Genomic DNA, 121,612 nt, shown 5'->3' with positions numbered 1-121,612 from the left:
TGCTGGCCACTCCCTCCAGCTTGCTGGTAGGAGTTTTTCTCTCTTATTTTTTGTTTTGTGTGTGTTTGCGTGCAAAGTGAAATTTATTAGAAACGCAAAATCTGTTTGCAGATTGTGTATAAGATTTGATTATTTATGGTCAGTGTTGTTTGCTGTGGCCGGACCGGGCGGGCAAGCCAGAAGCCAACATTGAAAATTGGCTAACAAAACGTGCACTAGAGAGGGAGTCCGAGAGAGCCAGGGAAAAAGTGTAGAAAAGATAGCCAGAACTGGCTTCAGAGTTGATTTATGTAAATTTCCACAGCCCCTCCACCACTCCAAAAAAATGTTTGAAACGCAAATGTTGTGAAAAAAGGGGGGAAAAAAAATATATAAAAACTAAACAAATTGCTAAAGAATATCTTGAATCAATTTCCTGTCGAAATTCCATTATTAGCCAAAGGCTTTTCTTCGCTTCTCTCGTTCTTAAAGTTCCTAACTCATTTAACCGAATCCCTCTCGGCCTACCCTCTCGCAGTAGTTCCTCAGCACCTCCTTCCTCCTCTTCTGCAGACAGAACTTTTGCATCCACTAAATTAAACTAGGAAAAATTCCCCCAACAGCTCACAGCACCACACAGAAAAAACTCTTCAACACAAATTCAACTAATTAACTTAAGGCTCCTCCAAGAATATTCCCCAACCAGACCCAGACCCAGACCCCAGCAGACACCACACCACACCCCGGACCCTATTCCTATCCCTAGCCTAGCAGTACCCTCCCTCCATTCCCACCCTCCATCATCAACAACAGGAAAAGCAAATAATTTTCAACAAATTTAACTAACGCCGAAAAAAAAACTTTCGCTTGTTGTTGCTTTCAGGCTTAGCCCGTGAGGAATCCTGGGAAAAAGCAGAGAGGGAGACTGCAGACTGGAGACTGGAACTAGAGCGTGAGGCTAAACTAAACAGGAGGTAAGTTGGATAAACAACTCGAATCGCAATTAACGCTCAAGGGGTTGCCACATGGCAGTTGAGGGGGGGAAACCAAGGATCTGCGAGATGAACGCAGGCGGAGCTGGAGATTGCAGATTTGCACCTAGAATGAAAAAATTCCATACCAAATGGGAATATTTTTCTTTGGTATTCTGGTATTTTTCTATTTTCACATACCCTTGCGGGGGGGACTTTGAGAGTAGGGGGAAAAAAGCTTTTGTTTTTTGAAACAATTTTAGATATTGCTTGTAATAATTTTGCATAGATTTTTCACCTTCTAAGATTGAAACAATGTCATCTATTGTAGCGTAGGAAAATAAGTCTTTGAGTGCACTTCTGAAGATCACTTAACTAATGCTCTAGAAGCTACAGTTTCATGTGATTTTTCCTACCTTTTAATGCGTGTTCTGCATATATTTATAGTAGATCAAAGAGTATCCCCAGTTTCGGCCTCTGTAGTCACTGTTGCTTACATGTTCTATGTTTTTTTTTCAGCTATTTGCATAAAGACTCAAAGCACTTGCGGCGGCAGCGGATGTGAGAGAAAAAACTATGGCGCAGATAGTCGTCCCGTAGAGTGGGGCTTGTGGGATTTTGGAATGGTGGGGGGGAGGGCTTTACCTTAATGAAATACGCGTAACCAAATTTACGTTTTCCATGAATAATGCACCGTGTATCCAGGTGGACTGGACAACACTGCAACTTCAACTGTTGCTCCCCTCCCTGTCTATGTCAATAAGTTTATTTTAACAGAGGGCGCAAAACTTAAACCCAACTACCATTAAGGGGTTAAATAGGAAATTCTCTATTTCTTTTTTTGTTTTTCTTCTTCTTTTTTTTTTGTGTGTTGTTCTTTGGCCAAAAGTTTTTTTTTTTCGCTGAGTTTTCGTTTTTATTTCGTGCGTCCGCAAATATTGACCGAATTAACAAAAGCTGCAGCAGAAAAAGTTTCACCGCAAACAAAGGCCACCAAATGGACGGGGCGGGCGGGAGATCTCTTTTGCACCCAGTCATTCTCTCTCTCTTTCTCTCTCTCTGTCTACTTCTGGCACTGTGCCTTTCTCTTTTCTTTGGCGCTTTTGAAAGTGGGTTACTTTGCTTTTGGTGGCAAGTGTCAACATGTCTTGGGAACTCTCAACCGAACATGGCGTTAAAGCAAAAAACTTATGACTAAACTGTATAAATATAATTTTCCATGGGGAAATATTAGGGAAATTAAAGCGACAATTTGTATTTATCCAAAATTACAGAAAATAGAAAAAAAGAGATTTAGAGTTATTATATTATATTATATTATATTATATTATATTATATTATATTATATTATATTATATTATATTATATTATATTATATTATATTATATTATATTATATTATATTATATTATATTATATTATATTATATTATATTATATATAATATAATATATAGTTTATTTGTATAATTGTATAATTTTTAGGAAACACTTTCTGTTTTTAAAGCACTTTCCATTATCCACACAAAGAATCAAACATTTTATTTGGCAAACTATTTATGCCAGAAATGTTTTGCAAACAAAATAGTTTCCATTTAGGCTAAAAAATCTTTGCTACCAAACAAATTGTTACAAATCCAAAATATTTCGAAACAGCAGAACTGCACAGAAAAAAAAAACACACACACACTGCCACAAAAAAGCGAAACTAAAACACAATTTATAGAAACTACATTCAGGCTAGATGGTGGGAGGTGTGTGCTGTGGGGAGTGTGGTGTGTGGGGGGAGGCTGTTAAAAAATGCGGCCATGTTGAGTATTTGTATTTGGAAATGCCGTGCACGTCCAGCCACAGGGGTACGTGTCTGGTCCATGGGAATGGAATCGAGGAGAAGCTGCCAACCGAAATCCACATACACTACACCCCCCCTGCAGTGGTACATAGCGGGGTTGGGGGGAGCTAGTTCAGCTTTGACGTTTGTCGGTCGAAATGCTAAAAGCAAAAAGTCATGCAACTAAATCCTGTCGAAAACGCTTTTAAACTCTCAAAGCAAAGGAATAAAAGGATTTGTGCTAAAAAGCAGTAGAAAATGTGAAAGTCAGCGAAGAAAGATGGTGGACGGGTGGTGGGTTGGCGGGTTGGGGGGGTAGGATGCCTGCAGGGGTAGACTAATGCAAGTGGCTTGCTTAACAAAAATCCTAAAATATGTTGTGGTTCGGCCACAACGAATTCTCTAAGCTGAAAAGCGGAAAGTCCCCCTAAGAAAATGAATGCTGGCAAATCATTGGAAAAATAATTACGTGTAAATAAATTTAATTTAACTTCTGGAGGGTTCTGCTTGAATTTCGGTTTTAGCCAAAAGTCAGCTATGACCCATGTAGGGTACCAAAAATGGTTCAAAGAAATGGCAACCTCTGACTGAGTCTTGGGTCTGGTGGGGTCTGGGGTCTGGGGGCTCTGACCCAAGTCGCCTCTGCAAATAAGAACTTATATTGCGTTGAGTCAGCATTAAGTGCAGACTGGCATGCAACATTGCTTCCATGCAACGCTGCATGCGCCCCCTTCCCCTCACCAGCCCCTCTGTGGACTGTCGCCCGTTCAGCGCTGTCAATGACTGTCAGCGGCAGACAAGCAGAAAAAACGAAACACGCCATTCCCTGCACAGAGTGCAGAGCAGAGCAGAGCCAGCCCCGAAGCAGGTTTATCCAGAGGGGAAACCCCAGTACAAGACTCGACTCGGAACTGAACTGGTGACATTTCAATTTTCACGCACACACACACGCCATGTGGTTTTTCGGCACACAAAAAGGACAAAAATACCGCACGTAAAGGCAACACACCCAAAGGAAAGAAATCAAAAGTAAAGCTAATCGAAGTGTGTGGCACCTCAAGACGTCCCGCCCCCCCTACAATTTCCCCCGCAAGCCACAAAAACGGAAATTAAAATCAAATAAAACTTAAGCTACTGACAAAAAAAAAGAAGAAGGTACAAAACTGCGAGAGAAACTTAAGACTTGAGCAGAGTAGAAATTAATACAATTACCATTTAGAGTCTCCATTTCGAATGGTCAGCCAATAGATTCCAATGGTATCCAGTGGTATCCAGTGGCATTCAATGGCATGCCCAACCCCTGACATTCTCATTCCCATTCCCATCCCACACCAGAAATGTGGTCTAATTAGCCACAGAAATTACTCGGTTAGAAGCGACACCAAAGGGGCGTACTCTGGCATTGATTTGGGGGTACTGGGAATTGGGGGGACTGTGGCACTGTGGCACTGTGGGCCTGGTCTGTCGCCTGTCTTTTGGGTCCATTGTGTGGCACAGTTCAAGGTTCCCTGACAAGGTCAGCAGGCGTGAATCCAATCACTATACACATCCTACACCATCCCTCTGGTTAAGGCTTCTCTCATTAAGGCTCTACCTCTGCACCATCATTCTCTCTGTCTCTCTGTCTCTCTCTCTGTCTGTTTTCACTGGTAAAATTGCATGCAAATTGCATAGCTCCGTGGCTCATGCGAGCCAGCGACAACAAGGCCTGTGCCTGGGCCTGTGCCTGTGCCCTGGAAGGTCCTTCTCGAAATGGTTTTTTGCTCTCTTTCAGAGTCGCTTCTTCTTCTCGTACATTGACATTGTAAATAAATGGGTGTGACTGTGAAAACTGTGTCAAGCTGCAAGTGCAACAACAATGGCAAACAGGAAATGTGCAAAAATTTGTTTAAATTTTCAACAGCTGAAACAGAATTTTCTCCTTGTTTTACTTTACTTTCCTTCTCTGTCTCTGTCCTTCGTTTGTCCTTCTCCGTTTTCAGTGTGTGCCGCATATGTTGCACATATGGCTGCACAAATATATATGCGTAATTTTAATGCATTTCATTTCATTGTTTATGGTGCAATGTGGGTCAAGCAATTGCCAGAGCAATCGCCACCCAGTGTCGGCCACAAGTTATTAAAGAGGCTTCGGGACAGCGCGGCATTGACTTATCGAATTTCTGTGGGCAGGGAACAAAGGAAAGTAACGATTTTCGGAGGAGTTTATTTATCATAAGGAATTATATTTAAAAGGGAGAATTATGGCGATGCAGAGAAGGATTAAATGAGATGCCAAGGAGGAGCAGTAAGAAGAGGCTTTTTGACCCTCTGAGTTTTAGGTTGCTTGAAGAGTCTTCCCTTAGATATTATTCGCTCTTTACGGAATAATATTTATTATTTAGTGTATTTAATTTTAGCAAATATTCCAAAGATGCACCAGAGCAAAAAACACTCTTGCAAAATTTCTATAGAAACTCCATAAACTTGAGTGTAATCTGTAATCTATATGCTGGGCTTGGCTCCATTTAATCTCTGCCAATCTTAATCAAAACCATTTAATCTTTGCCTCTTGTGCTCGCTCCAACCCACCCAGCTCACCTCACCACACCACTTTTCTACAGCTCTTTTTATCTGTATGCGACCTGGCTTAAATAAATCTTATGAATGTAGAGCAAACATATTCATATATCAAGGTGCCACATAATTTTTATGCGACCAACAAAAACTGAATATAAAACTAAGAAAAAAAAAAAAACCATGGCAAATGCTGAGCCAGAGAGAGGGAGGGAGGTAGAGCGAGAATGCAAGTGCAATATAAAAATCCCACAAGTGCATAAATTTCAAGCAGATTCGAGGGGTTATGATGCTCTGCATCCTGCACCCACACATAGATTTAATATGCAGTCTACATTCGGAGGCAATGAAACCAGCTTGCAACGGTGCAACACGGTGCAAGTGCCATGTGCAACTGTATCTCTGTTTGCAGAGATTTTTGGACACGCGGCTGCATTCCACCTAAAGAACCTCAAGCCAGCAGCCAAGTTACGGCTGCTCCTCTCCACCCCCCTCCACTTCGCCCACTCCTCTTTTATGCACCTTAACTCTTCTTACAGTTCTGTGTGTTCTGTGTGCAGCATAAAAAACCAAAAAGTGTCACCAGGACGACACTGAAGCTCCTGGTGATGCTCCTTCCCTGCTACTTGTATGTGTGTGATGGGTAGGGGGGTGGTGGTGGTGGTGGGGGGCCAGCACTTTCCTAGACGCTTGAGCAAATAAAATTTTTTGAAGCGCTGCAGGTGGTGTGCCTGAAGGTGTTGCGATACGGGGGCATGGCCCAGGCTATTAGCCTGGTTCGCATGCCAACTGAAGTGGCAATAAGTGCCATGCATATTGTCGCCAGCAGCTGGCACTGCCACTGCCACTGACTCTGCTCTGCGCTGCTCTGCTCTGCTCTCTGAAGGAGAGAGTTGTGTCTGGTATGGTCTGGTAGGGATGGAGGGCATGAGATTGTGCATGCAAAAGCCACGGTGCGGGGGGACAGAACTTGGCTTATTAGAATGACAGTTGTGGGCAGAACTGCTGTGGCAGGTGGAGGAACACAAAGAGAGAGATGGTGTTTGGGGTGGGGGGGGGGGGGGGACTTTAATGTTCTTCTATTTAAAGCCTTAAAGTTTCCAGAATAATTCCTTTAATTCTTATTTCAAACAAAAATAATTCTCAACCTTTTATCAATCACTAAAGCAAAAGAGCCGCACAGCAAATCCTCGTTACCCTTTTGGCCGCAGAAACTTTCCTCTAGGCAGCCAGAACTGTCACCGCGGCTACAACAACATTTATTTCAACTTTGTATCTAACATGCGACGACTCCCTGAACTTTTTTTTTTCGTTTTTCGTTTTTTTTTTTTTGTTTTGTGGTTTATCGTATTTATTTTTTGTATTGTTGAAAATTTCTAATGGATTTTGCTGAAGTTTAAGCAGGGGATGGGGGATAGCTGGATGATTGGCTGGTTACCGACTGGCACTGCTGCTGTTGCGGCTTCGACTTGGCCCTGTGTGCACTTGACTTGAAGTGGTTTATCCATGTCAACGGCTGTGCTGTGCCTTGTCGCCGGGTCAGCAGCAGCAGCAGCGGTTCGTTTCGGTGCGGTGCGGTGCGGTTCGCATGCAAATTCAAGTCGCGTTCGTTCAAAGGTCAACAATGGCAGCTACTGCGGCTGTTGGCTGTGGGCTGCTGGCTGGTGCCAGAGGGTGTTGTGGGTTGTGCTGTTCAACAAAAGAGAAAAAAGGTCAAGCAATTAGTGTCACAGTGATGTCTGATGCCAGCCAGCCAGCCAGCCAGACATTTGTTGATGCTTGTTCAGCCTCAACAACGGTCAGGACAGCCATGGGACAGCACAGTGATAGTCCTTTGGCTGATAAGATAACAGATAAGGGTATTATAACACTGGGGCATTGCCGCCTGTGACTTTGATTTGTGTTTGCGCCTCACCCATAAGACACACATGTGCCACAGATCTCTCTCGCTTTCTCTGTCTCTCTGTGTTTGTGTGTGTGTGTGCTTGAACTATGACCCATGACACTTGCAGAGATGAGGGTGAGGGTGAGGGCGATGACTGGTTGGATGGATTTTCCAATCACTTAACTTTTCATAGGCCTGCGGCTGTCTGGGCCTTTAAGATTGGATTACATGGAATGCAAATATCTTCGCACTCCACACGCGACCCGTGAATTGTATTTACACCTGGCAGACAGACAGACAGACAGACAACCTGGTTTCATTTGTGACACCTTCATGGCTTTCTTTTACTTCAGTTCGCATGTGAAATTTAATTACGCATACGCTTAGTAAGCCCCGGACATTTGAGTCATTTTGCAGCACCTACTCTGACTCTCTCCCTCTCTCTCTCGCTCTCTAGCTGTATATCTGAGTGTAAACTCTTCATGGAAGTTGCACTATCCTAATGAGCATGGCCAAGACACATACAAATGTAACCCCCCTCTCACAGACACCATTAGAGGCGTCACAAAGTGTTTTCCAGCTGTCTGGAGTTTCCTATTCCTTGCCACTCGCTCTGCCAACTCTTAACGCGGGTAACTCTGGGGAATATTCGACTGAAGCGATTTTCAGGAATTAAACTCAAGGGAAAGGAGAAAGGGTAACACTTTTGGCTACAAATGACTCGGAGTACAAAATATGACAAGTTTCCACTGCCACTGATCATCAAACAAAATGCCAAAAGAGTAATTTCCAGTAAAAGGAAGTATTTCTTTTTAGCCTCCAGTTTTTATGTCATTTATCCCCTTCCATTTGCCATGCCTACGCATCACTCCCTAGTCGAGCATTCGAAAGCCTTTATTTTTCTATCTGTATCTCGCTCTCTGCTTTTTACGTATTCATTGCGCTGAAGTCTGTGGGTGCTGCTGGGGGAATGGAATGTGTTTGAGTGTGGGTGTGAGATTGTAGCTTCCCCCCTTTTTTTTTAGGCTACATTTTATTTTCATTTTATTTTTGGCTCACGAACGCTCACTATTTGTTGGAACTGCTGTTGCTGCTGGTGCTGCTTCTCTGCCAGCAGTTAATGTAATATAACCATCATCAGAGGCTCTGCCTGCTGCCTGCTGTCTGCTGCCTGAGCTCCTGCTTCTGCCAGGGAGCGAGCTGCCTTTAATGGGCTTGGCGCCGTAAGATATGCTACACTTTTGCCCCATCGTGACTTGCACGAAAATGAAATGATTTGTATTCGCGTGAAAATAAATTATGTGCAAGTATTTTAAATACGTTCACTGAGCATTTCTTTTTCTTTTTGGTTGCTCCTTCTTCTTATACTTTGCTTCAAAATGAGCGCGCAATTTTTCATCAGCTCTGAAGCAAAGTAAAAGAAATAGCAGAGTGGAGTGGTGGGGAGTGGAGTGGAGTGGTGTGGTGTGGTGAGAGGAACAATGACAGGCAGTGTGGCACGTTGTCCTATGGCTCCAACATAATGAAAATGTCGAAGTGAAAGTAGTAAAATTTACATAATCTATGCGCTGGAAAATAAATGAGAAAAAAATCACAAAATTCGCTCCTTCCCCGCCATCCACTTGCTGCAGAAGATAAACATTTGATTAAGCGTATTATATATAAAAGGGAGAAAAAAAGAAGGTGCAGACCCCTCTCTCCCTCTCTCGCTGACTGCTGCCACTTGATTGTTGCAGCCAAAGAGCAACTTTTGATGGCACAAGAGCGAGAGAGAGAGAGGGAGAGAAAGCGAGAGGAAAGTTTATTAGGATGTGAGAAATATTAACTTGGCACAAAGTGTCCATATCTATGTGAATGCTGTAGTATATTTGTGTGTGTGTGTGTGTAGAGAATATTCTCTTGGGAGCAGAGGAAATACAACTATGCAAATCGACATGAAGCACTGAAAGGCAGTGAAATGGCAAAGTTGTTGATGCTAAATTAAAATGCATTCTAAATGCAGCCCACGACAATGGAAGTTGTCCTGAAGTCAGGCACTGCGCTGTAAGAGAGCGAGAGAGATACAGATACAGAGAGGAAGACAGTCGGAATAATACATAGAATTAAGCGGAGAATAATGGAGGACAATGCCAAAAGGAGAATGGCAAAGCAGCAGGGCACAGATGGGAGTCACAGAGTTGTGTTGTGCAGAAAGGAAACTTTGAAATGAAATGAAAGAAAGAAGCAGGAAAAACCCTACGAAGGGTAGAAGCACTTGATAATACCCTCCATCTGTTGGTTAATTCTGTCAGCATTTTAAACTTTATTCGAAATGCAAAAAGTAGCCAATGAATGTGTCAATCTTGCACTACTTTCCTTTCCGATAAGATGAGTCGACAGACTCCATCGCTACTTTGTCTGGCGATCTCTGGAGAGTTCTGTCTCTCTTTGTGAGGCATTTTCCATGGACTGGGAAATGTTTGTCCTCTTTTATCATGTCTCTTAGCAATTGTCAGTCAGTCAGAAAATATGGTACAGAGCCAGAGAGAGAGTGAGAGAGCTCTGCTCTGCTCTTGAACAATGTGAAAGCCAAGATAAGCTCAATAAAAATGTCGCCTTGCCACTTGGCAAATACATTTACATATTGCCACATGTTTCTCCTGCACCCCGCCCCACCCCCACCTCTGGCCTTTGTTCACACAAAAGGAAAAGTGCAGCATCAGCGTAAAATGAAATGATAGTCAGAGACTCCTACTGCGACGACTCCTTGCCTCCCTCTACTCCTACAATATATTCAAATGTGCAAAATATTCATTTATATATTTGAGTTCTGGCCCAGGACTAGACCAGGACCTGCTACTGCAAGTACCTTTGGCCACAAAAAAAAAATATCTACCAGTAAAAACCAACGTGGCAAGCTCTTGAAAAGAAAATGCAAACGTCATCGACAGCAACAACAAAAGCAAAAGCAAAAGGTCGTCGCCGAAGTGAACTCTGGGTGTCCAGGCTCCTGCTGATGCTTAAATTGGTTTAACCTTTCAACTGTCGTGTCGCATGTGCACAGAGGCAGCAACAAAGGAAGAGGCTGCCCAAGATTTTGTTGGAATAAAATATTAGGGAAAAGCAAGGCATTTAGTACATGGAAGAGTCCTGCATGAAATCCCGGACTAGCTGGCTTCTTTGGCTGTCTGTCTGTCTGTCTGTCTGTCTGTCTGTCTATCACCCAAAACAACATTTAATATTCCCTTTTGCTGTGGCAGTTATTTAAAATTTATGCTGATGTCTCTGCTACTAGAGTGAGTGAGAGAGAGAGAGCGAGAGCCCACAAATGACATATCCAGAGAAATTCAGAGGAAAATACAGAGCGATAGAGAGAAAGAGAGGACGAGCGGTACTCTCATGTGTGCTTATGTAAATGTATTTACTCGTCTGCCATTTTGACGCAGTCGCCAGTCACACAATCTGCTACATTTCCATAAATATTTTACAAAATTTACATAAAATGTTAAAGCTTCTGCGAAGCCAAGGCGCAGAAATGCCAAAAAAGAACATTGCCACAAGAAACAGATACACAAAGTGCGAGGGCAGTGTGGTGTGGTGGGTGGGGCAACGGAAACCTGCCACAGAACACACACAGAAGAAAAATTAATTCATGACGACAAAAGTCAATTTTGTAAATCCACAAAACATATGGTGCAAAAAAAAAAAAAAGAAGACATACACAGAGACACACAGACACAGACATACACACACACACACATACTCTGTCTCATCTGCATATATGAAATGATATAAATGTAATGCAAACGATGTGCGGAAGTCTCTCTCTCTCACTCCCTCCCTGCCCCACAGAGACAGAGAGAGATTCCCTTCTAGCCATTGTGTGGCGGCACGTGGCACAAAATACAGAGGCATTGGGCCGCATAAAATTGCATTAAAAGCTAATGAGCTTGAAATAAAAGACAATTTGCTTTTGAATTGAAAATGCCTTTCCTTGCGTTTCCTTTTTGCGGTATTGTTCTGCAGCGCCCCCAAAAAGGGAGCCATTAAAGGCAACCAAAACGCAAATGTGGAAATTGTCACAATTTGAGATATGGAAATTTATTTTCCAAAGAATCCATCAGCCAGGAGACATTAGGAGACTGTTGTTGTGGCTTCCCCATAAGTCTCATTATGTCTCAAGTGTCGTTGATTCGTATCGATAATGGAACAACCATACACCCCTCAGGGGCCTATGTATGGGTTAGTAGTAGGAGAAAAGATTTTCTTCAGCTCATCTGTCGAATGATATTCACTCCCACCACAATAAACACGAGTCCAATGGCCACTTTGCCATGGTATCCCCTGCAGGGACATAGCGTATAGCCGCGTCGTTTTCTCTTTGGATTTATGCACCTTCTGCAGGGGATATGATCGTCCAGGACGGAACGCACCAGACGGCAGCCAAATTCCGGAGCCCAAATGCAACAGTAAGCGGGATCCACTTCTGCAATTAGTTGGGGAGATCAATAAGGATATTTTCCATATTATTGGATATTCACTTACCCACGAGCTGTAGATCATTCGGGACGCACATCAGATGAGATGTATTTATGGCCACTTCTCCCTTTCTACTTTTCCATGCTTCCATATTTTTTCGCGCACTTTTGCAGCTGGTGCCGCGTTTCTGCACCGCACATTGGTCACCGCAGTCCAGACATATCATGTTGTCATATGGATTGTAGGAAAGAGTTTCCACCATAAGAACAAATATAATAAAAATCACATAAATCAGCATGACACAGATTTATTAAATCAAAAATTCTAGCGAGTTTTATTTATGGACTACTCTGTTGAACAATTCCACATCCCCCCTCACAATGCCCAATTCGATGGGTCGATAATGCCCAGCTGCAGCACTGTAATGGCGATGATGAGGAGACCTGTGCATAGTTTTGCATGGGCTGCCTTGCAGGGACAAAGCTCAATCTCTGGACTATCTTGGGTCAGCTCTTTGCACGAATCGCATGTTCGCTGTAAGCCACTTAGCCGCTTGATCATCTGGCAGCCCAGTTCCGGCGACCAGGCGCAGCAGAAATCGGGTTTCGGCTCTGAAATTTAGATAATTATGAAGCACTAAAAATTAGCTCTTACTACCATATAGAGTAGCCCCATACCACTGAGATGTTCGTCCCTGGGAATGCACTTTTTCAGATGGTTATAATGGTCCATGGTGTAGCGCGTCATGTTTGCCACAGAGAAGGTCCTTGAACGATCGAGTGAGAGACAACTGGAGCCAGTTGAGCGTACACCACAGTCCTCCTTGCAGTCCACACAGACCAACTCGAGAAACGGATTAAACTCGGGTGCGACAACAGAGCCAAGCAATATGGCAAAAATTAGCAAAATAAATGTGGACATTATGAATTTTATTTGAATAATGTTTACAGTTGTTAGTTTCAGTCTGTACTGATATTTCAGGGAATACTTGGTTTTAGCAGAAAATCCAATGCAGACCTGTGGAAATATTTGTGCCCATAAGACAATTTAATTAGCCAATTTAGGCAGCGCGAAGCCAGCTCTCAGAGAGCGCTAACAGTGCGCTGTAACCGGAAGCCACTGAGCTGTTAACTGAGAGCGATAACAGGCTGTTAAGCTATGGGTGACCAGCGCTGTTGCTCTGTTACAGCTGCTGCTATTAGATTATGTTATCCGATCAGTGTGCCTGCACTCAAACTTGGAAGCCTTACAAATCTCTCCGCAACCCTTTGCCGCATAAACCCTCTCTAATCACATTATTCCTGCATTCCCCTAAGCTATCCTCCGCCACAACCTATGAGTATATCACTTCGTCGTTCCATTGCAGTTTGCTCAGTTAGCTCGTAAGAACAATTTGCTGGTAAAAAATTTGCAGCCATTGCAGTTAAATGAAGCAACAAAGTGTGTGCTCCAAGCTCCAAAGCTCCAGTGTGTGTGTGCTGTGGTGTGGGCGTGGCATTGTGTTGAAGTGCTGTTCAGATTCCTAACCTCATCAATCGTTTACTTTATGGGCGAGCGCTTGGCATTTATTGGAGGCTGCCTTCCGCCCAAGCCTTTTGTATATCCTATATCCTTTGCCACTATCAACCCGGCCGCATCATCCTGCCACAGCCCCTCCTGCACGATGCGTGTGCACCCACTCAAAGGAGAGGGCAAAATCTCATCAGCAGGGCGTCGGACCCCGCCTCTTCTGATTCTGCTGCTCTTCTGTCTGTCTGTCTGTCTGTCTGTCTGTCTGTATGTCGGTTTTTGCATGAGGCTCGCTTGTCAGGGCCTCTGACTCTGGCCACCCCACCCACAACGTGCCACCCTAAATCTGGCCGTAGAAAGTAATCTTAATGGCTTTTTTGTTGCAGCAGCAGCAGCAGCAGCAGCAGGAACTTGCCAAGGGACCTGCCAAGTGAGTTGCAGCCGAGACAGAAAAAGAAAAAAACAAAAAAAAAAATGCGCAGAGAATGAAAATTGGGTCTGTTGATAACGAAGCAGGGAATACTCTTTGGCTGGGAATTTTGTTAGACTTTTTACAGAATTTCTGTCGATTGTTTGTTGCTGTGTAGCAATTTAAGGATCCTCCCACCTACGAATTGTACTCCTCCATCCAACTCCATCGGCCAATGCGATCAAAACTTTATTCTTGCCTGCATGCAACAAACTTCTGATCAAACAAAGAATACCCTAACTTTGAGGACATGGGGGGGCGCTGAAAAAAATCAGGCAGGCAGGCCATGAAAATTGCAAAATGCATTCAACGTTCCGGTGGGGGCGGTGGGGGGCAAACGCATAAATTGTAACCCCAACCAGCAGCCGCTGTGCATCGCGAAAGCCGCCGCCATGTGCCTCCTATTTGAGTGGTGTGGGGGGTGGGACAGAGAGCACCGGGAAGGGAACCATCTTAGACAGCCTCCAACTCGTGTGGAGACTCGGTGCGGCGTCTGCGGATTTGAATAGCCAATTTGTTTGGCATTGTTTGCACAGATACCACCGTACCCGAAAGGGGTGGATGTGGGTGTGGGTGTGGGAGGGGCATTTGCATTTCTAAGATAAAATGCAAATATTTCAATTTGTAACTTAAGCAAATTGCCTCAATGAGTGCAGCTGTCAGTCAAGCTCAGTGGCACAGTTGAGACTGTCTCTCTAGCTCTCTCTCTAGCTCTCTCACTCTCTCTAGCTCTCTCTCTCTCTTACACTCTCTCCCTGTGTGTGAGCCTTTTCTGTGTGAATTCCATTCAGGCATAAGCCTTTTTGCCCATAAAGAACCTTTAAAGTTGATTGGTTTCTGCAATTGACCGTAACCAATATACTTTACATACTCGCACATATGTACATATATATCCCTTACGAATACGATGTGTGAATGTGTGTGTGTGCGACATGCCATTTGGAATTTTGTGCATTTTATTGAGGCAGCAATTAGGCAGCAAAAGTCTACTCCGGCGAGTGGCACGGCAGTCAGTCCAAGATGTTTAGATTTTAGATTTTATTGCTAGCAAATTTTGCATGCAGTTAATGATGCATTGCATATGTGCAGGATTCATTGAAATGAACTCCAGTTGCTGCAATCGAAGTGGCAGCTGTAAATGAAGTGGCAAGCAATGTAGAAATAATTCCCATTTGGATTTGTATTAATTTGACGCTACAAATCTGTTTGAATTAGGATTTGGGATATTAGGATTTGGGATATTCTATTTGTAAATATAACTTTCTTTTAAGCTGCGCGAAGAGAGGGGAAAATCTCTGTTCCCCTAAGAACCAACCATCCAATGCCCCCAATCCAATTGATCGCCAATCCACTGTGGCGGAATTTATTATCCCACTATTTGCCGCATTGCATCTTAATTGCAGTAACAACAAATGGCAACAAGTTTCAGTAAACACTGAGTACTTGGGATTGCGATGTTAAGTATTTGTTGACCAGCCTTCAATGTCGGTTGTCGTTGCAACTGCAACAAGGAGCAGCAGAAGCAGAAGCAGCAGAAGGAGCAGAAGCAGCAGTAGCAGAAGGAGGAGGACTAACAGATGCCTAAGCAAACAAGCGATACAGAAAGTTAGCGAACCAGACTTGGTTTGCCGAGGCATTGGAATCGGAGTTCGAATACTCTGCCTGGGGATGCCCCCAAATGCGTTTTGCAGCAGCTGAATTTCAGGCAGTCATTGGAGCATTCTAAACTACAGAACTCTTCGCTCAGCTGCTTAAAAAGTAGCTGAATATGGCATCCCCATCCCACTGTCTTATTGGTCCGCCTATCGATCTGCTAGAGTATCTACAGCCGCGACCATTGGTATGTGGCCGCTTTCCCTTGTTGGTTGATGTTGCTATTGTTAGCAATAAAGTTTCTCTATCTCTCACAGCTTCTGTCCAACTGTCTTATGGGCTTGTGTTCTTGTTACTCTTGTCTGTCTGTCTTGTCTGTCTGTCAGTCAGTCAGAATGTCATTATTGTTGCTGTCGTTGTGGCTGATGTAGCCGCTGTTGGTTTTCTTGTACAAGCTTCGTGTTGTTTGAACAAAAACTAGGCGCGCACACCCATGGACAACACATGCACAACCACATAGCAGGCACATCCCCCACTGGGGCACATGTCGAGGTCCCTGAAAACCCCCTGAAGAAGCAGCAGCAGCAGCAGCAGCATCCAAGCCAGCAGCAGCAGCAGGCCAAGAGGAATGAATCTCTGTGGCTGCACATTCAAGTGGATGCTGGATGGTGGGCGGAGGGGTGGCTCCTCCTGTTCTGACACTCTTGTTTGCTAACAATGCAATGTATGTCAAGGCGAAATATGTTCATTCAACTCGGCAAACACAAAAAAAAATGAGTAGAAACAGTACCAACAACAGCAACAAGCCCAAGCAAGTGGCACAGTGACGACGACGACGACAGGGAGCGAGGGAGAGCATCAATAATGGAATGCCTAGAAAAGCGGGATTTCCCCCACACACACACACACACACACAGATGGGGGGGGAGGGTGGTGCGTGTTCGTTGATTACATAAATGCAATTGAAATCGTGTACAAGTACGAGACGAGAGGCGGCACTGGAATTGAAATTGAAATTGAAAATTACAAAAAATGGCTAAAAGGCTAAAGGCTGGCATACTGAAGGACGTTGCCGCTGATCCACTTGCCCTGATTTTTTTTTTTTTAGTTGTTAAAGTCCCCAAAAAGATGACCTTGGAGTGGTGCAGAAACTTGCCCGGGAAAGGCACAACAATGTGTGTGTGTGGGGGGGGCGAAACCTGTACAATTGAAAGGGGGCGGATAAATACGTAAATAAATCTGATTTGAAACGCAAATATTCAGTTTCGAGTGCACTCCAATTTGCAACCAATTCGATGCGGAATAAAAGTTTTAATGGAGCCAGAAAAGCCAGACCTAGAAGAGCAGCGCCCTAAAGGTGCTTTCCTGTCGCTCATTTGAATCTTTTTTACGTTGCAACTTTAATGACAGTTGCAACACACCCCCGTACCTAGCCTTACCCCACTTTATCGTCATCATTCAACAAACATATTTTTAATTAGTTATTTGCCTTTGCTCAGGGAACAAGAAATATTGCAAAAAGGGCTGTGGGTGGGGGGAGGGGAGGGAGAGGCGAAATTGCACGTTTGCCTTTTGGAGTCTGTTCTACCGGCAAAAATTGCATAACAACTGCCATTAAAAGGCAGACAAGCAAATTAAAATGCACACAAACGGTAAACACAACAACGAAGAAGGGAAAAACTCAAAAAGAAAAGCAGAAACAACAACAACAACAACTCGTGACGAGGCTGCAAAAAAAAAAACAAAACAAAAATATAAGAAAATTATAAACTTTGTTTAAAAAACAATTACAAGGCAGTGGAAATAGAAAACGGGCGATGCCAAAGGATGCACGGATGGGGCATAAAGAAAATATTAAAGAAAATAAAAAATAAAATAAAAATATAAACTTTACAGTCAATAAAAGGAGCCGAAAGGCGAAACGCTAAAAGAAAAACTCTTTATGACAAAAGGCGAAATAATAATAAAGAGGCAGCAGGCTAAGGATAGGGGGTGGGATGGTGGAGTGCACGGGGGGATGGAGTGTCGAGCGGGAAGCATAAAGATGCAGGCGGATCAAACAAGGCTACAGAACCACACAGATACAGATACAGATAAAGATACAGCTGTAGATATGGGAGGCGAACGAGCCCGGCATAGGCACTAAACGGCCACTTAAACGTTAACTTGATTTAGCACCTCGTAACGGAGAGAGAGCAGAAGGAGCGCAGCAGCAGCAGTCACCAAACAAAAGGCAAAGACAAAACAAACGAAACAAGGGGCGGCGGGCAGGGGCGGTAACTCAACTCAGCTCAAGCGTAGGCGTAGGCAGGGCGCTATAAAAACAGATCAGAAGAACACACAAAAAAAAGCCAACCAAACAGTCGCAATACAAAAAAAAAAAAAAAAATTCCAGCCATAACAGAGAAAAAGTGCAATAAAAAAATGGCCAAGCGGCCAGAACGAATGAGCACAAAACGAATAAATGAATGAATGAGAATGAATGAATGAATATGATAGCCCTGGAAAGAAGATTAAGAGGCGAGAGCAATGCCATAAAATGCGAATGCGAATGCGAATGCGAGAGCGAATACATATGCGAATTGATATCAAAGGGATTTGATAATTGTCGTGGGATAATCGTAAAAAAAAAAAAAAGGGAGAGGACTAGCCATGAGGGGCAATTGTGAAGGCAGAGATGATATAGGAGGCTCTAAGCAGAGAGATGGTGGAATAATTAAATGAATATGCTTTATCCTTTAGTTAGGTTGGCGCGCTCTTGTGATGCTTTATTCTCGCTGCTAACTTCAGCACAAGTTGTTGGCTCTCTGATTAGCCCTGACTATCCCATTTAATTTGTACCTTTGCTGGACAGCAAAATGAGCACTATTATTATCTTTGAATTGTGCAACTTTCTCTCCGAGATCAGAGGCAGAAGTTGGCAGCACTTCATTCATACTTGTAGTCAGTCCAACCTGTAAAGGGGAAATGGCTTCCATTTGTTGCCGTTGCCTTGGCTTGGCTTGGCTCCCATCTAATTGCATCATTAGTTCTGTGAAATGAATAATTGCATATTTCAGAGCCACAGCTAGAGTCGGAGTCGGAGCAGATACTACATACAGACACCTGTCATAAGTTTTATCACAAGTTTATCGCAAAGTTGTGACAACTGCAACAAAAAGCATTTAAAAAGGAACAGACAAGAAAACGAAAAAAAATACACACAAGGAAAAAAAGAGCATGCACACACGCACACACACACACACACACACACACAAAGAAATATGAAAGCAGAGGCAGAGAAAATATGGAGACATATTCATGGCAAAGGCCTGACAGGCGACAGGCCGTGAGGGCGGTGGGCTCCTAAATAGAGAGCAGAGCGCGTGGGAGAGTAGAGTGTGGAATAGAAGGGTATGAGGGGGCGGCGGATATGGGGTACCGTCGAAGAAATAATGTCCTGCGGCGGCGTTGGGAAATGAAAACTTCTTTGTAATGTGAATGACTCTCGGCCTTTGCCTTTGCCATTGCCGGGCAACTTCTCTCTTTACTGCTTTGCTCGTTTCTGTGGCCGACTGTTAAGGGTCTTTTCTTTTTTCCTTATTTTTTCTTTTCGGGGAAAAAAGTTGCGCGAATTGCTTGGAGCTGATGAGTAGTGGCGTGTCTGTCTGTCAGTCAGCCAGTGAGGGAGTCAGCCTGTGGTCTGTAGTCTGGGGACTAGGGAACTATGCTGCGAGTACGTAAAATGGTAACATGAAAGTGAACGCAAAAAGCGTTTTCCTGGGCAGTAAATTTATCGCCCAAAAACCACACAAACCGCAGAAAAGGAGGAGGCAAAGGAATTCATCACCATTGCTCATCATCATCAGGAGCAGCAGCAACAGCAGCAGCAGAGGCCGCACGTAGTTCTAGAGGTGTTGCAGAGGAAGAGACTGGAGACCCAGGATGGTCCCAGCGGTGTGCTCCACAGTTGTTTGATGTGGCCGCTCCCCGGGCTGCTGGGGGGGGGGGAGTATGGTATGGATATGTCCTTTATTATATTTCTTTAACTTTTTCTGTTCTGTTCTGTTCTGGGCTGGGCTGGTCGTATCGTGTCCTGTCGTGCCGTGCCGTGGCATGTCTCTTGCTAAAGTTAATCCTTGGGCATCAATTTCCAGAAATAATTTGAGCAACATCAAAAGTTTTAATATGCCCAATGATAATGGAGACTGAGGCCCGGCCCACCAACCATCTTGCCGCCGCATCTTTTGGCAGCCCCAAAAAAAAAAAAAAAAAAGAAAACTTTTTTATTGCCTCGGCTGCGTAATTTCTTTGTCATGAGTTATGGCACCCAGCTGGCCGCCATCGCGACCTTTGACCCTCGCCGCTGCCACCGCCACCGCCACCACGTACCCTGCGGTCACCGATAGTCATTATGCTGTTTATTGAGCACCACACCTGCGGGTCGGTGCGGACCGGGGCGGGTATCCCTCCTCCCCAGCCTGCGTAGAAAGTCACGGCGGGTGGTTGGCTGAATGCTCCAAGAGAGCCAGAGCAAGAGAGGAGAGGGCGAGGGCCTGATGAATTGTCCCCATCAGACAATGGTGCACTCAGCCGGGGGTCCTGGCCCGCAGTAGGTACACGGACGTTAGTCCTTTGTGAACTCATTGCGGATTCTGATTGGGAGCTGATGAATCGTAATGACTTAATGGCCAAGTCGTTATGTGAAATGAAAGGAAAAGTTTAGCTCAAAAATAAAGACATCGGCGTTGGGTTTTCGCAGGCAACTTTTAGGCGATGGCAGAAAGGGATTTGCCGATATGATTGGGAAAGGGATGATTCAATTTTCGAGGTGTAGCAAAAAAGCTGATTGATAATTTGGGGTTAGTTGCTGAAATTCTTTTGTTTGAATTAAGCAAAGAACTGTGTACATTTTTTAACAAAGAATTAGTATTTATCTGTGAAATTAATAGCTATAATGATTCACCCATTGGGATCGGAAGACATGCCTCGTTTCAGAACAGCCGCTGTAACAGAGCAATAGCGCTGTTAATACCCCAGGCTAACAGCCTGTTGTCACTTACGATTACAGCGCACTGTTAGCGCTCTCTGGCAGCGCTCTCTCACGATCCGCATTGCTCTCGTGTTACGCCTACAAGAACAGACATGAACAGACTTGCAAAAACAGACATGAAAATAAGCAGTTACGTGTGTATAAATATTCGTGGGGTATTCGCACCACTTTATCCGCTAAACTCGAATCGGAGAACTGTGTTAGCCGCAATGGCCCATAGGGATGAGCAGGCTGTTAGCAGCCTGTTGCTATTCACCTTCCACAAACAGAATCGAATCGCATTAGTAATTTCATTTAAGCAGTGCTGCCAACGTGTATGTAATACAATAATTTCTAGATTTCCGTATCAATCATACTCATAGCAATTATGACTGTTAAGTCCCTCTGTAGTTTCCGTAGTTTCCGCCTAATTGTACCAATATGTCGCTCTGAATAATGCCTCAAAAATAAACAGCGCTGCCGCTGTATTTGCAGTTCTCTTGGCCCCGGTTGCGGCTGGCAATATCAACAATTAGTCGCATTAACGATGTTTGTGCAATAATCGCGCGTTTCGATCGCCATTTTCCAATTTGGCAATTTCTAATCAACGCTGAAACTTGCGCGATGGAAGCCACCAATGGAAAAATTCACAAACACACACAAGGAGTCAAACGGCTAAAGGCCAGAGACTGGGTGAGAGAGAGAGAGAGAGACCGCGGCTTTAGAGCTAAAGGCAATAAGCAATCGGCGCCAATAATGCACAGAAACAACAAAGCAATGCAATTAGGCGCAGCATAAACGGGCACCAGAAACAGAAATAGCAGCAGCATCCAGGGTCCAGCATCCCAGGGTCCATAGCCAGGATGTCGGACATGGCACAAGAGCTTTTGATTCCATCGAACAGAGCAGCAGAATTATGCAACAATACCACGGATAGGAACAACAGCGAACTTACCTTACCTTACCTCTGGCTCTGCCTCCCTCTCTCCCCCACCACCACAAATTTTTCTCTGGCAATTAAACGCATTTGCTTAAAAAAGAAAACAAATTTTGTGCATCGAAAGGACAGGGCACAGAGGATGTGGCTGGATGCAGTATGCAGCCAATGATGTGGGACGACAGACAGCAATAAGCGAGGCAAGCAGGTGCAACAACAGCGGCTGCCTCATTTGTTGCTGCTTTTATTACACTGACAAAAAATAAACTATATAAGAGCACAACATATTCATGGTAATAAATAGGAGTTATTAAGGTTTTATCGATTGAAAGTACAAATGGATTTAATCTACAAATTTTCACTGGATAACTCCCATTTAATGTATTAATTTTTTTTTTGGCTTGAGAACTTTATTTCCTACCCAAAAAACCTCTTACGAATATGAAAAATTGTATACGCGCATTTTTTAGCTTTAGATTGCCTCATCATTTTTAAGGGGGGTTTTCAAATTCTTTTTTTTTTCTTTCGGTGTATCGATGTGTGGTGGTTGCTGTTGGATGGCCGCTTCAGCGACTGTTCAGCGTTGAAACAAGTTTATCAACGTGTGAAAATTGCGAAGCGCAATATGCACAACAGCAACAACAACAATAACAGAAACAATAACAACAATAACAACAACAACGACAGAAACAACAACAATAAGAAGAAGAAGACTGCCACGGACATGGCCACTGCCACGGACGGGAGGGCACAAAGAGAAAATGCAGATACTCGTGCGGTGGGTGGGTACAGCGAGGGAGAGGACACATCAGAGGACGACAGGACGACGCCATGCTGGCCGCATATTCAAATGCAAATCACGCCATCAATATGCAGCGCACACAAACAAACGAACGAAGACACACACATACACACACACACACACACCAACAGACACACCAACACACAGGCAGACAGGACACCCACAAGGCACTTGCCACCACCCCGCCAGCCAGCCTGTGTGCCACAATTCCCATCGTCTCGCTGTTCAATATCGAAGCGTTGCATTTTGACAAAATTATCCATGGATGGGGTTAAATTTTGTGGTCATACGACGCTGGGCACGGGCACTCCCACCTGCTGCAGCTGCTGCTGCTGCACCGCCTGATGATGATGAACTCTCGATGTCGACGCCAATGACAGGCAGGGCAATCTTTTCTCTGTGTGCCTCTGAAGCCAGCGCTTACACGTGTCAGTTGCCATCAGCGCGGCATTAGAGGCACGGACTCTGGCACGAGCTCGGGCACTGCCACTGCCACTGGCACTACTTATGCGATGGCACTGCAAAAACTTGCAGATTTTTAATTATAATGCCAAATGGAGAGGAATTTCAAATTTTAGTGCTCAAAAGTGAGAGAGTTCAGGCTGAGGGCAGGTACCCCGTGGCTCAATTGAGTTGAGGCCCGGTGTTTGTGTTGTCAAAGGCAACTATGCGGAGGACGATGACGATGCCACTTTGGCCGAGCATCGATTTAAAAGTTTCGCATCTCTAAAAACCCAGCTTCAGCTTCTCCCCCCACTGTGGCAGGAGGGGGGGGGAGAGAACACACACACAAAAAATAAGTCACTCACTTAAAAGTTGAGCGCCTGCAACGCGTTGCAAAGTTTGCTCAGGGTGCATGTCCCTGTCCATGTCGATGTTCATGTCCCCGTATCCTCGTCCCTGGCCCTCTGGTCTGCTGACTGCTGCGTTGCTGGTCAGTTAGTTTCAATTTTAGTTTTTGCAGTTTTTAGGAGTCCTTTCTTCATGCTCTTCCTTTTTTTTGTTTTGTTTGGAGGTCTGGGAATGGGAATGCAGCCACTGAACGACACTGATTACATGTGACAAGTTAATGAGTTTGCGGACAAACATGGCTTGTTGAGCAAATAAATTAATTAGCGCTCTAATTGGGTTTTTTCTTGCAACCACATTGCCACACTGCCACTGCCACACTGCCCACGCCCACTGCACTTTAAATATCACTCTAAATCACATTTCAATTATAGCCAACAATTGTCTGCTCTGCTCAGCTCAGCACTGCACTTCACTGATGGAATCATCTTTTGCCCCCGACTTGAGCAATTTAATTTATGTGCAAAACCATTTCAATTTTCATTTCATTTTTGCCCAGCGACCGTATTGTTCTTCGCCCATAAATAAAAAAAAATACATTCACACATTGCATGCAATTCGGTTTCGGGGGGTTCGGGCGGTTCGTTGAACTGCTGAGATTTCAGAGCAGTGCCAAACCAGTGCCAGCGCCAGTGCCAGTGCCAAACAAAAATTAAACAGAATTTATGTAGAATTGTGTGCGCTGCTTCCCATTTCACATCATTAAGCGATAATTATTTGGAGCCCGGTCCGCGGATTGTAGCGCAGAAATTATTGCAACTGCAACTGAAATATGAAAGAAATATGGTATGAATGGTAGGGCATTTTTTAGCTGGAATAAAATTTCAATTTACTATTTTTTGGGTGCTTCGACAGAAAGGGAATTTTAAAGTAAGATTTTATAATGGATGGAGCGAAATATTTTTAATATTTATACGAACATTTATACCACGGACATGGAAAGTAGATGAGCTATTTAATTACATTGCTAGAATTTCGTATTTAATTTTAAATTTAATGGCAAGCGATGGTCGAGAAAAGTTGCTTGAATTATTTCCCTAAACTCAAAACTAAAGCGATTAATTTTTTTTTTAGAATATAAGGTAGTTCTATGAGGAATAATCCGCTTAAAAACAGGATTAGGTTAGGCTTCTTTTGTTGATCATGCAAGCTGTAAGTGCTTGGCTCTCTTTTGGCTCGTATTCTATTTTCCCTTTTTAATTCCCAAAACTTCTTTCTATACAACTCAACATTTTGCGCCCACAATAAAATGTTGGCTTCCCATATCGCATTTCCCTTTTCGGTTTCTCGGCATATTATGCCGAATTAATTTTCTCCCCTGAATCACTTGCAAAAAAAAAAAAAAAAAGGGGAAACAGGGAAAACCCAGTGCCTAGGCCTAAGCTCTTCAACGGACCAACAATTGACTTTTATGCAGAGAAGAAAACCAACAGAGAGAGAGAACGAGAAAGAGAGAACTGAACAGAGTGACTGAGCGGCTATTTATTTGTCAATTTGAAAAAGGCTGGAAAAGCCAGAGGAGAAAGCAAACGAAGAAGCAAATAAATATCTTATTTCACAAGAAAATACAAAATAAATTGAAAGCATGCGGACCCAAAACTGGACCGAAAAAAAAAGTAACAAAATCCCATAAACACGACATGTCACAAGTTTGTGTGTGTGTGCAGGAGGGAGGAGGGAGAGTCAAGTCGATTCGAAGCTCGGTTCGCTGGTTAATTTAAAGAAAAATCAAACCGAGAAAATGCTCGGGCAGAAAAGAAGCTTTTTGCCCCTGATGAGCAATGGAAAATTCAGTCGCAGCTAAAGGAAAATGGCAAGAAAATAGCTAGCTCTAAACCTGACAAAATATTATACAGAGAGAGACAGGGACAGGACAGGACAGGACAGAGAGATTTCCCAAAAAACATTTTGCACATATTGAACAAATATCCTGGAACTGGATTTCCCCAATGACTTTGTCATTTTCGTATCTCTATTTGTATCTGTTTTCTGGTTTTGGTATTTCCTGTTGTTTGGCTGTGGGTCTCCCCGTATTTGCATTTGCATTTCAAATTCCATTTGAATGACTTTCGTCTTGGCCTGGTCCGGTTCGTCCCTCACTTGTAGTTAATGACAAAAGCCTTGACCGGCCTGCCTGTCCTGGCCTCGCCTGGCCTGACGGGTAATCAGATTGGACGGACAAAGGCATCTTTTCTGCTGTCTGCTAATTAATCTGCTAATGCATATGCATGAGGCCGAGTACAATTGTGGAGCAGTAATTGAAATTCGGTTAATTGAAGGGAAGTCAACGGAAAAGTCAGAGCCGAAAAATACATTTTATTTTCCTTTTTTTTTTGGGGTCAACAAAACAGAAGCTACACAGCCATAACAGAGGCGTAGCTTAGAGGGGGCTTTGAGCATTCAATTTGAAAGGAAATACCCTGATTGATTTGCGGTTCCTATTTACTCTAGTTTGGGGAACTCTCCTTCTATGCAATTTGCCTCAGAGGTAAAAAACATTTTCGTATCTCTAAGTGGAAATCGAATGAATCCTCCTCCTCCGATTGATTTGTGGTTTCTTCAGCGATCTTTGACTCTGTCTTTCTTTCAAGAAAATCTCTAAAAACATAAGCAAAATTTCCTCAATGCTAGTCGGGGCGTGTCTCGGTGTTATACGCCCCTTTTGACGCAACGTAAAAATATGCAAAACAACATTTTGTGGGAAAGCAGAACTTTTGGATGTCAACACACACACACACACACACACACACATATTTCTCTCTCTCTCTTTTCCCTTCCTTCTGTCACACTCATTTACATAATTATAAGATAAATAAAAATTTTTCCAGCAATAACAGAGACGTGGTTTTCCTTCACCCTCCACCCTGCCTCTTGGTACCATTTCGCATCAACATCTTTTGTTTCATTTTTTGATTTCTGACTGCCAAGGACGACGACGACGACGACATCTAACAATTTATGCAAAAATGAGGCAAACGGCTAGGCAGGCGTAAAGTAGGCGTGGCTGGGCTGGGCTGGGCTGGGCAATGCTGAAATCGAAAACAAAAGTTGAAAAGTCTGAATCCAAGCGAGCAGCGAGAGCTGAAGCTGTGTGCTGAGTGTGTGACAAGCGGATGGTCACAGCTCAGCACAGCACAACAACAGTACAACAACAGCACAACACTCATATAATCACACAAAAGTGGTGCAAAACAGGAAACAACACTAACAGACGGATGGACGGATGGTCGGAGGGTTTTTGTTAAATTTATCACAAAATGGCTGACGTTTAAAGGAAGCAGAAACAGCTACAAGAAAGAAGGTATAGAATTGAGGGGCTGAACTGAACGTATTGATACTCCCTTAAGATGCTGTAAATAATTTAAATGGTAGATTTTCAGGGATATAAATTGCTATACAACTGGGAATATTTTTATATTTTTTTTTATTATTTTATTTATTATTTTTTAAATGTTTAAAGGATTCTTCTTTGCCTTGCAAAGATCTTTGCCCTCTCCCTCTCTTTGTGGTAAGGGTACCTGTAACAAGTAGACATCTAGTGGCCTGATGACAGTTGGAGCTGCAGTCGCTGTCGCGTCGCAGTCATTCCTCATTCCTCGTTCCACACTCCCCGCTCGGTTGATTTTATTTCATTTTATATTTCATGTGGCAGCTTAAGTGGCCATCGAGTTGAGATCCATCCAAAAGGGTTGGGACAGGGCTGGGGCCGCCGGCATTAACTTTTGACACTTTGATTGGACTGCGGCCAGGCAGGACAGGACAGGACAGGACAGGAGAAGGGCAGGAACCGAGTCGGGACAGCAGCAGGACAGGATCAGGGAAAACAACTTCAGTTGTCCGCTTTTTTAATTGAAATCAGCAAAGTGCATGGGGAAAAAAAGGAAAATTGATTTTCACTCCGTGTCCGTGCCCCCCTCCCCCTTCTTTGTGCATACATTTGCCACAAAAAGTTGTCAGGTCTTGGGGCAGTGGCTGGTGGCTGGTGGCTGGGGGCAGGATCAGCAACGAGAGAGCGACAGAATTTGTTGCATAATTGAGTTTATTAAAATTTGAATGGAGCAATGGAACAACGTTAAATGTCTTTCCCTTGTTTCATTTACCTTATGAAATTTTAATTTGCCGCTTATGAATATTTCATGCTCTCCAAAATGCTTACACAATTTCCATTTTTCGACCAATCCCAAAAAGTGTGTACATAGGGGGGTAAAGAGGGTAAAGGGTCCCGTCCTCCTACACAAGGCCCAAGGAACTTTGCCCACGACATTGAGGTCAGTTGTCAGCCCTCCTCCTTCTGTGTGTGGGTGTGGGTGTGTGTGTGTGTGAGTGGCGTGAGATTTTGTCAACTTAATTGAGCTAATTGAGGGATTGAAAGATTTCGCAAGAGCACAGCTGCCAGTTGGATATAGATGTTCGGTTAAATGATGGCAGACAAGGGGAAATGTTAATTGAAAAGAAACGGACACCTATCCCACACACACACACACAATGCTGTGTAAAATAATCTATAGAGCAAGTGCTCAAATTGCAGCCTTTACGTACATTAACCACTAAGTCCTAGAAACTTATTTCGCACATCAAAGAACCGCCCCTCAGGCTTATAGCAGATAAATACTCCCTCATCGAAAGATTTACTACTTTGCTGGTTGTAGCGACTGAACCACAAAAAGTAGGCTTACCGAATGCCGCGCTTACCACTTAATGCTGCATGAAAAGCAGCTCAAATGATAAATTTGGCAGGGCAAGTGCAGAGCAGAGATTTAATATTCATTAACGAGCATGGGGCACCTGCGAAACCATTAACAAATCCAACAGCCCCGAGGGCACATTCATTTCCAGTTCTCTTTGGCCTTTAATTAAACGGAACTAGTGTCCTCTCTCTCCCTCTCTTGTTGATAAGCAACTTATTCTTTAGTTGCCCTTCGCTCAAAGAGGGGGCACTCGCTCGCTGCTCGCCGCTCGATTGAGCAGACAGCGACAAAAACAACTTAAGCTGATATGAAAATTATTTCGCTCTTGTGTCGACAATTAAATGCCACGCCCAGTGTTACAGACGCCCCCCACACAGACACAGACACAACGCTTTTTCGAAAATATAATTAAAAACGGCTACAGAGTGGCAGCCTATAAGGAGGCGAATTCATTCGGCAGGAAAGCGGCTGAAAAATCTGTGCATTTAATTGAAACTCGGAGCAGGAGCAGAAGCAGAAGCAGTAGCAGGAGGCGGCCGCAATCAGCCTGGTCCTTCAGCCAGGTCCTTGGTCCCTCAGTCCTTGTTCTGCTGCTCATAAATAAAATATGCCCAAGTGAGCCGGCAAAGAGTTTGTGTCTTAATGCCTCAACCAGGCAGGCAGGGTCTTTCTCCCTGTGGTCTCCTCTCCGCTTCTCTCGCTGGCTCGGCGGCGGCTCCCTGTCAATCATGCTTTTCATCAGCTGCTGTCGCGGATCTGCCGTCTCTCTGCCAGCTCTTGTTGATTACAAGGGACGAGGCCATTTAGCAGGGAATTTAAAAAGGGATTGAGCTGAGGGACTGGCAACTTCTGGTGGGGGACAACTGACATATTAATGAAGTTCAGGGAGAAGCACTGGAGTCGAACAAGTTGCTGCGGCAACAAGCTGCTTTAAATCAATACGCGAAAACAATTAAAAAACTTGACTTTCGTTGCCAGAGCTCTTTGTCCGTCCGTCCCCCCATGCCATGGCTGACATTGCACATACGACATGTGGGCCAAGGCTCATGCGAGCTGCCAACAAAGTTTGCTCTTCTTTGAAAGCTCTTTCCACACACACACACACACACACACACACGCATAGAAAACAAGCGAGAAGCGAGAAGTGGGAAGTGGGAAGTGAGAAAGGAAGTTGCAAACAAAGAGTGCAGAGAGCGTCTGAAGAGACTGACTAACAACAAATACAAGTCAACAGAACAAAAAAAAACAATAAAAAGTTTGCACTGCGTTTTGCATAATTAATGTTTTAATGTCAATCATACGCACTGTGTGCCATGAAATATATGCAAGCGCTGATTCGCGCATTTTCCAATTTTCCACACAGCCATTGTCTGCAGCAGGGACAGAGCCCCCCCCCTGCCTTACAAATGCAGAAATAAAGTTTTTGGCTTGTAATTAAATTTTGTAAAATTTGTAAAATTTTAATTTCCCAGCAGAAAATGTCGAGCACAGTCTTGCATAAATGAGTTTCCTCCAAGTTATATTACAAAGGAAAACTTTACACTTTTTAGCACAATTTTCAATATCTTTAAGAGGCACAGAAGCTGCTTGGCACCTCCCCACCCCCAAAAATCTTGCAATCAAAACTCTTTACACACCTGCTGCCTGGGCCAGAGGTGTCTCTTGTTGTATGGCTCGAGAATTGATTACACACGACACGCCACGCCACGCCCCCCTCCCGCACCGCACCTAACCGTCCCGCACTAATGTGCAAAAAGCAGGAGAGCTGCAGAAGATGAAAAATTACAACAAATATCAAACAACAAACAAAACAGTGACAATAGCAAATAGTAATGGCATTGCCAGAGGCAACAATAATAGCAACATCATCAGCGATGGCAACTCTGGCAGCAGCAGCAGCAGCATCAAACACTTGGGGGAAAACATCTCAGCAAAGGAGAAGAAATCCTAGGGAACAATGTGACAAACGATGTGTGAAAGAGTCTCAGACGCTGAAAGCATCAAGTGCTGAAGGAGCTGAGCAGAGCAGAGCGCGGGAGGGGAGCGGAGGGAGCCACCGAAAAAATCTAACCACACAATTGTCACAAGGGAGAGAGAGAGTCTTCCTTCCTTCCTTTTCCCTACTTCCTTTCCCACCAACGAAACAGTGGAGCGCATTACGTATACGCAATGTTGGATTTGGTCATTTTTCATGGCAAACAAATGGGGTGGCGGCGGCGGCGGCGACGGGACAAGAGACAAGCGTGGCCCAGGGTGAGGAGTGAGGGTGAGGCACGACGATGACGATGACTACAAATCGTGACAAATTCTTGATGCGGGTTAAGTTACACATTTTTTTGCTGCCTGCCTGACTGCCTGACTGCCTGCCTGCTTTTTTTTCGCTCCTAAGCAGACGGGGGCATCTTCATCTCTCATCCCTGCGCTTGGCCAACAACTTTTTGGCATTTCAGCTTAAAATAAATTCCCAACAAAAATATTTTTACTGATGTCTGTCTGGCCGCATACGCATTTCAAAGGACATCATGTAGGGGATTGTCTTTGACTCAACTCTCGTATTCTTATGCCTTATTCAATTCCAGGATACCATTGGCATTTGCCAGGCCATAAAAAAATCGAAAGCTAAGAAGATGCCACGACATTCGAAACCCCCAATGGAAAATGAATTTTAAATATTTCACGGATGAACATTTCAACATTTTTGGTTGCTGTTGCTGTCATCGCTGATGTTCTCTGATGGGTTTTTTTTTTTCGTGTGTGTATACGCGTATGTTTTTTAGCATTTAAATTTTCTTGGGCTATAAATAACATGGCAATGGCCGTGGTCGTGGTCGTGGCTAGAACCTCACCTCGGCCATTATGGGTACCGGTGCGCATATACAGCGAAAGCATATTCAATGACAACATTTTTAATGCAATTTATGGTCGTTAAGGCGACAAAATATAATAAAAATGAATAATATGCCAACTGCTGGTGGTGGTGCTGCTGCTGGTGCTGATGCTGCTGCTGGTGCTGTGTGGGTGATGCAACACGTGACAGGGTCCTGCCACAAGACCCGACGACGACGACCCGCACACATCCAGCAAATTTATGGACGCTGTAAATAAATCGACGCGCCAAATGTGCGAAACAATGCATAACTCAAAATGAACGCGAAATGAAACGGACGGACGGACGCGACGCACGTCCAAAATAAATAGCAGAAATATTAAAATATTTATAGAATGGTAGAAACACCAAAAGAAAATAGAGCAAACACAAAAGAGATTCCTATGGTGGAGGGCATCGACCACGAGTTACCGTGTTTGCTTACCATTAATGTATGTATGTATGGTCCAAAGGACAAAGAAAATGTATGGAAATGTTTGGGATGCAATCAAAACAATTTCACACAAAAACTATAAAAAGCAAAGAGCCCTGAGCCAGCAGCAGCAGCATTGAGTGCTCTTGGCGACAAAGTCAATCAATAATGCATTCCATTCCACTCCACTCCACTCTTGCCCACTCATAAGTTGTAAACCAAACATTATGAATATATGATGATGCCATGCGAGTTATGTAATACTCGTATATGGAATATCAGGCACCTGACAGGCGAGGGGCAGTGTTGAAGGGGCAAAAAAGCTTTCAGCTACAGCGATAAACAATTCAATTTATCAAACATGAAAGGCAAAATGCAAAACTTGTATACAATCCAAGAGAAAATAGCCCCTAACCGAAAGTTGTAGAGGCAATCATCATCATCTACGGAGCAGACAAGATATTCCTGTACATATCGTTATATGTATATAATGGGAATATTTTGAGAGCACTAAAAGTTTATTTTTGGGTGCGTGAAATTAATTTTAAAAATACAATTTTATTTTATATTATATTAATATTTTATTATTATTATTTTATTATTACTATTTTTATTGTTTGCATTTTAAGTCGCTAAATTTAAAAGAATTTACAAATTTTTCATCAACATATTTTAAGTTCATTTTAAGATAAAAATATTGCAAAAAACTTTACACGAACAAAAATTATATTTGTCGTTCAGAAATGAACCCTTTGGGGTGAGCCTTTCAAATCTAAAACTTATCCGCTGATGGAAGCGGTCGCTGCCCACTGCCGCACCTATAACCCCACATCCTTCCATATGCATATCCTGCCGCATCCTTTTTACCTCTCATTACATACCCCACACACCCTACCGTACACCGTACACCTGAGCGTGTATGAACATTTATATCAATATACACGAAAAAACATTATGACCGAACAAGGGGAGGGAGGGGCTCATAAAAAATTCAAAACGGTTTAAGTAGCTTCAAAGTACCCCAAAAACAGGAACAACAAGAGCCGCCACAGTGAAAGTGAAAAGTACACATAAATGGAACAGGAGGAGTGGCATGGGCAGGGGCAGGGAGGTAGAAGAGGAGACGTGGGCTGATGTGCAGCTGACCCGATCCTAACCCCAAAAGAGACCAGACCATACCAGAATGGACCCCGAAACCCAATGTCAAGCCCCGAAAACCTTCGACCGCCTCGACACCCATGTTTATGTGCTTTTTACAGCTGCTCCTGCGCTTATCTCTCACCCAAAAACTTTCTCCCTGTGCGTATGTGTGTGTGTGTGTGTGTGTGTGTGTGTCTGCCTGCTGGAAAATGATTTTAAAAATAACTTTTGCGGTCATTTCACTAAATGTTGCACAGGGGTTGCCCGTTGCCCGCCCTGTCCGACAGGGATAAGGGTTAAAAACACTGAATAAAGCTGGAAGAAAAACGTTGTGACGGAGGGAGGTAGGGTGGGGGAGTTCCAACGAGAAAAGCTGTTTGGTTTTCTGCCTGAGCAGGCAGCACTCGGCCTCACGCGCTTTGACAATTTATTATTAGTAATTTTCAGTGTGAGAATTCAGTCAAGCATGCGGGGAGGCAACTAATTTGTTTTGTCTGATTTTAATGCTTAAAGCAAAATAAAAGCAGCAGATAAAAAAAGAGAGTAAAAAGTAGAACAAACAGGAAACAGGAAACGCAAAACTACACACACACACACACACACACAGACGCATATACATATGTATACGAGTGCTATATGGGGGTACTGGATCTCTAAGAAATTGGCAAAAAGTTTTACCTGGATTCCCATTTGCCATTTTCCAGCTGCCAAACAGATAAAAACGCACTTTACAGGGGGAAACGCTGGTGGGGAGTGGGGCAAAAGGCAAAAACAAGTGCCAGCAGTCAGCAGTGGGTGGGATGGGGCGGAGGGTGCTGCGTTTGGAAAAACTGAAGGAAAACACATGCAGGGTTTTACTTTATTTTGTGTGTTCTTTTATTATTGTTGAACTTTAACATGGCTACAATATAAATTAAAATGGCAGGCACTTTCCAAGCCCCACGCTCCACGCTCCCCCCACGAGTGGGCGACCTACGCGGAGCAGCAATGAAGTTTATGTGCCGCGCACTTTGCGCGCAGATCCCCTGTCCCCTGTGCCCTGTGCCCTGTTCCTGTTTCGTGTCTCTGGGCTGCACTTTGCCTTCTGGCAGCTGCCATATGAAATTATGTACACACAGACAGACACATATGTAATGCCCACAAATACATGCACATTGTGTGTGTGTTTGGATTGGTAAATGTAGAGCAGAGCCAGAGCCTACCAGAGAGAGAGAGAGACACAGCGAGAGTGGAGCCGAGTGGAGTGGCAGGATGTTGAAACAGATTCGACTCTTAATAATTTCCGCACTCGAGTTGATCGAAATCATAAAATTTTATGAGCCTGCCAAGAGTCGAGAGTAAGTGGAGCAAGTATCTCTCTCTCTGTCTCTCTCTCTGGCTCTGTGTCTCTGTCTAGAGTCTCGAGTCTCCTCGCTGTGTGGCAAAATGGCTGCCACATTCAGTTGCACGGACGGACGGACGGACGGTCGGACAGACAGACTGACGGATACAAAGAGGCCGGAAAAAAGGCCAACAATGCGACAGATAGACAGACAGACAGATAGACAGATAGAGGAGGGGCAATCCGGCGGCTGTCAGTAACTTTGAGAACCTTTTTTAAAGCCTGCGGCTAAATGAGCGTTAAAGTTGTTTTTTTTTTCTACTGTATGATTCATGGATATGCGAGTGTATGATATATGATAGATGATAGAAGGGAATTTTGACTTTGCCTAGGAAGCAAAATGCAGAATTAAATGGAAGGGAAAAGAGCGAGCGGAAGATCTGGCACATGTTGTTTCCCTTGCCAAACAAAAGCAGCTGAGATATCCAGAAATCTTCGCTTAAATTCTTCGCTCTTTCCGCCCGATTTCATTTTCCTTTTAATATGATTTTCCCGCCTGCTTTTCCTGCTGCTCTCCTCCACTCAATGCAAAGCTTTCCCGATTTGATTTTCGTTAGCCATAAAAGTAGAACGCGCTCAACATTTTCTGGCTCTGGCTTTCTGGCTTGCTTTCATTTTTCATCAAACTCGCATTATAGTCGACAACTTTTTTCTGTTTTCTGTATTTTTTTTGTGTATTTTTTTGTTTGTTGGCTACAATTTGCCATTACGCCGATTTATGCGCTGTGGGGCCAAAGGAGCAGAGTGGCAGCAGCAGCAGCAGCAGCAGCTGGGAAATGCTGCTCCCTGCTTCATCCCCGTGCGCTAAATAATGCACTTGGGAAATTAATTTTCCAGCTCTGGCTGAGCATTGGAGGGGGAGCCCCGAACGTCTTCAGATGCATTAAGTCATAATTTTCGAGATTCTGTGATGGGATATAAAGATACATGCGAGGGAGAGGGAGACAGCAGGACCCACACGGATTGAGAAAAGTTGTTTCAGAATAAATTAATTTAATTGCTGTTCGACTCCTCGCACTGGAACAGCAGCTTCAATTAGCAGAAGTCTTTGAAGAACTCGACTCTGCCTCGCTCTCGCTCCAGCAGGAGCAGCTATCCACTAATTATGTTGTTTGTGCATTGGTTTTGGATAGCAATGCGAGGCAGGCAGCAGGCAGCAGACAGCAGGCAACCAACAGACATGAACATCAGCATCAGCTCTTACCGAAGGGCCAAAAGGCTACAAGTTTATGCCATTTTCCAACATGTTTGCCAGGTTGGCTGTTCTCGTTTGCTCGGCTCCCAGAGCTCCTGGCACTGGCACTGGCGCTGGCGCTGGCGTGGCTCCGAGCATGTTAACCAGGCCCCACAAATGAAAGGCAGAAAGGCAGCCAAGAAGAACAGCCAACAGTAAAAGCAACAAAAGCCGCCTACAGAGGCGGATAAGTAAACATAAAGCAGCAGCAACAACAGCAACAACAGCAGTAAAAGGAAAAGCGAGCAGAAAAAACAAAAGAGAAAATGGAAAAGCCAAGCAAGGCGAAAGCCGTTATGTTTATTATGCCAGGCATGTGAGTTAATTCTTTGAACTGTTGAGGTTGTTCTTGTTATTATAGCAGCTCTCTCTCTCTCTCTATCTCTCTCTCTATCTCTCTCTGTGTTGTTCTCCCAGGAAAAACCACGAATATTCCCAAATATCTCTCACTCCCTTGCCTGCCTGCCTGGCTTCTGCACCTCCCATACGGGAGTACAGCATAGTTGCTTCAGTTGATCATTATTTTTATTTCAGTCGCGTGCCTGTAACACAAAAATATTTGATATAGATGTTGCCTCACAGCACACACACACACACACACACACACAGCACACACAGACACACCGTATAGATAAGGTGCCAGAATATCATAGAAGGAGCGAAACGAAAAGAAAAGCGAAGCGAAGGGAGCAAAAAGCAGAAGGAAACTTGTGCCAAAAGTGTTGCATACTTAGAAGGGCCATAATCTTGACTGGGAATGTGGTGCGGGTGCGGTGGATGGGGGGTGTGCGTGCGGGGTTGGCATCTAAGGTGGAGATTGTGGTGGTGCGTGAAGTACATGGGAAAACTATTTAGTTAGTTAGCAAAGTCGAACTACGTAAACTTCAATTTAGTTTCAAGTCTTAGGGAAAAACTTGTGTGAATTTCGAGTGGATTAAACCAAGAAAATTTGAATGGGAAGCATAGCAGCGTAAGTTTAAGATATTTCAAGGATACAAGTAATTTATTATTAGCCATCATTATGGGATTTGTCCTTGATACAACTTAAACATAAACCATAAACTCTTGAAATTGCAATCAATTTTTTTTTGGGGTTATTCCCCTTAAAGTCACAAAGCGATAACGCGTCTCTCAAGTGAGATAAAATCCGCACAGCCAATTGATAGCATGCCGCATTATGCTTAGTTATGCCCAGAACCTAATTACAGCCTCGACGATAAGACATTACTTCTCATCCAACGCTTAGCAGCAACCCTTGTATTTGCCTGAATTTCCACGCTAACGACTGCATCATTAACCCCCACACACACACACACAGCCAGGCACAGCCAGACTCCTGCGCTCCTCGAAGGAGCAGTCTCCATCTCAAGGAGTATCTCATTAGCCCCAGCAGCCAAGTCGAATTATCGACACCGAACTCGTTTCGAAACGAGCGCCGAACCAGCCAAAAATTCAGACTAAAAGATACATTTAATTTTATTTATAACGCACGCATGGACAGGCAGTCCGGAGGAGAAAACCACTCGACTGGATTCCCGACTGTTATAAAAGCATAAATATTAATGCACTCACTGGTTATCGGGGCTGGGGGGTAGATGGGTGGATGAGAATGTCCTGAGCACTAACCTGGCGTACCGGCGCGGCGAGCAAACTTATTGGCTTATTAAAGCCTAATGCTGCTCCTACTTCGGGGTCTGGGTGTGGTGTGTGTGATAATGGAGCCAAACAACACCTCAGACAGGACATGGCCCATTTAAGCACACGCCCACATGCTCCACCAGCTGCTCTACCCCCCCCTTTCCTAATTGTCTCACCTTTCCCATGAAGGCAAGTTCAACGCCGCATATTAATGCCAGAATTTCCAGAGCGCCTACCGCTATTCAATATCCATGTGGCAACCTTATAAATATCGCCCCAAGAAAGCAAAATAAAAAGCCAAGAACGTGGGATGGCCGGCCAGTGGGCGAAAACTTTTGCCCTGGCAAAGTTTTGGGGGCCTCTGGAAATGGTCAAAACTGTTTAAGCCATGGCCAATATTGGGCATTAAGTAGGCTTTGATGAGCAATCCCCATGAATAAGAAAGCAGATGTCCCGCTCTCCGGTCTCTGCTCTTCCCGTAGCTCACTTTTATGATGTTCAAAAAAAAATCAAGCCAATAAAGTTCCATGCCCCATGCCCCATACTCCCAGCCCCCTGCCAAATAGTGGATGTGGCACGCTGGGGCTCTGCTCCGAGAACTTTTCAACTCAATTTTCTCCTCTTCAGCATTTTTCGTTGTTATATATTTTTGTTGGCAATTTTTTAAATATTTATGCTACAACGATGTGCTTAAATTTATGAATTTGCCAAAGTATTTAGTCAATAGCTTAGCAAAAAAAAAAAAAAAAAAAACAAGAACACACAAAAATGAGTGCAAAAAACAAAAAAGTTTCGCCTCCTGCTGCATATTTTATGCTGCCATCCTTATCGATGTAAGTGGGAAATATTTATGAGCGTCCAGCGTCCTGAATTTATGTCCAAAGTTTTTCTGCTGCCAAGAGGTCCACGTTATGAAATCTTAATGGATGGCAAACTATTTTAGTTTGCTCTCCGTGCAAACCAGCTCTGTCTACTTTGTCAACCGTTCAATTAATACCTTCAACATGGCATTAACAGGTCAATGCCAATCCAATTCAATTCGTTTTTCCATTAGCGAAAAATACTATTTTTTTTCTTTGCAGCAAAAAGGTAATTTAATTTGTTTCATCAAATGTCAAAGAGACAGGACAGAGCCAGCCAACCCAGCCCAGCCCAGCCAGCAGGCAAGGCCTGCAAATTGTGCATGTAAAACAAACAAATTCAATCCAATCCAATCCGCAAGGATAACGAAACGAAGCAAAAGTAGGGCCCAACTAAAAAACAAAATTCAATTAAATTAATGACGGCTTACTTTGATGTTGACACCAAAAAACAAATGCCATTCCCCAAAGCGGCAGAGGGAGCTTCCTTTTGCAATTGAAATAATTTTAAATGGAGCACTATATGGAGCGCCCATAGAGGTAGAGATATGTAGGAGGCTGCTGTCCTGCTGCGAGTGCAACTGAGGAGAGAGCCAGCTATGGACATTGTTTCTAGTCCCCAGAATCCGAACACCAGCAGAACCCATTTGAAGCTGCTCGGCAATTTCCGCTCCAAATGCTCGCCTCGGCAGGGGAAATTATTAAAAGCGAAAACGAGCGCGCTATTATATTTTTGACACTGATAAATTTACAGAACGAGCGGGGCCAGTGCCAGTGGCGGCAGTGGCGGTAGTGGCAGAGCCGGAGTCAGACCTTGGAGTGCTCCTCCAGAATGTGGCGGATATGGATGCGAAGGGAGCGCTGTAGAGTGGACGCCTTCATGGCGGCTAACGGGGAAGTAATATAAATCGGACCCTGGGGATAAATAAGTTTGTGTTAGTTATGACATCCTATGTGTGTGTGTGTGTACGTGTTTCTCTATCTGTGTGTGTGGTAAATGCATTTTGCTTTGCTTGTGCGGCTTTCATAATTGTTGTTGGCCAGCATTTCTTTATGGCCAACATAATTATGCAAATTAATATTATGCAAATATGCAACAGCATAGCAACAGCAGCAGCAGTACACAAAAACACTGCCAAAAGTTATACTCGTATCAACTCAAAATTTATTTAAATTAAATTCAACCAAATTTGTCAGCCATCTAAGCAATTTGTTGTCGCATTTATGATTGAATGAAGAAGGCAGATAAAACTCGAGTCAGATAAAATGAGTAAATTAATTAGTCAAAATGGAAAGCCAAGGGAATATTTGAGTGAGATTGGTAAATGTGTAGACTATAAGTAAATTGGCAAAATATCAATCAAAGTGGGAACGAAGCTATTAAAATTTGTACAAATATTGATGCTATTGAAATGAATGATGGTAAATAAATGTAATGCTTTGCTATTGGAAATTGTATAAAGTCAAAACCCCTAAAGATATTCCACTGCCATGTTCAATTGAATATTCTACTTCAGTTGCAAGACATTTCAAAAAGGAATCCCAGAGCGATTTTCTCTAAGACCCTTTCCACAAAAATAAAGGAAATCATTAACGGATTACTTACTTTTTCCATTACAGATCCCACAACCAGCTCTCGGATCCAACTCAAACTGATTTTGCAGTCACTTTCGGTGTGGGATTCAGGAGTCAGCGACAGAGCGACGGAGGTACGTAAATAAGTCAGAATGCACTCGAAATGCGTTTGGCCATAAATAAAAATAATAATACCTAAAAAAACAGACCCAGAAGGAGAGAGGGTTTCTCTCTAAGCCACAGCCACAAAAGATGCCAAAGCCATAGAAGAAAATGACAAAAAAAAAAAATATAAAAGAAAACAAAAAATATAAGTGCTAAACTTTTGGTGCTGACTGTCAGAGGCAGAGTCAGAGGGTCAGGGCAAAACATGCAAAACTCGGACCGCGTACCGCACTGTTAGTGAAGCGAAAGCCACGCCCACAGCAAAAGCTATATATATATGTATATATAGAAAATATAGAGGGGGAAGTTTCCAGAGCATATCCATGTTAAATTCTTCGAGCAAACGTCGCGCATTGTTTGACCTGAACTATTCTGTAAGTTATTTCTTTGTTTTAAGTCACGCGCGGCGTTGTGAAGATTTTTTTACCAACGTACCGTGTACTTCGAGGAAAACATGGGGTAGGCTGGAGTCATTTAAAAGAGTCCCCACATTTATATAATAATGCCGATCTAGCAGCATCAATCACGCTCAGCCAACCAGAAAACTGTTAAACAGTTTCTATTGTGAAAGTAAGTTTAAAAAAGGTTCTTAAAATGTTAGATGTAGATGACAGATGTAGCAAAAAAATGTAAAATGTAAAATCACAGCTCACAAATTTATATACTGACTGAGTACGGGTATAAAAGTAGAGTCGCGTCCAAAGAAGCGACTCACGCGTTCCTTCTCGTTTTCTCTTTTGTTTGACCCAAACACACTCACACATAATACATGTCGTACACATATACAATTATACATATATGTATGTGTACGCACAATTTTCAAGCGCGACTTTTTGCAAATTTGTAGCCAAAAGCAGGAAACCCTTTTCTTTCGGTTCTTTCGTGGGTAGTCTGTCGGGGAGGGGGGGACATGCTTAAGCTCAGGCTTTATGAGGCCACTAAAAAGGGGGAAGTGAAGCACAAGGAAAGCCAGGAAGGGCAGGAAGCACTACAGCAATATATTAGAGTGTGTTGGTGTGTGTGTTAGTGTGAGTGTATGGTATCTGTGTAAGTATTGCTGGGTGTTAAGTCAGCTAAAAGCCTTTGGTCCAACCACTTGAATTTTTGGGATGCAGCGTAACTTTTTAGAAGCGGATGCAAGCAGAATTACTGAAGAGTGAGAGAAGGAGAGATATGGGCATGCTGGGAGGAAGTTAGAAAATGGGTGGTGGGGTGGGGGGGGGGGTGCACAAAGCCAGATGACTCTACGGGGGCTATGTGGGCTGAATGGGGAACGGGGGATCTGTGCTCTCGAAAAAGTTTTATGTGAGCGCCAAAAGTGCAGTCAACGCACTTTGGGGCCAAGTCGAAAAATATGAGTTGCGAATGGGATTGCTAAATGGCCAAAGGCTGAATCGGAGCAGGAGGAGGAGGAGGAAAGGATGAGGCTGCAAAAGTTTTGCTTTTAATAAATGTGGCAGCTTAGCCAAATGCAACTGACTGGCAAATATATATAAATTCTCTAATAAGGCGAAATGTGGCGAAAATTTGTTGAAATTGATTAAATGTTTGACCCGGGAGTTTTGCCCTTGAAGGATATAGAATTGAGTGAGAGGGAGAGGGATATTTCCGCACTACGAAATGCCAGCTTAAATCAAAATATTAAATGCAGCTTTTGCCTATTATTAAAACACTTTCAACACTTGTTGGCTCTGAAATGTTGTCGATTAATTGACTATTGTTTCCATAGCCCAAATGACATGTGTTGTATTTTTTTACAGCATTTTCATGTTTTAGATATATGCATTTTCAATTGTTTCCCCATAAATCATTTGTTTGCTGTGCATTGTGATAATTTCTTGATAATTTCACACCTCTGTAAATCCACTGACATAACAACAAAATAGCGAAAATTAAGCTGCAATTAATTAATTGAAGTTGAGAGCATAAAAATGGAACACAACACAACACAATACTGTCAAGTGTTAATTTTAAATTTAAGACCAAAATCCCAGCTGAAAACCTAACCATCCGTGACACCATAATATCGTTTTTATTCCCTTTTTTTTCTTTGTTGCTTGTTTGATAGAAGCAGACTGTTACAATATTTGGTTAACTTTACAACCTTTTGATATACGCATATTTTTATTTGTTTAACACATTTTACTATCTATCTATCTATCTATCTCTTTCGTTCTTTCTAACTAGATTTTTTTTTTTGCTGCGCTGAAATGATTTATTGCGTAAATTTCATTAATTTGCTGCGCTGTCATAAAAACGACAGCAGCGCCCAAAGAGATGGAAAAAAAGTTAAATAAAATAAATTTGATTTGTTCATGTCGGCATGTGTGTGTGTGTGTTGTACGTGTATGTGTATGCGTGTTAAACAAATTTTTATGGGCCACCTACTGGTGCCGTACACACACTCGAAATGGTATTTATGACCCCGCCGCCAGAGAACTCATTATACGATCCTCGTCCTCGTTCTCGTCCTCGTGCCTGGTACGCCGCCTCGTTTGCCGTTTGGCAATTGGAATTTTAAAATATATATTTTATGCTCGCATGTCGCGTCTCGCTTCTGAGGCTGCTTTACAATGTCAAGAACACATGTTCGGGGCTTTTGGTTAACGCTACGTGTCAAAAATTAAAAATTACACTCCTTGCCCCTGCCCCTGTTCCATTCTGATCTCTTCATCAACTCTGCCCAGTTTTACAGCAGTACCAGCAGTTCCCCCAGTTCATTGGACTACTTCTCCTGCTTGCTGCGTGCGTATTTGGTTACTGTCGTGTAGGCTCCTCGTGCATATAAATCCAACCCGTAATAGATCGTGTCTAATTTATGAGTTACGCGAGTATTACAACAACTTATTACGAGGCACTCACACACGCTCACACACACACACATTTACGAGTATAGAGAAAGACACATACGAGCAAAGACGTGGGCGCTGTGAAAATTCTGGTTTTTATACCCTTTTTGGAGAAGGCGTTTTGATTTGGAAGAGATGTTTGTTTGCTATTAAATCTGTACCCATAGAGCGCTATTTTTATATCTGCTATATTTCTATACTATGGCCATATTGCCAAAATATCAGAATTTTCCGCTCTATACTTATTTGCATATATCATTTAAATCAAATTAATTTATTTATATTTATTTTTATTATTTATTTATTTATTTTATTTATTTATTATTTATATTAGACCTATCCATCAGTGTATTTATAGCTTCGGTATACAAACCTAACATTTCCTTTGTGGTGTTTTTTTTTGTGTCTTGTCTTCTAATTTACGCCTTGCGTGCTCTTTCGACCAAAACTCTTGGCCCGGCTCGAGCATTTTCCATTAAGTCTGCAGCTGCTTTACTCATAATTCATGCCACCCACATACTCACACACACACACACACTCAAACACTCAAACACTGAAACACACATACAGATACGCACAGAGAGACAGTCACAGATTGGGGGCATGTTAATTTGTAGGCCAACCAGTGCAGGCGGAAGTCCTTTTTGAGGTCTTTAAACGCAAATGAAAGGAAAGCTGAAGCTTTTACTGCCTGCCAGGAACGCCATGTATCACTTGTGGATGTCTCTCAGTCTCTCAGCCTCCCTCTCCCTCTCCCTCTCCCTCTGCCTATCCCTTTTGGCTCTTTGTGCGTGTTGCTCTAAATTAGATTTTCATTTGTGCATGTCATTGTCCTTTTGGGGTGCTCTAAGCTAGTTAGGGTCGCTCCCCCACCCCCCCCATTTAGCCTTTACGACCTGCACATAAAACCCTTTTTGGGGTAAAGTGCTACAGAAAGGACCAAGCCCCAAAATCAATGCCAAAATGAATCAGTTCCAGTCAAACTGAAACTCTCATAAAGTCCACAAAAAAAAAAAACCAAAGCTATTTATGTGTCATATGTGGCAATGATTCCTCAACTAAAACTCACCAACAGACTTTCTTTACAGTTTACAATTTTATTTTGTTGGTTTGGTCCCGACAACAACATTTTGGTAATCTTTGAAATATTTTCAAAAGAATGCAACTCTGAGTGCGAGTATTTTGCCGAGCACTCAACAGTTTTGCCAACTGCCAAAGAATGCAAAACAATTAACTCATTACGGGCGCTCATTAGGCGGCACAAGTTGATTAAAGCCTTCAAAAACTTTTGCCAAAAAGAATGTTTCAGACACTCGAACAAAACAGCCCTTAACAGACGACACCTCCCCCGCCCCCCCCTGCACCACTGCAGCCTCCCCCCGGCAGTGTGGACTTGTGACAAGTGAAGTGCCACTCGAAATATGCCCAAGATAAAAATGTTTGCTGGTGTTTGCCGGCTGCCGCTGTCGACAGGCGAACACACAAAAGTTGGGGCGGTGGGCGGAAAACTTCTTTAAAATACTTAAGAAGCGATAAATATCCTCAGATACATAACACACACACACACATACACACATACGTTGGCAAGAGGGAGGGAGGGGTAGGGCATGGCAACGGTTTTGACTCTTGAAACTTTTGCCTTAAGTTGCGCCTATTTGTTACTCTTCATTGGCGGCTTCTGCCACACCATATTTACACCGATATATGTATGTATGTGCATCCCACTGATGCCACCAAATCGGTGAAACTTCCACTTGTTGTTGTTGCCTTTTCTCATTATCTTTTAACGTTATTATTACACGCGCGAGAGAGAGAGAGGGGGGGGAGCTAAGCCATAGCTCCCATGCCATGGCATTCCCCCCTGCTTTCTATTCCCCCCCCATTCCCTGGGTTCTTTCTACATGGACAAATTCCTTATTCCGCTGGCTGTTTGCTTGATTATTATATTTGTTTTCTGGCGCATTTTGTTTTCGTTTCGCCGGCTTTTGCTTATTAAAAAGTTGCCCATCGATTATGCGAAAAGTTTGACATCGAAATATTAGAAAACAAAATGCCGAACAAATAAACGGTTGGTTGCCTAGCTAGCATAAGGCATAGGGCAAAATAAAATGGGCTCTGTGGTGGGTGGGTTGGGGGTCTCAGGAAAAACTTGGATTGAATGAGAGATCAAAAGTACAATAACTTTTGGAGCACGCGCTGGCCAAAAAATGAACAGACAGATTGAGAAGGTGTCGCGAATAATTAGGAAAACTTTGCAATTGCTGAGAGAAATCTGGTTAATATTATTGCACATAAAAATGTGTGTTGAAAATTTAATTATAGGGGATAAAAGTGCCAACAGAATGCAGGATATATTTTTGCCTATCTCTGCCCATTTCTGCATTCAGTTCAAGGTACTTCCCATTGCCACATTATTTAAATTTGTTGCTTGTGATAAATCAAAAACTGATATTCAGGTCAGTGCTTGATTGATTGATTGATTAAATGATGGATGAATGCCTCAGAGAAGTACTTACATACTTTCCATTAGACGATACACTTTATTTCTTGTCTTGGGTTTGCTTTGGGAATTTTCCTTGGTAAATATCTCACTCCCTAATTTATTACAGCCTCTCTCCCTACCCTCTCTCTCACACTCCAGGGAGCAAACAATGAAATCAATTTAGAATAGACTTTTCAACATATACACACACATATATCGCCTAAGCCTAATCTCCCACTCTCTTTCTGTGTGTGTCTCTTTGCAGTTATTATAGAACAAACAACCAGAAGGAGGAGAGACCCAGCAGCAGCAGCAGCAGCAGCAACGACTAAGCCAAGTCTATTAACAGGGCAAACAAGTCTGGTTCTTCTCGTTTTCTCCAACGACAAAGTGGCAGCGGGTATGTGAGACGTGAAAGCTGGCAATGAGGCGACATCGATGCCAGGAGCAGCAGCAGCAGCAGGAGCAGGAGCAGAAGAGGAGGCTGCCAGGAACCAAATCGAAACAGTTAGCCGGCAAATCGGATTGCGAATCTGCTGTATTGACATAAGGAAATCGTTAGCCGGCTTAGCCTTTAGCCAGCCCCCATCCCAAGCGCCAGAGTGGAGCCGAAATTTAAAATTAAAAAATATTGCAGAAAAACGAATGGCAGCTGCGGGAGGAGTGTGGTGAGGTGTGGAGCAGAGTCGCTGGAAATCAAAGACGGCACACAAAGTGATATGCTAATGCATTGGATTTAGACAGAGACAGCGACCAAGAGAGAGAGAGAGAGAGACAGAGAGAGCGACAGCGACAGAGACGGGTCGAGTGTTGGGGCATGAATATTTCATGAGGCCAAAGCCGAGCGAGAGACAAGCCAAGAGCCAAGAGCCAGAACCAGAGCAAGAACCAGTGCCAGAACCAGAGCCAGCCCCAAGTGATGACAATAAGCTGTGACATGGCGGCAAGTCGCTAGAGACAAGCTCAGAGACAGCTCAGGAGCTCGGCAGCTCGGCAGCAGAGTGAGAATTGCAGAACGAGAGAGAAGAGACAAAAGTTTCCGGCTGCAAGATGACAGAACTAAGACGAGCTAATGGCCTGGACGCCTCCATACCGCGACTCCACAAGCAGCACTCGCTGCGTGGCGGCGGCCAACATCCCCCGCTGCTGCACTCGCTGGCGGATCACGGCTGCAACCTGAGCAGCGGCGGCAACAGTGCGGCAAGCACCACCAGCAGCAGCACGGCCACAGCCACCACAGCACTCGGAGGTGGAACTGGAACGGGACCGGGACCGGGACTGGGACTGGGAAGCACTCAACGCAGTGTGGAGTTCGATGAGCATGATATTTTCTATGTGTCGCCATCGAAGCGAAAAGGCGGGGGTGGCGGTGTCCCTGCCAATGGCGCTCTGGTGGCGCCACTGCCACCCAGCAGCAGCATCAGCAACAGCAACAGCAATCACAATGTGGTTACCTTTTCCAACTTTGTGAGCGAACAGCGGGTGACGCCCGCCTCCTCCCATCGCGGATCACTGAAGCGCAGCAAGGGACGCAGCAATCAATCGCTGTGCAGCTGCGATGCCGGCGACGAGGCACAGCTCCAGCTGCAGCCGGATGCCGCCGCACGGCCGCTCTTCGAGTACAGCCTGGAGCGGAGGCGGAAGACCCACACATACTCGTGCGAGCAGAACGCACAGATACTCATGAGACTGGAGCGCGAGCGTAATCGTAAATTATCGCTGACTTTACCCGGATCCGCCATCGAAATGGGAATGCCAATGGCAATGGCAACTGGCAACGGTGTGGGAACGGGAACGGGAACTGGTGGCGGATTGGTGGACCTGCAGGTGAGTGTTGTCGCTACCCGCTGCTCCCCTTCCATTTTATGTAATTGTAATTGTAATCATGAGCATCCACGTGGCACGTGGCGCGTGCCTTGTGCCCCATCTCGCGCTGCCTGCAACAGGCAAATGTGATAAGCAAACAGTTCGCGGCACGTAGAACGAACACTCACGGACAGAGAGTGGTGGGGGGGGGGTCCTCGACTGACACCTGCCACCGCTTGCGCTTGCCGCATGCCACTTGCCACCTGACAGCTAGCTTTTTGTGGCTAACAGTGCTCCTCCTCGTGGGTCTTTGGGGGGATCTAAGCAGAGGCTGGGGCCATGGAAGCTCTCCTTCCAGCAAATATACATTTTCATTGCTGTGGATTAAAGTTGAGGGAAAGGAGGTTTTCCATCAGAGGTATAAATCGTTTTGATCTGTAGTTTGAGGATAAGGTTTCCCTCAGAGCGCGCTAACAGTGCGTTGAGCGTTAACAGGCTGTTAACCTAGCGAGCTAACAGCGCTGTTGTTCGGTTGAAGCTGCTGAGAATCAGCCAAAAGAAACACCCGAAACTCAAACACTCTTTCAGTTCAAAATTCCCGGCCTTTCCCGCTTATTCGATAACATTTTTCAATCGAGTAGGTTTTTGTTGGCGTTGCCTATCATTTGGGGGCAAAAATTCCGATATTTTCAGTCGTGCTCTGATCGTGTTCATACTCACAACAAAAAATCGGAGAAAACTTGTATTCGATAACCAGATTTTGTCCGATAAATTTTGTGAAAATTTTTCCGAAAACATCAACAACAACAACAAATCGTAAATAGAAATTCGAGAGAAGAATTAGAATTAGAAATTCGAATAAAATGGATAGCGTTGTGTCGACCGCGACCTTAATGCAATCGACGGCATCGCTGTCCAAGGCCAAGAAATCGAAGCGGGTCCGTTTGCCGACATTCGATCTATCGCTGGAGCAGAAGACCGATATTAAGAAGGCCTTCGAGCTATTCGATACCGGCTGCACGGGCTTTATCGAGGTCAAGGAGCTGCGTGTGGCCATTCGCGCCTTGGGCTTTGAGCCCAAGAAGGAGGAGATCAAGAGCATGATGGATGAGATTGACAAGGACAAGACGGGACGCATTGCGTTCAATGATTTTCTGTATCTAATGCGTCAGAAAATGGCCGAGAAGGACTCCATACAGGACATGCTGAAGGCGTTCGCCTTCTTCGATGACGATCGCACTGGGCGCTGCTCGTTCGCCAATCTGAAGCGTGTCGCCAAGGAGCTCGGTGAGAATCTCACCGACGAGGAGCTACAGGAGATGATCGATGAGGCGAACACCAGTGGCGATGGCGAGGTCTCCCGCGAGGAGTTTCTCGCCTTCACAAAGAAAACTTTTCTGATTTAGTTTCTCTTATACGATTTTTTATATTGCTTTGCGTTTGGGGAAACGACGTTGTTAATGGATCATCATCTTAACGCACATATACCATTGATTTACACATCGTTTCAGGCGGCGCCACACACCATCCACACATCATCGTATCAGTACCATGAACACTCTATGAATATGCTCTTGAAGAAGTTTGGATATGCTTCGGTTAAATAAAGCAAAGCAATATACATATATATATATATATATATATATATATATATATATATGCATATGATATATACTATGAAGCTATCACGAGTGTTTCCTTCCTTCCATTTATCACAATTAACACGGTGTTGCCCTCCACTGCACCGTGCAATTACAACAAATGACAGCCAACTCCCCCTCCCACTCAGATCTCTCTCTTGTGTGTGTGTGTGTGTGTGCCACATTCCGTTGTTGTATGCGTGGGTTTTGTTGGTTCCCTTTTTTCCTGATCCTGGTGCTGGTCCTGGGGCAGGGGAGGTCGCTGTCATGCATAACAAATCTCTTTGACACATTTGATGTATGCCTTTCCATGGGGGGGAAAGGGCCTGGCCTGCCCTGGCCTGGCCTGGCCTGCCTCTGTGTGGCCCACTTTCAGTTGAGTTTGTTGCAGCAAATTGTGGCTGCAATTTGGTGGCATGCGTGGGTGGGTGCGACTGCAGGAAAAAGAGTCCAAGTCTGCGGCTCATCCGCTGTTTCAGTCGCTGTCGCTGTGGCTGTCTCTGGTTTCTGTCGCTCTGTTCAAACGGCAAACATAATTTAGTAGCAACGTTTTGGAGTTTTTATTTACGCTATGCGTTACATTTAGCTCCATGTACATGTAGTTGTTACTCCCGCAAAAGACACTCCACACTGCACACTCTCCACTCTCCAGTCTGGCTTTAAATTTATCAACTTCTTTGCGGGATTTATGGCTGCATAAACTCGTGTATAGATGGGTGGATTGATGGGGGAGTGCACTGGAGCTGTATTTATGTGTGGGGCAAAAGTTTCCTGCGAGTATTAATTGCAAACAAAAATCATTTTATATCGAATATTTTTTCTTTATGTTGAAAAACGTGTAGCTTTCCATCTGTGGGTATAAATAAATAAGCAGCTCATCAACCTAATAAGTGATACATATAAAAAATCCACTAATAAGATCTGGGACTGGGCACCCCTCCAAATATATCTTCACACGCAGTTTTTATGTCGAAACTTTTACGACTGCAATAATTAGAAACTTTCCTTCGTTTTTCGGGCCATCAGATGGTTTTTAAAGCTCTGCCCCTGCCAGCCCTTTCCAAACGAAAGCCGACAGCCGACAGCCGAAATGGCCATTGATAAAGTCGTAAAGTTAAGAGCCTGATGGATAATTACAAATTGGCAGGAATCCCAGGGCAGGGCAACGACAGAGAGAGCAAGAGAGAGCGAGAGAGAGAAATACAAAACTAAAACAAACTTGAGTATTTATAAAAGTTTTTGCTTATTGCTTTTGCCAAATCGATTAAATGCGATTGTGTGTGTTTGTGTGAAATGAAGAACTAGCCAGGGACACGGCAGAAGTTCGGGTAAAATATAACCAACACTCAATTTTACGAACATTTAACTAAATACCCGGACCCGGACCCCGGACTCTAGTCGTAGACTCCAGTCGAGTCGAGTCGAGTCGACTCGAAAGAGAGATGTTCGTAAAAAAGTTTCTCTCGCAAACTACAAAACTGCCATAACTCAACATTACGCCCGACAAACACACACACACGCACGCACACCCTGTGTTCCCCTAGATCTTCGCCCTCTCCCTCTATGGCATATTCGTGGCGATGCAGAAATTTTTGTAACTGTAGCAAGAAAATTTGCGGCAGAGAGGAGCTGCTGCTGCTGCTGATGCTGTAGCTGTTCCTCTCTCCACACGCATATAGACACATAAATTATGGTAAAAAATTGCACAAAATTGCAGCAAAGTAGACGAAAAATTATTATAAAATGTGCATTATGAAATTTAAAACGAGACAAAGAGCCAAAGCATAATTCAAAAGGGTAAAGCCAAAGAGATGAAGGCGAGAAGATGGTTGCAGAAGAGGATGATGAGAGCGGAGCAGATGAGAAGCTGAACCTAAATGGGGGCAAAACTGGTAACTGCATGGGTCGAAGCATTAGATACACTTCAAGATCTATTAATTGGATGGAAAAGTGTTGCGCTCTGAAGCCATAAACAGAACAGAAATATAATAATTATATAATAATAATATAATAATAATAATATAAATATAAAAAAATAAAAATATATTCCTAAAAACAAACATTTTTATTATATACTATATTTCTATGACAGTCAGGCTTGAAAGTATATTTTATCAGGTGCTTGGAATCTATATGCATATAAAATACATTAAATAGAAAGAAATATCCCTCTGACTTTTATGCAAATATACAGGGCCAGAAATTCTGCCATCTGTGCCTTGCAAGTTTCTCCTTAAAAATCATAGTACCCTGCAGCAAAGAGTATAAGGAACGTGCCAGATGACAGAATAAAAGGAAGCTGCTGGGCCAACAAAAAAAAAAAGGCAAAAAATATCCATGCAAAAAATGGAACTCCTCTAAACTAAAGGGAAAACCCCGGCTAAAAGTCGCAGCGAAGAAAAACTAAAGCGATATATCAAGCAATTTAATGCTCAAAAACGCAACGCGAGAGATGCGGTTCACCACGATGGTGGATGGGGGTGTGCCCAGCCCCAGCCCCAGCCCCAGCCGCCCTTGCCCCCGTCTGCCACTTGCAGCTCTGCCACATAAACATGGCGTCAAATTTGTGGCATAAACGCCAAATAACCATATACTGTTGCATACATTTTGGCTGCACTGTGCCACAGAATTTATTCAACATGCGAGTATATGTAAGGGGTGGAGGGGGGTTAGGGGAATGGGATGGGAACTTTGCTCTAGTGCGCGTTTAATTAGTGAGTGATTTGCAGTCACAGCAGCTGCAAGAGATGTTCAAGTAACGAGAGGAGAGCTCAAAGGGGCAGAATGGAAGAATAGGAGTCGAGTGGAGAAGTGAAGAGAGAAGTGCCCCCGCCCCCACTTCCATTCGTTTGAGCAGGCAGGCAGGCAGAAGGAGCTGTCTGAGAGAAGGGAGTTGGAGCAGTGTCTGTGCTGGCAATTTGCAGGGATATATTTACACTGTTTAAGTTCGCGTTTAATCCGCTGATAAGCATCAGACCTAAGAGCGTTTATTTAAGAGTATAAGAATAATGTTTTTGTGCAGTTTTGGCTGCACTTTAAGCCACTTACTCCAACATATAAACATGGACATCAAAGGGTTTTAATCAACGACATATATAGAGATAAGATAATGTAGGGGAAAGGCTATAAAAGGAAAGAACAGAGAGCGAAGGAATGCATACAATTTTAAGGATATTTTTGGAACCTTTTTTTTGTGGCAAAATTAATAGCTAATTACTAATAATCTTGCTTGTAACTTTACATAGAAATATTCCAGGAGCTAAGAATAAATATCCTTAAAGTCTGAAGCACAGAAAACCCATCAGTCGTAGCCTGTTTTTGACCTATGTCCACTCATAAATCATTAATGGGATTTGAGATCTTTGATCTCATAAAAATTACGAAAACAAAACCATTTCAATATAATTAACCTTACCACTACACCCTCCCTCCGCTGCCCCCTGAAAGACAACCACCAAATAAAAACCAAAATCACAACAGCAACAGCAATGCAAAATATGTGGGAAAAAAAATGAAGAAGAAAAACCGAAATAAGAAAACTGTTCAGAAATTGGCTGGACTTAAAATATGCAGCACACGCCGCCGCTAAATATTTGCATAAATTATTTAGAGCTGGCGACAGGCCGGGGCATAGAACAAGAAAAGAAAAAAAAAGAATTACCAAATGAAAATATGAAAATTTCAATTTCCACTTAAGCAGCGGACAGGATGCGACAGGAGGCGGACAGGACATGGACAGGGACACGGACTCTCAGGGACAAGACAGAGTAAATAAAAAATAATCAAGACAAAAAAAAAAGAGCGACACAGACAACAATAACGACGATGGCTGGCTGGTGTCCCCATAAAGCAATCAAAATTCAAAGGAAATTTTTATTAATGGCAATGCAGACGCATCAAAATAATACACACACACACACACACAAAAAGGAAAGAAAAGTGCCAGGAACAAGCAGTGGGTGGGTGGAGTGGGTGGAGTGGGTGGAGAGGGAGAGGTGAAGGCAAATCAATGCAAATGTATTTCCCGTAACTGAAATTCAATTTCAAATCCCAGAGCGTGCTTTTCGAGATGCTCCCGCTGCTGCTGCTGCTGCTGCTACTCCTGCTCCTGCTCCTCCGTGAGGAGGAGTGCTTCGAATGATTATGATGATGATGATGCCGATGCCGATGCCGATGCTGACCGTAGCAAATTCAATTAGGGCGGGAAGGCCATGACGATGCGCACTTGGAATCGACTCGAACCTGGCAGTTCAGGCGCAGGAGTTCCTGCCAAGTGGAAATTGAGAAAATTTTTGGGGGGTGGGATAAACCTTTTTCTTGGCCTTTATCGCACACACGCCCCTTGATTGAGGGAGGGGGAGGATGTGTCTGGCTCGGTGTCTATGGCATAATTAAATTTGATGTAGCCAGGGGGCACAGTACACAGGACACAGCACTTTCTTGTGTGTGTGTGTGTGTGTGTGTGTGTGTGTGTGGCTAGTAAATCTCTTTTTCTTATGAATATTTTGTAGCAACTTTTTATGGGCGTACATACACTGGGCGAAAATAACAAGCATTTCCCATGGATTTAATATCAAAAAGAATATCCCAGACTTTCCCGCAATGAACACTCTTTGCGGTTGGGGGGTAACATCCGCCGGAAGCTGCTCATATCTATTGATTTAATGCGATTTCCCCTTTTGTCAGCAGCCTGAACTTACACTTCCTTTCTCGCTTCTGTTTTGCAGTGCGACACGCCCAGCCTGTCGGATGTGGACATCATACCGCCGGTGCCGCCGCCGCCTGCCATTAAGCGCAATGGCAGCATGCGGAGCCTCAGACTTCTGCAACATCTGCAGCAGCAGCAGCAGCAATTGGCCAACTCTGGCAGCCACAACAACAATCTGGCTCAATTGTGCAGCAGCGATCTGTTGCAGGAGTGCACCAAATCCGCACTGGATGAGTGCACTGCCACATTGCTCAAGTGCACCGCCACCACCAGTGCCAGCAATCAGAGCAGCACCAATAGCAACAATAGCAACAGCAGCAGCAGCAACAACAATAACAATGCGAAGCCAGATATCTGCCACACGCATAGCCACAGTCATGGCCACAATCATAGCAGCCACACTCAGATACAGAGTCAGAGTCAGAGTCTGAGCAAGCCACAGAGCAAACATGCCTCAAACCCGCCATTTGCTGCCCACGAGGAGGATGAGATTTTCACGCCCCACTCAAAGAAATCGGATCCGAGTCTGTGCTTCCTGCAACCAGCAGCAGCAGCAGCAGCAGCCACGGGTGCAGCACCAGCAGCAGCAGCAAGTGCAGCCGGAAACGGAAGTGCTGCCTCGAAATACAACACCATCGGACCGAGCAGCGATTATGCCCGACACCTGGCCCACTACAGTCGCTACCTGCAAAAGCAGCACGAGCAGCAGCAGCTGGCCCACTTCCAGCAGCAGCGCTGCCGCTGCTTCTCCCAATCGCTGCTCAATTTCCCACAGCAGGGAGCCCAGAAGCAAGAGCCGCAGCAGCAGCAACAGCAACAGCAGCAGCATCAGCACACATTGCCACTGCAACAGCAGCCGGCCATCTTTCACACGAGCAGCATGGACTGGACATTGCCAATTAATAGTCGCAGCTTTGGCAATTTGGTCAACATCGAAGGCAGTGCCATCGGTGGCTGCCGTGTGCCGTATCAGAAAATGCCCCAACACCACCAGGGAATCGGCAGCGGTGGGGCACTGGCCGCATCCACCTTCACCATGACATCGTTTGACAGCGACATCGGCCTGGGCATCGGGCTGAAAGAACGCGAGTCGCAGACATCGCTGCACCAGCAGGGTGCTGCACAGACGCACACCCATCCACATCCACATTCGCATCCACATCCCCATTCGCATTCGCATTCACATCCGCATCATTATCATGCACACCATGCGGTCGTGGGTGGATCGGGCTCCGGCTCCGTCACGCCACAAAAGCATCACCAGCTGCACTCGAGCGTTACGAGCATCATGCCATGGAAGCACCGACAGTGTCCCAGTCGCGGTTCCTCCAGCTCGGGAACGAATTCATTCCGTAAGTATTGGGCAGGGGATTTTAAATGGGGATTATTGTACACAGTAATTGTCAGAGTTAGCTGGGTAGATTCGACTTTGGTAGTTGGTATGTAATGGGCAAAAATAAGCGTAATTTATGCCATATTTGTGGGCAACTAAAACCATACATAGAATTTAATTACGTGCGCCATTCCTTGCCACATACAACAGATACAGAAAATGCGGAAAAATTCTAGAATTTTCATTCCAATTTTTGTGAAATTTCAAAGAACAAATTCGAGCAATTCCTTCGTAGTTCTGATACGAATTATATCGTCTGCTTTTTGCCTAATTTTGAAAAGGTTTTCTGTTGCTGCCACATGAGACGTTTCCTCAGATGCGAAACACCTTTGAGTACAGGGCATCTTTTAGTCGCTATACCAAAACCTGCCACTCGTACTTTCTTCTCTAATCCTTACACTGCCAGCTATAAACTTTTTCAAATCCGAAAATCGCCATTGCACTGCTCTGACCTTTCGGCAGAGCGAGAGAGAGCTCTCTATGACATTTGTCTCTGTATGCCGCTGGATCACGCTGTACAAAGTACATATATATATACAATATCACTCGTTCTCTCTGTCTCTTTCTTTCTCTCTAAACTATTTGAACTGAACTGTGGGATAGTGAGCGCTGGGCAGACATTGACATGGCATTGCACTTAATATTCCGCTACCCCACCATTTGGCACGCCCCCTTGGGGGGCAATTCCATTTAGTCGTTAGCCGTTTGATTGCGCTTCGTGTAACATGGCTGCTAAATGTTAAACGTTGCCAATGCCCGCGTGACTTTGGTCTCATCATCAGGAGTTGCTACGTTGCCGTTGCCGTTGTCGCTGTCGGTGTCCTCCTCCTCCTCCTCCTCCTCATCATCATCATCATTCTGGTACCAGGCTACCAGCTCTCATTCCCATCCTTGTCATGTCTCCTGGCAAATGCAATTCGTTAGCAGTCAAAAACTGCGTAACTGTGGACGACGATGTCCTGTCCCCTTAAATTTATGCAAATCGTTGATGCGGCTGCCCCCAGCAGCAGCAGAACCAGCAGGAGCTGTCTCCCAACTCTCTTCTCCGTCTATGACTATGGCTTTTCCTCGTTAGGTTTGCACTTGCTTATCGGTAATTCACTTTGGACTCACTTGCACAAGTGCCGGCCACTGTAATCAAATGGATACATCGCTCTGCTCTCTACGCTTTCCACACACACACACACCTCAGAGAGCTCTCCCTGTGGCCATGGTCATGGCTAGTTTTTCGCCTCAGTTGACTTATTTGCTTAGCTTCAGTTTCAGCTGCAGCTGCACCTCCTGCTCCTACTTCTGCTCCTTCTCCTGGTCTGTTCCCCATCTGCCACTTTATCAATCGGTTTTAGTTACACAATCAAATTCGGATTGCAATTAGAAATTACAAGCAGTTTGTCATTGATACTGCCCGTATCCGTTTCCACATAAGTGAAATCGTATAATGAGATTTGCATTTGCATCGCATTAACATTGGCATTGGCATTAGTTCTGTCGGTGCATTGGCTTTGTCTCCCACAGGGAGAAGGAGCCGAGCCAAGCTCTCGAACAATGTAATAAGCCCTTCAATGTAATGCCCCCCATGTGCTTATTAGTAACTGTAACTGTATTCAGATTCAGATTCAGATTCAGTCATGCTTAAGTTACATAAGCAATAATCTTTTGATCTTACGATGGGCGGCATCTGTGCGGCATGCACAACAAGTAAGTTCTTTTGTGCGTTACTAAGCCCATTTAGGGAGATGGAGTTGAAGCATGTTACAGGGCTTTCTATATGTGTGAATGCTATTCAATGATTAACGAAAAATCTGCCTGGAATTCTCGTATTTTCTGCATAGTGAAAAATATTCTAATACTAATAGTTATCCATCTAAGCATTATTATTTCTTTGCTAGCTTTGCAAGTGCTAAAAACGGTTTCAGAAAATTTAATTTAAAGTCAAAATCGTCTAATCAATTATTAAGTTGTGTTTTTTGTAATGTTTGTAATGCAACGATGAGCACAAAGAGGGAAAAGTCGGCAGAGACCTCTCGCCCAGCGCTCTCAGTGAGTCGTAACAGCGAGCAGTAACACCGATCGGCAACAGCCTGTTAACGGCGCGCGGTAACATACTGTAGACGTGGCGTGTTAACAGCGCTGTTCCTGTGTTTCAGCTGCTGCTCTGAACTCTGTTACTTATGGTGTATATTATGATAGTCATAGATCTCTTGCTTATCTAGTCATCCTTTGTTAGTAAGCAAAAAAGGGTATTTTTCCATCTTTATTGTTCAAAAATCAACTCAATAGATTGCTTTAATCTGTCATGCATTGGCTCATACGACACTTTTAGCAAGTATTTTACCTTGTTCTTATGCTGCATGAGTTTCAGAGCCAATTGAATGCCACCACTGGCAATCTTTAACCAAGCAAAACCCTTCTTGAATTACAAATATCCCTCAAATGCTCCTCCAATGCCTTCCTTCCCTGCCAACTCAGCTAATTTCCTTCACATACGAGTATCCAACAAGTTGGTCATGCCTGATCGAAGCTGATTTACTGCACTGCACTGCAGTGCACTCCATTCGTTGAATGGAATTTGAGACCAAGTCGAAGACTGGCAGCAGGAGCTGAGCATCTTGATGATGATGGTTTCTCCTTGGTCTCTCTCTCTCTCTCTTTGTTTGATTCCCCATTTTGTAAACCAAAACCAACTCGGCAGCAATTCAATTTTAAACGTTTAACTAACCATATTTCCTTATTATCGTTTCTTTTTTGCTGCTGCTGCTGCTGCTGCTGCTGCTCCTCCGATGATGATGGGAACACACCGCAACTTGATGTCGATGTTGCCTCTGGTCTTCTTTTTGCTTTTCTGATGCCCTGCACGATGGTCGTGCACCATTACCATGGTTGTTGTTGCTTGTGTTGCTGCTTGTGTTGCTGCTGCTGCTGCTTGTGCTACTGCTGCTATTGTTGCTGTAATCAATGCCACTGTCACGGCAATTTGCACACACACAAAATGCAACACAAACCAACGAACAATGATGATGATGATGACGACGACGACGACGACAACGATGCTACAAACGACTTGGCATTGAACTGCCAATAACAACTACAACACAATGGATTTGTGGATGTGGAACCCCTGGTCATCATGAATGCTGATGATGTTGCCATCCTCTTACTCTGCTCTGCGCTCTCATATGGGTCCCATGGGTGCGATGGCTCCTACTATTTCTCCTGGCTACTGGCTCCTTTCTCCTACTGTATGTGTATGTGTGTGCAGGATTCGATGCGGCCAAGCATTGGCTGGCTGTGAGCTCCATACTCTTGATAATTGGGGCTGCCAGTGTGGCCGTGCCCCTGGCTCTACGTGTGGCAGCAAGTGAGTATCTAAAACCCAGAGAGAGATAGACAGACCCATGGAGAGCCACTCCATGGACAATAAATCAATTACCATAACGCATACGACACGTTGCCTCGCACACACTATCTTTGAGTCGATTGCCAGGGCGAATGCGATTGCCAGAGAGGGGGAGAGTGTGTGCCGGAGTGGCGGGTGTCCATTGTGCTAATGCGCCTCTAACTTAGTTAGAAGCTGTTGCTGCTGGTAAAGCATTTCCATCTCACATCTGACATCTTCCACCTCTTCCCCCCTGCAGGTGCACCGTTTGAGGAACGCCTACGCGTGGCCGTTCAGCTGCTGGATCAAGTGCCTTTAATCGATGGCCATAACGATTTACCCTGGAATATACGCAAGTTCCTGCACAACAAACTCAACGACTTTAAGTGAGTATCCCCAGCCAGGGAGGGGCAGGGATGGGATGGCAAAAATGCAATTAATTTTTAATACCAATTTGTGTTATTATCCCCTGCCTGCGCAGTTTTGATGAGGATTTGCGCAATGTAATGCCCTGGGGTCGCAGCCACTGGAGTCACACGGACCTCACGCGACTGAAGAAGGGACGCATATCAGCACAGGTAAGCGAGTTGGCCAAGGATGCCCAGTCACGCCTCTACCCACAGTCCACAGCCCACAACCCACAGCCTACTACCCACTACCCACCAACCTCTAGCCACTATGCACTATCCACTCTCCACTCTCACTTGAAATTATTATTGCACGTAACTTAAACTGAACTTGGCAGGTGGGCTATACCCTTACTGGCTTTCTGGCGGTGCTCTCAGTGGGGTATACTTGATTTTAGAGTTGATTTAGTTACAGAAACAAATAAAGCAGCAAAGGAACTATAAATTGAAGCTAAAATAATACTTGAAGCAAGCATTAGAATTGCTTAGACAACTGCTGGAATTGTCTGAAAATGACTAAATTATATTTTAGTTTTTGTACTCCTTAAAAGAGCATTCAATCTTCTTCAAGCAAAATCATTCTCTCTTAATATTTTATCCGCTTGGCAAGTGGTTGTCCAGGCAACAGGCGACTTTTGCTTTGAGTGTGCGGAATAAGGCAAGAAAAATATTAATTATGGGCCCACTCACTCACGAAGCTTCTCTCAGGCACCAAAAGCTACGGATGCGCTGCTCTATCTTCCTTCTGCTGCTGCTGCTGCTGCTGTTCCTCCTGCTCCCTGGCCGATGCTGATGATGATTCTTAATTATTTTTTGCCATGCAACCTGGGACCACCGAGCCGGGAGGGAAGTGGCTGGATATCCACTTGATGATGCCCTTATTGATTCGTTACCCGGCTCGATTGCAAGCAGGGGACGCAGATTTTTAAGCTTTCTTTTAAGTGGATCAAATGGAAGTGGCTGATTGGCAGTCATGCCAAATCGTTTAACTAATTGGAAATGGATATTGGACATTGTAATTGACGGGGGGGGCAGCCAGGTAGCTAGGCAGCCAAGGAAATGTAAACGGCATTGGAGTGTATCAAGATTAATGAAGGAAACTGCCCGGAAAATAACAAAAACGGGAAAACGTGGGAAAAGTCGAAACGATTAACCAGAGCCCCAAAGTTCATAAATCAATGGGGGCAAACCGAAAACCACTTGAATATTTCAAATTGTCCAGAGAATTTTCCCCCCCACCCCTCTTCCCTTTTCCCTTTACCGTATCCGTTTCCGTTGAATTTTCCATTTCCCCAGTCGAACCACAAAGACGATTTTTCACGTTCGCCGCGAAAGAGAAATGACTGAGGAAAAGCGAAAGGAATGGCAGCGAGAGAACATTCCAACCATAATGAAAATTAACTTTTCCAATGCATTTTCCACGTGCCACAACTACTCCCTGCTGCTGCACTGCCGCCATAAATTCCGGTTGCATTTTTGTTTGCGCTGAAAGCAACAGGGCTAACAGGTAATTGCAGTTGGCCAACTCAGAACTGAGAACTGCAAGTTGCCAACACTGGCAGCACGCAATTTAAAATTATGCAGCACTCAATTTAATTACGCAACCGAATGGCTCGACAGTTGCGTCGCTGCTGCCTGCCTCTGACTCTGACTCTTGTAATCACAGAAACAGCAAGTGCCTCAGAGGAGGGGCAGGCGACTCCTGCTGCCAGGAGCCAGGACCTTTGGTGGCTTTTATGGTGCACTAAATGTGATGCTTATTAAAACTTAACACTTGCAAACAGCCGCGATATGTTCCCAGTTGATGGCGCCCCGCACAGCCCACTTCCTGCGCCACTTGAGGCAGGAAACTTGCAACCCAACCCACTTCTTGGGGGGTGGGGTGCAGTGGCAAACTTCTTGATTCTGATGTTCGATGAGCGTGGCAAGTTATAGAGGCAATTTCTGGTTTCTTCGGTTAGCTAATTGAACTTGTTGACGAGGCTTCCTCTTCCACTTAACCCACGTCGACAGCCGACAGCCGGCAGCCGGCGCAGCACTCACTGCCGTGTGCAAAATATTGTGCAACTTCCACCAAAGTTAATTGCCACCGAGCGAGTGCATGCATGAGAGCGAGGTGCTCGCCGACTGGCTGTCAAGTGTGTGTGTGTGTGTCTGGGTCTTTAGCTTCGTTTTGGTACCCATTAATTTGTAACATTAACAGAGGTGTGCCATGAAGATGTTTTCAAGGTGGATTATATAGAGAAAATAGTCAAATAAATAATCCTTCAAATTATAGCGATAGAGCGATAAGGAGCTTAGAAATTATGGCAATTGTAATTATTTGTTGTATGAAGGAAACTCTTGCTTTAATTACATATAATTTAAGTTAACAGAGCGCTGCCAGAGAGCGCCAACAGTGCACGCTGTAATCGAGGACGGCCACGGGCTGTTAACGAAGCGCGCTAACAGGCTGTGAGCATGGGGTGTTAACAGCGCAGTTGTTCTGTTACAGCTCAGCTGCTCTGAACTTAAAAGTATCCGCACAGGAATATCGCTTTTTAAGTTTATAGATTTTCTTATACAGATGAAATCTTAATTTAATCCAAATTGGTTCATAAAATCACAGGAAAAAATGAGGAAATGAGGAAATGTTTATTGCCTTGTGAGTACTTTCCACGGTACTTCACGCATTCACCCTTCGCTAGACACAGGCTCTCCGAGATCTCCGGGGCCTCACTCATAAATGTACGCTCAGTCCGCAATCTGCATAGTTTTTATTGCTTTGGCTTAATGTGTTGCACAAGTCCGATTCGAGCGGAGAAGTTTGCCAACACTCAATTCCCAGCAAACAAGTTAACTCAATAAACTTGGCCTCCACTGAACGACAACGAAAACGACAACGAAAACGACAACGAGAACGAGCAGTGGAGTGTCACCAAAACTACAGCAACAATGACAACAACGAGCAGGAGAACAACGTGGCAACTAACTAGTTGACAACATGTTTCAACAATTGTTGCCCAAAATGCCAAACGTGCAGAGAATGCGCCTTCAGCAACACAATCTCCAAAAAAAAAAAAAAAAAAAAAAAAAAAAATAAAAAACGATGAAAAATACAGAGAAAAATGTCGAGAGCCTACTGAAGAGAATTCTCTACTCTGGAGAGAGTGAGGAAAGGAAAGCCGTTTAATAGACAAGCTGGAAAATCACGTATATACCATAAAGCAGTCCAAAATCTTGTAGAATGGCAACATTTTTTTTAGACATGCCACAACGACAGAGCAGAGCAGAAGCTTCGCCCCCAGAAGCCAACATCTGTGCCCTGAGTAAGGCCCAGGGTTAGATCCCGATGAGCAGCTCCAGCTCCGAAGGGGCAGAAAACAGTGGGCAGGTGGGTTCAGGTGGCAGGTGACAGGTAGCAGGTAGCAACAATGTTGAAACATTATGAAGCCGCCCAAAAAGTTGGCTACTGTTTTAGGGGTCCAGGACACGGAAACGTCGTGTTACGGTTGTCCGGCTGCATGGCTGGCTGCATTCTGCCTTTTCTCTGCCTTTTTGGGGGGCGCACACACACATAGCCAGCCTAATGGAAAGTGTACACACACACACACACACACACACACACACACACACACACACAGACATGAGCAGACAGTGGTAGATGCCAAGGACGAAAGCAGGCAGAGAGAGAGAGAGAGAGAGTGTAGGAAGCTAGAACGAAGGACGAACGGAACGACGAGCAGCGACTGCCATAGAACGGATGTGGCCGCAACGAACAGTCGTCGACGAGAACGACGACGTTTCTGGCTGTAATCTGGGCCAGGCAGGACATGCAGGACACGGCCACGTTTTGCGAGGGAAATTCCCAATGGGGTACCCTGCCAGAGGGTGCTCTAGGGTTGTTCAGAAGGTTCACCCTTCTAATAATTAGCTTAAAAAAAAACTTAACATTCATCTATATATCTAGTATATATATCTAGTATTATCTACGTATATCTTTATATTTATAGCTCACTCTTTCCCAAATGTAATTCCATAATTTACGCTCGCAGAGTATTGCCCCATTCGACTACCAAAAAATTAAATTTTTGTTCGTGCCTCTTTTTGTTGCACTGCACTGCAATGCAATGCTTATCTGTTTGCAACGTTGCCTGGAAATTTATATTTACTTTTAAAAAGTATTTAGTGTTGGGTTAGACAACAGCAGACACAAAAAAGCGGAAGTAGTACCCGCTGAGGCCCAGAAGGGTTCCAGGCCAGGGCAAGTTTTTTGTCTGTCTGTCTGTCTGTCTGTGTGTGTGTGTGTTTCTTGTGTAAATGATTTTGGTTTGTGGGATTTGCTCGAGCTTACGTATTTGCCTCTTGTTGCATGGCTGTTGGTGGCCAGCCAAGGTGTTGCACTTGCGGCTTTGACCCAGGGTCCAGCTACAGTCACCACAAGCTGCTGGCATTTCCTCTTTCATAATAATTATGGTATGCAACGGCAACAGTGGCAGCAGCAACAGCAGCAACATGCAAACAATGCCGCAAGGCAATCAAATCCCAAGGTTTTGTTTCCTGCCAAGTGGAAATACATTTTAAATTCATTGCAAACACATTCACGGCATTGTTGCTGCAAAACTGACAACGAAATTCCAACAGTTTCGGGCTCAGGTCAGGAATGCTGATGAAATGGCATTACTATATATTTTATTCAGCTATGTACATTTTTATTAAATGGAATGCGTGAGGCAACAAAGGCAGCAGAGGCAATGCCTTGATTAAATGTTAATTAAATGTTTATTGAGGTGGGGGAAATGTTATCTTATGAAATGTTATCTCAAGTTTTGACAGCAAAACTTGGCATTTACCTAGCCTAAGCTTAATGTGTAGTTGGCTCGACTTTAACCAGAACTTAAGACGCTTCAGGCAGTCCTTGAATTTAAATACAATATGTATTTTATTTATATGTAGAACATAAATCAGCTCAAGGCTCTGGGCAGCCGCAGGACCCAGCTGCTGCTGCAATTCGCTTTAATAAATGAATGTCTGTGCAACAACAACAGCAACAACAAGAACAGTTACATTAGCCACAAGGTTGCACAAATAACCGCAGACACCCACACACACACACACCAGAGGGACACAGATACAACGCTGAACAAACACATTCACACGTGCCAACCATTGCCATTGCCCAACAAATCACGCAATATACTCGTAGCCTCGTAGCCATGGAAAAACCCAAGACCACCCCCAGCGTGTCCTACAACACCTGAAGCATTCACAATTAACTGGAAGCCAAAATGTTGTCCTTGAGGGAAATGCTGCTCCTCATACTGCTCCTCCTTTTGCTCCGCTCCTGTTGTTGCCGCCAAACAACTTTAAATATTAATATGCGGAGGAGGACAAGGAGAATGCACGGGGACGGGGACGGGCACGGGCACGGGTACCAGTGGCAGGCAACAGAATGTTAATGGTGATGGCAACAACCTGGATGATGATGATGGGCATACCAAAGGCGACGCCATTGAGACGTTGACAACACTTTGGCGACATCAGATGATGATGAGGATGAGGATGCTGTAGTAATACTCGTACCCATATACTCGTACTCCCACTCGTACTCCTACTCCTACTCGTGCTCGTATGTTCTGTACAGGTGGGCGAGGGCGTGGCCATGTGGCTAATGGCCAAGTGCCAGGGACTTAAACACACTTGAAGAGGCCTTTGAAAGCAAATACACAAGAGGCAGCCACTCCTGCAGGTTCTCCTGTTCTCCGCTCTCCTGCTGGAATACAAACAAAGGTACTTTGCCATTGTAAAGTCACACGAGCATGCGAGGATGGGATGGGAATTCGGATAACACACACACACACACACAAGGCAACTATCAACAGGTGCCGCAGGAGACTTGCCATAAATGAAATATTTTCCCTGTCGCAGAGCCAGAGGCAGAGCCTCGAAAGAATGCAGCCTTAAACTGCCAAAAAGCAGAACAAAGCAGTGAGAAAATACACACTGAAAATACACAGAAAATACACAGAAAAATACAAAGAAGATTCTGCAAAACACTGGCGCACAATCATCGCCCGAGTAACCGCTGGTTTGGGGTTTGGAAAATTGCTCATACGACGCGCGTTACCTGTTGCCCGTCTTTCAGGCGCCAGACCACCAACTTCTCCTTCTCCGTCTCCTCCCTGCTGCTGCTCGCTCAATCAAATGCCAGACGGACATTCAGACAACTCATCTTCAAGCCGTGACTACTCTCGACCGCTTTTAATGCCTGCAAAAATGTTTTAAGAGGCTTTTCCCGGCTCTCGCGGAAAAATTAAACAAAACGAACCAAACGACCAAACCAAAAAAAAAACAGAGGGCCAGAGAAATGCAAAGTACGCGTCAAAATAACGCCAACAAAGCGCCAGAAAAAAAGGGGGAGAAAAGTGAGGTTTACTCTGGCCATTGCCTCATTTTTGCTCTGTCTGCCTCTAAGAGTCGCCTGTCTGCGGTAATGTCGAAGTGTCGGGGCATTTACCTTATCTGCCTGGCGCAATGTTCATACAAAAAAAAAAAACAAACAAAATACGTTTATTGCAAATTGCTTTATTTCGGGAAGGGGATTTTTTTTAATTTGGTTTGAAGCGAAAGAGTTGTATTCTAATCGATAAGGGGAGTAGGGAGATATGAAGGGCATGTACTTGTACCTAAATGGGTGTTCAAAATGGAGATACTCGTGGATGGAAACAGGAATACATCTAATGAACTAATAAAGGTTATTTGAGGGGGATGGATTACATCATCCATAGACTGTGTAACGTTTCGATAGGTTAATATTTAAACAGGTCCTAATAATACGCAATTGGAGATATAATTACTTCAGTCAATTGTTCCTTAAATGGTAGATCCCTGTCAATTTATGATTTGTCCATTTAATATTCGAATTTCCAATTTAAATAGTTCTGTCTTTTTATTTTTTCTTGGAAAATATCCACTGATGATAAAAAAAATCTAATTAAAATTGAAATTAAAGGAAATTTTATTACCCCATTAGCATACCTTTCCTTTCGTCGCTTGTTTTGCCCAACAGCTGTTCCTGCTCCCAGCCATCAGCATCATAATCAAAACTGAAATAATCCCCTCACAGGTCGTTAGCAGCTGTACATTTTGTACATTTTTAAAGCTTTCCATAGCTATCGAATTATTTCTCGTAATTAAGCAAATTACCAGAGGCAGAATATTTTACACAAAAATTGTTTAAGTTTCCACCCCTAGGAGGTAGCAGGCAGGCAGGAGGCTATGATTTATCGCTGCATTTCATTATTTTGCCGTGCCCATAGATGGAATGCATATATGCATATACATATGTATTCATGGGAACAGGAATAGGCACAGGACACCTAGAATACTGCCCCCCAGATATAGAATATCTGCAGGGCGTTGTGGGTGGTTGGGAAACAACGTAAATGAACGCAAATGGTAATGAACATAGTCAGGGCATAGTTAGCACTGTATAGTCCATACAATTAACCCGAATTGAACATTAGTTCATGCACTTTGGCCACCTGATAAGCCCACCCCTGGCACCTAGCACTCACCAGCATCCCCACCATCCTCTGTCCAGAGTCCATCCGGGGAAGCCCTTGCCATGCCATTCCATTCTATGGATTGTACGTACACACATTTGTGGAGTATGCATAAGTGAGCTCTGTCTGTAATGAAAGGGAAAAACTAAACTAAAAATCAACACTGGGAATAGTTGGTTGGTAGAGCGGTCCAGTCCAGTAGTGATGTTGGGGGATTGCCGGAGCTGTGGCTGTGTCCAGGGGACCAGGTGGATAAACTTTTGCCTGCTGCTGGAAATAAAATTTACAGCTGTCCTTGTTATTGTTCTGTGTTTATTTGGTTGAGCAGAGAGAGAGAGAGAAATAGATAGAGATTGGGGAGCGCAAGAGGATGTCTGTGTGTGTGTGTATGGGGACTTCACAAAATTTCCCCGTCTGTTGTGCAATTAAAATTGCACAAATGCAGAGCCAACAGCCAGGTTGACCCAAGGCTCTCCCCCCCCCCCCAGAGAGGAGCACTCGCAAATCCAATTGCACAACTAACTCAACGAACACTTCAGAGCACCACCGACCGACCGCCGCCGCCGCACTCGCCGGGATGGTAATTGTTTTTCTGTGACTCGTTTATTGAAAAGTTTTACATATTTCATATGCACATCTGAGATGCGGATGCGGATGCATAGCCCGAGCCCCGAATTTTCTCTATGAATTACGCCAAACTTTATCATCATCAGCAGGAGCAGAGGAGCAGCAGGAGCTTCATCCTGATGTATGGTCTCCTGGAAGCGAGCAAATGCACATTTAGAGTGTTCCTTGTTTTGCTTTTAATTTACTGCCTTGAGGCAGGGACTCTTAAATCGGCTGGGCGGCAGCAGCAGGATGTGGAAGTGGAATCAAAAGCCTGGCTGGCTACGTGCTCGGCCAAAGACCCAGAGAATGTTCTTTGCTTCCTTGCTTCCTGGCTCATGGCTCATGGTTTCTGGTTGTTCCTCCGCATGGGCCTTTCTCACGAATTTATATTAAAAATTATTTATTACGTTTGCCAGGGCTTCCACGACTCTGCTACTGCTCACTGCTTCTCCGCTTTCCTCCTGTTTTATGCCAAGCAAAAAGCCAAAACTTTTTAATTGCTCTTTTTTTTTGTTTGGTTGTGTTTCCGGAATTGTTTTTTGCCACTTTCCACTGCCAGGTCCAAGGAGAGACACGTACGTGCTTTTATTTCCTTTAATGATATAACGTGATAGAACAGTTTTCCCACTTCTTTGCTTGGATTTTGTTGTTGTTCTGTTTCGCCTGTTCTCTTGAGGAGTCGCGTCGCTCTTTATAGAGGAAAATATATCACTTTTTCGTAATAAGGTGCAATTAACAAAAAATAAAAAGTTTTGGCAAAGAAAAGATGCCGGTGGAGGGGGGAAATAAATATCACTGACTTGAGAAGCAAGAACTTCAAAGTAAGGTTATACTTGAGTTTTTATTGGAGTTACAATCTTCAGAGCAACTGCAGCAGGCAGGTTTCTGCATGGTAACATGCTGTTATCATGCAAACGCGCACTGTTACAGCTCTTGTTACACTGCTGTTCTTACAGCTGCTGTTACCGCTGCTGTTACCGCTGCTGTTATCGCTCGCTGTTACGACTCTGAGAGCGCTGGGAGATCGCTCTCTCTAGGGCTCTTAAAGGGAAGAAGGAATAATATTAACAGTATCCAAGTGTCCCATAACTAAATCTAACAATATGCCTATCAGTCTGAAATGTTTGCTCAAAATATTCTTACATTACAATAATTTCCATACTAATTATCTTCTCCTCAATCATTTCGCCACTTTTGCAGTTCTGGGCCGCATATGTGCCCTGCGAGGCCCAACATCGGGATGCTGTGCAGCTCACCCTGGAGCAGATTGATGTGATCAAGCGCCTCACGGATCGGTACTCCCCGCAGTTAACCACATGCACCTCGGCGCAGGGTAAGTTAACAGTTAACAGTAACAGTCACAGAATTAATATAACACATACGCCGCGTGGGCAAAGCCCATGCCGTTAAACATTCCCCAAAGTTTCCACCGAAGAGTGAAAAATCCAGCAGACAACTTAAACCGAAACTGAACTGAACGGAACGGAAAGTATGCCAGGCATTCGAGTTGTTCGTTTTACACTCTTGTGTGGGTTTTTTTTTTCGGGTGGAGAGAGAGAGCGAGTGCTATGCCGGAAAACTTTGACTCGCGAGTCTTTGGCAAAGTTGTTGAAAAGTATCTTGGCCAGCTACCAAAAAGCAGTCGCTGCAACTGTGGCAGTTGCAGTAGCAGTAGCAGTGGCGACGGCGGCTGTGGCTGGGGCCCTTGAGCCAGCTGCTTACCGCGTGCCATATTTTTGCACCATTTCCTTTGATACGCTGCACTCACCTACATAGTTTTGCCGCACCGGAGAGGCCTCGTTTAAGCCAAGAAAAACAGTCCATATATTTCTTTATAAGTAAGCCGCAAGGAGTGGGGGCAAGCGCCACCAAGCACTTGCCAAATAGCAAACAGAACATAGAAAAATAAGACAAGTTTTTGGTTGGCCGAAACTGTAAATACCCTTAGAGATGGAACATTGTTTTAAAATCTAGAAGAGAGTTGTTTTTTTAAGGTTTCTTTCCATAGATAATTATCTAGAAATATAATTAAAATTTACGATAGTTCAGTGAAATATATCAGCCTTGAAAAAAAAGTGTACTTCACAGCAAATCCACCTTGGACGAATATTAATCATCAAAATTATCTTTTAATGGGCCATCATCTAGTGCAAAGATTATATATACCCTCTTATAGGGTATCGAAAATTCTGTAAAAGCTGCAAAAGCCCAGAAATTGCAAGTAGCAACTTTTGACTTATGCTTCGACTCCCCGGCCAGCATTTGTGTGTTTCGTTTGCCTGTTTGTTTTCCGTTTTGCATTTTGATTTGCACTCTGCCTGCCTGCCTCCCTGCCTGCCTGCCTCTCTCGCCCTTTTGCTGCTCTTTTTTTTTTGCACTCGAGTCTGGGTGGAGTCTTGGCCATATTTTTTGTATTGCAGCTGCATACACAGGAAAAGGGCAAAAGAAAACTGAAAGGGAAACGAAAACTGAAAGCATAACAAACAAATCGCTTCCGGCATTTGCGTTGAAACATTTATGTAGCCGTAAATGGAAATGTCAATAAATCATGGCTGAAGTAAACTCATCCGCAAAATAACAAGAAATATGAAACAGGAACACTTTTAGCTTTAGCTTTAGCTTTAGAACTACAAAAGAAACTGCAGGATCGAATGCCGCCACTCCCGCACACTTTTCCGATGCAATGGATTTCTGAGCGGATGGAATGCCAATTGCATATGTTTTCCCCTACCCCCCACCACCCAGCACACTCTCAATCCGCTCCGACATGAACAGCAAACAGAAAAGTGAACAATTTGCAAATCTTCTGCCTGAGACGCCTCAATGGCGGCGGAGTCCCTAGAGGGAGTCCTTGGAGGCAGCCTCTGATGTCTCTTTCGCAGTCAGCATAAAAATTTCTCTTAATTGATGCGGTTTTTTTTCGCTTTGGTTTTTTTTTTTGTGAAAAGGAAATTGGATTGAATGAAGCGAGTGAAGTGGCAAATTGAGCAATAAATTTGATTAAAATTGGAGAACTCTACTAGTCGAATGAAAAAAAAAAAAAAAAAAAAAGAAGAGCAATTGGATTGGAGAGAAGCGTAAAAGAATGGCAGAGAGAAAATGGCTAACAGATAAAGAGAAAGAGTCTGGAAATGAGGAAAGAAATGCAAAGGGGGTGACAGCATTGGCATTGGATTTTATCTAGAGACTTCTTATGCCCGATGATTGATTAAATTTGCATTTACTTGGGACATCAATCCATAAGACAATCAATATCAAACGTGTTGCTTATCAGTAGCCAGAGTATAAATTTTATAACTTTCCTTGCATATAAAATCCCCCGTTAAATTTCTACCATATTTACGTTTAATCAAACGAAAATCCGCATTGAGCTTTGTCCCCGAAACGAAACCAATTCGTTCTAGTTCAAAGATCCAAAAAAGCACAGAAATCAACCAAAGTCAAAGGAATAAAAAGCTGACCGACACGTTACACACAATACTGCAGAAAAGAAAGTACAACAGAGTGTGAAAATAAAAAGTGACTCGAAAATAAACAACCTGCATTGCTGTTCCCTGTGGAAATCGCAGCTGCTGCTGTGCTGTTGAATAAAATAAAACCCAACATTTTATTTTAACTACTGCAAATAAATTCAGTTGAAATTGTTGTGTGTCCTGTCCTGTCCGCTCCTACTCGCTCACATGTCGTGTAAATAAAATGCGAATCCAAGTGACTATTGAGCAAATGCAGCAGGGCGTGCCACACACATACCATTGGGTACTCCTTTCGAAGCTGCCGCTCTGGGGCTGATGCTAGTGCTGGGACTGCCGCTGGTGCCTGGGGACTGCCGCTGGTCGATCTCTGCCAAAGTGATTGTAAAAAATGCAAACCTAACGAACCGAAACACAACACAACGCGACGAGTGACGTGCCACGTCACTCACTGCGAATACAAAACCAAGTCCTGCTCCTGATCCGTGTCCAAGCGGGAGTTGAAGTCCTAGTCGTAGTCCTAGTCCTTGTCCCCACTCAAAGTTCTAGTCCAGGTCCCCCCCACTCATGGTTGGGGCAACTAAACAAATGAGCGTTGCAATGGCGCTCCATAAACCCAACAACATTCTAGACGAGACACAAAGCTCAGCCTCGAAGCCTCGATATCCCAGTGGCAGCAGTGTCCCGTGTCCCTGTCCTTCTCTCCCTCTCCTGTCACCTGCCAGCATTCTGCTACTGCCACTGCTACTTTACATTTGCCTCTCTGTCACACTCACACACACACTCCTTCGCACTTACACTTACACTCCAAATGTGAGAATCGTTTTTATTTGCAATTTTCAATTTTCACCTTCAAAAGTGTAAACTTCAATTTACACTGCCACTTCTCCACCACTTCCACATCTCCCGGAGCCACCGCCAAGAGTCCGAGAAAAGGATATTGAGAAAATTGCATTCTGCTGCAGCAGTAAGAAAAATAAGGGTCCAGAGAGGTATTTGGTCGCATCAAGCTGAAAACTACAATGCTCTTTCTACATGGGGTATAGCGAATTGATTAAGCAGTAGAAATTGTAAAGAATGAAAATATAGAATGGAGATTGTGATAAATATTAATGGTAGAAAGATTTGGTTAGGATTCGGAATGTATTTGGCAAAGGATAGAACATAATTTAGTATTCGTAGAAAACTCAATTGCGTAGATACTACGACAGGAAATATATAACAAGCGATAAAATATAAAAACATGGAAAATAATGTTAGATTGAACACATACAAAGGATATGGATTCGATGAAAAATGATGTAGATGCTATCCTCCATAAATGCACGTTAGATATATCGTGTAGAAATAGTAGCAAGCGCAGTAAAAATATTTACTGAAATATTTATAGATCCCATCGAAGTTTTAATCACTTTGTGGAAAAGATAAGATATCCCCCAGAAACAGAACAATTATTAATCGAACTAAGACAATTTTAGGTAATGAAAAAAGTGCATTAAAATATATAAAATAATCTGATTGAAGTGTAAGAGGTGCAGAAGACATGTAGCAACTTCCTCAGCATCTTCAGAGTATCGAAACTTCCACTAGCTGCCGAGCGAGTGTCCTTCATTGTTCCCCTTTTGTAAAGCTGCTGCTGCCACTGCCACTATTGAGGCTTCTGCTGTTGCTGCTGCTGCTGCTGTTGCCATTGCTTTTGGTTTATTGCGTCAAGTGGCATTTGGTTGGGATTTTCATTTTGAAACGTATTGGTGGAGTGTGGAGTGTGGAGCACCACTCTCTGTGTGCCATGAGTATTGCCTCAATTCGTATCCGATACATTCGGGCCATCTATTATACATTACGGCACTGGTCACCAGAACTTCGCTCCGGCCAAAGTCACAGACAATTACATGCAAGCAAGCACCAAAGAGCGAGCGAGCCAGCGAGCCAAAGTCCTAGTCCCGGGCATGCCCCAGAATTGAACTTCAGCTCACGTGGCGCATTTTAGTGCCTTCGAGTTGCCTTTCGTTTTGACTGTGCCGCAATGGCAGCAGCAGCAGCAGCAGCATCAGCATCCAAGAGAAATGGCAAGAAGGATTCCTTTCTCCCTATTGGTATTGGTGCTGTCCTGCCCGAACATTTGTTTATTTGCTCCATATTTTAGGGTTTTACGGCAACGACGTTTCCGACATCGACCAGGTTTTTGTGGCAGGTATTTGGTTTTGCCAGGGCAACAATGGAGAACCCAGAGCCAGAGCCCAGCAGCCCAGCAGCCCAGCACTCAACATTGGAGCACAATGCCATGCCATGCCCGTTTCCATGGCCTCCTCCATTGCTTTTGATTTTGCAAAGCTTATTTGCTTATTGCCAGCGAATCCTTGCGTCCTGTGTCTTGGAGTACCTTTTCCCCACTTGCCGATTATCGTTTCTCAGTTCGTTTTGAGGGTCTCACAGGAAATGGTGGGGGGGGGGCCCGTTGTGCCGTTTTGCCATTTGCCCTTCGTTATGTGGGTGGAAAATTTATTAACCCGATTTCCCGCTTTTGTGTGTGCGACACATTCGAAATGTTATCAAAATTGGCTGTGGCACACACACACAAAGTGCTTGATTTGAATAGCCTCGCAACAAATTATAATGGAACCCCCCCGAGTAGGGAGCCTCCCTCTCTCTCCCTTCCTCTCTCTCTCTCTCTCTCTCTCTCTGCCTCAGGAGAAAAACAAGTTTCCCCCAATTATTTGCAGATAAATAAAAATGGGAAATGCTGATACGAGCAACGAAATGGAATCGTCGACCCCACCCCACCCAAAATATTTTTCTTATATATATTTTTTTTTAATATACGTAAAAGGTTATTCAGATTGATCAATGACACTACACTCTTTGATGCACTCGAAAACTTTTGGACAATTTGTCAAAGGAAAATTATTATTTTAGGGCATTAAAAGTTTTTGGGCAGCTTCTGGCCAGCCACTCCACTCGGAAAATGCACACAAGAACTTGGACAAGAACTTGAAGCAAACATTGTTGAAGCTTTGCTGGCTAAAAACAATAATGAATGAACGAATAAACGAATAAACGAATGAATGAACCGAGCGTAGAACGAACAATGTTCAAGTATTTTGACAAGTGCCTTGGCAACAAAATAGAATAGAATAGAATAGAATAGATCAAAGCTGTTTGGGCGCAGCTCTAACTGTGGGACCCTGTCCCTGTCCCTGTCTCTGGATTTCTGGTTTTCTGGTGCTGGCCAAGACAAGCGTAAATATTGCATGGCACAGCGAAATGTTTTGTTTTACTGGAACTGGAACGGATAAACTGACAGAAGGCAGCACCGAGCTCTGGGCGGAGGGAGACTGGGGAGACTGACACCAAAGACTAACCTCAGCGCACTGTGAGTAGTGCTCAATGGGTGCCAACCGACCAAATGACAGACCAGCAGCAGCAGCAACAAATGTTACTTATGGAACCGAAACAATGGCAAGTTTTAGGTTTGAGTTTGCTCAAGCGCAAAAACTCCAGCTAAAAATTCTGTCACTTGTCAGTTAGCTTACAAAATATAGAGATAAATATTTGATTTCGCTTTTCCTCTTTGCAGACATCATTGATGCCCACAAGAACCAACAGCTCTGCTCGCTGACGGGCGTCGAGGGTGGCCACTCGCTGGGCGGCTCGTTGGCCGTTCTGCGCACCCTTTATGCGATCGGTGTGCGCTATATGACACTCACCTCCACTTGCCATACGCCCTGGGCCGATTCGAGTTATGCGGACGCACCGACCTTCAATATGAAGCATGGCGGACTCACCCTCTTCGGCAAGGTAAGTCTCTTTCCGTTCACTCTTACCCTGTTGGTCTTGTTCTTGTTACACCTGATTTAATGCTAATTAGTTGAACGACAAAGAGGGAGGCTCCTGTGTGTGTGTGTGTGTGTGTGTGTGTGTGTATTGCGTGGGTCCTCTGTCGTGCCCTGTTCCCCTGTCAGTCCACGGCTTACACGGGGATTTGGTCGCTGATGATGCGTCCTTTTGGCTTCCCCTGCTCAACCTCATTGTAACTACGGTCAACCGCAGTCAGCGCTTTGTTAGCCCGGCCCCATAAACATGTGCAGTGTGTCTCGGTGGAGTGGAAATATGGAGGGAGAGTGTGGTGTGGGAGGCCAGGGCAAGGCAGTTATGTGCTTAAGTGCCCTTTCTGTGGGTGGATGGGCTGGGTCGTACATTCGAGGGTGTTTTCCGTGCGCTTTGTGCCCTCTAAATGGTTCAACAGTTCTCAAATTAGGTGCCTACTACAGTTTACAATTGCCAGTCGGCTTTGCTGCTGGATTTTCGTGTGGATCATATATATTAAATTAGGACCTAGGACCGGCCCCGACCCAACAATTTCTGTTCTGTTTTGTGGTGCAACCAGAACTAATGGCCCATAAGCTGCGGCCAACCAGCCGCCAATACTACCTGGAATCCATAATGGCTATTATAAATTACTCTAAACAGTATCTTTGAGAGAGAGAGAGAGAGAGAGAGAGCTGCTGGCATCGAAAATGGATTTTAATTAGCAGAGGTATAGGGGAATATTGATTATGCTTTCACTCAGCCAATTTCCTTCTAATCAGCTTTTAAGATTCAAAGGTTTGGTGATCTTGAATTTCCATCTCAAGGATTCTGTGTGTGTAATCTACGGCGAGGAGGTCATCAAACTTGCTGCTGCTGTCAAACATCAAGGCTATGGCCGACAAAAACGCATTTTAATCAGAATTTACAACCAAACAGAACTCAAAGAAACCGCACAAGCATTTACAATATTTCCGTTTGTCTGCTGAGACGCTTCTTGACTGCCTGCTCTATGCCTGTGCTCGTGTAATTATTTTGAAATTCGAAATTTCCTCGTCATGATGATGTTCAAACACGATTACAACGCAATCCGATGGTGTGTTTTTTTTTTTTGATACACTTACTAGCAGTGGGTATAATTATGAGCACATGCCAATCAATAAAATAGGTCCGTATAGCCATAACAAATAAATAGTCTATCAGTTCCTTGCCCTTCGTTTGCCAGAGATCTACTTGCACAATTTTTAAAGATATATATCTGAAGAAGAGTATCTAATGTTTCGAATTCACCCAGATAGAGCTGCTTCTTTCTGTGTTGCTGTGTGTGTGTGTGTGTGTTTTTGGGTGTTCTTCATGGCACATCTTGACGGGCCTCTGGCCGCCGTCCGCTTCCTCTTTGGCTGTGGGCTAGTGCCAAATGCTATTTACAGTAAAACGCAGCGACAGACAAAGTGCATGCGGAAATAAAATGTGCACACACACACACACACACACACAGGAAGAAAACAAAATAAACCTAAAATTAATAGCAAAAAAAAAAAAAGTGCACCAAAATTGAAAGAATAACAATTCTAGAAATAACACAGGAATATCAACAAACAAACAAACAAACAAACAAACAAACAAACCATCAAAGCTACAGCTGCTGATGCTGATGCTGATTCGAGGCAGGAAATGTAATGTAAATTTACTGAGGCCAATTCCATGACGAATATATTTTTTGATTATTTATGCATAAAAACGATATATTGCTCTGGGCGGCCTGTTTGCTGTTCAGCTGTCATCTGTTGGTGGGCCAATTAAATATGGAAAATAACAGCCCCGAAATCAGCGTCACTTCCTCATTTAACCTGCGGAATTTTCAATTACACATTCTCAAAACAATAGATGCGAGCGCGATGCCGATGCCGATGCCGAGAACAAAATACCAAAATGAAAAGTGAAAAATTCGACAATGCGCAGGCGCCAAGAGAGTGGCTAAATCGGGTAGGAGAGAGGAGAGAGGAGAGAGGCATGGGCGCTAGGAACGTAGAGAGAATAGGAAGAGCGCGAAAGAGGTGGAATCGAAATGGAAAATCTTTCGCCGCGCTGAAAACGACCAGGCAATGGCAAAATCGAAATTTTCATTCATACTATAAGGTGAATTGCACAGTGGGACAAAGCAAATGGGCAAGGTGAAAGAGGGAGTACTATGGAAAGATGTGAATGGATAACTTATGGAATATTTATGCCCCTTTATTATTACCAATATTTTTTACTTTTTACTGCGTAATATTCTTAGTAAAAAATTATCTTTAAACACAATTTTAATTTCCCCCTATTCCCTATTATGTTAATAGCAAAATTCTCAATCAGCCAACATTCCATTTTCCTTTATAATCATATGGTACCAGTGTGTCCCGTGTTCCCACTAAACGGTGTCCGCCCGCGCCTCGCTAAAAATAACCGTCACTCGCACCCACCGACACGCCGCTAGAGGCGCCAGAGTCACATGGGCCATGGTGAAAAGGCGCTCTCTCTCAACTGGCTCTGCTCGCTCTCTGGCTGGCGGATTTCGCCCCAAAAATTACTCTCATGGTGTGTGGTGGGAATGCCATCCATCGGCTGTTGGGCTGTGATGCGGCTCGGGTCGTGTCTTTGTGGGGTACTGTGGTTCAGTCGACGAACGAAATTCGCCCCAACGAGGCAGCTGGCCATAATTGTACCGAGACCAGACCCAGACTTCCGTGGCAGTTGTGAAGTGTAGTTGGAGAACGAACAGCAAAAAGCAGCAAAAAGCAGAAAAAAGCAGCAGAAAGAAGGAAGCAAAGAATAGGAAAAATACACAGCAAAACGAATACACAAAATATACACAGCGAGCGATACATAGAGGGAAAAATACAATACAATAAACGAAAAGAAAAGAAAGCCACCAAATACGAAATTGCTGCTGGCCAAATATCGTGGATATATCGGAACGGAACGCACATATTGGGAAAAGGTGAACAAATAGCAAATAACGATTAATACTACTAACCCCAGGGAACAGCACAGCCCAGCCGCACTAGCACTACTAACAACGAGAGCAATATGATGAGCCAAGTGGACTAATCGACTACTTCCTCTATACACGTACGAATCACCACCACCACCACCGCCACCACGCACACCCGTGATTGATGATGACAACGCAGCAGCTTGTGGCAGAGACAGAGACAGAGGCGACAGGGGCAGCAGCATCACCAGCAGAGGCAGCAGCAGCAGCAGCAGCACAGGCACAGCATACAGGGAACAACAACGAAGCAGCAGCAGCAGCTATGACAGCAGCAGCCACAACAGCTGGGCAGAAGCAGAACAAGCACAGGTCGAGGTCATCCGCACGGTACGATGACGTCGAAAAGCAGCAACGCAAGAGCCGGGCCATTGTCTCCATACCGAACACCATCAAGCTGAGCATGCTGAACAGCGGCCTGCTCTCGTTTGAGCGCATTAAGCTGGAGGCACGCGACGAGAACAATTCGCTGTCGAAGACGATACCCAACGGACCCATCGATATACGGCATTTCCTGAAATTGTGCGATCTGCGCCGCAAGTTTCCAGTGCTGTACAAGCTGGAGTTCCAGACGGCGGCCAAGGTGGAGACGAACACCTGTCGGCATGCGTTGAAGAAGAACAACCAGGAGAAGAACCAGAATCCCAAGTGCATTCCATATGACTACAATCGGGTGGTGCTGGAGAAGGTGGGCGGACTGCAGGACTCGGACTATGTGAATGCCTCCTATGTGGACAGTCTGCTCAAGCCGAATGCGTACATTGTGACCCAGGGACCGGTGCTGGAGACGGTCGTCGCCTACTGGCGCATGGTCTGGCAGGAGAACATCAGCGCCATTGTCATGCTGACCAAGACCTTTGACTTTGCCAAGGTGATGTGCCACCAGTACTGGCCGGCCAACATGGAGGTGCACGAGACGTACGGCGACATTCACATCAATATCGTGCGGGAGGAGCAGCTGGCCAACTTCCATATTCGCACCTTTCGCCTCTACAAGAAGAACGAGCAGGGGGAGGTGTGCGACGAGCGGCTGATCCTGCAGTTCCACTACACCGAATGGTACTCCCACTCGTGTCCCTTCTCCAATGCCCTGCTCGAGTTCCGGCGCCGGGTGCGCCTCGTGGTGGGGAACATCATCAAGGACGAGGACGACATGCGTGGACCCATACTGGTGCACTGCAGCGATGGCGGCGGTCGCTCTGGCGTCTACATGTCCATCGACGCCAATCTGGAGCTCGCCGAGGAGGAGGAGTGCTTCAATGTCTTTGGCTACCTCAAGAAACTGAGGCAGTCGCGCAAGGGTCTCGTGGAGAATGTGGAGCAGTACAAGTTCATCTACGACACCCTGGAGGAGCACATTATCTGCGGCAAGACCTGGTTCCCCGTCTCCGAGCTGTCGGATCGCCTCAAGGCCAAGGCCCGCCGCAACTCTGGCACCAAGCTGAACGAGTACCAAATGGAGTACGATCAGATCTGCAAGCAGACGCCCAGATTCACCATCGGCGACTGTGCGGGCGGCCATCGTGCCGACAACAGGGAGAAGAACCGCGATGTGCTGTGTGTGCCGCCGGACAATTTCCGGCCGTATCTCACCTCCTTCCAGGGCAACGCCTTCACGGACTACATCAACTCGGTGTTCGTCGATGGGTACACAAAGCCGCGCGAGTACATCGTCACCGAGTGGCCCATGAAGCACACTCTGGGCGAGTTCTGGTCGCTGGTCTACGATCAGGAGTGCTCCGCGGTGGTGGTGCTCTGCCAGCCGCCCGCCCAGTCGCAGTCGTATCCCTCCTTCTGGCCGAACAAGTCCAAAATGGAGAAGTACGGACCGGTCTTCTCCGTGCACTACGTAATGTCGAAGAGCTACACGAACATCAAGCAGTGGGAGTTCAAGATCAACAAGAAGATCGTCTCGCTCACGGAGATGATGGCCGGCGTGAAGGCGCCGACGCGCACCGTCCAGCTGTTTCAGCTGACCTGCTGGCCGATGGGCCACAAGGTGCCCAGCTCGACGAATTCGCTGGTGTACCTGATGAACATGGTGGAGATATGGCGGAACAAGGTCGACTACGGCCCCGTCTGCGTTGTCTCGCCCGATGGTCGCAGTCGGGCCGGTGTCTACTGTGCCGCGAATGCGTGCATCGAGCAGGTCATCCAGCACGGGGAGGTCGATGTCTTTCAAGCGGTCAAAACCGTGCGCCGCCACAGGCCGCAGCTGGTTGAGAATATGACCGAGTACAAGTACTGCTACGATCTGGTACTGCACTATGTCCTGCACTTTCTCAACAAGAAGGACTGATCGGGGACTGATGGAAATTTGTGCGCGACTTTTGTTATTTTTGGGCGCTCCGTGGAAGCAGCCGCAGGAGGTGCGACAGGAGCGACCCTGCTCAGGATGCTTTAATGGTTAACAATGATGAAATACTTGAACAAGTGGTCCACATTTGATGCCTCTCCCTTGGGCACCGCCTTAAAGCAATAATACTGAGTATTTTACACACAAACCAACCAACTGAAAAACCATTTTTGTTAGCTCACTTTACGCCGGGCATCGAAATGAAATTTCACGCTCGCCGGGAGAAAGTGAGTGCACGTTTTTTTAACTTGTTTTTCTTTTTTGGTTTTTTGTTTCAAGAGGTCCGCGTGCCACACTGCTGGCAGGACCATAAAAAAAAACACACACACACACAAAAACTATATACCTATATATCTACATATATATACATATATACTATATACCTACTATATGCCTATTGATCTGAACTGTATGTGCCATTTGTAAAACCCTAGTTGTTGTTGTTACGATGATATAAGAAGAGAAGAGAGTGATGAAGGATGAGAAGTGATGTGAAGATGGAAGATGAGAAGAGATGTGAAAGAGGAAACTATTACGATTACGATTACCATTTATATTTATACATCTATAGTTATTATTATTACGTTTTACTCTTAACGAACCTGCTACCTGGGCAATTGTTGATATATATCTAACTACACACACACACACAAAAATACCTACATATATATGAATCTATTTATACATACAATAAGTATATACATATACGAGTATATTTACATATATACATATATATATATATGAATGTTATGTACTGTTGTTAAATGGAAGACGGACGGACGGCTGAAAACTGTTGGCGAAACTTTATTTTTTTTATTCATATTACAGAGAATATTTATTGCAATACACAACAAAAAAGTGAGAAAACTTCAGGGGGAATGAAGAGAACCAACTCTATATATATATTATTATTTATTTATAGAAAAACAATACACACACACACACAGACACACACACATACATATATACGCACTCATACATAAGAAATATGATTGTATAATAATTTTCCTGTATTTTCGCATTTATGCATTAGAACAGACAGACAACCTACCTACACATACATATGTATATTGTTGTAACTGTAATGGAATTATCTATTTTTTTAAATGTGACAAACAAACAAAAAAGAGCATGTATTTTTGATCGATTCAATGTCCAATATACATAGAGAAAACATATAGCACAAAAATTGTATTGAATTGGGGAAGCAAAGCGAAGCGAAGAAACCAATAAGAAACGAATGAAAATAACTTTTTATTTGTATTTGCTTTTTAATTGCGGTAGAGGGTGATTCTCAGTTTAAGCTGAAATTTGGCAAAGTAATGGATTGGAAATTGCTCACTGGAAATCTGAGAAAATTGCTTGCAAAAAATACTTTAATTATAATCGTTTCCTGCAGGAATGTTTGCACTTATTCCCAATACACAAATAATCCAAATTATATCTTCGGTTTGTTTGGCATTTCCCTCTGTGATCTCTTACTTGTGGATCGTTCCCAGAACTAAGTACTTCAAAGAATTTTCATAGATAAACAATGCCCCAATGGATGGGCCATAAAAATCAGTACAGTTCGTTTCAAAATGATATAGCAATTGCAGGAAAAGAATTGCCCGTTTTTATGGAAAACTGCAGACAAAGATACAGAAATACATACACCTCGATAGGGACAGAAGCGACATATATTTCTATTATTTTAAAACCTCTTTATAACAATTGATACGCTCTCATAAGCCTCATAATTTATTTAACTATAGGAGCTTACTCTTGAGCTTTCTCGACTTACAGCCATGGCATGCACTGTCTATCTCTCATCCGAGATTACACAGATCTCGCTGGCATGTACACTGTAAATTGGCATTCCACGGCTGAGTCATAAATGCGAAATATCAATCAAAATGTTTTCCATGGCGCATTAAAAATTGAGATCGAAAAGTAGGGGGCGGGTGGGGTGATGTTGGTGTTGGTGTGTAATGGAAATTGGCAAATGGATGGGCAGCCACTGCCACTGCCCCAGATGAATCGAGATACTCATACTATAAACAAAACAAAATCCAGACAAAGCGATCCAGCCAGAGGGCCATGAGCCATGAGCCATGAGCAACAATACCCATCCATATAAACCTTGACCAGATTACAGTTTAATGCGTGCAAATCAAACAGAGGCGCGTTGTCCATATAGATATGGCACTGCGATAAGGCACGGCACCGACCCATTGAGTGGGTGCGATGTGCGCTGAGGGGGGAGTCGCAGGACGATGGGGATAAGTGGAGTGGAGTGGAGTGGAGTGGAGTGGAGGTTGCTATAAAATCGATAAATGACAGCACACTTTGCTTTAGTCAGCAATAAAACCGAACGGCAATAATAGTAAAAGTTCGTGGCTCGCAATGACATCAGCAGAAAACTGTTGGGGAAAATCGGTGGAAAAGTCCGCAATATGAAATTGAAAAATTGTATAAAAAATATATCGCTGACCCAAAGGGAAAGGAATTTAAAGCAAAGCGAAAATCGATAGAACAGACTAAAAGTTTTGTCCACATTACTCATATGAATTTTTGCTGGGATTTTCCAGTATTTTGTGCTCGCTCGCTCGCTCGCTCGCTCTGCCTCTTTAATTGTGGGGAAAAACTCATGCAGCGTGCAAATTTGCTGTTGCTGCCACCGAATTTTATGCCAAATACGCCAGACAAATAAACCAATTAGTTTTTTGTTTTTCTGGAAATTTATATTTACGAGCTATTAATACAAAAGCCAGCGCGTGGCCAACACAAAAACAGCCAAACAGCCACACAACAGCAAAGCGGCGGCTGGCGGCTGGCGGCAGGGGGCAGTGGACAGGGGGGAGCAGCGCAATTAAGTTTTAGTTAATTAAAAAGTCAGTGGCAATTAATTTAGAGGCTGTGCCAAAAATTTATGGCACACACATAAAGTTATGAAAGCGAATCACAGTGGATTAGCAAAGTGGAACTTTATGGTTGGGTGTATGGAAAGGATGGGGGGGTATAATACCAGAAAATTTTCACAGGCTTAAAGTCTTAAGGTCTGTCGATTAGGAAATTGGTACAATAATTTGCATTGATTAAAGCCATAAAATGAGAAAAAGGTTGCCCAGTTTGTACGCTCAACTACTTATCTACACATTTGAATTTAATTGAGTGCTAGTCGTAGATGGATCTGTTATAATTTAAGAGCTTTTCTCTTTAGTTGCTGCTAAACTGCTTGGCTCAATAACTTCACATGCGAAATCACTATTTAATGGCCACACATTTGCCCCAGAGTAAAGAGTGTGTGTGTGCGTCTCTGGTGTACGAGTATTGTCTTGAATATCTAGAGATTGGGTTGGAGATTTGGTTTGGATTCGGAGTTGTTAGCACACTTGTTTACAATAAACCCCAGCCAGTGAACTAGAGTGCCAACAAACCAAATGGCAGCTGCACAGTCCAGACATGACAACCTCTCACACGCATGACTATACAGTCTGACTATAGTACATCTACATATGTACATGTATATACGCACTAGAGTGTGTACAACAATAGACATTAAGCAAGTGCTTGAACACACACACACACACACACACAGCAGGCACACAGAGGCAAATGCATTGCTGCGTAGGAGTATTCTATGTATATATATAAAGTGAACGAAGTCTGAGGCAAAGTCAGTCACTTAGTCAAACGGGCAAACCATTTCAATTTGTCAGTCAGTCATCCACAGACAGAGCCAAGTGCAATCGGAATGCCTTCCTACTGCGTGTGTGTGTGTGTCTGCGTGCGTGTGTGTGTGTGTGTGTGTGAGTTCAAACACTTCCCTGTAGTACTGGGCACTAGTTCGGTGGTGGTGATATGACCCGTCCCTAACAGACCACCACTACCCACTGGACACACCCTAAGGCCATCCATTACCCACAATGTCCTGGGATGGGGACCAGCGACACCACACGTTTACCCCCGAACTAGTGAAATGGGTACCTCTGGGGTTGACGATTTGGGTACCCAACAATGGGAGGAATGGGTACCCACTGGAGGTAGTGAAGGGTACCCAATGGGGGTGAATGGGTACCCAATGGGGTGTAAGGAACGGCATATTAGAGCCGTGCAGTTGACAATCACTTATTTATTTGTCTAATTCCTTATGAGTTATATTACTATACTATTATTTTGTTGTTGTTATTGTGCTTATATTTTTAAAAGCGTTTTTTTGGCTGAGCTTTCTTAGTTGTATTCCGCTGACCAGCTCTGCCCTACAGTATAGCACTATATATAACAAATAATAATGGGGTAGACAAACGATAGCAACCGCAACCCATAAAATCTTAAGACTTTCAGCGCCGACTGCCGCACCCACCACGTATGGCTAACACAACGGCATAGCAGTTTTATTTTTTACCGCTGTGGAGAACGTTTTTCACACGGACATGATACAATTTTTTACACATACTTACGTTAAACCGTTTGAGCGTTTATACTTGCCTGCGCCGGGAGACCCAACTTTTCGTCACTGGACGACACGCGCCCACTGTTTTAGTTGTACAATTTATCGCTAGTTTCCTCTAAGCTCGTAAGCCGCCGGTACATATTATTGTTGTTTGTGTTACCTTTTTTTATATTGTTTGATAAGTTCACTTTTCACTGGAACTCACAAGCGCGTCTCAACAATCAGCGTACCCAGCATGAAGCAACGACGAAGCAGCGCTCTGCCCGCAGAAGCAGCGCAGCTCATTTTGGCTCTCTTACTCTTTGTTTCGTTTTTTTCGTTTCTTTCACTACTGGTGAGACGTGCCCCCGAACTAGTCGCTGGGTGGTACGGGTGGGTTGTAGATGTAAAATATTTTCTACCTTTGAGTGGTCCGCGTCGCTCCATGGGTACTCGGTGGGTACCCAGTACGGACCAGCGTAGTGGTAGCGGGGGCAACGCCACCGCCAGTACTACAGGGTTGTATTGTGTGCATGTCAAAGTCGTCGTGTAAAGATTAATTAAATCTATAGCCTGACAAGCACAATACTTCACTTCCCATTGCCATTGTCTTGCTCTCGGGTCTGCTTCTCCATTGAATTATTGGTTTTGATTCGAAATTTTTCATTAACTATTTCCAAGTTGAACTCAAATGGAAGTGCGTGTGTCCTCTGGGGAATGTGGTATGTATTGCCACATAACTACATACATACATACTCGTACTGTTCATAGTAAATACGTATTTATTGTCACCGAGCGCTGAAAAGTATGCTAAGCCCCCAGGGGGAAATAATCGCCCAGCAACCAGCAACCACCCGGGTGGTGCACCCGTGCACGGGTTGATTATACGCATAATGGTTTTCATTACCGCCATTTAAGCTTTGAGCAGCATTCGATGGATGCATTTAGTAATGCATTTAAATGAAACGAGCTGATTTCCAGCGGTTCAGAGGTTCACTTTGGGCTTTAATGTTCAATGGGATTTATAAATATATTTCCACCACTACTGTTCAAGTTCGCTCATATTTCATCAATAACTAATGCATGCAATGCTTCAATAAACATTTAAAGATGGCCCAGAGCTGCGGCTTATTTGAAATTAATTGAAAATCAACTGGGGAAAAGTGGGCTAGGAAACGAGTGGAACGAGCAACACAACACAAAAGGCATTCGTTTAATTATTTAAATTTAATTTCATGTCATATCAAATTAGTGCCACTCATTTTCACCCCAAGCACGTGGAAAATGTAAAGGCCTCCCAGGCACTGCACCCCCAGACCCAGACCCAGACCCACCCAGCCCTTCTTTCTCTTTTCTCCCAGACACAGTTATGCAGTGCATATGTGTGTGTGTGTGTGTGTGTGTGTGTTCCCTTCGCTCTGTATGGGTGGTGTGTGAAAGGCCAACACTTTTTAACCCATTTCCATTACGTGCCTCTGCCATTGCCATTGCCTGTATGTCCTGTAAGCACTGGCACTCTCCTCTCTCTCTCTCTCTCTTCGGCTGTAGGGGCTGGCGTTTATAAATGGCAAAATGTTTATGCATTATGCCACCAACATATTATTATTATTATTCTTCATATTATAAACTCATTTCGCTGGCCCCGTCAATGCTCACGTAGGCATACCCAGTACGAGGGGGGGGGACGCGTACTGGCTGCCCTATGCGTGACTGAATGCCGAGAAGTGTGTGCATACAGGTGTGTAATAGGCATCACTGCAATGGCAATGGCAATTGCTATTCCTCTTGCAGAAGGAGGAGCAGCCACTGTTGTTGGAAGGAGTGTGCTGAGTGTAGAGCAGAGTGGAGAAATGGAGTGGAGTGGGAGCTAAAGCAAACACAAGCAGACGGTGCATAATTGAATTAGCTAAACAACGAAACCAAAATGAGAGGCCCCAACATGCACAACAAAATGGCTCAAAGAAAGGCCAATAATGCAATCTGGCATTGCTGCATGTAGAGCTGTAGCATGTGGAGAGACTGGCATGTGGTGGCGTGTGGCAGCAGCATTGGGGAATACTCGCAGCCCAAGGAAAGAAGCAGCTCTTTAGGGAACGGAAAACAAATAAATCTTTTAAAATGTTTCCCCCAACCACTGAGGTTTAGAAAGGAAATGCCTGGCAGCGGGGCAAAACAATTGAAAGAGTTGCCAGCATAATAGTTGCCCCCACTTTTCCCACTGAGAGTTTCCTTGCTTAAGGTGTTTATACAACTGCTAAATATTTCAGTAATATAATCAACCATTTTCCCTTTTTGGGCTGCAAATTTTTGTTGCCAAATAAATCAATTTGCATTGCCGTTTCCGTAAATAATTTTATTTGATATTTATTTGTTGATTTTGGGCGAACAAATTGATCGGCCATTTGTTGTTTATTCATTGCGTGCGACCAAATAATTGTAAATCAACAATTGTAATCAAATATTTATTGATTTGCCTAATGGCCATATGCCGGATTTGCCACGAATAATACCAATCGCGGCTGCAGCTGCACCTGCACCTGCACAATATGCACAAAAACAGTCGTCGCTAGTCACTAATTATGTAATGCACAAACCGCACAAAACATTTTCTACCAAGCGGAAAATCGGAAGTGGTATGCAGAGCGAGAGAGAGAGAGCGAGAGAAGGAGTTGGGATATGGCATTCATAACCAAGGGGGGGAGGGCAGCATAATGTGATTATACACGGATTGCAGGGAGGGGAAAACAGTGACAAGTGTGGGGGATAGTCAGTGGATTCATATAACAATTGGTACCGTGTATTCATTTTTTTAATTTTTATTTGTTCGAAACAAGTTAAGTCGCTGAATCATGTTAAGCATGTAAATAAAGTGAATAGGATGCTGTATATTACAGTATAACCATCTGAAGATCTTGCAATCACGCGAATATATTCATATTTCTATCCATATCCTAATTTTTAAATTATCATTACTTCACCTATGTATGTACTTATTTATTTAAGAGGTAACCCTTAAGCCCATACACTCCTTCAAGCCTCTAGCCTATGGATTTTTTTTTCCAGCTGCCCTTCCATTCTGTTATGTAACAGACATAAAGCAGGGGAGGGAACTGAAGCAGAGAGAGATGAGGGAGAGGTAACCTGCACTGCATACTAAGCTTCAGAAATATTTAATTAAATATTAAACTATAATTTGATTATTTTACACGTAAAGTTTCAAGTTGTTGGGGCGTTGCAGAAATTGTTAATGACATTTAGGTGGGTGGGTGATATGGAGGTGGAGGTGGAGGTGGAGGAGCAGCTGCAGCTCTAGAAACTTTTTCTGCACTAGTCCAACTTTTTTTGCGGCTTAGTGTTTGGAAGCATGCGTGGTTGTACTGTGTGGGGAGTGTTGTAAAATGCACAAAAGCGTAATTAAATACATAATGAACCAGGGGCAAACAAAATATATAAACAGTGGCGACAGTGCCGCAGCAGTGGGTAGAGTTACCCTGCATACCAAATGTCTCTCATTTGTGGGCTGTGGGAGTGGGGAGCACATACTGTAAAAAGCTTTACAAAATTTGTTCAACAACTGGAAAGGGAGGGACAGACAGACAGGTAGCTCATTATAATGAAACAACAAAACAAGCAGCAGCAAGGACTGGTGCGTTTTTTTTTGTTTATTATTTTTGAAATGCATCAACAAATTTGTGAACTCCTGTTCTTGGCTCTCGTAATTAACTGCATAATAAAGGATACTTTTAAGTGGTGGTGCTCCCTTGGGTTGGTGGTGTCATATGCCCGTTTGCCTTGGCATCCCCCACATAAGCCATTAATTAAATTTACTTAACAGCTCTTTATTCGAGAAGATTTGCGAGAATCTTTCAGCACTTGTTTAGCGCTTAAGACACACTCAGAAAAACGAATGAATATTCCAATTTTATATTTATAATGTTTGTGGTGTAACGTTATGACTTATATCCCTTTCTTTTTGCTCTGTGCACTTATCACACTGGCCACAAATCCTGACCTGGCCTGCCGCTGTCAGTTGCCACTATCCATCATCATCATCAGAGTGGCCGGGCCGGGCCGGGCAGGCTGGCCAGCTGCCTGCATATTAAATGGCCACTCCAAGGCGTCCAAGTCCTCTGGACTAGCTCTGGGGCTTGGCTTGGTCCTGCTCCTGCTCCTGATCTCTCCCACTTAATTAAAATTACAAAGCTCTGGCATGGCTCAGGTCTGGCAGCTGCTGTCATGGAGATGGAGGCCCAACTCCAAGTCCAAGTCCAAGTCCTGGCCTAAATTTCCTTGCATGTTTGCCTCACTTATTGTTTGTTGGTTTGGGGGATATGAAAACACTTTTCGATTTTAATTGAAATTTATTGTATTTGTAGGCAGCGCTGTTGCAGCATAATGCAATTCCAGGCATCGGAGAATGGAGGTGGAGGAGCCTACTCCCCAGACATTTATTTCATGTGATTCAAATCAAAGGCCGACTGGGGGGTGGCCACAAGTAATAAACATAAATGATATTAAATTATGTTTACCCATTCGAATATTCAATGAATAATTGTTATTGTTTGATATCGATGGAGCAGCTTGTGTGCCGTGTCCCGTGTGCCGTGTCCCGTGTGCTGTGTGCTGTGTGAGCAGTGAGCAGTGAGGGGGAAACTATCAAACTATCAATATACTTCACGTATTTGGTGTGTCCTGCATGGTCAAATTGGTCAAATGGGGAATCGAATAGTGATTAAACCACTACACACAAAATGAAATGCAAGAAAATTAAGTTCTGGTTAAGCAAACAAATTGGAAATTACACAAAATATCAGCAGGAGCTGTAGGAGGGGCAAATAGTGTAAAGGATAGAGCATTAATTAAAGGAAATTGCAACAGAATGCAAAGGAAATGTATCGATATAAATTAAACTCGTAGCAATGCAATTTATTATACGCATAGAAGTCATAGAAAACTCGGCACTCGCTTTAGCTGTCGTCTTTTCATACATTTTAATATTAATTCCGAAATTTATTTACGCTTTGCTGGCATCCAAAGCTGCTCCCGCCATCAATGAATTCACTTTAAAAATCTTTAAATGAATTTTTAGAAATATTCAAAGGACCAGCCGGTGCTTTCCCCTATCCCCTATCCTCTCAACTCTAATGAGAATTATGAACCGCGACTAAAACGTCAAAGGTGAAGCGAAAGAGAGCAAAATAGAGAAAGAGAGAGAGGGAAGAGAGAGAGGTAGATTTCAGGGGAAATATGTAAATGAAACATATCGTGGATCAGAAAACCAACTGCGGAAAACCAGATGGAAGGCTGCTGTACACTGTGCACTAAATATATACATAGATGTGTATGTATATATGTATTTTTAGTCCTCTCCCTACACACGTATGCATAAATTTCACGCTCAACTGAGTGGCGCTCCCAATGATGGCAGCGATGGCTGGGGTGATGACGATGCTGATGGCTGATGCTTGTATGTAATCTAATATGAGTATGTTCCGCGATGGATGCGGAAATCTGCACAAAGGAGCTTTCAAAAACAAGAGACAGCGAACGAGAGAGAGAGAGAGAGAGAGAGAGACTCTGAGGCTGGGTTAGACAGTTAAATAGACAGGCCTGACAGGTTGGTCGGGGGCGTGCAAAAATTCTGGCAATGCCATCATTAATCTTTATTTGCACCCCACCCTGCCACCTTCATGCTGCTGCTGCTGCTGCTGCTGTTCCGCTGCTCCATCCTCCATCCTCCCGACGGACGCGTGAATAATTTAGCTACCTAATAATAAATCATTGCAGCCTGTGCATTAGTTGACTGTCTCTCTCGTATGGCCTATCTGTCTCTCTCTATCAGCCACAAACACACACACATGCAGAGACACCCATACAGACAGACAGCAAAGCGGAAGTGCAGAGTTACATGCTTAAATGCTTATCAAATTTTATGCGTCGCCCCTTTGTGTATGCCTCTCCCCCCACCCCACTGTATGCTACTCTCTCTCAGTCATCCTGTCAGGGTCCTCGCTCGGCTCCACTAATGAGCATTAATTAATTGCCACGTCTACAAATGGGCCAAAGCCACGCCCACCTTAAAGCCAGCGCGTGCGAGCAAAAAGTTTTAGTTGAATTTTCTGCATATAATTCCATATAACATCCATGTGTATACGTCGAGCGAAGGGGGCTATGTGTTCCGGGAAATGATTACGGCGAATTCTGGATTTCTGTAGAATTCTGAATGCTTCGTTATTTAAGCCAGTGGGTGCCTAAAAAGGCTTAAGTACTGTCAGTGTTTATTTTTATAAATGAGAAAGGTTTAAAAGGGTTGTCTTGGATTTGAGCGGATAAAAACCATCCCCATTGGGCAAAGAAAATCTTCAATGGAAGGTTTACTTAGTAGACAGATTTAATTACATATGAGCTTTTTAATTGTAACACTTTCGTGCAAGCCACAAACCATATTTACATCGAATGCAACATATCAACATTCGTAAAAATTGACACCCATTTTATTGGGATACTGTGTGCCACAGGACAACCACTTCCTGTGTGCCACATGGCGTATGCATAATTACCAGTGGAACACTGCACCACAATTTATCGTAAAACTGACTTCATTTTGTTGTTGTTGTTCTGTAGAAAAACGTTGCAACATTATTGGAATTCTTCAATGAACATGAAATATACATTCTGGGGATTTATCGTATTAAAATTTAAATTTTTTTTTTGGCAAACAATAAAACAATTTCAAGAATTTTCCATGCAACATAATTTGATTACTTTGCCAAATAGAAGCAAATTGCAGCAAACTGACAAAAATGTTTGGTTCATGAAGGATCAGGGCAGTGGCAGCAGTGGTGGGGGTGGGGCAGGGGCAGGGGCGGAAGTATACTGAAAAATAAAAATACCTGCAACAGAAGATGAAAATTTCATTTGGCCACTGAATAGGAATTTTAATTAAACTCTGAACACAGTGGCAATCCAGAGAGAGAGAAGGCAACAAATTATTGACTCAAATTGCTGACAAAACCAAGTTGACACCTTGCCCCATAAGAAAACCTGAAAGGTGGCAAGAGAGGCAAGAGAGGCAGGGTGAGGAGAATGCTAAATGTATGCTAAAATATTTGGACATCCATTTGAAACTTAGTTTGGTTTGTTGCAGAATGCAATAAAGTATTTAAATGCACAATCAATAAACTGTGCTGAAAGGCCCGTCAGCCATCAGGCCATCAGGTCCTTTTCTCCTCCCCAAAGACATTCGGCTTGGCATTTATTCTGTTGTTGTATAAATTTATATTCTGCAGCTCGAATTTGCAGTTTTCTGACAGGACTCTGCGGTCAATGGCAGTGCCAAAGTGGGCAAATATTTTCAATTAAAAATGTTTCCCTGCCCAACACCTGTCCCCGCCCCTGTCCCTCTCCCTTGTGTCGTTTTAATTGTTGTCGGTGGCAGGTAGGCCTGACCCGAACTGTAAGCCGAAATTATTGCATAATCGAGTGGGTGGGTGTTTGGCACCGAAAAAGTTTCGAATTTGATTGGAATTCATTGAAAGAAATGTGAGAAATATATTTTGTCTGCAAGGAATATCCCTGGCATTCGGTATTCCATGTTTAAGGCATCAATTTTCAAATTATGTGCTCGTGCTCGTGCTCGTTCGGGCTGTGTAATCTATCAGCCAGTCTCTAGTAGTTCCATTTAATTTCTATTTATAACTTGCAGCTCAAACTCTTCCGGGAAATCTCTAAACAAGGCAAAGGCGAAAAAAATGGAGAATACCTGGGATTTAAATGCTATTTACACAGCTTTTGTCTGGCCAATAACATGCGCCAAAAGTAAAGCTCAAGTCCAAGCAGCAACAGAGCGGCAAACACTACAGAAAACCCCCACAGTAGGGGGCGCGGGCGACGGGCGTGGAACCAGAAACGCCTCGTAATGCCCCGAAATAGTGTTGACCCTTTCGCCTTTGTCTGGGCACGTATGAAAGGGCTAAAAATGTGACACTAAGGGAATGGAATGGAACGGAGTGGAGTGGAGTGGAGTGGGGAAGAGGCTTTAGTTTAGGGCCATTCCAAAGCTGGCCGAGATTCAACTGGAAATTGTGCACACCTGTCGACAGTCAGACAGACAGTCAGACAGAGAGACAGACAGACAGACAGGCGCACCCGGGGAGGAGCAGATACTCGTGTAGCTATGGGAATGGGGGAATAGGCATTGGACTGGGGATGAGCCGAAAGACCGCCCCCATCCTACCAGCAATTCCCGGTTCAGGCCCTAGCAACGTTATTACCTTGACACATGTGTAACGGCTTTGTTTTTCTTTCTTTTTTTGTTTGTTTGTTGCTGTGCCATTCGCATTTCTTCTCTCTCAGTTTTTCCTGTATTCAACAGCAAAAGCGGCTTTTGTTTGGCTCGACTCCCTCGACAGAGGGGGGCTGGGCTGGGCTGGGCCTCCTCCCTTATGACCCGACCCGTTCACACTCTGAAGGCCTAGCGTTAGCGTGTTGCTAATGCATGTTGAGTCGAGCTTAAGACACAATTTCAGTCGGCTGGAAAAGATTTGGCCCCACCTTTGATGTTCACCCCAAAAGGCATTGAAGGCAGCAGCCCGGCAGCCCGGCAGCCCAGCAGCAGCAGCTACAGCTACAGGAGCTCCAGCAGCCGAAATCCATTTAACAATTTCCTTATTTTCAATCAGCCATCGGGTTGGGGGAGGGCACAGAATGTGTTGGCTCGGAATTATTAAGTATGGAGTTTGGTATACCCTGGAGTTACATATGTACGTTTGACAAAGTGCACGGCGGCTGTGGACAGAAATATTGAGAGTATGTAGCTTGAAAGAGAAAGATCACTCCTGCTGAAGTTATATCTCAATAGAATTAAGTTTAGGTTATCTATTTCTACTGAAATGATTATATTTCAACAGCCGCTGTAACAGAGCAGCAGCTCTGTTAATACCACAAGCTAACAGCCTGTAGTCGCTCACGATAACAGCGCACTGTTAGCGATCTCTGGCAGCGCGCTACCACGATCCGCATTGCTCTCGTGTTAAGCGTACAAGAACAGACATGAACAGACATGCAGGAACAGACATGAAAATAAGCAGTTACGTGTGTATAAATATTCGTGGGGTATTCCCACCACTTTATCTGTTAAACTCGAATCGGAGAACTCTGTTAGCCGCTCAAACTTCGCTTCTCCTGTGAAACGCTTCTCTTGTGATCTCATCAAAGTTCCAGTTACATAAGCTTCTAAGTGCACCATCCAAAATCGTTCAAACTTCAAACCCCAAACCGATTTGATGCTTCTGTGTTGGAAAAACTACCGTGGCAACTCCATTTATCTCTCTCTCTCTCTCTCTGCCACAAAACACACACACACTAAGCCAAATATAACCATAAATACTTTGGCCAAACATTTTGTCATCCATCTTGGACCAAGATCCCAAACAGCCACGTCCCTGTCTATTAGTTGCTGATGCTGCAGCAGCCTCACCTGCACCGCACCCCGCACCAGCTACTCTGCTTGATGCTTCTGTGGGAAGCCCCGGCCCCGGGCCCCCCTCTGGGCTCAGACGTCGCCATCAACACGGGCATCCATTTCCCAGTCTCTGCTTCAATCTTGGCCGGACTGCGACCCGGGAGCTGGGTTCCTGGGAGCCGTGATCCCACTGATTTTTTGTTGCAGCACGTTTACCTTATACATATATTTTTTCTCGTCTTTTTTCCGGCTTGCTTGCTGTTGCCTTGACTGTTGCAACAAATTGTGCGCTCTGCACGGGGAGCAAAAGGTTGCAGAAGGCGCCAAAGGAGTGGGCGGTGGGTTCACTAACGACAGTTTATAAAATATTCAACCTGCCTGCCAGACTCTGCCGGCTCTGCTTTGCTCTGCTTTGCTCTGGCCTGGCCTGGCCTGGCCTCGGCTGGCTGGCTGTCTTGGCTGTCTTGGCAGCTAAAAGTTTTTAATGAATTTTTCAGCAAGCTAATCGAAGTCAATGTTAGTTGAAAAATGCATTAAATAACGTGGCACGTGTGCTCAACGCGCATCGTCGTCATCGTATGCGCAATGTCCCAATCAATTTGCAATAGATACCAGCCAAAAGACATGTTGACACATTCCCCAAACAGAATATATTCTGCCACAAGACTCAACCAAAAAATGAAGATTTAATTCCGCTTTTCGGTGGCATGTCTCGTCTGCCATGTTTCTGACTTTTAAATGTCAGAGTCAGACAGAAAGAAGGCAAGGACAGCGACCTAACCAGGCGTATGAACAGAGCTCTTCTGCTCTCCTGCTGCTTATCAAATTTGCAATTCAAATTTCGGAATTTTTCTGCTTGGCGGATATGTGAGAATTTTTTGCTGGCAAAAGACCAGAAATTGTTAAGAGGGTTTTTCCCAATGATAAGATAAATATTTTATTGTAAGTGCATCGGGAAAACTGTTTGGAGTTTGGAGTCTGTTTTTCCGCGTTTCAAATTGATTTTTATCAGAGGAAAGCTGCCACTTGGCAGGCAGGCAGGCAGGCAGACTGACAGGCAGCAGATCTGACGGGAGTGGAGTGCAGCCCACACAACAAGCTGGAAAAAAGCTGCAAAAATTTAATTTAAAAAATAAACTTAAAGCTAAAGTTGCAGGCCGCTGTCCAGAGCTGCTATGCCACATGGTGTATGCGTGATTTCAGAGAGTCAGGGAGAGAGAGACAAAGAGTATGTGTTGGTAAAAGGGTTAGGGGTTAGGGTTAGGGAATATTTCCCAAGCAAAGACTACAAGTAATTAACTTTCTCAAAGGGCGATGTTGGGCAGCGCATAACTGAAATATTTATCCAATTAATTTCTACCTTGGGTTGCCAAGCAATTTATTGCAACATTTTCATTAGACTCCTGCCACTGCCACTGCCTCATTGCTGCTCGGCTGCTGTGGCTGTTGCTGTTGCTGCTACTTCGTAGCATATTTTCACTGGGGTTTGTGTTTGCTTTAGCTCATCGCTTCTCCTATATCTCATTTTGTTGCTGCTCGCTGCTTCTGGGATGCTTATCTTTGCTCGATTCCCGACTGCTGTTGCACGTTGCTCGCTGCACGCTGCTTGCTGCTTTCTGCTGTCTGGTTTCTGCTGCCTGCTGTCTCCACCTTGTGCCTGGCCTGGCAGTGTCCCCAGGCTGTTATTTCAGTTGCAGTTCTCCCACTCTGTCTCCCACTTTTCTGTCTTTGATTGCTAACCATCCTGGCTCGCTCCACTCCACTCCCCTCCGACTGCTCCGCGTGCTGCCCCTTTAAGTAAGCGCCTCAATTATAGACTCAGACAGAGAGACTGACGAACGAACGGACGGACGGACGGACAGACAGTCAGTCGAGTAATGCGAGCCACGCAACTGATGAAAGAGGCAAGCATTTTTCTGCTATTTCAGGCGTGGCAAAAGAAAAAAGCTCGTGGAAAATGAAGTAAGAAGAGAAGGCAGAGACAAGGGGCAGAGACAGGGGGCAGAGACAGGGGGGCAGAGACAGGGGGGGCAGAGACAGTGGGCAGAGGCTGAGGCAGAGCTTATAAGTAGGGGTTTAAGTACCCCGAAGCGAACTTCTCGCTGTATGCTCTGCAATTGAGCTTTGGGTAAATAGTTTGCTTGGTTGCAGTTGGCATTTGATTGGTAATCATGCTCCAAAGCCCCCGCAGGGTGGCATCCCAATCGTAGCATACGGAATGCGGCGGTGGGTGGGGGGTGGTTTGTGGTCCCTTTCGGGCATCTTTTGTTTCATTTGAAACCTCGAACCCTCGAAACGTACTCCATTTAAATGTAAGTTACGAGTATTTTAAAATTGTTTTTCATCTTTCAAATTTCGTTCCATTTAATGAAACTTTATGGCTTGGCCAATAAATTTCTGTGTTGCCTGATTTTCGGGTCCATTGGCACCAAATGAATCCAACCAACCAACCAACCAAACTCCTGGCCATTTTCATGCATCAATTCTTGTTGTTGTTTTTTTTCTTTTTTTGTGTTGCCTTTTCAATTTACAAAATAACATTTTCAGTGTCAGCAGAAAGTTGTTTGGCATTTTGCAAAAATTATTAGCCAAAATAATGAGACTCCACGCCCCAAAATTTTGCTTACCCCAGGCAGGCAGGCAGGCAGGCAAGCTCCCTCGCATGTCTTCCACTTCTTTTCATTTCTAACCGACCCCCCCCCCACCAGCCCGTGTATTGGGTTCTGTCTTGCCACCCACTTGGGCATAACCAGCAATGACCTAATAAATCCGTTTTATGTCCTGGGCCCTGGCGCCGCCTTCTTGGCCGGAAATGCCAGCGGCGTCTGTTCGTGGTTAGTCCTCGGATGCCATACCCATATACAATACATACATATATCTGCCACCACCTACTCCTCCTGCTCCCGCTCCAAGGAACGACTTCGACAGCGACTTCGACTCGCTGCCATTTCAATTCATATTCAAATTCAAATTGTAGGCGTGGCCCCGCCATTTATTGTCTGGGCCATTAGCTGCACTAATGATCCATTCAGCAGGGGCGAAAGAAAAGAAGCGCTCTAAAGGGGGGAAAAAAAAATGGGAGGAAGCCCCAAAGGCGGCCATATTCAAATACGAGTCCTGGGATGCAGGACGACCCAGAACCAGAACCAGACCCAGACATGCCATCCAAACACAAACAAACCAATACCAATACCAATAGACAGGCAGGCAGACAGACAGACAGACACATCGGCATTGTCAATATGCTTAATGGATTTTCAAATATTTAAACAACCTCTCGAGAGCCCAAGAAGATGGCATAGCATGGCGGCTTTCCACTGCCACTGCGACTCCTCCTCCTGCTGCTGCTGCTGCTTCCAGGGACTACGGACTAGGAATGGGCTCTGTTTGCTCTGAATGCATTCCGTGGTTCGAGCACATTTACGCATTCGCCAAACACATATAAATCAAATGTTATTAGTGGCGAGTGGGTCAGTAGTTGGTGCCGCACTAATGGAATTACAAATTGGATTGGGAATATTCTTCTGTTTGCCCATGCCCATGCCGATAATTGATAATTGATAACTGGGTCAGCAGCAGCAGCAGCAGAACAGATTGGGGTTTTTTTGTATTTGTGCCATTCCCAGGGAATTATGCAGATTATAAAAGGCGAAGTAAGGGCGCCAAGTGGGATCCTGGGTTTTGTGCCTTAATCTCTTCTGCTCGATTTTGAAATGCATTCTGCCTTGAGGGAGAGGCCGCAGCCAGGACTCACAGGAATATGCATTTTATTTTATTTCAATTTAAACTTTTTAATGAGTTTTTGCATTGTGCCCCCTAATGCCACACACACACAGACACAGACACACCTCGCATGTGTAAAGGGCTGCCAACTTGCTGCGGATTTCGTTGGGAGTTTATTTATTTACAGAGATGAGTTTCACGCTGAACCACCAGAGTTTGTCTTTTCCCCACACTTTTTTTTTGTGCACATTTTTTTGGGGGTCTGAGCTGTGGCGCAGATTTGAACGAAAAATTTTCAAATTAATTTGAAAATAAATTCAATTTAAATGCGGCTTTGCTGCTGATGTTTTTGCTGTTTGTGTTGGCTTAAACTAATAGCCACTGCAGCTGCAAATCACTGCAAATTTTCATACGGAAAGTTCCCCCCCAATTCACAATTCACAAATTGCATATTAAATATTTTTGGCAACAAATTTTGAGCTGAACACAATTTCAATTTAATTGCCGGCAAAAAAGAATTCGTACAAATATAAATTCCACATAGCCCGGGGGCTAATCTCTGTGTGGAATTATTTAGTAGAATAAGAGGCAAAAAATGTATAACCATTTTGGGGCACACAGAGCGAGCGCTCCTCCAAAACGTCTACTAACCACAATTTGTTCCTCTGTCAGTCAGTCAAACTCTGGACATTGTTCGAGGGGCAGGACCGGGGACCCGTCAATATATATCCGAATGAAAAGAGCGAATGGAATAACTCTATGCCTGAGGCTTTGGCTGACATTAATGAGCAAATGTGAAAAGTTTTCATTGCAATTTTTCCGCTGTCACCCAAAAGAAAGATCCCTGATTGTCATTGTTGAATTCCGCACAGCCCACAGCCATACAGCACATTGTTGGTCAGCGCTCCTTTTGTGCGATTGTCCCTTTTACAGGACCCTCCAATGTCCAGAAACTGACATGAAAAGGAAAATGTTTTCACATAAAAATCATACAAATTTTTTGGTTTAAAAAATGGCAGAGAGATTGAGAGGGGTTTTATCCCTGAACCTTTCATGAACTTCAAGCGTCAGCGTTTTCATTTGTACAACAAAAAAAAAAAAACATGAAAAACCCGCAATTATAATGGCAATTAAATGCGTTTCAGAAGAATGACAAAATGCAGAATATAAACATATTCAATTGAATTGATTATAATTATTTATATGTTATGCATTCAGCAAAAGGATTAATTGTACCTGCTGGCTGCACTGTCCAAAATGTAATACAAATTGGTGCTATCATTCATTGATTCCAGTCATTGGTTGCACTTTTCTCTGACTGTACATATACATACATATGTATGTATGTAGATATAATTATTGTGGACAAATTATTTGTATCTGTAGCTATTTATCTCGAATGCCAAGTAATTAATCACCCAATAAATTTGTGTTATTTTAATTTACTGAAATCCGCCCCCTGTGACATCGCTAAACAGTTCAATGAGCACCGTGCACCATAAAACTAATTTGCATGAGTGTCTCTCTCTCTCTCTCTCTGCATGTGTCTTATGTGCACCGTTAATTAAGATTTAATGCCCTGCTCAGTACTCAGTGTCGGCCTACCCAAAATTCGATCGGTACGTGCCTCCCCCGCCACAGCCCCATTATACCTTATCCCTTTTCTATTTGCCATTTTGTGTACGTAATTAAGCGACAATAAGCATTTAATACACATTTTCTATGCTCCACACACACACACATGGAGTTGCAATTAGTTGAGCCTTCTTCGTGCATGTTTACGCTCGCCTTTAATGCCACGCCCATTAAGTACATACACCGCCCCATTGAACACACACACAGCGACAGAAACAACAAATTGTTGGCTAATTTGAGAGGAACCAAAATGCCGCCAACGCCTCCGTTGACATCACAATACGGTTGTTATATATACATGTATTTTACTACGTACATACTTACATACATATCCACATTAATGTATCCATACATATATGGGTATGGTACATATATTTCAGCAATTAAAAATTATCTGCGACTCGGCATCGGACATAAAATACACTGTAAATTTGCTTTGAAATTAAGCCAAACCAAGAGAGAGGAAAGAGTGGATAGCAGAGTGGATAGAGTTGAAATGAAACGATGAAAAGTCCTCATAATATGTGGAATTCACTGTTTATTTTTACGGCTATTCTTCCTGGGGGGGGTTGGTTAATGTATGTAATAAATATTAGCTTACAAGCTGAGGCCGCTTAAGCGACGTGCGGATCGGGAGAGAGTGCGCCATCAGAGAGCGGTAACAGTGCGCTGTAAAGGGAAGCAATAACAGTGCGCTGTAAAGGGGAGCAATAACAGTGCGCTGAAAACGGTAGCAATAACAGCGACAGTTGGTTAATTGACTGTTAACAAGATTCGAATTTGTGAATATTGCTGCCTCAAATAGTTAGTTTTATTATGAATATAATTGTAGCCGGTGGCAATATCTTTCATACTCGATATTTAAGAGCTTATCTCCTACATCTAAAATCGAATCCATCCACGAAAAAGGGAAACTTTCTTCGAATATTTAATCACAATTTCCCCAGTTTAATGTCTTACAGTGTAATAAATTTAGCTCACATAATTTGTGTGGCTGCTCTGGACTTAGGAGCATGAGGAGATTGCATCAGATTAGTAATTATGTAGCAAACCCCACCCACCCACAAACACACACACACAGCCATATTAATGTGGAGTGGAACACATAGATACTCTCAGCGAATCCACATAAATCCGCGCATAAATACAAATTACACACACACACACACACACACAGGGACACTGGCAGTAATATCAATTTACTTTCGGTGGGTGGGAGGGGCTGAACCCGGAGCGGCAGCGGATGTCAAAGGTTAAATAAAATCTCATGCATAATGAAACTGTTTTTAGATGTCCTTTGGCTGCTGGCTGTTGGCTGCCGATGCCCTCGGGCCATTACTTATGTTTTATGACATGCGGCTTTGGGTTTTATATCCTTGAAGGCATTTGCACCGCCTTAGCATAAGCAGAGGCACCTCCAAGGTGGAGTCTTAACACTAATTAGCAACTAAGTAATAAATTAACCAACTAAACCAACCAAATATTTTATATCTCTCTCTCTCTCTCTTTGTGATCGTTTCAGACAATCATACGCGAAATGAATCGACTGGGCATGATGGTCGACCTGTCGCACGTCTCCAAGGGCACAATGCGCGACGCCCTGGAGGTGAGCGAGGCCCCAGTGATATTCTCACACTCCTCCGCCTACGAGCTGTGCAACACGAGCCGCAACGTGCAGGACGACATCCTGCAGTCGCTGGCCAAGAACGGCGGCCTCGTGATGGTCAATTTCTATTCGAAATTTCTCTCCTGCAGCGACAACTCGACCGTGCACGATGCAGTCGGTAAGTTATCGGAAATACTTTGCTCTCCTGTCCTGTACCTCCCTCTATTCTTTTCTGCTCCATGAGTTATCGGTGCGAAATCAATCAGAGCACAGTAGCACCCCCCTCCCCGCTCTTCGTGGCGGTTGTCTGCATTGTCTGCTGCGGGGGTCGGTCCTGATTGTCAGTCTATTGTTTCAGCTAGTTCATTATTTCCTTCTGTTTCTTATGTCTCTCTGTGCGCTTTCTATTCTGATTTTTCTGGGCATTGCTTTTGACGGGCCATCAAAATGGGTCCCGTAATCACTTCCTGTTCCGTTGTCTTGCTACTACCTCCATTCTTTTGCCTGCTATATGTACTTTTTGTGTACCCTCTTACAGAGGGTAACGTAGACCTAAACAGAGCAAAGTACACGGCATCCCTCTAGGTGCAAACCAGAGTTACTTTTCGGTACGAATAATCCTCCTCCTCCTAGCTCCTATATCTCCAAATTTTATAGTTTGTGGCATACCCTTGCAGGCGAGCAACGCCGACAGGGTATTTAATGATTCGACCTCAGAAAATGCCTCTCCTCTCTCTTTTCTTTCTTGCTTTTTGTATAAGTAGTATTATAATGAACCTGTCTAATGTTTCACCCTCTCTCTTCCTCTCTTTCTATATCTTTTCATGGCATTGGCCCTTTGTTTTTGGCTGCTCCGTGGACACATTTCAAATTCGCGAAAATTTTAATAACGCTGACTTATGATGACACCAACAACAATGATGCTGCTCTGAACTACTCTGATGCTGCTGCTGCCGCTCAACAATGGACCCCTTAATGAACTTAACAACAAATGGCAACCCCGTCCATCCATCCGATATCCTTCTGCTGACCGGTGACCGGGACACACACGACGGACTCGACACTGCTCTGCTGGACTCGCTCGCTTTGGCACACAGCGCATATTAATCACATTAAGCGCATCGCTGGCATCGATCACGTTGGCCTCGGCGCCGGCTACGACGGCATTAATTAGTAAGTAAAAGTCATTTATTTCACTTAAATTCACATTTTCGTACCGCCCCTCTCTCTCACTCATATGGTCCTGCAGGTGCTTCCATGCTGTTCGGTTCCTTCTTTTCGCTTTTATATTCTCTTTGGTTTTTTTTTTTTTTGTGTGTGTTTTTAAGTTATTAATTGATTATATTTAAGTCTTCGGACTTAACATTGGCATATTGCCAGCGCTGTGGCAAGGGGTGGTGGGGGCTGGGAGTGGAGAGTGGAGAGATGGATGGGGATGTGGATAGACCGTTATTATTTTACCGCTCATTATGGGCACTTTTCCTTTTTGTTCGCTTTTTCGCACATTTTTCGCTGAGAGGCCAACAGCCCGTGCAATCTGTTTGCGAGTTTTAAGTTAAGTTAATTTAATGAGCTCCCGCCGGATAATGAGTGGGCAGGCGATACAAGATTACCAGTAAACGGATTGAACCTATGGACCAGCCATAAACCGCTTAAAGCAGTTGAGCCGAGAACAAAAGAATCCCCGGTAATGCCAAAATGTAAGCAGCAAAATACACGATGATGAGTCCATTTAAATCCTCTCTCTCTCTCTCTCTCTCTTGATGGATATGACAACTTAATTGGCAGTAGAATTGGGCTACGAGAGCGAATGTAAGTTATGGCATTTCGGATATTTGCCTTGAGCTGAGGAAAGATCTTTCCTTTTATATATTTTTAATTGATATTACCTAAACATCAGAGCAGATCAACGGGGAATTTAATATTCCGGTCCCAATTTTAGCCAAAAAGTAAATGTACTTTAAGTCCCTTGGGTTGCAACAAAATGTCACTTACTTGTACGCATAAACATATGTACATACATATGTATGTAGGTGCACCATATGACCCAGTTTCTGGTTGAGGTGTTTCCCCCATCATCACATCAGCAACATCAGCCACATCAGCCACATCATTCCTCTTCATTATCATTGTAATTATTCTCGTCGTGATGCTGCGAAAGTGCATTTGCATAGATTTCCATTTCATTGCATCGTGGACACAATGCAGAAAACAAACAAAATATTCTGGCACCAAAATTTTGATAAACCTACATGCCACCCCTACCCTTCGCTACCCTCCCTCTCTCTCTCTCTCTCTCTCTCTCTCTCTCTCTCTGTTCGTGTTTTTGAATTAAATATTTTGAGTATATGATGGCCGGGCCAACAGTGTTGTAAGTAAGCAGCATACAATTTGTTGGTCATACACTCGCCTGATGAGAAGGAGTGGGTAGGGGGAGGGAAATTCGAGCCCAAAACAACAAATGGCAAATGGGGAAGCCAACAAATATTTCGTGTAAATCAATTTCCAGTGAAGTGAACTTCATTTTGTTTTGCTTTTTGGGGGCAACGCGACCGCAAAAATTGGGTAGAAAAAACAAGAAAAAAAATAAATAGAAAACTGAAAATTGCGTAAATGAATATTTATGAGGCAATTGCCAACCAAAAATGGAACCAAAACATGAACACACGACACAATAAATAATCTAAAATTCTATGAAATTACTAAATGTCAAATGGTCTTGTTTCCGGTCCGTGTCAAACCACATACATACATACATACATACACATATACATACACAGACAGACAGAGTGAGAGAAAAGATGTGAGATCCTGGGGGAATTTACCAATATGAATATTCAACTTGAAGCTTCAGTGGGTGGTGGGGAGTGTCGCTCTCTTCTGACACATGTCGTCCCAACTTTTACATTCCACTGTTCCAGTTTTTAGCATTTTCGTTTATTTAATTAAATTGCCATTACTTTTACTGATTATTGTGTATAAATATTGTGAATTGAATTTTAAGTTTTCTGCCCGCAACAACCACAAATGAGTGCTATTAATTTGGCACAACACACACGCACAGCAGCCAGCCTCGGTACAAAAACCATTTGCACTCAAAATTCACATTCGAATTTAGAGAAATTTTCCAAAATTGCAAAAAGCCAAAAGCCATCCCAGAAACAATCCAAGAGGAAATGGCACATAAATTGCTTTATGTTCTGCTCTTGTTATGGTTTATTTGTGAAGAATGCTTGAAATATTTTATGCACAACCAATACAGGGTGATGCAGAGTGTGGAGGAGCATCCAAGTTCACATGAGATATAATTTTGTACTATTTGTAGCCAAATCATGAACAATGATCTGATCGGTGTAGTATTCAGAGACCCATTAAATCAATTTAAAATGCATCACCCTCTATGAGAGTATTTGTGGCTCCTTCACACAAAGGAATGCTGCTGCTGTTGCTGCTGCTGTCCGTGTCATTTAAATCGTGTTTGGCCTAAACGCCTGCATATAAAAGTAAATTATTATTTATTTGTATAAATGCCTGTTCATAAAATATGATTACCGAGCACTTGAGCGTCCGGTCTGTCCTGGCCTGGCCTGCCCAGCAGAATGTATGCTATATATTTATTATTTATTTTCCTTTGTGGTTTTCTGTGTTTTTGTTGTTCATTATTTATTTGTTTCTCTCTCTTAGTGTTTGTGTGTGAATGTGAATGTGACTTGACTTGAATGCTGCTTTATTACCCATAAAGAGTGCCTGCCTGCCGCCTGTCCATGTCCATGTGCAGCATTCGATTCTCGTTTTGTTTTGCCTTTGGCTTGTTTATTCAATTTATTCTTTATGTCATATATTTTATGGTTTAACGAATATTGAAATAAATTGTGCAGAATGTTTTGAAATATGTGTTTTTGATGAGGCGGTGAAACACTAGACACCCTGGCTCCTCCAGAACCAGAACGCGGACTAATTGATCTTTTATCTGCGTTCAGCACGCCCAAGGGTCTGGAGGATGTCTCCTCGTATCCGACCCTCTTTGCGGAGCTGCTGGGCGGCGGCTGGACGATGGACGAGCTGACAAAGTTGGCGGGCGGCAACTTTCTGCGGGTCATGCAGCAGGTGGAGAAGCTGCGGGACGACAAAAAGACTGCCGGAGTCAAGCCGTACGAGGACCATCCCAATTTCCGCACCGACGATCCGTACAACTGCACCTCCAGCTAATCGAATTCGAATACCGAAGCCGGCCCCAGGCAATCAGAGGTTGTACTCGTACCAGAGATGCAGGCAACGAACGAATAAAGTTTCTGCCTTTCTTTTTTGCTGCAGCAAACATTTCTATGTATAGACGATAGAGGATACACAAAAATGTAGCCTAATCACAGTCTAGATAAGATAAGATTTGTATAAGCTTTAAATACCATAGCTAATAGATATATAAACACCATTTATATGCCTGAATTTTGCGGCAGAATAATTTCCTCTTTCCCTTCAACCCCCCTGTGTAATCGATACGAATTTCTTTTGATTTTGGTGACAATCTACAGACTGCCAAAAAAACTAAATAAAATAAAATATAAAATAAGCTACACACACACCCCACATATTTCTCCTGTAAATTTCGGTTATTTTCTACCCAAAAATAGTTCGCCAGACTTTGTTTGAAAACCTCCAAAACTGGACCAACAAAACTCTCTCATTTCTCATTTAGCTCCCCCCCGGGATATATGTATTTCCATTATACAAATAATTTACACGAAAACTACATATCAAAATATGTAATAAAAATATAAAAAAAAAAAGAATTATTATATTAAAAGTAAATGATTTTTTGCATTCGAAATTCAAATGCAAATATTTGCTAGTGGGAAAGCATACACTTAAATGAATAAAATATATTCTATTCAATATATGAAAACAGAACTTTAAATACTTTAGTCCCAGGCCCAGCACCAGCCTCGGGCGGGACATAAATTAAATATTTAGTTAAATTTTTAAGCAGTTGCAGAGACTCAGTCGGAGCTCTAACTGTATGAATGAATAGCGTAATAAATACTAAATTAGTGTGTAAGTCAAGTGTGGGCGTGGCACTGCCTGCCGCACAGAAAAAAATTGTACATAAATTCTCTTAATATGAAAATAGGATTAATAAAAAAAAAAACAATAGAAGACACTTCATAATTTTCCCCCAAACAACACACACAAATAGAACGCATCGATCTGTCTGTCAGTCTGTCAGTCAGTCAGTCTCGTCTCTCTGTACCTTCTTTCTTTAGAAACCACATGAAAGAAAAAGAATCTAGTAAATTGCTCCTAGCCTAAGTAAACAAATTATACACAATACTAAACCGAATTATTGCCCCAAATATTGTGCATTTTTCTAAACCAAAAAAAAAAACAACCGAATAAAATAACTAATGCAAATCTATATAAATATATACAATACAAATACAGATCTATTGTTACGTTTTTGTACGATTTTGTATGTGTAAATAGAATTTTTACCTATGCCTCTCATTTGTATGGTCATTATTATATAGTTTTCTAGCAAATAGTTTAAGCTAAATATCGCATTGGATCACTGATTCTGATATGCGGACAGTTGTTAGTTCATAGATCGCGAGTCGCGCCTGCAAGGCGGCGTCTGCCAACAATATATATCTGTAAAGTTTATACATATATGGAATATGCCTAGATATAGAAATTCAACCAAACTAACGTACACACACAGAAATGCATATACACACTCACAAATATATAATACAGAATCTCAATTCTCCAATCTCAATTCCAAGACGATTAAGCTCCTTTTTCCGTTGATTTTTGGTTTTTGTATTCACTGAAGTACACACAGACACACAGCATATGTAAAACCAAATTGTAGTTATAAACTTGAATATGGTCAAATGTTTAGCAAATAAAACTCAAAGGGCAACTGAAATGCAGTAATATAAAACAATTAAAGAAAAATCAGAAACTGTTTGTCTTATTTACAATTTTTAAAAGTTGGCGCGCAGCTCGTGAAAATATATATCGCGTGAGGCGAACATCGGTATTTTCTGGCACTCAAACGATAGCCAACAGCGTTGTATCGAAAATACTGAACCATAAAATATACCGCCTGAACCTCGGAAATATACGTAAATATTAACTATTTTGGTATATTTCTGAGGGTCAGGCGGTATATTTTATCCATAAAATGATGGCTCATTTTTGCGTTAAAAATTAGCTTCAATTAGTTTTTTTATATTTCCAATACCGTTTGTGCGCAATTGGGAAAATCAAAAACCAATTTAAAACGACAAAATTAATTCAAAACTTAGCATGCGTTCAGTTATAATCCATCAACTGTCGCATTTCGCGACAGTGCCGAAATTGCGGAGATAGTTTCCTTTTAGTCCCATCGTCATAGTTTGTGTGTTTACATTTCGCTGCGTTGAAAATTATTAATTAAATTAAAACAAAAAACAGCCAGTGCATGTGCGGGGTGTCCTTGAGGATCGAACTTCACCGCCACATCGTATGGCCGCTGAGAGGAGGTCGGGCGCCGAGCTGCTGGGCCTGCAACCACCCCCGAGAGGAGCTGTTCCCGGCGCGCCCAGACAATGTCCTGCGCCGCGGGGCAGGCGAACTGAGCTACAATGAGTTCTACTGGCAGTACATGCACCACAATTGGCCCGTCATCATCACGGATGTGTCCACCGACTGGCAGTGCCAGCAGTGGACCAGCAGCAACGTGGACGAGGGGGACGACAATGCCAATGCAAACACTGGCCTGGCGGGGGCTCACATCAATTTTGACTACCTCAGGAGACGCATTGGCGACTGTCCAGTGCCGGTGGCCGACTGCAATGCCACCTACTTCAACAGCCATGCCAAAGCGGAGCTGAACTTTCACGATTACCTGAGCCGCTGGCAGGCGCGCATCGAGGGCGAGGCGGAAGTGAACAGCAATGTGGCAAGGATGAAGACAGATGATAATCTCTACCTCAAGGACTGGCATCTGGCCGCACAAATGCCCAGCTATGATTTCTACCAGGTGCCTAAGTACTTTGCCTCCGACTGGCTGAACGAGCAGCTGATGGCAGAAAAGCGAGACGATTATCGCTTCGTCTACATGGGACCCAAGGATTCGTGGTAGCTGCAAATGCAACTTTTAGTATACATATACGGCGATTGGTTAACCCATTCACATTCGTTTTTAGGACCTCCTATCATTCGGATGTGTTTGGATCGTTCAGCTGGTCCACCAACATTGTGGGCCACAAGAAGTGGCTGATTATGCCGCCTGGCGAGGAGCTGAAGCTAAGCGACCGCCTTGGCAATCTGCCCTTCAGCATCAACGAGCAGCTGCTGGACGAGCATAAGGTGCACTACTTCACGATCAATCAGACGGCCAATGAGGCCGTGTTCGTGCCCAGCGGCTGGTACCATCAGGTTTGGAACCTCAGCGACACCATATCGATCAACCACAACTGGTTCAACGCCTGCAATGTGCCGATGGTCTGGCGCAATCTGCTCAGCAACCTGAAGGCCGTGCGTAAGGAGATCTCCGATTGCCAGCAAATGGATAACTTTGAGGCCCACTGCCAGACCATGCTGCGGGCCAGCTTCGGCATCAACTACCTCGATTTTATAGAACTTCTAGAGTTCATATCCGCACGTCGATTGGCTGCGCTCGCAGACGATACTCGTAGTAGTTCAACGACCACCAAATTTTTACTTTTTGATACCTATAAAATGAGCGATTACCATGTGCAGCACGATCTCGAGTGCCTGCGAGAGCTGCTGACTCTGATGCTGGATGACCCCAGTGTGCAGCAGAGTCCTGCTCAATTGTCGGAACGCTGTCAGCGTTTGCTCAGCCAATTGGCGGCACAGAAGAGTCGTATATAAAGCCCTTGGCATGGCGTATTTTTTTATACCAAAGTTGCGTATGCGTATACAGAATACAAATAGTCGTAATATTTTATTATCCATGTATATACATAAGTGTAATATTTTATTAAAAATCTATAAGTGTAACTACTCGCCCGCGGGCCATGTGAACTCTCCAATCGTGGTGGGCTGCGTTCTCAGCCAGACGCATTGGTCGATGATGCGGAAGCCCAGCTTGCTGAACATCCCAGCAGATGGCTTGTTGGACGGACCTACAAGCGCCATCACATCGTGTCCCTGGGCGGCCAGGCGATGGGAAATCTCCCTGGTTACGAGGCTACCGAAGCCGCGTCGCTCGTGGCCGCTCTTCACCTGCAGGGCGCCCAAGTAACCGCCCTGTAACCTGTAAGTGGAAGTGAAGTGGCTATGAGATTCTTTTCAGGTATCAATCTTACCTGATGCACCAGGCCACCAGCTCCTGAGACTCCTCTGCATACAGACCAGCATTCACGCACATTCGAATTTGTCTTTGAATAAAGTAGAGCGAACCCAAGTGATGGTTGGGCCACGCCTCATTGATGAGCGGAGCATCGGCCACACTCAATGATTTCAAAATGAAACCAGCTGGAGGCCTGCAGCAATGCATATTATACAGATTCAAATGTCACGAGATTTATTCAGTCAACCTTACTCCACCCTCAGCTTCAGGGCATCCGCTGCCTTCATATAGAACAAATCCGTGAAATCCCGGAACTCCAAATTCAACTGTTTGAACCGAACAACATTATCCACCGCTTCGATGTGTCTGCAAGGTATGGAGCTGCACTTGAAGCCAGCAGACCAGTCCAGTAATTGCAGCGCCTGCTGCAGCAGTCCATTCGTGTGGTTCAAACTTCCCACGAACAGCTGATAGCGATCCTAAAGCGATCACTCTGCTTAGAAACTTAATTGTTTTATGATATTCTATACCATTAAATACCACAATGACAAAGAGCGCATCGGCACTGGCCTGCTCTCCCTCCAGGGTAAAGAGTTTTAAATGCTTGATTTGTGGATCGGCCTTCAGAAATTCTATAAAATTATCGAGACAGTAGTATTCCGCGCAGAATTTAGGCCAGCTGTTTTTGTAGAGTTTTTGATAGGCCTGCAGCTGCAACAATCGCATAACTTTTAGCTTGGCGCACATGTCGCTGGAGCGCACAACCTCTCGCAACAAATAACCAAGCGAAAATGATAGAGAATAGAGTGGTTCCGTTTCGATAGTGGGGTTGCCTCTTGGATGGGCTCCATTAAATAATTCGTTCTCTCTTAATCCATCAGCGCTCTCTTAAGTCAATCGTTTGGCTAGTTCCCACACAGCAGTTGCCAGCCCACGACAGAGGTTGTGTTTAATCTTGTTATATTTAAATTGCATTCTTATTCTTATCGAAAATGATCACTCTCCATCTGGCCAGGTAAAGTCTCCCTGGGCGGGTAGTGTCGCCAGCCAGCGGCAATGATCGATGACCTTGAAGCCCATTTTCCGAAACAGGCCCGAGGAAGGCTTGTTGCCCGGACAAACTTCGGCTGTAACATCATGGCCCAGCAGGGCAACGCGTCGGGAATACTCTTTCACCACCACAGCACCAAAGCCGCGACGCTGGTGCGAGTCCTTCACCTGGAGGGCAGCCAGAAATCCGTCTTGTGCTCTGCAAAATAATGACAGCCTATTATCGATCGTTTGTAGATAGTTTTGGGTTCATTTACCTTATGCACCAGGCCACCAGCTCTTGGTTGTCCTCGCGGTACAGTCCCACGCAGGTGCTCGTGGCGATCTGGCGCTCAATAAAGAACAAACTGCCCGGCTGACTCCACTCCCAGGCGGCGTCCACAACGTGCGCGTCCAGCTGGGAAAGTGCCTTCAAATAAAACCCAGCGGGCACTCTGAAAAAGATCTAAGCTGAATTCTGTGGTGTGGCCAGCCATTTGGGTATTTGCTCACTCCACGTCCAACGCCAGGGCCGCTTTTCTTGGCAGAAAGTACAAATTATTTTCCACATCGAACTGCAGTGGAATCCCTTTGGCTTGTATGACTCGGGCCACAGTCGCACCGTATCTGCTGCGTATGCTGGAGCACTGCATGCCGCCCCACCAGTCCAGCTGATGCAGAGCCTGCTCCAGCAGTTGGTCGGAGTGCTCAGCATCCAAGCAACCGACGAAGATCTGATAGCGATCCTGCCAAAGAGTTCACAGTTCACATGAACAAACAAAAATCACTTGGAAGTCAGTCGGCAGTTTACCACAATCACAAACAGTCCAAGTTCTTGATTTGGCAGCGTGTAAATTTCCACATGCTTCAGATGCGACCGAGTCGTATGGAGACCAATGAAATTGTCGAGACACTGCAGCTCCGTACAGTACTTGGGCACGTCGCAGGCGTAGAGTTTCTGCAGGTGCACCAGGTCCTGGAGGCCCACTTTCTGCAGGGAGACCATTTTCACAACTATCCGCAAAATGTAGAGCCCTTTGGGCTTTATATAGAGACTTTAGAGACTTTATATAGAGAAGGTTATCTCACCTTTGGGTGCCCTGGAGACAGGTGAAATTTTATGGATGTCTGGTCTGCGTCTTGTCTTAATCAGCTTTATCAGAGATCATTTTGTTTTGTTATAAAAAGATGCGCTATCTCTATCAGTATTTATTCATCGTAGGACCAGTCTATCTGGCCGCTCGCTTTGGGTAGGGTCATGCTCCAGTAGTAGTGCTCGCCCTGCACCAACGAAAACTTGAGTCGCTCGAACAGCCGGCAGGCAGCCGCATTGCTTAAATTAACCAGAGCCGTCACATCCTGCTGCAGGTCCCTTGCTATCGCCTGGGCAATGGCAGCGGCTACAATCACACCCAGGCCGCGACGTTGATGGGATTCGCGTACCTCCAGGGCGCCCAGGAAGCCGCTTTGCAGTCTGATTTAGAGAGCATAAATTAGTTGTTCGCGATCTCCAGGGAGTACTGCGATTCCTACCTCAAGCACCATGCACACAGCAGTCCCGTTTCCTTTTCATATAATCCCATATTTGTATTATTTAAAATCAGCAGTTGAATGAGGTACAGGCTGCCCGGATGACGCGCGGACCACAGATCGTTGATGAGCTCCGCATGCTCCAGCCGCACTCTGTCCAAGTAGTAGCCCGCGGGACACTCTATTTCCAGCTGCTTGGCCCTCTCGCAGGATAGGTGGTACATAATGGTGTTCTTCTCCCGATCCATTCCCAGCCGAAGCTCTGCGAGCAGCTGCCTGTACACCAGGTGGTGCTCCGCGTGAATGGCACTCACTTTGTAGCCGGCAGACCAGTCCAGCAGCCGCAGAGCCCGTTCCAGCTGCGGTCTGCGCCTGCTCAGGTTGCAAAAGAACAGCTGGTAGCGATGCTGAAAGAGGTCGAAAGAACCCGATTTAACAAGCGGCAGGGGGAAGGGTTTCTCCTGACTCTATTCCCTACCACGAGCAGAAACAGTCCATCGCTCGCCCAGTCATTGTCCAGCGTGTAGAATGTCAAGTGCCGGATTTGTGGATCATCTTTCAGCCAGCGCAAATAGTTGTCCAGCCAGAAGTAGCCCACGCAGTGTCTCGGCCAATCGATCAGATATAGCCGCTGCAACTCCCTCAAATCAGTTAAATCCGTTATCTCTGTCAGCTGATGTTCCGTTGCCATGCTGCTGCTATCTTTTTTTCTCTCTTGCAATGTTTGCCGTTTTCTATGCCGGCTCTCTTTTTATCTTCTAGTATTAAGTTACTTTCCACCGTGTTGATTAGCTGAAAGATTTATTTTGCCTGCACATCTGGCACGGCGGGTTTTGTTTTATTTTATTTAATCAATTAATTATGTTATAAATGTTTTATAATGTTCATATTCCGCGCGCTTCACTGCTTACTAACTGCTTACATTTAATGTTTGGGAATTCATCGAAATTATAGTATAGAAATAAATTATAACTTAGAAAATAAAACCTTATAATTCCCAATTCAATATTTCCAGTAAACGGTATTGGAATTATAAAAATCCAAATGGAGCTCACTTTTTCACGCAAAAATGAGCCGCAGCTACAGCCCGATAATACCACGATAGTATCGATTGGTTTTTCAAAACATTCAACGTTGATATTCCTCGATTTTGATATTCCGTTTAATATTACTAGCCAGCTGGGAATCTCTGCCCTAAAAAAATAATTTTATCCGATAGAAGTTTTCAGAAGTCTTTCTTATTGGATTATTTACATATTAAGGTTCAAACAAAAACAACATAAAACGAATGTGACGTCGTTTTGTGGCGTTGCCAGACTCGTGCAATTCGTAGTTGCTGCGGGCTGCCATACCTGCAGCCTAATATGGAAGTTAAATGTCGCATATTTAGTTTTTCGTACTGACAAAGTCTGGACGTCATGAGACCAATGCGCCAGCTAGTGGACGGTAGGAACTGTTACGTATACTGGCCGCTAGTAGCGCCATACATAAAACTGAACTATTCCAGCAGCTGGCGCCAGTGTGTCCAACTTGAATTTAATTAAATTAAATTAATTTTAAACTGTTAAGCAAGCCCGAAAATCCATTTATCAAAAATCTGATATTTAGTAAATTTTAAAAACTTGTAACTTTTTATTTCAAACAGTGATTGCGTTTGTTTCTTTTCTTTTCCTGTTTTTCATACATTTCTATCGTGTCATTTTGTATATATACACACACAAAAAATACCAATGCTTAAGCCATATCTAATCGTAGATTACACATATACTATATATATGCATGTATGTATATATATGTAGGTATAGATAGATATAGATACATATATGGATTTGCCAATTCTTGTTTTGTACAATTACATTTACACATAAAGAACATTTAAGATATTAGGATTAAGATATTTACAGCTAGACTTTAAAGACGAACGTGCTCTATAGTAGATATAGTTTAGGGATCTTCTTTCGTTGCGTTCCATTCCATTCCATTCCGTTGCGTTTGTGTGTGTGTGTGTGTGTGTGTAGTTGTTGTGGAGAGCAACTGCTCTCTTCTGCGATTATATAGTAGGAAAATGTGTTGAAAATTCTTGTTGGCTGTCCATTAGGTATGCTGCTGCTCCTCTTTGATGGTGACAGCAGCAGCAGCAACAGCATTCGGTATGGTAGTGGGAAATAGCTTGGACGTCAGAGTCTCGAGAATGGGCTTGGAATCTTCCTCCTCGGCGGCTGGGGAAGTTCTCGCTGCTGTGCTCTCTCCAGCTGCGGAGGTTGCATCGTTGCTGTCTTCACTAACTTTGATGCGTTCCGCCTGCAGGCGGCGCAGCTCTTGGGCCAGCGCCTCCGATGTGTCCGACTGCGTGGGCGTGTGCCGCGAGGATGTGGGCGTGTGCGAGGAGGAGCACGAGCTGCTGGCCGAGCTGCGGGGCGTGGTCACTGACTGATGATGGTTTTGCTGCTGCTGGTGATGCTGCTGCTGCTGTTGCTGCTGTTGCTGCTGCTGCTGCTGGGTGACCTTGCCCATGAAGGTGCGGATCTCCTCAAAGTAGGACTCCTCGCTGGGATTCTCGCAGAAGCGTCGAATGCAGTGCATCCGTTCGCTCACCCCGCTCAAGGCGCTCAGCGACACCGCATCCGACTCATGCTTCTTGAGGTGCCTGTCCAGATTCGTCTGCTGGCCGAAGCAGCGCTCGCAGATCTCGCACTTGAAGGGCCGCTCCTTGTTGTGGATGTTGCGCACGTGGCGCTGCAGGTTCGACGAGATGCTGAAGGAACGTTCGCAGTATTTGCACTTGTACGGCTGCTCGCCCGTGTGGGTGCGCAGGTGGCGCGTGAGGTTCGCGGAGCGGGGGAACACCTTGCCGCAGAACTTGCACGTGTACCGATCCTTGTTGCGTTGCGGCAGCGCGGCGGCTCCAGGCCCAGCGGCACCTGTGGACGCCGGAGCTCGGGCCTTGGTCTTTCGCGAGTGCTGGCGGGTCTGGTAGTCCTGCAGCTGGGGATGTGAAGCCGTCTTTCCGCCGCTGGCAGGGCCCACAGGGCCTCCTCCTCCCCCGCCTGGCAGTTCCAGCTGCAATTGCTCCGTGGGCGGGGGCCATGTCAGCTCACATTTCTTCAGCGGATGCCGGAAGGGGAACTCGCCGCCCGTGGGGCTCGTCGATGCAGCCGCTGTGGTGGCCTTTCCCGGCAGCACTCCCGCAAAGACATTCCGGTACTGCAGCGGCAGCGTCTTGGTCATGGCCTCGAGCAGCGTGGGATGCACTGTGGGCACCGTGCACTGCGGCGGTGCACCGAGCGGATGGGTGGTGGTGGGTCCGCCCGGCCCGCTGCCCGCTCCCTCCCGCAGGGCACGCAGCATCTTGCGGCTCATGTCGAAGCCCAGATCCGCCAGCGAGGCGGCTATGTGGTTGTTGTTCAGCTCCTTCTCCTTCTGCTGGGCGGCGGCCAGCTCGCTGGCGAACATGATTAGGTTGCTGTTCTCGTCCTCCATGGGACTTCCGGGCTCCCCCAGATCCGTCTTACGCTTGTGGGCCAGCCGCAGATCCAGCGGCTGGTCGTAGCTGCTCCTCCTCTTGGCCTTGCCGCCATGATGGAGCTGCTGATGCTGCTGCTGCTGCTGCTGGTGCTGGTGGTGCTGATGCTGATGCCGGGCGGCCGTCGTGGTGGTTGTCGTCGTGCCAGTGGCCGCTGCGGCGGAGGAGGAGGCGGCGGCGGCGGCTGCCAGGTCGTAAGGTACGTGTGATATATACGATGTGGGTACTAATCCTAAGGCAGGGTAAACGCAGCCCTGTTTCGGGCTAGGAAGCATCTTTCTTGGTGAGTGGTCTTTCTCTCTCATAACTGTTGCTAGCTAACTGCAACTGTAACTTTTCTGTGGCACGCTCCCTATGCTCGGGCTGTGGCTTCAAAAATGTTTGATCAATTGATTGATTGATTGACAGACTGCCTTATATCTGCTGCTGCCTTCGTGATTTCAAATAGTTGTAGACAGGAATTATATACCTGCAACAAAATGGGAAAAATGGGGAAACATGTTAACAATTAAATACAAAATTTTCCACATTTTATATTTATATTATTTAAATTGCTGCATTCCACATTCCAAGTTCTACATTTCTACGGGCTCGAAACAAGTTCTCGGGTGCGTCAGACGGAGACTTCCCGTTTCCGCAGCTGTTGCCAGTGTTCGGTGGCCGATCGAAAGGGAAGTTATAGGCTGTCTGGGGCAATGGGAATACCCATGTACGTCATAGCTTTACCTGTCTACGAAAATGAAGTGCCTTCTAAGTATAGTTAGCAGCAACTGTTTTTCCCCACCCACCAACCCGAAGCACATCATTTTCCCCCCTCGCATCTTATGGTTTATTCTTTTTGTGTGTGTGTTTTTTTTTCGGTTCTTTTTTGGGTTCTTTTGGCGCAATGCCAAAGGCATCTGAGAGCGACTGAGACACCACACGGACAAATGTTTAAACAATTGTTCTATTGTCTGTCGTCTTAGGGTGGAAAAATACTTGAAAAATGTACAAGAAAAAGAACAAGAGAAATACGAATACGAAAAACGAAAAACGGTATCTAGAGTGACGATTATGTAAGACAAACACATAGCGGCAGACAAACATCTAAACACACACACACACACACACACAGACTGAGTAGTCGGCAGAAAATAGTGGGTGGGCAGGGTAAAGCAAGGGATTGGGGGGGGCCACAGTAGCAGCTCGTGTGGAGGTCGCCTCCGGCATAGGCCAGCGCTTAGAGGTGCGTGCAACTGCAAGAGCGATTTGCTGCGTAGGCTGCGATGCTGGCAGATGGCACGCCAGGCCAGGCCAGGCCCGGCTATCCCCCATTCCCCATTCCCCAGCAGAACGAACCCATCATCAGCCAGCCAGCAACCAGCCAGCCAGGCAGCCAGCCATGTGAACCAAGTAAGAGACACACACACAGACCAAGACACACAACATCTCGAATATTTGCCAACTCTGGCAGCCAACAGGCGACAGCAAGCCAACTCAAAGCGAAACGGCATTCAGGTGGGCGCGCGTTGATCTATGGGGCTCTGTTCTGCTATCTAGAACAGAATTTTTCATGAGACATTTTCGTGGGCTGTGGTGCTGTGGTGCTGTCGTCGTGGTTGTTGCAGCATTTAGCGATCGTCTGGCTGCAACAAATTGCCTTTTGTTGCTGTTGTTGTTGTTGCTGCTGTTGCACTGCTGTTGAATTGTTGCCAAAAAGTTAATTAGCCGCATTTGCTGCCTTTGATTTGTGGTCTCTTGTTATTATGGAGTCGAAATTATTGTTGCAGCACTTGTAATTGGAGCTTGAGAACGTTTGTGGAGAGATCGCCTGCACTTACAGAACAATCAAGTGATCTGCCAGTGAGGCAGATCTCTGATAACTCTTTTCGGAAAAACGCTTACTGGAGTGAGTAGTGGGGAGAATTATTATAAGCTTTTGCCACTTTAATGCAGAGTCAGTTGGTGGGAATTTTGATTTTTGCAAAATACTTTAAAAATAATCTTGAAATGATTCACTTTCACCCCTCAAATGATTTTCTGGAATGTTTATTTGCATAAAATCCAATGCAAAATATTTAATTATTTACTTAGCTGCTGGCAAATGGAAAATTGCTGCTCCTAATGAGATCATTAAATAAATCATCCTCGAAACGAGAGTAAGAGTGAATCCAACCATCAACCGTTCAACCGTTCAACCGTTCAACCTGCACCTCAATCATATCACTTTTGCTTGTCAAAAATAAAGAGTAAAAATTGCACAAGCACCCCGCAAACCGCCCGATTCGAGCTCCATGCCTGCAATGGCCCCCAATGTGTTTTATAATTTGTTGCAAACGTGCCAAAGCGGTTGACAATTATAGCCAGGCTCTTAAGCTGGACGCCACTGCATCATCATCAGCAGCACGATCGTCACCAGCCAGCAGCCAGCAGCAAGCAGCCAGCAGCAAGCAGCCACCAGCCAGCAGCAATCGTCATCATCATCATCAGAGGCTCCCATCCGTTTGGGAAGCCTGCGAAAAGAAAGAAGACCCAAGCCGAACCAAGCAAAAACAAGAAAAAAAAAACCAATTAAAGAGTAACAAAGTTTAAGCGAAGCGACAGACGGACGGACAACGGGAGCAATGAAGCAAACAGTTCAAGAAACGGACGGTGAAGGTACAGATACAGATACAGATACAACATTCAGTAACATGGCCAGAGCCAGAGAGTCGTCGCCGTCGTCGTCGTCGTCGCATGTTGCCAAAGAAAAGTGAAATCAAAGTTGTAAAACCGCGAAAACGCAGTCAGGCAGACAGACAGACGGAAAAGCGACACATAACACAGCGTCGACGGTTCGCTCCAGATTGGAAAATGTCCAGTTCCAGTGCTGGAGAGATGTTGACAATGTTGCAGAGAGTTCGCTGCAAGAGGCTCAACACTGCAACTGGAACTGGAACTGAAGCATAGTTATAGAGGATCGCGACTGCAGTTGCGAATTAAGTTTGTCATGTTTTAAATGATGCCACCAAAAGTCGTCTCGACCCCAACTAATCCCAGGCGGCAAGCAGCAACACAACCCATCATTATTGAGCAGGCATCAGCATGCAGCATTCAGCATTCAGCATCATGATTATTAAATGCAGCTGCATAATTATCATCATAAGCAACGATAATCATCTGCTTCGGTCGCGCTTGAGTGTCGTCGCAGCAGCAGCAGTAGGGAGGCGGCAGCAGGCAGCAGCAACAGGCAGAGGCGGCAGCATAATCAAGCGCGACTAAACCACAACTAAATATATAGCTAAAACTAAGACTAAGGCTAAAAGGAAAACCAAAGCAAAGCAAAGCCGGCGCGACACACAATGAAAAACGAGAGTAAAAATCTCCAAAGCAAGCCGCTCACTGAAATGGAAAATTAAACCTCGTTACATCAGTGGCAGAAAGCAGAAAGCAACAGCAACAGCAAACAGCAAACAGCAAAAGCAACTTGCAACGCGGCGACAAAGTTTGCTGCCAGGATCACACACATACACACGCATAAGCACACACAGGCAGAGGCACTCACACAAACACAGATGAAGAAAAGACTCTCTAACGAGGCAATAGTCGCAGCAGCAGCAGCAGCAACCTGATACCAAAATCGTCACAACAAACTTCCAACACAGCAAAGCAAACAAACAGAGAGAAAGAGGAGTGGAGGGGAGAGGAAAGCAAAGGAGAGTGAAAATAAGTGAGTGAGAGTGAAAGAGATAGACAGATAAGCACGCACAGCCTGTGCCTCAATCTCAAGCTCAAGTCTGTGGCGGGCCATAAAACTTAATGCGAAATTATGTGCCAAGTAGATAGCAAAGATCCATTCTCAAGATCATTCACTTGATCTCAGCAATAGGGAATTTCCCTGATGGAATTGTGGGTGAGGAAAGAAGCTGCTGCAAAAATATAGGAAAACTTAAGGAATGTTGGAAGGAAGGACTTGGTTTCAATCTGCGCGCCAATCAATATAATGAAATGATATTGCGAGTTCCATTGGATAATAAGGAGGGTCAGAGATATTGATTATCCATTTAATACATGATAAACCAATCTATGGAATTTCTGCTGCTGCCATGATCTTTAACTGATCTTTAGTAAGGATCCGCGTAAGGTATCCGGTTAGGTATCCCGTAAGGTAAAGGGTTCGCTTGCTTTTAGATGAAATCTCGCTTTGGCTTAATCCCAGTGAGATAAATCAAAAGTTTAAATGGTAAAGGGTCAGTCCCAATCTTGGCGCTACTATCTCGATGGATGATCAAGAAGAGTCTGCGGAAGAGTTCTCCCTTGAAGATACGAGTATCCTCCGTTAAGTATTTGCCCCTAGAGCCAGGCGTAAATAATGGCGAGAAGGAGTAGCAGTAAAAGATGGCCAAGTTGTTGCTGAAAAACTGTGTGCAACATTTCAACGGTGCAATTGCAACTGCTGCAGCAGCCACAGCACAGATGTTGCTGCTGGATGCGTTTGAGGAGTCGGCAGATGATGACGACGATAATGATGATGATGAGGGGCTGCTGTTGCTGCTGCTGCTGCTGTTGCTGCAGTTGGAGTGCAATCTGTACCACTTTTTCCTTCACTGGACACAACAAGTGTAGCAGCAGCAGCGACAGTTGCAACAGAGAGCAAACACATCTCCAAATCACGTCTTGGAGCGTTGTGGTGGTTGTCGTCCATCGTCGTTACATATCTGGTTGTCTAGATTGGCTGGCTCTGCTGTGTCTCTGGACGGGACGGGACTGGCCTGGCACTGGCCTGGCTCTGGCTCTGGCCTGGCTCTGTGGCTCTGGACAGCGACGGTCGTCGTCGTCAAGTAAAATAAAAAGTGAGAGTGACATCGGAAATTGTTTCAATTTTCCAAACGAAACCAACAAACTAGCAGCAAGCCAAGCAGCCAGGCAGCCAGGCAGCAAAAGTTGCCTGGCAATTGCCATCGTCATCAGCAGCAGCAGCATCAGCAGCAGCAGCCTCGGTCGTTGGTCTGTTGAATGAATGAATGTCGAAAACTGTATCGAAAACAATTTTTCTACGTATGCCAACAACAGCAGCAGCAACCCCAAACGGCCTAGGCAGCCCCATCAGCAAGTGCTTTCCCAATGCTCCAAAAAAATAAAGTTAAGTAAAGTAAAGTAAAGACTTCAAGCCAATCCACAGCCACTGCTACAGCCACATCCACATCCATGAGCATGTGGCAGAGAGACCGACCAGTTGGCTGCCTCGCCGCTGGCTGACTGCATCCTGTTGTTTGTTATAGTTTGCGATGTTTTATTTCTTACTTTATCTTTATATAACTAGCACACACATGCAGACAAACAGACTAACAGACGACCAGCCGACCAGCATCGTCGTTCGTCCAGCCAACAGCACACCGACACCATCCAACGATTCAAAGATCCAAACATCCAACCAGCCAAAGATCCAACCAAGTCCAGACCAGTCCACTCTAACTAACTAAATGCTTTGCTTAAATAATTGAAATTTTTATTTTTTTTTATTTTGGAATTTTTTCCCTCTTTTTTTGTTTTTGTCGTTTTGAGGTGCAAAAATTGGTTTAGTTTATATAGACTTGGGCAATTTCGTAGCTGGCTGCAGTTTTATGTCCCTCCGTTTGTGGGCTCTGCTCTGCTCTGCTCTCCGCCGAGAGGGACGCACCGCGGACCCCATAAATTTAGTGTTTGCGGGAATTTGCGGATTTGGGGGCTGTTTATTGAGCCGAGCGAGCGGGCGCCGTGTGAGCAAATGTTTGGAATGCATGGAAAACAGCTCAATTGAAATTTTCAAAGGTGGTGGCTGGCGGGCACCTCACATAATCGATGGCCGAGCCGTGGTAATTACCGCAGCTTGGAATTGACTTTAAATGCTCTCAGAGCGGTGAAGTTTATTAGTGTTGATGTTGAGTGAAGTGTTCGAGGCCATTAGAAGAAGTTGCCACTAGATATGGGAATCCATGGAGAGGAGAGTACTTGAAGTATATTTTAGGGATTATGAGGCTAATAACTAGCTCCAGATTGATTTGTATTCGAGGCATGTAAAGAGGATGTAGGAATATTTGAGTAATAAATAAATAATAAATAATTGATTCCATTTTAGGTACATTAAATACTAGATATAGGATAATATCCCAGAGTGGATAGATATATATAAAAAGGAAGGCTAAATCTAGTTAACTGAACAGCAGGCTTTTCCTCTTCTAAGGCCAGACTTTCCTCCCGTACTTTATGGGAAATATCACGTATACGCATAGTTTATTTTGTACCTTTTACTTCTTGCCTCTTGCCGCATGCAAACTTATGTCTCAGCTGCCTCTTTGCATGCCCAGAATATCATTGAACACTTTCCAGTGAAAGATTTGATGTTCAGTTCAGGATGTTCACCTACCCAACTGTTTGTTTGTTTGTTTTGTTTGTTTTGTTTGTTTAAGCCATGTTTCACTGCAACTCATTTGCCTCGTGCCCCCAATGATGGCTGCCTCCTCAACTAATTGAAAGTCAACAAGAAGAAAGAGCTGCGAGAGTACCCGCAAACTCCTGCTGCTGCTGTTGCTGTTGCTGCTGCTGGCCAGATGTGTATCCGTGTAGCTGCCAAAACAACCAAAACCGAACCGAACGGAACCGAATCGAGTCCGACCAACCCACCCACCAGCTCACCCAGCGAGTGAATGGCGAAATTTTTGAAAGTGCCCATATGATCAGGCGACTATCAGACGAAGCGGACAACAACAATAACGGGCCCAAGAAAGAAAAAAAAAAACACTCATCGCTGCCAAAATATTCAAATATTTAATTGAAAAAGAAACAGAAAATAGCGACAGAGTCAGCGTCAGCGTCAGAGACAGAGACAACAACAAGAGCAATACAAAAATAATGCCCACATTTCACGACTTCATCAATAGATCGAAAAAGCCGAGCAGCAGCAGCAGCAGCAGCCGTTCAGTACACAAATCAGGCGAAAATAAAATTAAATAAGAGGAGAAGCTGTGACTCTGTAGCTGTGGCTGTGGCTGCAAATAAACTACTCCATTTGATTGCCTAAACGTTTTCAACAGCTCAGCGTTTTTGATGCAATTAATTAGATTTTTATTTCTTCATTGAACCAGCAACTGTATCTCCATCTCCATCTGTATCTGTATCTGTTCGTTTGTGTGTGTGTGTGCGCTGCAGCGGCCGCGGCAGCGGCAGCCCATTTGATTTCGATTTATTACCACACACTCCAGTTGGGGCAAATGATACAATTATTTATATGCGAGACGTCAGCCAGAGAGAGAGGAGATGGCAGTCAGTGACGAGGGGGGCATGCAGCCTGGATCTGGTCCTGAGTTTTGAGAGCCAGTTAAGCTTGTTCTAGTTGAAAGCGATGCCATGCCATGCCATACCATTCCCAACTGCAGCCCCGATCCTGGCCAGTTTTGTCGCCACATATAAGCTCTATTAAAAATAACGAAATAGAAGCAACTCGGGCAAACGAAAAGAAAGAAAGAAGACAACAACAACGACAGCGAAAAAAAAAAGAAACCATATCAACATTCACATCATAAGTAAACCAGTTTGCACCTGAGAGAGGAAGAAGAAAGTTGTCTTGGCCATTTCTGTTGTATTGGCCAGGCCGGGCCGGGCCGATCCGAGCCAAGACTCTGCTCTTTTTTCTACTTGCCATTTATACACACACGCTACATACATGCAAACATATATATCGCTCGATTTGAAGGAGCCTCCACTCCATCCACTCGATCCACACGCGGGCGTTGAAACAATGGCCACAAGGAAAGCCCCCCCGAAATGCCGCGACAGCCCGATCCCGAGCCAGTAAGCCAGAAACAGAAACCGAGCCACACAAAAACTAACTGTAACATGGCAGGCAAACGAACATTTTTTGGTCATAAGCATGAAATATTGCGCACATCCAAAGTGTCCACATGTCGGACTGTCCGACTGTCGGACGGTACGCGACTATCCGCTGCAGGCCTAATTATATTGCCGCGGAACCTCCAACCTATCATTGCCTGACACATGCTACCGTTCAAACACGTGCGCCACCGACGACACACACACACAGACACACAGACAGACAGGCACACAAAGGCAACAGCAGCCACAACA

At 44.4% G+C, this 121,612-nt stretch overlaps 10 protein-coding genes across 10 annotated transcripts; 4 read left to right on the top strand and 6 right to left on the bottom strand.

Annotated features, from left to right (window-relative positions):
* The first annotated feature begins 846 nt into the window (after positions 1–846).
* Positions 847–103,618, top strand: LOC111080903 (LIM domain-containing protein A). Its single transcript, XM_041594754.1, has 13 exons — positions 847–953; positions 38,708–38,796; positions 44,424–45,985; positions 52,332–52,849; positions 52,907–53,664; positions 56,965–57,063; positions 57,341–57,467; positions 57,563–57,659; positions 66,842–66,974; positions 72,689–72,909; positions 99,063–99,324; positions 100,244–100,319; positions 103,127–103,618. Exons 3-13 carry the CDS (start codon positions 45,209–45,211, stop codon positions 103,353–103,355), a joined length of 3,297 nt encoding a protein of 1,098 aa, XP_041450688.1. The 5' UTR covers positions 847–953; positions 38,708–38,796; positions 44,424–45,208; the 3' UTR covers positions 103,356–103,618.
* On the bottom strand, positions 11,283–11,972 carry LOC121404704. Its single transcript, XM_041594753.1, has 2 exons — positions 11,744–11,972; positions 11,283–11,684 (listed from the first exon to the last, which is right to left on the bottom strand). The coding sequence occupies exons 1-2, from the start codon at positions 11,937–11,939 to the stop codon at positions 11,467–11,469; spliced, it is 414 nt and encodes a 137-aa protein (XP_041450687.1). The 5' UTR covers positions 11,940–11,972; the 3' UTR covers positions 11,283–11,466.
* LOC111081078 lies at positions 11,983–12,652 on the bottom strand. Its single transcript, XM_022377015.2, has 2 exons — positions 12,355–12,652; positions 11,983–12,288 (listed from the first exon to the last, which is right to left on the bottom strand). Exons 1-2 carry the CDS (start codon positions 12,596–12,598, stop codon positions 12,053–12,055), a joined length of 480 nt encoding a protein of 159 aa, XP_022232707.1. The 5' UTR covers positions 12,599–12,652; the 3' UTR covers positions 11,983–12,052.
* On the top strand, positions 46,653–47,599 carry LOC111081061 (caltractin). The gene has a single exon (XM_022376991.2). The coding sequence runs from the start codon at positions 46,828–46,830 to the stop codon at positions 47,368–47,370; it is 543 nt and encodes a 180-aa protein (XP_022232683.1). The 5' UTR covers positions 46,653–46,827; the 3' UTR covers positions 47,371–47,599.
* LOC111080922 (receptor-type tyrosine-protein phosphatase kappa) lies at positions 75,564–78,257 on the top strand. Its single transcript, XM_022376784.2, has one exon. It carries the CDS (start codon positions 76,077–76,079, stop codon positions 78,246–78,248), a length of 2,172 nt encoding a protein of 723 aa, XP_022232476.2. The 5' UTR covers positions 75,564–76,076; the 3' UTR covers positions 78,249–78,257.
* A 1,737-nt stretch (positions 103,619–105,355) lies between the features above and the next one.
* LOC111081002 (2-oxoglutarate and iron-dependent oxygenase JMJD4 homolog) lies at positions 105,356–107,144 on the top strand. The gene is made up of 2 exons (XM_022376911.2): positions 105,356–106,268; positions 106,337–107,144. Exons 1-2 carry the CDS (start codon positions 105,610–105,612, stop codon positions 107,025–107,027), a joined length of 1,350 nt encoding a protein of 449 aa, XP_022232603.2. The 5' UTR covers positions 105,356–105,609; the 3' UTR covers positions 107,028–107,144.
* On the bottom strand, positions 107,083–108,304 carry LOC111081018. The gene is made up of 4 exons (XM_022376933.2): positions 107,989–108,304; positions 107,701–107,927; positions 107,465–107,641; positions 107,083–107,412 (listed from the first exon to the last, which is right to left on the bottom strand). The coding sequence occupies exons 1-4, from the start codon at positions 108,193–108,195 to the stop codon at positions 107,157–107,159; spliced, it is 867 nt and encodes a 288-aa protein (XP_022232625.2). The 5' UTR covers positions 108,196–108,304; the 3' UTR covers positions 107,083–107,156.
* Positions 108,305–108,391: 87 nt separating this feature from the next.
* LOC111081037 lies at positions 108,392–109,512 on the bottom strand. Its single transcript, XM_022376955.2, has 4 exons — positions 109,289–109,512; positions 108,991–109,223; positions 108,756–108,932; positions 108,392–108,697 (listed from the first exon to the last, which is right to left on the bottom strand). The coding sequence occupies exons 1-4, from the start codon at positions 109,481–109,483 to the stop codon at positions 108,445–108,447; spliced, it is 858 nt and encodes a 285-aa protein (XP_022232647.2). The 5' UTR covers positions 109,484–109,512; the 3' UTR covers positions 108,392–108,444.
* Positions 109,513–109,561: 49 nt separating this feature from the next.
* Positions 109,562–111,035, bottom strand: LOC111081011. The gene is made up of 4 exons (XM_041594752.1): positions 110,930–111,035; positions 110,486–110,825; positions 110,011–110,414; positions 109,562–109,951 (listed from the first exon to the last, which is right to left on the bottom strand). Exons 2-4 carry the CDS (start codon positions 110,696–110,698, stop codon positions 109,687–109,689), a joined length of 882 nt encoding a protein of 293 aa, XP_041450686.1. The 5' UTR covers positions 110,699–110,825; positions 110,930–111,035; the 3' UTR covers positions 109,562–109,686.
* Positions 111,036–111,308: 273 nt separating this feature from the next.
* Positions 111,309–113,936, bottom strand: LOC111080971 (transcription factor hamlet). The gene has a single exon (XM_022376869.2). It carries the CDS (start codon positions 113,833–113,835, stop codon positions 112,102–112,104), a length of 1,734 nt encoding a protein of 577 aa, XP_022232561.2. The 5' UTR covers positions 113,836–113,936; the 3' UTR covers positions 111,309–112,101.
* Positions 113,937–121,612: the final 7,676 nt, after the last annotated feature.

This window comes from Drosophila obscura, unplaced genomic scaffold, assembly GCF_018151105.1.
Source record: "Drosophila obscura isolate BZ-5 IFL unplaced genomic scaffold, ASM1815110v1 contig_36, whole genome shotgun sequence".
NCBI classification, from domain to species: domain Eukaryota; kingdom Metazoa; phylum Arthropoda; class Insecta; order Diptera; family Drosophilidae; genus Drosophila; species Drosophila obscura.
The sequence above is the reverse complement of the archived record's forward strand: the minus strand, read 5'-3'. Positions and strand labels throughout refer to the sequence as shown.

What these genes read in the sequence shown, in the direction of transcription:
- LOC121404704 (XM_041594753.1), bottom strand. Translation starts at nt 11,939, where the DNA reads ATGGTGGAAACTCTTTCCTACAATCCATATGACAACATGATATGTCTG. An exon ending in GAATGATCTACAGCTCGTGG is followed by an intron (nt 11,685 to 11,743) that starts GTAAGTGAATAT and finishes AACTAATTGCAG; the next exon opens with AAGTGGATCCCGCTTACTGT.
- LOC111081078 (XM_022377015.2), bottom strand. Translation starts at nt 12,598, where the DNA reads ATGTCCACATTTATTTTGCTAATTTTTGCCATATTGCTTGGCTCTGTT. An exon ending in CAGGGACGAACATCTCAGTG is followed by an intron (nt 12,289 to 12,354) that starts GTATGGGGCTAC and finishes TCTAAATTTCAG; the next exon opens with AGCCGAAACCCGATTTCTGC.
- LOC111080903 (XM_041594754.1), top strand. Translation starts at nt 45,209, where the DNA reads ATGACAGAACTAAGACGAGCTAATGGCCTGGACGCCTCCATACCGCGA. An exon ending in GATCCGAGTCTGTGCTTCCT is followed by an intron (nt 52,850 to 52,906) that starts GCAACCAGCAGC and finishes AGCAGCAGCAAG; the next exon opens with TGCAGCCGGAAACGGAAGTG. An exon ending in GGCTACGACGGCATTAATTA is followed by an intron (nt 100,320 to 103,126) that starts GTAAGTAAAAGT and finishes ATCTGCGTTCAG; the next exon opens with CACGCCCAAGGGTCTGGAGG.
- LOC111081061 (XM_022376991.2), top strand. Translation starts at nt 46,828, where the DNA reads ATGGATAGCGTTGTGTCGACCGCGACCTTAATGCAATCGACGGCATCG.
- LOC111080922 (XM_022376784.2), top strand. Translation starts at nt 76,077, where the DNA reads ATGATGACAACGCAGCAGCTTGTGGCAGAGACAGAGACAGAGGCGACA.
- LOC111081002 (XM_022376911.2), top strand. Translation starts at nt 105,610, where the DNA reads ATGTGCGGGGTGTCCTTGAGGATCGAACTTCACCGCCACATCGTATGG. An exon ending in ATGGGACCCAAGGATTCGTG is followed by an intron (nt 106,269 to 106,336) that starts GTAGCTGCAAAT and finishes ATTCGTTTTTAG; the next exon opens with GACCTCCTATCATTCGGATG.
- LOC111081018 (XM_022376933.2), bottom strand. Translation starts at nt 108,195, where the DNA reads ATGTGCGCCAAGCTAAAAGTTATGCGATTGTTGCAGCTGCAGGCCTAT. An exon ending in ATGCGCTCTTTGTCATTGTG is followed by an intron (nt 107,928 to 107,988) that starts GTATTTAATGGT and finishes TGATCGCTTTAG; the next exon opens with GATCGCTATCAGCTGTTCGT. An exon ending in CTGGTGGCCTGGTGCATCAG is followed by an intron (nt 107,413 to 107,464) that starts GTAAGATTGATA and finishes TTCCACTTACAG; the next exon opens with GTTACAGGGCGGTTACTTGG.
- LOC111081037 (XM_022376955.2), bottom strand. Translation starts at nt 109,483, where the DNA reads ATGGTCTCCCTGCAGAAAGTGGGCCTCCAGGACCTGGTGCACCTGCAG. An exon ending in GCCCTGGCGTTGGACGTGGA is followed by an intron (nt 108,933 to 108,990) that starts GTGAGCAAATAC and finishes GATCTTTTTCAG; the next exon opens with AGTGCCCGCTGGGTTTTATT. An exon ending in CTGGTGGCCTGGTGCATAAG is followed by an intron (nt 108,698 to 108,755) that starts GTAAATGAACCC and finishes ATTATTTTGCAG; the next exon opens with AGCACAAGACGGATTTCTGG.
- LOC111081011 (XM_041594752.1), bottom strand. Translation starts at nt 110,698, where the DNA reads ATGGCAACGGAACATCAGCTGACAGAGATAACGGATTTAACTGATTTG. An exon ending in ATGGACTGTTTCTGCTCGTG is followed by an intron (nt 110,415 to 110,485) that starts GTAGGGAATAGA and finishes GACCTCTTTCAG; the next exon opens with CATCGCTACCAGCTGTTCTT. An exon ending in CTGTGTGCATGGTGCTTGAG is followed by an intron (nt 109,952 to 110,010) that starts GTAGGAATCGCA and finishes TCTCTAAATCAG; the next exon opens with ACTGCAAAGCGGCTTCCTGG.
- LOC111080971 (XM_022376869.2), bottom strand. Translation starts at nt 113,835, where the DNA reads ATGAGAGAGAAAGACCACTCACCAAGAAAGATGCTTCCTAGCCCGAAA.